At 39.2% G+C, this 144,179-nt stretch overlaps 4 protein-coding genes and 1 long non-coding RNA gene across 7 annotated transcripts in view; 3 read left to right on the top strand and 2 right to left on the bottom strand.

Moving 5' to 3' along the window:
- LOC134794716 (ragulator complex protein LAMTOR1) overlaps nucleotides 1–2,511 on the top strand; it is an 8,501-nt gene extending 5,990 nt beyond the window's left edge. Inside the window, exon 4 of one of the 2 annotated variants that reach the window (XM_063766501.1) lies at nucleotides 1–2,511. This exon is cut by the window's left edge and continues 1,115 nt beyond it. The gene's annotated coding sequence lies outside the window, so the exon portion shown is untranslated. The other variant, XM_063766500.1, reaches the window with a different exon arrangement.
- Nucleotides 1–4,043, top strand: part of LOC134794723 (uncharacterized) — a 71,318-nt gene extending 67,275 nt beyond the window's left edge. The window contains exon 2 of the long non-coding RNA XR_010144711.1: nucleotides 2,760–4,043. This is a non-coding gene — a long non-coding RNA (uncharacterized LOC134794723). The remainder of the gene's footprint in view (nucleotides 1–2,759) is intronic.
- The window catches only part of LOC134794713 (uncharacterized), a 71,049-nt gene extending 54,295 nt beyond the window's left edge, over nucleotides 1–16,754 (bottom strand). Inside the window, exons 1-5 of one of the 2 annotated variants that reach the window (XM_063766497.1) lie at nucleotides 16,607–16,754; nucleotides 14,676–14,823; nucleotides 13,928–14,051; nucleotides 5,994–6,179; nucleotides 4,832–5,023 (exon numbers count right to left, since the gene is read on the bottom strand). In XM_063766497.1, coding sequence (XP_063622567.1) covers nucleotides 4,854–5,023; nucleotides 5,994–6,179; nucleotides 13,928–14,051; nucleotides 14,676–14,823; nucleotides 16,607–16,677 — 699 coding nt within the window. In that variant the 5' untranslated portion in view covers nucleotides 16,678–16,754 and the 3' untranslated portion in view covers nucleotides 4,832–4,853. Of the gene's footprint in view, nucleotides 1–4,569; nucleotides 5,024–5,993; nucleotides 6,180–13,927; nucleotides 14,052–14,675; nucleotides 14,824–16,606 lie in introns of those variants that run through there. The other variant, XM_063766496.1, reaches the window with a different exon arrangement.
- Nucleotides 16,755–34,195: 17,441 nt separating this feature from the next.
- On the top strand, nucleotides 34,196–38,499 carry LOC134794996 (uncharacterized). Its single transcript, XM_063766854.1, has 6 exons — nucleotides 34,196–34,439; nucleotides 34,939–35,086; nucleotides 35,631–35,735; nucleotides 36,482–36,602; nucleotides 37,107–37,289; nucleotides 38,347–38,499. The coding sequence occupies exons 1-6, from the start codon at nucleotides 34,339–34,341 to the stop codon at nucleotides 38,445–38,447; spliced, it is 759 nt and encodes a 252-aa protein (XP_063622924.1). The 5' UTR covers nucleotides 34,196–34,338; the 3' UTR covers nucleotides 38,448–38,499.
- A 456-nt stretch (nucleotides 38,500–38,955) lies between these two features.
- LOC134794718 (uncharacterized) lies at nucleotides 38,956–135,956 on the bottom strand. Its single transcript, XM_063766504.1, has 15 exons — nucleotides 134,192–135,956; nucleotides 116,034–116,190; nucleotides 78,458–78,562; nucleotides 58,791–58,924; nucleotides 46,776–46,946; nucleotides 44,954–45,104; nucleotides 43,999–44,221; nucleotides 43,064–43,231; nucleotides 42,615–42,731; nucleotides 41,476–41,568; nucleotides 41,009–41,120; nucleotides 40,503–40,578; nucleotides 40,323–40,370; nucleotides 39,745–39,901; nucleotides 38,956–39,286 (listed from the first exon to the last, which is right to left on the bottom strand). The coding sequence occupies exons 1-15, from the start codon at nucleotides 135,776–135,778 to the stop codon at nucleotides 39,034–39,036; spliced, it is 3,552 nt and encodes a 1,183-aa protein (XP_063622574.1). The 5' UTR covers nucleotides 135,779–135,956; the 3' UTR covers nucleotides 38,956–39,033.
- Between the last annotated feature and the right edge of the window lie 8,223 nt (nucleotides 135,957–144,179).

Raw genomic sequence — 144,179 nt, 5'->3', positions numbered from 1 at the left:
GCGACGCGTTCAGTACTAGTAGTGCAGCTGCGGTCAGAAATGGAATGTTACCCTTATAGAGCTCTCACATAAGTTATTTTGTTAAATTGGTCAACCGGGGTGAATGTGTCACTTGAGGTAAATGCGACTTTTAAAGATTTCTAAACGGAACATTTTAGAACTATTGGAAACCCTCTCTGTTCTAAGTGCGGTCACTGAGTTTTTAATGCACTCGGCTATAATAGTATATGTTGCACATTTACCACAAGATACGCATTTACCCCGCTTAACTTTAATAACTTTTGCACATAAGTTATCATTTTGTTATTTAACAAGGCGCGTAGCTAAAGCTATTATAACAATGGTATATCGTTAATCGACTTTAACTAATGATTGAAATATTTACTATGCTCTGATCATTATATCTAGTCATTTCAGTGAGTCAAAAGAGTAAATTCTCACTTAAATGAATAGAAATATCTGACGCAATAAGGCAAATTATTCATACTTTTGTGCAGTCACACGTAAGTTCTAACTGATTTTATTTTCACCCAGAATTAAATTATCATTTTCCCAGTCGAAATATAATTATTATAAGTGACTGAATCGGCTTAGGACCAAAAACATTTTTTTGTAGAAAAGTCAGTGCAAGGCTACCCTATTCCATAGAAACATCACTTAAAACGGCTCATACAAAATGCGTCTTATGTCCAAGCCTTGAAGTTCGCTTATTTAAAACAGCTCATGCAAAAATGCGTCTTATGCCTAAGACACAAGGTCCATATTTAAATGAATAAAATTCTTTAAATTGTCTTTATTTAAGCTTAGGGCTGCCACTTAAAATGTTAAAATTGTAATACCTAGGTGTAGACTTTGGAATGAGAGTTTTTTGCACTGATTTCTAGATAACGTAGCAATAGAATTATTTAAAATATTAATATTTTATTCAGTATTTTGCGCCCTCACCCTCATACTTGAAGTTTTGTCTCGATACAGAATGAGTTTAAATGATGGAATACAAACACTTAAATATACCTACCTATAAATACAAGACAAGATCTTAAATATATATGTACCATCAACCGGGGTAGAATAGGGATAGCAGGGGTGAATAGGGACTAAACTTAAAATTGTGATTTATCTGACAATTACTTTAAAACCAACACTAATTGTATCTTTCGATTGAACAGTAGATTTTGTATGATACAATTTGTGTGGGTATTTTTTAAAGAAATTGTCAGGTAAATCAAATTTTAAGTTTTGTATCCTACCCCATTCACCCCAGCCATGATGAGCCGGGGTGATTCGCCCCGGTTGGCGGTACCTATTGTTCTCAGAGAGACAAAAATATCTGAACCTACCAATAAAGTCGTGTTTACATATTTTTGCCTCAATGCTCTATTATATATTATTTTATCTTGTCATATATATAACGCACAGGACAACGTTAACATATAAACATACGTATTTTAAACACGTGCGTGATTTTATTGATATTATTTTAATTGTTCATTTGCAAATTCTATAAATGTTGATATTATCAAATTGAATACCGTTAATTTAGGATCTTTTGATAGTCAAAACTAAGAAAAAAATGACGGCTAAATTTTATTTTGCAAACCTTCTTTTGTTCGTTGTCCGATTAGCATTGATGTTTTCAGTACGGTCAGGGGCCCGGACAAGTGGGAGTCCCTTTCTAACAAAAGCTGTCAAAAAGTGACATCCGCTTGTATTACAAGTTACAAGCTTTTGAGAAACGGGCCCCTGATGGGGTAAATATAACACGGATAAAAATAATACTAAGTTTTTAATACTCAACAACTTACTCTACACAACACTTAAAAGAAGACTTGTGTGTAGACTTCTTTTTAAATCCAAAATAGGAATGAAGTAGGTAGAATAAGTTTTTCAGTGTTAAAAACTTTGTCATATTTTTACCCGTGTCTTATATTGACCAATTTACCCCACCTGACCCTACCTTATCAAAACATAGTTTTTGACTATCAAAACGACCCTTACCAATTTTATAATTAATATGTATATTTTTATTGTAAAATGGATATGCGATGACTGATCGAGACTATGTAGCTTAAATTGTAAATAAATAGCGTATAATATATAGAATTATAGATGCTTACGTATATATAATGTATCGTGACATAACGCCTGAAAGACATAACTGTTATGGCGTCATTGCATCATAAAAAAAATTAACGACGACAACGCGCATGTAACACCCCTGGCTGGAGTTGCAGGCGTCCATAGGCTACGGAAATTAAAAAAAAAAAAACATATTTCGTAAGTTTTACATATGCAGGCACAGTCGCCATCAAGAGCGACTAACGGCTCGATTCGGAAAATGAATTAGATTTCTACTAGACTTCAACAAGTTACGATACGGATAATTTAAAGATATTTGTATGATAGATATGTCAAATTTGACGTTTCCGCGATTCTGGAGGTCCTCTTGAACGATTTCGACAAGTTATGACTTACGGCCCGTTTAAAACTTTAAGATACGTCAATCAATATATCTAGAAACAATATGGATTAGATATGTCAGTGTCAAATGTGACGTTTCTTCAAACAAAAACATCACTTTTGACACTGACACATCTAATCCATATCGTTTCTAGATATATTGATTGACGTATCTTAAAGTTCGAATCGGGCAGTTAGATATCCAAGTCACATCTAGTCGATATCTAATGTAGATCTAGTTGATCTCTAAATCGTCTCAAGATCTTGTGATTATCTCGAAATCCGAATAGGCCTGCAAGGTGCTCACAAATATCTGAACACGACTCTATTGACAAGGCGCGAGAGTGCGTGTTTAGATATTTATACATGACGCGGCCATGGTAGTGTCTTTCAGAAAACAGAGCTTACTTTATTTAATGTTTTAAACTCGATGCCATTTTTCTACACTTGTATTTTGTATGTGTAAAAAAAATCGTAAGTTATCTTTTTTCACTTAATGCTTCGAAAAAACTTCGCAATCGAGTGGGGTAATGATAAAAACTTAATTTCACCCCATTTCTGGGGTAAAATAAAAGATTAGATCTGTTTTACCCCACTTAATTTTGTGTTTTAAATATTATTGGCAGTAATAATGTTTTAAACAATTATTATTTTTTTAATCGATCACCGTAAAGAACAATAATGTGAAATGATGTTTAAGTTTGAGTTGAATTTGTGGCCAAAAATGCTGAAAGGACCATTGGCAACTTTGTATGGAGCCTGGACCCAACGCCAACAGAAATGAGAGTAAGGTCATTAGACAGGTATTTCTATGTACTTCATTTTGTTCTATGGGCACCAAGCGGAATTCCATTGCAGAACTGAGATATTGGTATTTTAGCCAAAATGTCGTCACCCATATTATAGAGTCCAAGTAAGTAAATTAATTGCTGTAGGGTAGATGTTCGCGCATCGCCGGGCGAGCACACCGAATGATTTGCCGCACTCGCCCGGCGGTGGACTCTATTGCCTAGGTAATAAGGGTGACGACATTTTGACTAAAATACCAATATCTCAGTTCTGCAATGGAATTCCGCTTGGTGCCTATAGAACGAAATGACGTACAGAGAAATACCTATCTAATGACCTAACTCTCAACTCTGTTGGTTTTGGGGCCATTTTGACGCATAGTCCTTTATATCGAAGTAAATAAAGGTGAAACATATCAACTCACAGATAGGTAGGTAGATTTTCCCTTATATGTTGACAAGGGACGAAAATACTTAATTTTGCTACTTTGGTCATTTCAGTATTTTTGCGCTGATCGCTTCTCAATTATGTTTTAAAAATAAATGTATGAATTCCCTTTTACGGAAGGCTGTGCTAAGTAAAGTTGCGGTTTTGAACCGCCTTTGACGGTTACAGCGGAAATCGAAATTCGAAAATATATATCTGCGTCTCTATTGCTCTTGCTTAGTTCGAGTGAGATAGACAATAGGCAGATAAACAATTTTCGAAGAAGCGGCCGCCCTTGTCTCAATAGAACGTCAGTTATTTTGTTATGCACACGATTAATGTATAAAATAAATATATTATTTGTATTACTTTTGTTTTTTCTGAAAATTTATTACTATTACTACCTACTATCATATTTATTGATGTGCCGTCAGTGGGGAGACAATCCTGACTTCGGGCAAACTCGGCTCCGTTCGGCTCAGCATTGCTCCGAGCATATTAGGGTTGGCACCACTTGATGTCCTTTTGCGTGCACGACCACAGATAAGATAATGACTTGAATTTCGACAACCCTAAATAGCCGGAAGGAATAGTGCCATACATTAGAAAGGGATAGCATGATTCGTCAATGAATGGCTGTCAAACTTCGGTTTTGTAGGAAGTGTCCTTTCTGTACGGTAGTAGGTACTATTATTTATTCTGTGGTGCCGTCGATAAGTTTCCAAAATTGCGGCTTTGTTCCTACGTTAATCACATGGATATAAACTCAAGAATAGTCGGTAACAAATTTTATTAAAGTAGATGGTACAAGCAGCAGAAGTTGCTAAGCGGGCGAGGTGTTCAAAATTACCTTGACACGGTCTTATTCTTTTAACAATAAAGTCGTGTCAAGATCAGGTCCGTCTTAAACTATGCTGGGGCCCTTGGGCACATAAGAATTTGAGGCCCTTTTGGAAAGTAAAGAAAGCGAATTAAACTGACATTTTTGTACTATGATCTATTTATTATGGATAATCAATTACTCTTACTGTCTGTCCTTCGGGGCCCCCTGAGGATGGGGGCCCTGGGCACGGGCCCCGTGTGCCCTTATGGTAAAGACGGTACTGGTCAAGATCATTATGAACACCTCGCCCGTCTAGCAACTTCTGCTGCTCACTGCAAATGAGGCAAACATTCCCCTAGAGATGATAGTAGGTGTAGTAATGCGGTGTACGCCAAAGTCCATATTTGGGCTCCTTCCTTGGCTTGCCGAATGGATTCTTCTCCAGTATCACTTTGGCGAGAAGGCCGTGGCACGCTTGGTAAGACGACTCTGGTGTGCGTATACGCAAGATTCGGCGCAGTTCCCCTGCGGATATCAAAAGTTTAGTATGCACCATGGTATAATAATATACTCCGCCTGGTACTCCATTCCCGTCTTTTCTAGGTCACCTAACTGACACGGGCTTACGTCATCATGCGACAGCGCTATATGATAATATGCGATAGCGCTATATATAGCGGCCATGTTGTTGTGACGTAGCCCCGTGTCACTCTGGGAATGGAGACCATGTTTTATTAGACTATGGTATGCACAAAGAGAATTTAGACTATAGTCTGTATCTTTAGGTATTTAGGTAAACAAACAATTTGTACATTTTCGGGTAGTTATAATATAACATTTATTGACGGTTAACCAACCGAATACAAAAGGCCTGGATCAGTCACTGAACGACCTGACTTTAACCTGCATTATTTGATCATGTAATGTTTTCATCTACCCTCAACTGTGTTAAAGAGCCATTTGATGGTAGATTTTGTTTACTCTTTTTTAAATACCTACCTAAAGATACAGAGTATAGAGGGATATTGTCAAAGTAAATTATGTAGTCAGTACATTTACTGCCAAATTTCGACAGAAATGATTAACACTTTTAGAACGCCATTTTGAGGATAGCTATGGCGCCATACCTTAGGCCTACTCTCGACTAGATGGCCATAATTTTCGACATTTCACAAATTTAACGCATATCTGTGAAAAAATAAGGATCAAAGTCAAATGGCGTTCTAAAAGTGTTGCGCTGTGTCTCGCTCCAACCTATGGTTGTCGCGTTAGCCGAAGCCAGTCGCACAATGTCGTGGTTAAGCCGTTATTCACCTCACTCTTCCCGTAGTTGTTTCCACGACTGTGTGCTGAGAGGATTCTTGTATTTATCGGGTGCTGGATGTCGAGAGGACACTGGGCGAGTGGTGTCAGGATGTGGACATATCATCGGGTAGTTGTAGGGTCTACAATGACCGTAGGGTCTGCAGTCCTTGGTGGATCAAACTAGACTCACTTTGTAAAGAATCGTCAAACTTCGGTTTCAAAGACTGTGTCTTGGGTGGGTCCTTGTATTTTTCGGGTGCTGGATGCCGATAGGATCCGGTGTGAGTGGTGTCAGGTATGTGGACATCGTCAGGAAGTCGTAAGGTCTGGAGTGCGCGAGCGCGGCGCGTCAGGTTTACGGACATGAATGGGAGCTCTGGAGAGTAAGATCATTGGTTTGTGATGATGATATTAAATAATAACGAGATTGCAAAAATTCCCCTTGGAAAATATTTCGGAAAACTATCATGTTTTTTAACTACCCTTTCGATTTTTTAAATGAAAGTTTCCTGTGTCTCTCTGTGAAATTTCCGAGAACTTTTCCATCTTTTTGAAAACTTTTCGCAACTTGCACATCTTACACAACGCTAATGAATTACCTCTCTAAGGCCCAGTTGCACCAACCACATTTGACAGACTGATCAACGTCAGCCGGCGCGCCCCGGCGCGCCACTATGAAATTTTCCATACATAAAAATTTTGCGAACTCTTTAACGATACGAACAGTTTGGTGCAACCGTCCCTAAGAATAAGATGTAAAAACGATGAGTTTTATGAAACTTATGTACGAAACATCATTTGATGTTTACCAATAGCTTTCGAAAAGGAAAACATCGTGGGGTGATTAGGTATCTCAACGAATTTTTTTTTGCGGCGGAGCTGATAATGACAGTGTGGACTAATTGTTTCACAATGGTATTTTTTTTCTGAAAACCTTACACAAATTATTATCTTAAGCCAAATCGCAAAATGTTATAAAAGTTATTGTTATTTATAAAAAAAAATTTTTTCGCCGCAGTTATAATTTTGGTGTGGTGTCCCGAATCCGTTTTTCTTGAATGATTTCTATAGTAGAACCATAACATCCATTGATTTAACAAAAACTTCACAAACTTTTACTCGTTATTAGTCTACGTATATTATAAGAAAATAAAAGTGAAGATTAGTACATGAATTGATACTCTAAAGGCTTCGTCAGACAGGCGCGTTTTCCGGGCGGGGCGCGCCGCTTTTACATATAAAACGCTCACGCCCCGCCCGGAAAACGTGCCTGTGTGACGGAACCTTAAACTAAGCATTACTAGTTGTCCTGGTAAAATAGTAAATTTTGGTGGTAAATATTGAAAATGAATTTTATGGTCGAACGAAACGCAACAAGGCTAACAAACGTGGAGTAACCTGTTAATTCAGGTCTGCTCTGGCACTGAACGATGATGCACGTGTCGTATGACGCTAGATCTGTCCAGCAAACGCGTAAGTATCTAATTTTGGTGTATTAAAATACTTTTTAATGCAATTTTGGTGGTGTATATAACTAATGACCGAAAAGTAGTTGTTTTTGTGTGAACTGTATTTAAAGCATGTTTATAGTTTCTTTTTTAAAATATAAACTTGAAACTGATGTGAGTGATACGGTTTACTTTTAAATATACTTTTATGCAATGGTTCTAATTTTGGTGCATCAATTTTGGTGGTTTTGGTGGTAATTTGAAAACCATTGCTTAATGCCACCAAAATTGATACTTATGAGCCATAACTAAGTAATTTTGTATTTGCTGTCATAAATTTATATTTTGTATTCACAGCACTAATGACTAAGTGCATTGATTACCAGTAAAAAATAAATACTTTACAATAAAACAAAATTTCACATTTTGTAATTGCACTGACTTTAACCTACATTATTTGATCGTGTAATGTTTTCATCTACCCTCAACTGGCTTAAGGAGCCATTTGAGGGTAGATTTCGTTTACTTTTATTGAAATACCTAAAGATACAGACTATAATAGGGATGGTGGCCAGTAAATCTAATTTTGGTGGCAACCAAATTATTAAAATCATAATATCTCGAAAACTACTATGTACAATGAAAGGCCATTAAACTTCTGTGATTCGCCCTTCGTGATTACATTATACTTCACTTGTAGTAGCACGCGAATGTGCTGCCATCGTACACAATTTAGAGTAACATTTTTTAAGAAAAAATATCTCGCCTAAATTGGGGGTATTTCATACACGTTTTGTGTGGCGGCCATCGTGCACGTACTTTTTCTTTGCTAGTGAAATATTTTGTGTTTTAGCAAGTTTGTAATAGTGTTTAGTGTTTTTGGATAAAATGGGAAAACGCAAACATCGTGAGGAAGACGAGGAAGATTACTTGGAAAGGAAAATCCGAAGCCTTGAGAGGAAAAAATCGAAGATTCGTCGTAGGCGCCGTCACCGTAGTTATAGCCCCAGTACGTCCTCCTATACAGATAATGAATACGAATGTATGGACCAAGATATAGGCGAACCCGATCCCTTGCTAGAGGATTCGCAATATGAAGGTAAGTTTTCAGTTACCGTCGCCTAGTCATTTGACAAAATATGTCTTATGTACATGTAGCTTTGTTTTATTACGTTGTGCAATGAGTATAGTCTGTAAGGCTATTACCGACCCTAATTTATACCTTAGTTCAATCCGTGAGGTTGAACGCTGTATAAACGGGAAGCACATTATATTCCTAGAGTATAGTCCGTGAGGCTATGCCGGAATACATTATACTTAAAATACTTTGTTCCAATTAATTGTTATTGCTATCAGTCTAGACTACAGCCCGTGAGACTGTATCACGGCTGCCGGGTTTTACAAGTAATAATTAGAACTTTCGTATACGTACGAACGTAGTTATTCTATACTTGTACATCATTATGTACATGCTCACAAGCGAGCAAGTAGGCGGTTAAAACCCTACCCACAGATTATAATAACCCTACCCTACCAAATATCGGGCAACTCACAAAGTTTACCGAACTGTTTATACGGTCTGACCAATATAGGTGTTGATCTCTGATTGAAAACATTCAGTACCTAGATGAGGGTCAGACAAAATATATGAACTTATATTTTGATTACTGAATATAAAGCAGTATTGTGAAGAGATCGACCGTAATGTTACAGAATCCCCATTGATCAACGACACCGTATACGACTTAACTGATGATGAGGCCGGAGCCTCAACGTCTGGTGGGCTGCTTGCTGCCGGCGGGTTGCGATCGGTGGTCGTGCAGAATGGCAGCGCCCGACCCCGCGCAGTGGACGCGCTGGCTCCCGCGCCCCCTCCCGCGCTCGCCCCCGCCCCCGCGTCCACGACGCCAGCCGCACCCGCTCCCGCGCCCTCGCCTACACCCGCAGCCGCAATCGCACTTGATATACAAGAATCTGCGCCGATTATCCCCGCACTTGATCCCGGTTTATTATGTTTGTTGGGCGACGAGCCCGTAAAAGAAGAAACATTTGGTCCTTGCATTCACGATGATATCTCGACGAGATGGTCAGATATTTTAGTTAATGGAATGAAGGACGATATCAAGAATGATATTTTAAAACGTTACGAAATTCCAGAGAATTTAAAATTAGCACAAGCCCCTATAATCAATCCCGAGATCAAGGCCGCGTGTAACGATAATGTTCTAAGACGGGATAATATTCTAAGTGACAAACAAAAACTGCTCGCGACTATTATAACAGGAGTTGCCAATACATTATCGAACTTATTGACAACAGATTCCACTTTAGACAAACATGCAAACATGTGACCATAAAGTCGCTCAGCGATACAGGTAGACTCTTATGTCACTTACATTTTTCAGAGACTCAGAGCAGGCGTAATTTCTTGATGCCTAGTCTAAATAAGGAGATCAAGGACAACATTAAGGACTTAAAGCGCGACAATTTACTTTTTGGTAAGGACTTACAAGAAAGTCTGAAGTCAATAAAAGCAGTGACAAAAACCGGAGCAGAACTAAGGCCGACTGTCGCAAAGCCTAAATGGACGCCCAAGCATCAGCAGGCAGGACCGTCGACATCGAAGACTTTAAACTGGAGGGGCCAGCCGTCGTCGGCGGTGAGGCCGCCGCCTCGCCAGACGTCAGCGAGGACGAGCTTCACGCGTGGTGGGCGCAGACCGCCGCCGCCGTCCCACTCCCGCCGCACGAGCGACCGCCGAGCGCCGCGGCCGCTCGTCCCACTCCCGCCGCACGAGCGACCGCCGAGCGCCGCGGCCGCACGGCCGGAGCTCGCGCCGCTAATACCGGATGCCGATGTCCAACCTCATCAGGCTGGTAGACTTAAATTTTTTTATGAAGAATGGTTAGGCATAACCAAGGATCCTACAATATTGTCTTGGGTCCGTGGTGTGCGTATTCCAATATCGGACTGTATATCTCAATCGAACATTCCTGTTAACAAACCCGAGTCCGTATCGCATGAGACGAGTATGAACGAGGAGGTTGATAAACTTATTAGTTGTGGTGCCATACAAGAATGTGAACCATGCCAGGGTCAATTCTTGTCGAGTATTTTTCTTATTAAGAAGAGTAATGGAAAAAATAGATTCATTTTAAATTTAAAATCATTGAATAAGTTTATATATACCCCTCACTTCAAACTCGAAGATTATAGGACAGCAATGAAACTTTTATCAAAAAACGCTTATATGTGTACAATAGATTTAAAAGACGCGTATTTTGCTATAAATATCGATACAGAATATAAAAAATATTTACGTTTCCTTTGGCAAGGCAAAACATACGAATTCCAGGTGTGTCCCTTTGGGCTAAATATTGCTCCCTACATATTCACGAAGTTAATGCGTCTGTACAATTCCTGCGCAATCAAGGTTTTTTATCAGTCATTTACTTAGACGACTTGTTACTCTTCGGTGACACATATTCTAACTGCTTACATAACTTTAATGTAACAAAAGACTTGTTAGAATCATTAGGTTTCACAATAAATGTTGATAAATCGATAGATACACCGAGTCGTACGGCAAATTTTCTTGGGTTTAACTTCAATTCTGCAGATTTTACAATTAACATTCCACGCGAGAAGCGACAAAGGATTAAAAACGAGCTTTTATACTTTAAATCCATAAAAAGATGTAAGCTTCGTAATTTCGCACACTTGATAGGATTATTAGTTTCCATTTGTCCAGCAGTACCGTACGGCTGGCTGTATACGAAGAGACTTGAAAGAACCAAGTTTCTTTATTAAAATAAAAATGATGATTATGATCAGTATATTAATATTCCGGATAGCTTAAATGCTGATTTAGATTGGTGGCTAGGTAACAGACACTTGTAGCAATCCGATACGGTCAGGAAAATATCAGTTAGAGATATTTTCCGATGCATCCCGAACAGGCTGGGGAGCACGTTCCTCTGATATGAGAGCCAGTGGTCAGTGGTCCACGCATGAACTTGATCAACACATTAATAGTCTAGAATTAAATGCCGCGTTTTTTGGTTTAAAAATATTTGCTAAGGATTACAAAAACTGTGAGATTTTATTACGAATAGACAATACCACTGCGATTTCATATATCAATCACATGGGTGGAGTGCGATTCCCACATCTGAGCGATTTAAGTCGACGAATATGGCAGTGGTGCGAGGACCGTGGTTTATATATATTTGCTTCGTATGTTAGTTCAGGAGACAACTATATAGCGGATGCAGAATCGCGCCGAAAGCATGCAGATATAGAGTGGGAGTTAGCTGATAGTGCCTTTCGAAAAATTTGTAATATGTTTAAGAGGATTCCAGAGATTGACCTTTTTGCTAGCCGAGTAAACAAAAAATGTCCTAAATTTGTATCGTGGCATCGTGACCCTGACGCGTACAAGATCGATGCGTTTACCATATCCTGGTCGTCGCATTATTTTTACGCTTTTCCACCATTTTGTCTAATACTCAGGGTGTTGCAAAAGATTATAATAGATAAGGCGGAGGGCATTGTTGTTGTGCCACTGTGGCCTACACAACCCTGGTTTCCCCTTTTTGAGAGATTGTTGATTTCTGAACGAATAGAATTCCTACCTAAACCAAATTTATTGTCCTCCCCTTACAGTGTCGAACACAAGATGCACAGGAGTCTTACCCTGGTTCCCGGAGTGTTGTCCGGGCGGCGTTCATGAGGCAAGGTACTCCTCCAGGTGCGGCAGATATCATGATAGCGTCACTCACAGAAACCACTCTTAAACAGTATAATTGTTATTTAAAAAGATGGTATTTATTTTGTAATGATAAAAGTTACAATTTTTTTGATGCCAGTACAGCAGAAGTATTAGATTTTTTTACGTTACTATTTAATCAAGGCAGTCAATTTGGCTCAATTAATACTGCGAAAGCAGCATTGTCACTAATATTGAATAGTAATGTTATAAATAATCCAACTTTAAAACGATTTATGACGGGAGTATACAAACTCCGGGCTCCAAATCCACGATATGATTGGACTTGGGATCCTTCCATCGTTCTTAATTATTTAAGTTCTTGGTATCCAAACGAAAGTCTTTCTTACGAGCATCTTTCTAGGAAGTTAACAACTCTTTTAGCTTTAGTTACAGCACACCGTGTGCAAACCTTATCGTTGATTAAACTTGGCAATATTCATAAATGTAACCAAAAATATATTATTGACATTACGGATAAAATTAAGACATCAGCGGTTAATCGCTTGCAGCCAAAATTGATCCTGCCTTATTTTGATGAAAATCACTCCATTTGTCCTGCAAGGACTTTAGAATGTTATCTGGATATATCATCTACCAAACGCTCAAGCGATTGTGATTTTCTTTTAACTAGTTTTAAGAAACCATTTAAAAAAGTTTGTTCACAGACCTTGAGTCGATGGATCAAAACCACGTTGCTAGAGAGTGGTATTAATACATCGATCTTTGGTTCTCATAGTACGAGACACGCAAGCACATCAGCAGCCAACCGGCTCGGGGTGAATATAGAACTGATTAAAAAGACCGCCGGTTGGTCAGATAATTCCTTGACATTCGCTAGGTTCTATAATAGAGATGTTCTTGCGGACTCGTCTGAAGTGTTTGCTCGTACAATATTACAACATGCTAACAATAACTGAGGAGTCTGTTGATTATAGTTAAACTAACAGAAGCTCTTGTTTTGTTTTATTTTTCATGTTACCAATATAACATACATGTTTCAATTCCTTTGCTATTTCGTGTCACTCTAAACATCTACAAGTGAAGTATAATGTAATCACGAAGGGCGAATCACAGAAGTTTAATAGATAATCAAACGAACTTACCTGTAAGTGATGTTCGATGACTATTAAACGATGTGATTCGCCCGAGTGATTACAACCCTCCCTAACCCGAACTGGTCAAGCTCCAGATTCTACCCATTAGGACACGAAATAGCACACCTAGTTGATGGCCTTTTTTATAGGAAACGTGTATGAAATACCCCCAATTTAGGCGAGATATTTTTTCTTAAAAAATGTTACTCTAAATTGTGTACGATGGCAGCACATTCGCGTGCTACTACAAGTGAAGTATAATGTAATCACTCGGGCGAATCACATCGTTTAATAGTCATCGAACATCACTTACAGGTAAGTTCGTTTGATTATCTATTACTACACAATATCGATTGTGACTAGTTACGTATTATCGATACATAATTTAGACATAAACTTCAAAAATAAAAAATCCCACCAAAATTAGGTAAATTTTGGACCTGTTGAAAATCACCCCGTGAGGAGATCACGACCGATTATGTGAAGGCGCAGTTTTCCTTCAGGTGCATGAAAAATACCATTATAAATATGACAGTTTAACATTTTTCATTGCCATTGATTTGATATACACACGCCACGACTTGATACCTGTTATACGGGTTGTTTATGTGCATTTTTTTAAATTGATGACACTGTTACTTAATTAACGTTGCAGCGAAAAGGTTAAGTGAAAGTCAGCATAATAGAACCTATTATGCTATACACTGGTGGGTACCTAATTTAATTAGGGCCAGAATACAACCAGAAAAGGCGCACCAGCGGTATATTCGCTAGATCTTGACGCAACTTCAGATTCACAGAGTAAGTTTACCTCGTGAGCAGTACTTTGTGAGGTACTCCGTTCGTTTCAGATCCTGGATCTCGTGGTCGATGGGAACTGGGTCGATGTCTTTGGACATGTACATATCTACCAGCTTCGGCTCATCCTCTTTGAACTGTACAAATATGTATAATGTCAGTCAACACCGGTGCTGGAAACTCAGAATTTAAAAATATGCTAGACGGAAGGTAAAGATGCTAAAAGCCGGAACACACTACCGCACCGCACTGTGACCTTGGTGCGGTGCGGTAGTGTATTGCGGCTTTAAATAATGTAGGTATTGCTTGGAGTACGGAAAAGAGGTTGCTAGTATTTCCATGTTTGAGTGCTAAGTGGCTTTAAAATTTAGTTGCCAACTTGGTCAACATTAACCCAAATAGCTTTACAAACATTGCAACATTAGCAAATATGGCTTGCGTATCAATTGGAGCTCATCAGTTGACGTAGTTTAGCGAATAGGATCCGTCCTAAAATTTGTCACTGAAATGAATTAAGGTCCTTCTCTTTTAGACAGAATTTTTATTTTCTTTTTCCCTAAATTACGTCCAAGACAATCCACTCAGCTAATTGGCAAATATTTTCGACAAGCTAAGCCAGTCAATTTATATAAAGACGTTTACGCCTTTGACTTACCTAATGGCTTCACTTTAGAAATTCTCTCGAAACCTATAGATCAAGCCAGTCGTGCAGTCCCAAACGAAAAACTATTAAAATTTTACGCAAATAATTCATACTACACCCGTTTGACAGCATTCTTGTAGTACTCGAAGTTGATAGGGCACAGCAAATCAGGGCTTTTCCTAGGCTGATCGCGGGCCTTCAGCGAGTCTCTGTCGAGGCCTACAATTAGGCAGTTGTCATCTACCGCGTGTCGGCGAGGACTCAGGCTGTTGCGGAGAATTTTATATTAATGCGAAGGAATTCATTTATCGCATGATATGGGATTCTCTGACACTGGGATCTGGCAGTGAGCAGGCCTATAACAGCGAAAATCGAAGTTCGCAAATTGCGGGGATCTTTCTCTTTTACTCCAATGAAGGCGTAATTAGAGTGACAGAGAAAAATGGTCGCAATTTGCGAACTTAGATTTTCATGGTTACCGGCAGAGCCACTTTGTCAACCGCTCCGCTTACGTGTTTTATTGACAAACTGGGATAGGTACAGTCAACAACAGAGCTATGAATACAGGCAAAGTGCCAAAAATATGTATAAAGTTTGCCTGTATTAATAGCTCTGTTGTTGACTGTACAAACAGCAACACTCTTAACTGTCCATCGGTGGACCTTATTACAAAAGGCATAAGGTCCACCGATGGACAGTTAAGACGAAACAGGAGCTGAGTTTTAAATATTTTAGGTAAATATACCCGTCTCGCTAACGGAAGCGGCACCTAAAAGTAGTGCGATAAGGACAAGGCGAAAAATCCTGCGTAAAAATCTCAATAATCGAGGTTTCGTACTCCTCTGTTTCCTCCTCCAAAACTTAACCAATCGTAACCAAATTTGGAAATCTAAATGATTATGAAATTATCTGTGTCGGACCGTTTTGCTTTTTTGGCTAATTGATATCAGTTTTGAATGCCACGCCTTTCATTGCGGCATAGTCAATTAGGCCATTTTGGCCATTTTTGAAGGGCTCTAGCGCCTTAAAAAACAAAAATATCAAAAAAAGCAAAACGGTCCGACACAGATATTGGCAATATTAATCTGTGTTGAAAAAAATCATTGCTCTAGCTTCAAAAACCACGGAGGAAAACGAGGAGTACGTTTGTATGGAGAAATTACCACTCCCGTTGGCTCTTAAAAGTGTGGGCAATGGTACATCCATGCACTCACTGCGGTAGATTGAGTTATCAATGGGGGAATATTATACTCGTGCATATAGTTTATTGTGCTCTTTCTACAGTATATTTTTTAAGAGCCTAATACCTGGGAGACCGAGCTATGCTCGGAAAACGTATAAAAACTCAAGCGATTTTTCGCCCCCGAAATCCCCCAAGAGAACGAACGCGTGGTTTTACCAATCTGGGGTGAAGGAAAATATCGTGAGGAAACCGGACTAATCCCAATAAGACCTAGTTTCCCCTCTGGGTTGGAAGGTCAGATGGCAGTCGTTATTGTAAAAACTAGTGCTTGCGTCAAATAATGGGATTAGTTGAAGAAGTTACAGAGATATATGCCACCACGCCATATCACTTCGTTACATCTGGTTTTTGGTCCGATCCCCCTACTACGGGTTTTTACGTATTTGCCATTTTAAAAATTATCCCGCTCTCTAAGGTATCCCGACGGGACCAATGTACCCTAGGATTTTAGGAGCTGCGAGGAATAACATCATATACAGATTTAAACTTTCACGATTTTTAAACATTATAAAATTGCACAACGGTTTAAGTTTTAAGATTTACCTTCGACGTATCGAGGACGGCGTTGTCCCCGTGGTCTCGGAGAAGACTGGCTAAAGTTAAAAACTCGCGCGGCTAGAAGATGTTGATGTCAACTTTAGCCAGTCTTCCCCGAGACCACGGGGATAACGCCCTCCTCGAAATGTCGGAGGTAAATCTTAAAACTTAAATACGCGATTAAGTCCCCTTGCGCAATTCAATAATATAAAAACTGACTATCGTGAAGACACGGTACAACATGAATATTTATACAATTGAATTCTTACGGTTTGTCTTTCTTCAGGTAGTCGACCATGTACACAGACTTGTATTCTATCTCACCATCGAAAACAGACATTTTTATATAAGTAATTTAACTAAAAATATTGATATAAAATAATTTAATAAAAGTAACTTGATTGTCACTACGACGCCTTCAATCAAAGAGCATATAATCACTACGTTCTAAGAGGCGGAACTCCATAGTACGTTTTTGTCAAACGGTTGGTTTTGACAGGACTTGACTGATGTATGACTGATGAGCATCTATTCATACCAACATAAAGAAAATTGTTTATAGCACAGATAAAGAAATATATTATCTATGGTTTATAGAAAGCAGTGCTGTGAAAAATCGATAATAGTGAGTTCTCGAAACGATAATAACCGACATGATAGAAAGTAGTGCTGCGAAAAATCGATAATAGTGACTTCCTAAACCGATAAAAACCGTCCTAAATTCATTCAATTTTTTTATCTTAGAAAATAAAACACCTGTGAGTTTATTACAAACTTTATTAATTTCTTAAGTTGATACTTGGTATATACAAAAACTCATTTATTATATAGCTGGTCAAGCAAATCTTGTCAGTAAAAAAAGGCGCGAAATTCAAATTTTCTATGGGACGATATCCCTTCGCGTCTATGTTTTTCTAATTTGCCGCCTTTTTCTACTGACAAGATCTGCTTGACCAGCTATAAATAATAAGTGTTCTAAAATGAATATAAAACTGAAATTAACTACAATTAAGATAACTGAAGCTAAAAATTTTGCGCCCTTGGTAGGGTACCCATCACGCAGGCAGCGTTCCCGCGCTGGATTGCTATGGCCAATCTTTGCGCGAGAAAGCTGCCTGCGCGAGGATCACCTGTGGCCTCCCTTAGGAATTTACTGAGCACCTTGTGGAGTCCCCGAGCCCCCCTTCCCCATGGACCTAGTGTCTCGTCGCCAAAGGCTACATATTCGTAGTATGCGCCGAGACAACTATATTTATTCGCCTTGAAGAGTTCTCGGACGTCAGCCGCCGCCCCGGCCTGTTTGCTGGTGGCTAAAATGTAGGACACCGCCAGCGTATCTGCGCAGGTGGCGTCCTACACCAGCGCCCGGCCCATCCGCCAGGGGATCAACGACATCCCGTCGGGGCGTTTGCCGTCGTCCCTTGCGATCTGGGGCTCCAGAGCCGCAGGGACGTCGGCGCTGACAAGCGCTCTCCTCAGGATGCCGTTGAGCGCGGCATGACGGGATAGGCGGCCGGCGCCCGAGGAGCAGGCGAGTCCGTGGTGGCCAAGGCGATCAACAGGGGCCCCACTAAAGGTACAGCTGTGGTCCACACATACATCGGCCCCGACCCGGAGTCCGATAGCAATTCTGAGTGTTTGGCTCGATGAAAGTGCCGTTGTTGGGTGATGGATAGGCGTGCAGCCATAAAATTAGTAAAATAAAATAATTTATTTACCAATAAACTATGGTATACATATTTACCAGGGGCCCCCGCACTAGGTGAGACCCGGGCTATAACCGCGAAAATCGAAGTTCGCAAATTGCGGGCATTTTTCTCTGTCACTCTAATTACACCTTTATTGGAGTAAAAGAGAAAAATCCCCGCAATTTGCGAATTACGGTTTTCGCGGTAGCCCCTCTGTATCGCGGGGAACCATTTAAGACAGCGGCCTTAAATGGCCTAAGGGGCTCAGAATGACCCACGCTGGCCCATTGTGTACAGGGGTACACAATGGGCCAGCGTGGGCCATTCTGGGGGCCGCATTTATGCGTTAAAGGGAGCAAGTGATATTGCTATCTCATTCTACCGCATAGCTGCGTCCCTTGGACTGGCCGGCGCTGGCCCATTGCGTACAGGGGCCTTTAGATTTGTACAGTATCTGGATTTAGTTACTTAATAGGTATAGCATGCAAGTTACAAAATTACTAAAAATGACACTTAAATATTTGCGTACATTATAAAATATTACTTAGTATAGCTTCTAGCTGTTTCCACGTAGTTAAGTGATTGAAGAAGAGTGTAGGTAAGCTTTTTGGCCTCAATAACTGATCTGTCTTTGATTTGAGATAACAATGCTTTAGCATGGCACTGTAGGTTGAAGCCTTAAGGTGGTCCCCAAATCGTTTACCGAAGGCGGAGAAGACTTCTGGAACAGGTAGGTTAAAGATTCGGTTTTTGAGAAGCGAGACGTAACAAGTCATGAGTGTAGACGATTTGTGTGTAAGCAAAACGATACTGTGCAAAAATAACTGCCGAACAGTCAGGCCCATTAGCTTCAGCGTAGAGTTCAGAAGTTGGAAATCGAAAGGGTCATCGTCCAGACTCTGGTCACAGCTAGGAGCCTTGCGTGGTCCCTTCCCGACGAAGTGTCAATTGGGGATTTTAGAACGGCAGTGGGGGCTAAGTTGTCCCAGGCCCTTATTGCCTCTCGGGTCTAGGTGGCACATCTGGCAGTTTAGCTAGCCAGGCTTTCTTCCAAGCACGCGACCTCGCAGTTTGTTATTTTAAGGATTTTACCTGCGAGATCAGACGTGTTATGGATTGAGGACAAGAATGCCGGCAGAGCAATACTCGATATTTTGCGTGTTCCTAAACCGCCAAACCTAATGGGCAAAGAATCTTGGGTCCAAGCCGGTTCATTAAAACGGACATTCAAAATCGATTCCAGTTGTGACTTAAGGAGACTATCGATAGGTTGGACTAAACTAGCGACTTTCCAGATAGCGCAGCAACGGAGCAAGTACGTAAATTTGGGAACCAACAACAACATTTTAAAATAAATAAGGCCGAATGGCTACTAATTTTGACTAAACGATCTGAATCTGATCTAAACTCGAAAAACTTTGAAGTACCTGGGCTGCTAAAGAGGGTTCTACGTTTTCGGAAATGTACAATTCACATTTATCGAAGTTAAGTTTCAGGTCAATGGCGCTAAATTTCTGTATAACTAGGGATAAGTCACGTCGCTCTCCGGATAGCTTGAAAAGAGTAATAATAACGGGAAAAGTTGAAGGCACGACACCTCAGGGCCCTCCTCCTACTAGATGGTGTGCTCAAATTACGGCACCTATGCTATTAAAACTGCACGAGGCCATGCGCTTGGCGGAGAACAGAACCCTATGGAGGAGCCTGGTCTTCAACAGAAGGATATGATGTCACGATCCTCAGTATTGAGGGACCGACTGAAGAAGAGGGATAAGTCTGCCAGAACCGTATGTGAGTCTCCGCTGATGGTGCCGTCGTCCAGGTACCAAACATGCAGTATGAACGTGAGACTATGAATAGCTGAATTAATAGCCAGACTTAATATATGGTATATATATATATATATACATATTTGTTCTTATTGCACAATTTGAATACTGAATGTACAAATATGCTGTACCTATGTTTTTAAACACTGAACTGTACAAAATATATTCTGGTAGAATTTACAAACGGATACATTGTACTCGTTACAAAATCTAACATGTTTGTCTAAAGATTTTTCAAAAACTAATCTTAGAATTAATATATTTAAATAGGATAAGGTAAACACAAATATAACTGTAAAAAGGAAGTAGGAACTAACTGAATTACCGTCACACACTCAACTCAACAGTCGAAATTATATATACCTAGGTCTATTATATACTTTAAGCCGTATCAGCTGTGGGCTGTGTGTGATAGTGTGTGTGTTAGGTTAGGTTAGGTTTCGTTGTTTTATCACAGAGTTCCTATGGCCACCTCCTGTCTCGCGTCTCGCCTTACTTATGTATACAAATTTCCAGCTTCATTGGAAGTCGGGAAGTGGGTCAAATTTAACTTGCAAGATTTGACCCGTACAAACATAGTTACATAGTCTGTACTAAATATGGTGTGCATTGATACCATCAATGAAAATAGAGTGTATAGAGGCGGATTGTCAAAGTAAATTATGTAGCCACTGTAAATTTACTGCCAATATCTTTCGACAGAAAATTAAAACTGTTAGAACGCCATTTGACTTTGATCCATAAGGCTGATTAAGACGGCGCGCGAAGCGTATATGCAATTTTAGCTACATTGCGGACTGTTGGTTAAGTCCAATTCAACCGACCGATCGAAAACCGCAATGTAATGGAACTCGCATGCGAGTTCTCGCATCGACTAAATGAGCCCTTTTATTCTTTCACTGATATGTGTAAATTTGTTAAATATTGAAATTAACGCCATCTACTCGACTGTAGGCCAAAGGTTATGGCGCCATCGCTCGAAAAGATTACACCATACCTTTGGCCTACTCTCGAGTAGATGGTGTTAATATTAATATTTAACAAGTTTACACATATCAAATATTATTACTTATTCTGTGATATCAGTGAAAGAATAATGATCAAAGTCAAATGGCGTTCTAACAGGTTTAATCTTCTGTCGAAAGATGGCAGTAAATGTAGGTACTGTAGCTACATAATTTACCATGACAGTAACTCTCTATTTAAAATTCTCTTTGATACCATGTTTCAAAGATGGATTTAAAAACAATTTATCTGGTTAAAGTCCTAAGCTACCTATTAGGCAGACTCTTAATAAAGTAAACTCGATTTCACTTTCATGAGCTTCTTCAGCAATTCTTTCTTCGTTGTATTGTAATCTGTAACAAGTAAAATTAATTTAAATGAAACTCCGTAGAAATCTTTGGTCTCTTAAATGCATTCGTACAATGCAAACATAATAAGTACATCTGCGGAAAAATTAAAAGATGTATGAGAACCTTTTACCAAGTGGATGAAATTAGGCTTGTTTTAAGCAATGGTATGTATGCAGGCAGAGATTAAAAAGTATTATTTGGTACTATTCCGCCGTATACATCCTTTAAAACGAAGATGAGATAATAATATACTGTGCGTAAATATTAACCAACTTTGATAACTTTGGAATTAATGTTTCAAACTGCTGAGAGATAAACATATTTTTTTAATACGAGTAACAATACCATATTCACTTACCTAGTCTTTTGATTTGCTCGCTGCGTTTTTCGATTATCAGAAGCAAGAACTAGAGCAGCGGCCGGCAACCTTTTAGCAGCCAAGGGCCACATAGTAGTTAAGGAAGTTGACGCGGGCCGCACTTTTGTTAATATGTGTGACTTTAATCAGACATTGTTGTTTGACAATATTACATACAAAATAGCCAGGGGGGCTCGCGGGCCGCGAGTGAGAGGTTCGCGGGCCGCATGCGGCCCGCGGGCCGCTTGTTGCCGACCGCTGAACTAGAGTATCCCTATAGATCCGCCAGGTTGTTTGTCAGCAAAGCGGGGGCGTTTCGCTGGTATTGCCGCTGAAATCAAATAATCCGCATAATTATAGAGGTACTAGCTGCTCGCCTCTTTATTAGTAGTATTAGTACCTACCTACTTAAAAATGGAGACCTATAAGCTCTAGAAACCACGGACCGGAAGACGCAGCGTGGGAAGGCCCTCTACAAGATGGAGTTGTATGGGGTCGGCGCGTGACCGGCCGCTGTGGAGATCGTTGAGGGAGTTCTTTGGCCATCAGTGGACGTCTTTCGGCTGATATGATGGTTATGATGATGATGAAGCTTTCGGAAACCCGTCGCGCGAGTGACTAAAAATACGTAAATGCTCTACCCATCCATGCAGTATCATACCATGACCGTGCTGTCGTCGTGAACGTATCAAGCATGGAATGTAAGTTAGTAATAAATAAGAGCTCGTCAACATAGGTAGAGTTTTTTTGATACTCCTACAGTCAGCAGCAGATTGTTGCTAAGCGGACGAGGTGTTCAAAATTACCTTGATACCATCTTGATACGCACTTATTCTCTTAACAATAAAAGTCGCGTTAAGATCATTTTGAACACCTGGCCCTTATAGTAAATAACCTTATAATCGGTCAAGTCCTATAAATTAAATACCTTTGTACTTAAATTACATACTTCACTGCAGGCTTCACTTATACGGACTCTACTTGTCTGGTCTAATGTGTGGTTTTGAACCATAACCATTTCTTGTTCGGTGGACAAGTCGCATGCTCAATAGGCAATAGCATTAATTGAGTCAATAACATTTTTTTTCTCAATTCTACGCTTACCTTTATCCGGTCGAATGCTTATTCCAGATTTCAGACAAGCTTGGCCTGTACTCGTAGATGCAGTAGCTGAAGATTGTGCTGGAACATTTCACACGTTAAAATTTTAAAAATAAATTACAAACATAGGTACCAACATAAAACATTAATAGTTAGTACCTTCACTTATTTTTATTTGTCAGTCATAGTTAGCTGTTAACCAAGCAGGTAAGACTTAGACCGTTTAAATACCTTACTTTGAACTTCTTATCTGTTTTATACCGATCTATGTTTTACCTAGTAATAGCTGATACTAATGACCTGCTTGAAGACATGCATATCGGCGTCCGCGTGAGAGCAAATCTCGCATACTACCGAATACCTAGTAGGTAAAGAATCCTCAAGTAAACTATTAAAGAGCATGCGAAGACCATCTCCGTATAAATCCTTAAGCGGACGCACACAATTTAACCGGTTTCGATGAAACTTGCATGGGGTATGAACTTTAAGATGTTTTGCCCCGTTTCTTAATTCCCAATGATACCACACTCGTAGTTCGTACCTATCAATAAGCGAGATTATCATACTAATACCTACACGTACATTAGAACGTTATTGATAAACCGGTTTTGATAAAACTTCCACTGAATAACCTACTAAGTTGAGATAAATGTACCTATGCCAAAAATATTTAATAGAAAAAAACCGACTTCTCAAAACAGTCTGAAATGCCATATATGAATGACGACTGGTCTGGCCTAGTGGGTAGTGACCCTGCATATGAAGCCGATGGTCCCGGGTTCGAATCCTGGTAAGGGCATTTATTTGTATGATGATACAGATATTTGTTCCTGAGTCATGGTTGTTTTCTATGTATTTAAGTATTTATATATTATTTATATCGTTGTCTGAGTACCCACAACACAAGCTTTCTTGAGCTTACCGTGGGGCTTATTCAATTTGTGTAAAAATGTCCTATAATATTTTTTTTTATATATGTAAATTATTGACTGGCATTTAACTGATCACAGTGATCACCATATATAGTAATCCACTTCGTCACCTTTTCCTAGTAGCATTTCGTTTCTGTAAGGGTCGCAGTTCTTACCTAACCTAATATTAACCTTACCCACTTTTATACTCGTAGTAGCATTTCGTTTCTCTAAGAAGCGCTAGTGGCCTAGCGGTAAGAGCGTGCGACTTGCAATCCGAAGGTTCGCGGGTTCAAACTCGGCTCGTACCTACCAATGAGTTTTTCGGAACTTATGTACGAAATATCATTTGATATTTACCAGTCGCTTTTAGGTGAAGGAAAAAATCGTGAGGAATCCGAACTAATCCCAATAAGGCCTCGTTTATCCTCTGAGTTGGAAGATCAAATGGCAGTCGCTTTCGTAAAAACTAGTGCCTACGCCAATTCTTGGGATTAGTTGCCAAGCGGACCCCAGGCTCCCATGAGCCGTGGCAAAATTCCGGGACAACGCGAGGAAGATGATGATGATGATAATGATGATTTCGTTTCTCTAAGGGTCACAGTTTTATCCTACCTAACCAAACCCACAAAATCGAAATCGCCAAATGTGTACTATGATGCGTCGTTCAAGAGTTCTGTTCTGATAATCATCAGCAGTTCCACTTCATCAAATGTGACAGTTTTTAATGTAAATGCTTGATTTTCTGATTAAAATACATAAATCTCTGTACGTATGCCTTTAAAATTTGAGGAGTTCTCTCGATTCCTCATGGATCCCATGTTCAGAACTCGAGCTTGACATAAATGTGGCTTAAAAACGTGAGCTATGCGTCGTTGAAGAGTTCCGTTCTTTTTTTTTATAGGACTTTTTTTAATTGACTAAGCCCCACGGTAAGCTCAACAAGCTTGTGTTGTGGGTACTCAGACAACGATATATATAATATATAAATACTTAAATACATAGAAATATTTAAACAAGCATGACTCAGGAACAAATATCTGTATCATCATACAAATAAATGCCCTTACCAGGATTCGAACCCGGGACCATCGGCTTCATAGCCATCATCAGCTACTTCATCAATTGTCACTTTTTTCAATGTAAATGCTTGATTTGTTGATAAAAACACAAAAATCACTATATGTATGCCTTTAATTAAAGATTTGAGGAGTTCCCTCGATTCCTCATGGATCCCATCATCAGTAGGTACCTACTCGAGCTTAACAAAAATGTGGCTTAAAACCTTAACTTGCTTAATAGTAATTTTGAAGACCTATCGAATGATGTGCTTATGGGGCTATTCATAAATTACGTCATTTCAAATTAGGGGGGGGGGGGTCTGGACATCGGATGACGGTAGCATGAAGTAGGAGGAAATGGGGTCATTTGAAGCATGATTTTTGGATGATTATAGGGGGGGGGGGTCAAAAATCGTCAAAAATCGATGACGTAATTTATGGACAGCCCCTATGTTGATATTTCTCAAGAAAAAAACAATTTTAGTTTCATACGACGACGACCGGTCTGGCCTAGTAAGTAGTGACCCTGCCTGTGAAACCGATCGGATCCCGGTAAGGGCATTGTATGATGAACACAAATATTTGTTCCTGAGTCATGGGTGTTTTCTATGTATATAAGTATGTATTTATCTGTATAAGTATGTAATGTATATCGTCGCCTAGCACCCATAGTACAAGCTTTGCTTAGTTTTGGGCTAGGTTGATCTGTGTAAGATGTCCCCTAATATTTATTATTTATTTATTTACCTACCCATGGAGTGTATTTTAAACTACGTACCGAAGCGTAAAGTACATCAACACCACTTAATTAACGTCCATTAATGGACGGCTGGCAGTCCTCAAGTATGAGTTTCTCCAGAAACTTCCTACCTCGCACAGACAAACTGTCGAATGAACTGCCGCGTGCGGTATTTCCGGACCGTTTCGACCTTCAAGAAAAGAGGCCAGCATCGAAATTAGGAAATTACATCCCCTACGGTGTTGCGACTGTAATGTTGCGGGTATCCATGGGCGACGGTAATCTTATCATCAGGTGATTCGTGTGCTCGTTTGCCTCCTATATCATATAAGTAGGTACATATAAAAAACACAACTTCCAAATTTTATTAAAATACCCTTATACTTATCTTATAGTTTTGGAGTAAAATTACTGTATAAGTGTTTCTTTTTTAGGGTTCCGTACCCAAAGGGTAAAACGGGACCCTATTACTAAGACTTCGCTGTCCGTCCGTCCGTCCGTCCGTCCGTCCGTCCGTCTGTCACCAGGCTGTATCTCACGAACCGTGATAGCTAGACAGTTGAAATTTTCACAGATGATGTATTTCTGTTGCCGCTTTAACAACAAATACTAAAAACAGAATAAAATAAAGATTTAAGTGGGGCTCCCATACAGCAAACGTGATTTTTGACCAAAGTTAAGCAACGTCGGGCGTGGTCAGTACTTGGATGGGTGACAGTTTTCTTTTTGCATTTTTTTTCCGTTTTTTTTTGCATTATGGTACGGAACCCTTCGTGCGCGAGTCCGACTCGCACTTGCCCGGTTTTTTTGCTATTTTGGCTACGGAACCCTAAAAACGTTCACAAATCGGACTATCGGTTTCGAAGAGAAACGTGGATAAACTACTTGAGATCTGTGTGAAAACTAAAATACTTTTACCTAAAAGCAATACTAACATAATTACCATTTTCACTGTTTGATGTTGACAGAGGTACTCTGGCATGTGTAGATCTGATCTGAATCTGGTTTGCAGCTGAAATTTAAATTATTGTAAAAGAAATAAGGTAGAAGTACTAGTGCTTGACGCTGCACTAGTATTCGACATGGGCACTTTATGTCAAAGTAATATAGGTTAAATTTGAACAGCGAAGATTTTTCTGTATTCAAATTTAATCCTTGTCACTTTGACATAAAGTGCCCATGTCGAATACTAGTGCAGCGTCGAGCACTAGTACTTCTACCTTAAGTTAACATTTTTAGATTAAGTACTATTAGGTAACTCCATACGCCGTGCACCGCAATAACGCGGTTGGGAGCGGCAATTTATCTAGAAAAAAAAAAGATCTTCATGGACTTTCCATGTGCGACGGTAATCGCTTATTTACAGGTGATTCGTGTCCTCGTTTGCCTCCTATATAACTTATATAGAAAAGCCTATGTTTATTTTAATATCCTTATATCTTATAGTTCTTGAGTAAAATGGCTGTGATCTACGGACGGACGGACGGGCGGACTGACCGACGGACATGACGAAACTATAACGGTTTCATTTTTGCCATTTTGGCTACGGACGGAACCCTGAAAACGATCACAATTCGGACTAACCAATTCGAAGAGAAACGTGGGTAAACTGAGGGCCTCTCGCGAAACACGTTCGCCGTGTTACTTCTCTGTCGCACATACGTACGAATTTACAAGTGCGACAGAGAGGCAACACGTCGAACGTGGTTCGCGGTAGGCCCTCTGAAGTCTGTGTGAAAATACTTTTAAAGATAACTAGCATAATTACCATTTACCTACTCTGTTCGATGTCGATGGTCTGGCATGTAAAGGTTTGCAGCTGAAATTTAAAATTCTGGTGAAAAATTATTTTAATATTTTTAACATTAGGACATGATGTCACGATCCTCAGCATTGAGGGAACGACTGATGATGATGATGATGATGATGAGATGATCTATTTTTTATGGGTAATCAAATATACCTACTGTTACTGTCTGTCTTTCGGGGCTCCCTGAGGATGGGGGCCCTGGGCACGAGCCCCGTGTGCCCTTATGGGAAAGACGTACTGACTTATATATTAAATCACTTATTCATAAAACTTAGCATCTTCCTTTGTTAAATTTGTCCCTTTCTAACAAACACAAATGACAAAATGACGGATAAAGATAATCGATTATCAAGGGCTTAAAAGCGTTTATGAATAATGTCATAAGAATACTGTTGTTGAAATTGAAATAAGTACCTTCAATTCAATCTCTCATAGCATAGCATACTTAGTACCTATTCATTGAAGTTTCTTGTTAGATGGACATTGTTTCCATCAAACAATAGGTAGGTAATACTAATAAGTAATTACAAATAATGAAATAGCTGTAAGTACCTACTCTGGACTGGAATAACCGTGATGTGCACAAAAACAGGCCAATTCGAACATGCACTGAAATCAGAATAATAATTTATTTTAATCATCATCATGCATTCATTGTTAAATTTAGTCATCGTGCGTCTTGCCCGCACCAATACATGTACGGAAAAGTACGATATTTGAATGACATTAGTTAGATGTCATTATGATCCAACCTCACAAACACCCAATTATATGACAAATTGTTTACAGTACCTATATTAGGTACTCAGTAAAATTCCTCCTCCTTAGAAGGTAGGTAGTGTATGCCGTTTATACATGTTTTAGGGTTCCGTACCCAAGGGGTAAAAGCGGGACCCTAATATTACTAAGACTCCGCTGTCCGTCCGTCTGTCTGTCTGTCTATCACCAGGCTGTAACTCATGAACCGTGATAGCTAGACAGTTGAAATTTTCAAAGATGATGTATTTCTGTTGCCGCTATAACAAGGAATACTAAAAACAAAATAAAATTAATATTTAGTGGGGCTCCCATATAACAAACGTGATTTTTTTGCCGTTTTTTGCATAAGGGCACGGAACCCTTCGTGCGCGAGTCCGACTTGCACTTGGCCGGTTTTTTAAATTATAATATTAGGTCTTGGTTCAAAGTTTGTTTGGGGTTAGCTGGATGAAGGGATAACTTCATCTTTATAATTTAAAATGTATCTGTTGCTGTGCTGGACTGTTTTAAACTTACCTACGATAAAATGTTTATTACTTACCTAATCACTTAGTGCCACTTGCACCACACCACTAACCCGGGATTAACCGGTTAAACCATTAACCTAGTGTCAAATTGTACTGGTAAGCATGGTTACTCTAGGTTGAATCAGTTAACCCCGGGTTAGTGAATGGTGCAAGTGGCCCTTAGTGGGCTACAACTAAGGCTAATTACTAATTATGGCTAATAGAAAGTTACCTTGTCTACTTGCAGCATGTTGAGGAAATTCTCATAATAATTGGTATTCCGACAGTGGAGGTGCGGAAAGATTTAACTTTGGATAGGCTCTTTTTAGGGTTTTGTAGTCACCTAGAAACCCCTATAGTTTCGCCATGTCTGTCTGTCCGAGGCTTTGCTCCGTAATCGTTAGTGTTAGAAAGCTGCAATTTGGCATGGGTACATATATCATGCATTGCGGCAGCGATAAATTAAAAACTATAAAAAAAATTTTTTGTTCCAATAGCGTGGGGTACCGTTGGATAGGTCTTTCAAAACGAATAAGGAGATCCTTTTTTGATATAGTAAATTTTTCGGAAATAATCGCTCCAAAAGAAAAAAAATATGTGCCCACCCCTCTAACTTTTGAACCATGGGTCCAAAAAGTATGACAAAAATCGTGAAACAAAAGCTTAATAAATAATTTCAATGAAAACTATAGCAAACATGATCGGTCCAGTCGTTTGTGAGTTATTGCTAAAAATCTCCTTTTTCTTAGTAAAAAGACGTACACAGCGCTGCAATTAGGCACTCCCTGTAATTTATAATGTACCTACATGATACTTACGAATATCCCCCGTTTGGCCTATTTTGACAGAATCGTAACTACGAAACTATCCACTGAGCAATTGAGCATGGCTCGACATGTAGCTTATTTTCTGTCTTGCCAAAGTCTCTCCGTTCAAAATGATCGCCACAAACGTGACGAATCTTCTGCAACTTTTCTATGGGTAAATGAACGAGATCTTCTTTTCCAGTCTAGCTTATCTAACCCAAGTTATACACCTGTAAGCAAAGTGGTTTTGGTTTCCTTTTCATAGTGTACTGTAAACATAATATTGAGGGACACAAATGATGCAAATTAAAATAAGTATTGCAAACATAAGAGGAAGATAGTAGTAGTAAGTATGTGCTTTAAAGTGATTGCGACATTTGGGTTCATGCAGGACTACTTTCAGATAACTAAAATATGAAATTGAATAACACGTAAGCTTTTATATTAATAAAAGGTCATATTTGAAAAAGAAATGGAGATTATAGAGATTCGATGATGATAAACAACGTGCGTTGTGTCGGTCTAATAAGTACCCTGTGCCCTAACAATTAGAAGAGACTTACAGGTAGCAAACATAGCAAATTCAAATAATACACCGCATAAGTAGCAAATAACATTTTTAGGAATTTATAAATTGAAATAGACGTCATCTTTGAATGCCTGGGAAGTATTTGACCAACAACTTTGATAACTAGAGACTGATGACCCCACAGTCAAACTCATTGTTGAGTTTTGCTGGGCTACGACTATTTTTAAGAATACCTCTGTATTTTATTAAATAAATAAATAAATAACATTTAGGGCGAGCAATACGTGCTTGTTCCTCCTATTACGGAGTGGCGGAGACCGGATTCGAACCGGCGTCTCGGTCGGTCTTTAGCTTGTTACGCGGCTGATAAATCAAAATGTTTAATAAAATAATTTGATTTGTTCCCTGGTAGTTGTATTTCGGAACTTGTAGACTTACCGCTGTTCATCCTTGAGAAATTTGGCAAAGAATCCTCCTCGAGTGATTTCTCAGACACCGCATATTTCACAATATCGGTTTTTGCCGGCCATTGTACTATTTTACAACAGTAGGTACGGGTTTCTGTTTCAAATCACCACAAATCTCAGGAGAAGCAAACTCAACTTTAGAAAACTGTTATTATTTTGCAAAATTTGCACACGAATTATGTCAATTTTGTATTTCAAAATGGTTGCCGCTCGTATACGCATAATGTCAAGTTGGCATTTCAACAGTGCTGCCGCCAATGCCACGCCGCTGAACTAATTATGACAAATATCTTTGCTAGAAACTTATCTATACGTTTGTTCGTAGTAAGAGAGTTTCTCGCCACTGCCTTCAATGTGATATTAAAGTTTTTTTTTTATATTTCAATGTTTACATTCCCTAGATACTTATAGATATTCAGAGAAAAAGGTAACATTCGTAAGTGCCAATTTATGGACTCCAAACTCCAATACTGTACACATTATAAAATAAAAAGCTTAAAATCACTAATTATACTAAAAAAACAACGGGTTGCACTCCGGGAGTGCCGACAGAAGTGAAAACTCAATAACTAGTCCAAAATGTCTGCAGCACTATGTATAATTGACTCATCCTCCTTTCTATTGAAAAACTTTAGTTCCGAAATTGCTGGCCAGTGAACTTAAATTTGTAGCGTTAATTGTTTAAAATTCGAATAGAAATTGTAAAGTTACCTTGCAGACCTCGCATCTAAATATATTTGGTCATGATATTTTGAGTTTTATTCACCAGTACTAGAGTTCACTTTTATTAGCGATTTCATCAAGATGTAGCTTTATTAAATTATATTGGAGTGATATAAAGTTAGAATGTAACTGTGAGATCCTCGTATTTCAGCCCGTACAAGATTAGAACATTGAGCTTTATTGCTTAATTTAAAAGTCCAGTTTTAAATAATTGACCTGATTATACGTTTGACTAAAGTTCTTTGGTGAATAACTTCGAGCAACACCGGCTTCCGACACATCGGAAGGGAGGGGCCCAAGCGATATCTCACCGTACAAATCTTTCTGCCATTTTTCGCGGGGGGAAAGGTGCACACAGTCGCACTTCTCACTTACATACAAAATCCAATCTGTAATGACGACACAAATGCATAGAAAATGACACACGTCAAAGACAAATCTTGCAAACCTCGATCTCTTTTTGTGTCCGTACACAACCGTGTACACAACCGTGACAAGTGTCACAACACGCACACTAACACATTTTCGTTGAAGTATGTTATTGTATTCTGAGAGATGAGAAGTCGGATTTGTCGCTCGACCGATCCGCAATTTGTACTGAGCGAGCAAAATCGATAAATCCAACAATTACATGAGACTAAAATATAATAATTGTGTTTGAATGTAATTAAACGTATGATATGTAAAAAAAATATTACATGTGAAATGTAACACTTTCTTTTTGTAAATTTGATGTCCCCGACCTCTTTTTATAACAAAAAACCGAGCAAACAGGCATTTTTGTGCAGCAGTTTTCACGCGCGCGTCTGGACTCGGTCTAGTGAAAAATCCAAGTGCAACTAGTAGTTTTATTACCCGCGCTAGATTAGATTGACGCGATAATCTTGTACCTCGGCATAGGGGAAATAGTGCGAATGCCGCCTCCCTTCCGTGTTGCTCGAAGGTGAATAACATTGTCCGTCACACATAACATAAAGTCACGCAAGCGCCCTGCGCCGCCTACATGAAACAACAGGCTCAGGCATACATTTTCGCCGTGCGGTAGAAAGAGAGGAGAGACGCCTTACGCGTTACGCGTTACGCTGTCTCGAGTTTATCATTTTTTCCTAACCTCAAAAAGTGTTCAGCGCCGCTAAAGAAGTTTTCACTTCAAAAAAAAAATGTACCACCAATGTACCAAAACCAGCACGAGAAAGTCATAGTCTGTTCGAGAAACAGAAAACGGTGAAAAATAGAGATAATACTCCTAAAAATACGTGTGATACCTCATTAGATTCGTAATGATGTCTAGAAAAATGTACTCGAAGCGTGTATTAGCACACAAAAAATTACAAATGTTATTAACAAAAAAAGGGAGAAAATAGTAGATTTTTTTTATTTCCCAAATATCTCAAAAAGTATTAATATTTAAGAAACCAAAATTAATAGTATAAAAGAGGAGGATATTTCCAATCAAATATTCCCTACTTCCAGAACTGTATCTCCATTATTTATACTTTTTATTCAACGCTGAACACAGCCCTCCGCGCCTCATTTTCGGGAAACGCGCGCGGCGTGAAAAGCGATTACGTAACATTAAATATAATTTTAAAGGTATTAAATATTCATTAAAAAATTTAAAAAAAATATGGTGTATTTAAAACATGTCAAGAAATGTAATACTTTTAGAAATTTATCTTAAAGTTATTTTTTCAACATGTTAGGCAATTGTTAATGAACAAAATTTTCCCGAAATTCCTTCTTTATTGAAAACGAAAAAAAATTTATAAATAACTATTGTAAAATTTCTTCGCTTTCTAGAGCCCTTCTTATATACATGCTTAATAAGATCACATTATAAAAGTTTTAATAAAGTTAATACTTTGCTTAAAATAAGTTTTAGAATAACATAGAAAATTGACGAAAAACGAAAAATCAAGGTAAAATTGTAAAATATAAAACAATATTATAACCAAACTATTATTTTTTTCAAAACTTTTATAACGTGATCTTATTAAGCATGTATATGAGAAGGGCTCTAGAAAGTGAGGATATTTTACAATAGTTATTTATACATTTTTTTTTCGTTTTCAATAAAGAAGGAATTTCGAGAAAATTTTGTTGATTAACAATTACATAACTTATTGAAAAAATAACTTTAAGATAAAGGACCATGGGCAGAAATGTCCCCACCCACCAACAGAAATGAAACATGTCTCATTTAATAGATCTTAGCAACCTGATGATTTTTTACTATGACGAGGATCGCCATATGTATGGGGTTTTCTTGGAAAACCGTGTTTTGTTTTTACATATTTTTTGCTCATTTCATTGAAAGTTTTTGTTTTTTTATTATACTAGTTGATTGATAAACTAGCATGCGGGGCTGCGTGATGGTAAACAGTCACCGCAGCCTATAGACGGATGTAACAACTCATGGTTATCACGTAATACGCGTTACCGACCATGTGACGTAAAGATCTTATGCCACAATACCCAGTAATTGCACTGCCATGTCTCACCCTTCAAACCGGAACACCGCCATGAAAACATAACTGCTTAGGGACAGAAAAAAACCCCATACATAGGGCGATTCTCGTCATAGTAAACAATCATCAGTTTGCCAAGATCTATTAAATGAGACATGTTTCATTTCTGTTGGTGGGTGGGGACAGTGCCCATACAAATTTGCCCATGGTCCTTTCTACAAGAAGTACATTTGTTAACATGATCTAAATACACCATAATTTTTTCAAATTTTTCAATCAATATTTAATATCTTTAAATCTATATTTAATGTTACGTAATTGTTTTTTCACGCCGCGCGCGTTTCTCGAATATGAGGCGCGGAGGGCTGTGTTCAGCGTTGAATAAAAAGTATAAATAATGGAGATACAGTTCTGCATGTATGGAATGTTTGATTGGAAATATCCTCCTCTTTTATAATATTAATTTTAGTTTCTTAAATATTAATACTTTTTGAGATATTAGGGAAATAAAAAATATCTACTTTTTTCCCCCTTTTTTTATTTATAACTTTTGATATTTTTTGTGTGCTAATACACGCTTCGAATACATTTTTCTAGACATCATTACGAATCTAATGAGGTATCACACGTATTTTTAGGAGTCTTATCTCTATTTTTCACCGTTTTCCGTTTCTCGAACAGACTATCAGTAAACTTCATGTTAATTACGTTTTTTGATACCAGTCACATATGAAAAATCAAAAACTAGACAGCAACGATTGTCAGTAGGTGTAACGAAGCAATCAAAAATGACGTGTGAATAGAAAATTTTATATAAAAATGTACAAAAATTTAGCAATAATCTGGAACAAAATACACAACTGGTCGAACGAGAATCAAAAAGCTTGAGCCATGGATCACTATCTGACTACGTATAGGAAGGATTATCTATGGCCCAACTTACCAAGAGCCGGGCCTGGTGGGGGTCCTGGGGGTCATGGCGGTGGAGGGGAGTAAGTATTGGGTGAAGACAGGGAGCTTTTGCTTCAAGCTGGATTTTTTTGCTAAGCCACAAATGACGTCATGTGGATAATGCCCTTGAGAGAAGGTCAACAGCTGCTTTTCAGGGAATAATAAAACATTAGGCACAGCTTCATTGAAGAGAATTAGTTTACAAAAAAGACGGCAATTGAGAACGAATGTGTCGTCATTCAAAGCCTAGAGGGAATGTCCAGTTTGTATAGGCAAGGACCTAAGAGAGAATTTTGAGAGCAAAATTATAAATTGGAATTAATTAGGAGTTTCACTGTAATGGCCTGGTTTCCATAATGCAGAGATTCTCTGAAAATGCATTACAGTCGAGTCTAATGAAATGACAACTCATTTACTCATTCTAAGACATGGAGGCTTGACCATTCTGTCCAGTCATATTTCGGGAGTTCACTTAGACTGTGTGGTGAACGGGTGAAGTAGTAATAAGTCAGGTTAAATTCATATTGATTTCAATCTCAGGGTCGCCAGGATGTCAGATCAAGAGCTGGCCTTCTTCCGGGCATGCATGCAGCATAGCCGACCACCTGACTGCCGATGTCCCCAGTACAGCGGCGGAGAAATGCCGCAGCTACCACCGGGCAAGGAGGGAGGGTGGAGTCGCAATGAGGTAGCACTTTCTTCCTCTACCTAGCGTTAACCCGACCTTTGCCAGGGTCCGCTTTCCTACTTGCTTTGCTCCACTGCGATCCTGGGCGTCGTCTCGTGTGAGCCCGTTTACGCTCATATCGGCTTTCACGACATCGAACCATCGCTTTTTTGGTTTGCCGTGGGGTCGGGGGCCATCAAGGGTTAGGTTAAGGCATATGTTTCCTACGTAGTCCGCTGGTGAATGAGGTAGCACTTTAAGGCTGCTTTATAATAGCTTAGTTAATAAGTATGTGTCCAAAATTTAATTTCCTCATACAAATTTTCTCCTGTAAAATTTCCACTCATTCATACCTCGGCCATCAAATGTACCATGAAGTTAAGCATTTCAGATAAATAGGTAGTGATAGTCTGAGTGAGTGAGTGTTGTGGTAAGTTAAAATCACCACAAGATGAAAATTATCAAACTGCCATGCCTCGAACATTTTTCTACTTTGAACCAAATAATTTCATAGTACCTAGTTTTCAGACATGTGAAGTAAATACTCAATCTGGTTTGTTTCTAGATAATGGGCCCCTTGCTAGACCCGAAGCTGTACCCGGTGAAAGTGGGAGCCGCTCCTGAAACACCTACTTCTCGCTACGACCAGCCAAACGCCTTTTTAGATAAGGTGATGACCATTTGTGGAATATTTTAAATGTTTAAGGGGCTACCCGAGGTTTTCATCGATTATTGACAAGTTTTGAATCGTACCTCCTCCTTTTGCTCTTCAGATAGAATTATAAAGCAAACGGCTATCGGTTCTTCAGTCTTTTATCTCCTTTTTCGTCTACCGGATTTTGAAAGACATGAATACTTATTTTTAGATGATTTTTTTAAACATTGTCTAAAAAATACATTTTTTGTGTCTAGATTGCTGTGAAATATCTAACATTTACGAAATGTACATATTTGGGTCCGTCTTTGACGGCTCTAAAAACGTGTCTAATTTTTAATTTCAAACTAATTAACACAAAAGTTATGGCCAGAAAACGAGTTTTTTGGCCTAAAATTGTTCAGATCGGTCGGTCGGGATTTGGTCTAAGGCATTCAGATCGAAGGTCATTGGGCCATGGTATCCCCTTAACAGTGGCCCTAAATAAGAGTCGTCCAGTGCGTTGGAGAAACATAATCAAGAAGCACCGCGGTGATAAATATTACCTTTATCAGTCATAGTTAATTTGTTGAAGAAGAACACATTGTAAAGCAATAGTATCATCACAGTTCTCAGAACGTGACGAAACGACTAGTAAGAAAGGGATGCCAGTAACGACAAAGAGACCTATATTTCTCAGGAAACAGAAATAGAATTACAAACTTTATTTCGGTCCCACACTGAAACGACCGGAATATGTACATTGCATTTTTTTTGTGCAGCTACAATCCAAGTACCCGATGCTGTACAGCATATTGCAGAACGAGGCATCTCCTGAGCTGAAACAGAGAATAGACCGCGACCGAAACAAGACGACATATCAGGTTGACTACTGCGAATCTGGTACGTGTTTTCTTTGATGTATGACTTCGAATTTTACCAGAATACTTCCAACCAAAGAATTTTTATTTCCAAAATTATAGTTCCGTATCTCTCAAACCTGGAAGTGTCAAGATCTATTAATTTATATATCCTCATCATCATAATATTCATAATAATTGCTCGGGTAGTGGTGCGGGTAGTGGTGAAGGTTGGTCAAGTACTCTAACTTAACCAACCATTCAGCTTAAAATTGCCAATAAGACTAATGATATAATAATTTTGTTCTCCACTCTTTCTTTTCTCTTAAATGCTGTTAACATTTGTACCTGTTTCTTTCTCTGTTTGCGTTTATTGTCAAAATTGGTTCTATTTAAACTTATTTATGCATGGCCAAATTCACAACTAGGTTTGTTTCTCGCGTAAGCGAAAGTTTGTAGGTTACAATCTATATACTATATAATATTTCTTTTCTTATTAAACTAACCTCATGATTTAAGGAATGTATGAATTCTTCCCAACTTGCAGGTCCGGGCGCCCAATTCGAAGGTCTCCAACGAGCGGCAGACGAAAGCGGCACCGGACCTTGCGCGCAACCAATGAGGTTGCCTGGAGACCCGTGCCGTGTCGCACCCAAACAACGCATGACGACAGCCAGAACTATATCTAAACAGGGAAGCGCTGGAGTCAGCGATTCTCGCGCGAAATGCGGTAAGTGTTGGTCTTCATTCTTCGAATAAAACAGCTGCTGAGGCCTTTCACGCACTCTGGAATGGATGCTGGATTTCAAAAGTTTGTAAGTGGAAGTAGGAAACTACACCGGGCTTTGTGTAGAGCCAATGAGGTTGCCAGGACACCCGACGTGTCGTGTCGCACCTAAACAACGGATGTGGCGTTGCTAGGCGTGGGCGAAGCGGGCCGTCGCCGACGGCCTCGCGTCCCAAGGGGGGCCTCGCGCGAGGACCTTTCAGGCACAGTGAAAGAGTAGGGCCTCGCAGATGTGATTTCGCCCATGGCTGGATTAGTTCATGCTACGCCACTGCAACGGATGACCACAGCCAAGACCATTTCCAAACAGGGAGGTGGTGGAAACAGCGATCCTCGTGCGGAATACGGTAAGTCTATTCTGCAGAAAGATGGTTGAGGCCTACCCGACCCCAGGGTCGATCTATCTGTCCAGACAGGGTGCTAGATTTCAGGGGATAGCATACTCGTATAGAAGAAAAGAGGCATGGCGGTTTTTCCGCAGAAAATGAGACTGTACGGAGACCCGTACCGTGATGCACCTAAGAAACGAATGACCGTCTGAACGTCTGACGTGGAGTACAGCGATGACGTGGAGTTTCCATCTAACCAATTTTTATTTATTTTTAACTTAACTTACAGAATGATTTTTTTCTGTGTCTCTAACTTTATTCGGTTAAATAGCTAGCGCAGTTTTTTTAAATCATTTACTTATTTAGGCACTTTTAACCTTAAGATTACGCCAGTCCCATCGTACCTAGCGCAGATTTTATATGAGAATTTTGTCAGTTCATTACAAATATCCCGACTGCTGTTATGACTTATTTTTCGATGTTAATATATACCAGTGGCGGCGCGTCCATAAAAGCCGATTCCCACCGGCTTGCCTGTTTTTGGACGTTTGAGCAGAGTTGTAAAGGAAATATGTAAGCCAAATTAGCACCGGCTTGCCTATGGATATGTTTGACGCGCCGCCACTGATATATACATAATATATCAATATTAATAAAAATAACTTCCGCAGAGACGACATCAGCCGTTCCGCCGCTGGGCAAGACGGAATACCAAGACGGAGTCTCGAAGCTCGGAGCCATCATTATGAGAGACAAGCTACATAGGAAATAGTAACAACACAGACAATGTAAAAAAATCAGGAATAAAGTATCGTCATTGCTAACTCTTGCCTTCTTTATTGTTATGATGGATTGCTACACTCCGCCTAAGATTTTTGCATGGACAAAGTGCAGCGTAGCTGTATATACGCTCGTCGAGAGACCCCGAGACAGGCCGAGAACAAGTGTGTACATGCTACTCCCTTCTCGTCTCGTACTTCTCCGATTGGATCGAAGCGGTGCCGAGACTCTCGGCGACAGGCTCTCTACGAGTGTGTACAGCCGACATTACAGTTCGCTTACAATATATCTATAGCTGTTTACAGCTTAGCTAAGATCCCAATCGTGAACGGCTATCGAGCTAAATGCCAGGTAATATTCATGTAACTTAAATTTATTATTTCCTTTTTGATTGGCGACATAAGCTGGCGCGGCCCAAATGTATAAGATAATACCACGACAATCAACATCAGGATTTAACTGTAACATAATTCTTTAAAATCACTATCTATAGATAGATAGGCCTTATGCAGTTCAAATCAAATGAAACGACGTTATGATAAATAGACGTTTATGTATAAAAACACGTATAGAATATGTCATGTAGTCGGCGACCGGGGCGACCGAGCGCTCGAAATCAGCTCCCCTCTTTTATAGAGCGTGCCTTCCTTCTTTTCCTGCTTAACTTCTACCCTCCTCTCTTCTCTTCTTTCCTCTGGCCTTCTTTTGTCTTCTTTAGTGTCTGGATGAGTGTCGTGTGATGAGTTTCTGGTTCGCGTGACGTGGTGTGGCGTGGGGGTCTCGTCGTGTTGGCGGAGGATGACCGCCCGAGCGTCTGATGTGTTGCGTTCCCTGTAAACAAATATATATTGTATAAGTGCAAATCCATTTTAAGTTGAATTCGCTTTTCGGTTTCGAGGTTTCTCAAGAAATAGGTATGTTGGTTCAAATAAGATAGTAAGCAGCCTTCGAAATATGTTTAAAGTGTGGATAAGGGCACATTTTGTCATTTATGGCAGGGCCTCTAAACTTTTTGATCCGAAATCAAGTGGTGGATAAAACTCTGTTTTTAAGGCTGTTGGTATTGTCGCAGAACGGGTCTTTGTCTCTACTGCTTCCGTTTTGCTGGATCAAAAAGGAGTTTTAAAATCTCTATTGCATGGGATGGGATGTTTTACATAATGGAGTATGACTACAACAAGAAAGAAGGCCCGAACGTCGATAATTTTGAAGTCGGCAATGAGTCGGCAGTGGCTCAAAGGCATGATGACATTGTCGATGCAGTTCTTCCATAAGATATCAGTACTAACCTTCCTAGCGACAGAAGCCGGTCGATATCCGCTGGCCTTCTTAATTCTCCTGTGGACGTCAATGTCACGCGTAGCGCGTACGGTGGCGGCGACGCTGGTGGTGATGATGCGCTTGATGCTGAGGCTGGGGATGAGCCTACCGCTGAATCACGCTTGGCTGCAAACGAGAAAACATCTGTAACTTTCTATTTCTCTTTTTATCTTACGGAGAAAATTGATATCAAAATCATTGGATTGAAAGTAATGTGATTGAACGTATTTGGTAGCTAAGAACGTATAAATGACGCGTAACCAATCTAAGTAAATCTACTATTCACAAACCAAATTTACGTCGGGTCATCTTATCGTATACATTTTTCATTCACATGTAGGTAAGGTAAAAGAAGCAAAAGACTAAAGGCAGGTGAAAAAGCCAAGAGTACAAGAGAAGGGCTGACTGGACATCGCAAGGGATGACCTGCGTGCTAATGGTTTCACAAAAGAGGATACAGAAAACCGTGTGAAGTAGAGGAGGAAAAGGTGGAAAGCGTTCTGGGCTTCACAGCAGGAGCTGAGGATGTGACGGAATAGAGACTTACCTGAAGATTCAGAGCCGGAGGTGGAGCGGCGCCGCGGCGGGGCGGCGGGGCGCGCGGAGTGCGGCGCGCGCCCCCCCGCCCCCGCGCCTCCCCCGCCTCCCCCGCCTCCCCCGCCTCCCCCGCCTCCCCCGCCTCCCCCGCCTCCCCCGCCTCCCCCGCCTCCCCCGCCTCCCCCTCCCGAGGGCGAGGGGAACGCGGCCGGGATGTGCAGCGATGCAGTGATCACGTAGTTGTCGTCATCCGACCCGCCCAACGTCTGGAAACAAAACATGAAGTTTAGTTTTACGTCTCCGGTCTCCACTATACTTACCGCAAAACTAGGTGGCGAGTCAGGTCATAATGCCATCTCTTTCACTCTTGGTTGGTCTTAACGAGGGTAAAGGAGTTGGTTCAAGTTAAGTATATCCCCTTGGATACGAGGCTTGATTATTGTCAAACGACGACATTATTTTATTATTATTTTTATTTGAATTTTACCCCTGCCGAGCGGTATTCCTTTTCAGTAACTGGGGAAGTCATTGAAATCTGACTCTAAGCCAGAGTGTAGTATTAGAGGTGTAGTATCTGTACACCTCTAATACTACACTCTTCTGCGTTGCGACGGCCTTCAACGTCTCACAACTATTCTGCGTGAGACCTGCGTCTGTCAGTGTGTGACGTTGTTCTTAGCGCAACTGTAGCTGTACCTCGGTATAGTCACTGGCGGAGTCATTAGAATCCGGCGCGGATTCGCTCCGCGCGGTGGAAGGAGGACACACGACGCCGCTGCTGCCGCACTCTTCCGCACTGCTTCTGACCCTGGACAAATGGAAAAATTGTTAGCATTAATAATACAGTTAAATAAAAGACCTCCTTTAAGTGGATGTCTGTTGTAGACGTCATCTGAATTCTTCTTTAAATATTTATTTCTCTTCGACTGTCGAAATAGTGACGTGAATCTTTCTAAAGGGGCCCACTGATTAACAGTCCGCCGGACGGTATCGGCCTGTCAGTACAAAATTTTGACAGTTCCGAACAACTGACAGACCGATACCGTCCGGCGGACTGTTAATCAATGGGCCCCTTTCGGCGATAAGACATACATAAGAAATGTAGCAGATACGAGTATGGTACGTAGGTATATCTAAAAATTATTGACTTATTATTTTCCTACCTTGTCATAATAGTCATGGCGGACGAGATGGAGCCCGAAGAAGTGTCCGATGCAGTTTCACGCGTCCGTCGACTGCGCGAATACGTCTTCTCACTGTGGAATAAAATTACTTAAATTTCCTCTTGGAAATAGAATAGGTGCGCTTGAAAGTTATGTTTTGAGGACCACACCTGCTTAGCATCTGCTGGTGGCATTATGTGAACTGATATACTTTGTCAGGCCTCCGTCACACGCTCAAGGCCACGCGCTATATGCCTACCTACGCCGAGGCGTATCGTCGACGATACAACCGACAGAGGGCCGCCGAACGCCCGCCTCAGCGCTCGCACCGCATTGCACCGCGCGTTTCCCGCGCTTATGCTTCGAAATGCCGAAACCACGTAATTATTGTGCAGTAGATGGGTGAAAAAGTCAAAAAAACAAAGGAAAAATAATAAAGATTCATCTTTTTATGGTGTAATAAAGATTCATCTTTTTATGGTGGGCTAAAGGTCCCACCTGAAACGTTTAATAACTATATTGAAGGGTTAGAAAAAGTGTTTTTAAATAATTTTGACGACGTAATAATTAATCGGCCTGGTAGCACCGTATTACAACTTTTAAAAACCGTTGCTTTGCTCCTGAATATTTATTAAAATTATTTACGCGATTTAGGATATTTTCAACTATAAAATTTTAATAACAGAGTATTCCGAGAAGGGAAAAAATTATAAATCATTATATTAAAACTAAAACATATTTGATTCGCAACATTCGTTTTATTACAATAATCATCATAGGTAGGGTAGCTACAACCCTAGCGCATTCTTACGAGGACGCGTTGGCACGTGACTCGCACGGCGGGCAACACAGTCTCGACTCATTGTGCGCGTACTTATGGTACATTTCTTCTTGTCCTGAGCAGCAGGTATTATTATTAAGGTTTTGTAGGCTATTATAGCGTAGGTATTTTTGCTTTTGTTTGGGAATGAAGTATCTGTTACGTAGTAACTATTTATTAATCTGTGACTTTGTGCACAACCAACCATGGTGCCAGGTTTTTATTCATGTTTTTTTTCATAAATTAAAAAAAAAAATTGTTTTTTTTTTCTATTTGCAACCCTACTTAGTGGCAATGAATGTGTGAAAGAAGGCATTACCTGGGCGTTCCAATATTAGGTCCGCCGGTAGCAGCAGCGCCGTGCAAGAACTGTTCCCTCGACCACACGCGCCGCGCCGCGCTGTCCGCTAGCGACTCCTTGGCTTCCGCCGCGCATCTACAACACCAAAGTTCAACCGTCTTGAAAAGTAATTACCGGTATGGTTACGTTGGTGGTTGACGTGATTGGTTGGAATTATCAGCTCAGTCATCTCTCAGGGGTCAGGAGCCACAAAATCCAAAGGGTCATCCAAAGTAGATCTATTTAAAATACCTACTTACAGTACTTTTTAGATACATGGTTCTTTTGCTTTATGACTTAGGTTGGCTTTCAATATTCTTACCAAAAAATATGATTGTTTTACTGAACGTGTCCTGCAAGCACGTCAAATTTTGGGAATCTATTAATACCCCTTCAAGCCTCTCAAGGAACTCCCACTCAGTACTTACTCTGATCTCCGCAGCAGCAAAGAGTCCAAATGCGCTGGAGCCATATGCGCCAGATGGATGTAGGCTTCATGTAGCAACTCGGCTGGCAACGTCCACAACTCTCCTTGTCTCTCGATCAGTTGCCGGACCACGTTGATCACGTCTACCCGCTCTGATAGCTGTTCCGCACTGGAATTGATAGAAAAGTTATGATCACATATAAAGGAAAGGTCTGTACCTACAGGATTTATATCTTAGCTGATGGTGATGACATAACATTGCGTAAATTTTTAATCGGTTCAATGGAAAAATCAGACAAGATAGAGGTTTATTGAAGTTTTCTTGAAATTAAGCTGAAATTTTCAAGTCCATCGAGACCTCTCTGAACTTCTCTTCTTCTTCTTGGTCGCATCCATCATGACTGATGATCGTGGTTGGTGGGTTTTGTTCGGGCACGAACACACTCTCGCCATTGATTCCGGTCCATCGCTTTCCTCACCACGTCATAGAATTTCTGAGATGGTTCCTCGCCTTTGAGTTGGTCAGTCCATCGTGCTGGTGAACGGCCGCGTGACCTTTTGCCATCAGTATTACCAACAACGATTAACCTTTCCAAACTTTCGTCTCCCCTTCTCATTATATGGCCAAAGTAACTTAGGAAGCGTTGTTTACAGATTGTGGACAATCGCACTTTCACGTCGAGTTCCAACAGTATGGAGTGATTCGTGCGCTTAGCTGTCCATGGTATTCTCAGCATACGCAGCATGGTATTCTCTGAACTTATTTAGTTGTAAAAGCTTCGCTTATATAATACAGCCCTACTTGGAATAGATATGTATTTCTTTGTATATCCATCTTGTTTCCCGGCTTCGAGGAAATTTTTATGAGTTGAAATAATATGGGCTTTGGTATTGGAAATGGGAAAGAAAAGTTCCTTGTGCAAGTAGAAGACTTACCTAGCGGCCTCATTAGGCTTATTATTATGCAGTATATTGGGCGCGAAGATAGTGGCGAGATTCGCAGCATCCATCTTGTTGCCAGGCTGCCTGTCGTCCTCAGAGTGCGTAGCCAGTTGCGACAGGAAAGACAGTAATGCGTTGAGAGTGTCCCTATGCGCTGCGGGCAGCAGTTGGACTATTAGCTTGAGGGCTTCCCATTGGAGCCGACGGTTGCGAATTTCTGGAAATTTTAAGATTATGATTTGAATAATCATCGCAAAATAGGTACTATACTTGAATTTACCTTACCGGGCAAATGGCATTTCTGTTGAACGAATAGGGCTGAGTTTAGTACACAAGAAGTACTCTATCAAAAAGTATTTCAAAATGGTAGCAAATATTAAGAACGAAGGAGGTAAGATGTACGAAAATATTATGTCCCAGTCACCCGACGTTTAGGTATAGAATTTATTGTGGCTGTAAATGTTCATGGAGCGGACCAACAAAGTTCATCATAGCAGAAAGAGTAAAGAACTTTATCGCAGCTGTCAAATCACCAATGGACAATTTGTTGCTGAGAATTTACTACTTACCTACTATTGAACATCATACGCTCATTGTGTTAAAATCTTCATAGAATTTAAGAGTTACTGAGCAGGAAAAAGGTTATCTTTAATTTCGGGGCTCTTGCGGATACATTTCGTCCCATTGGGATCTTTTGTGCAGTATTGGTTAGTTGCCCACTCAAGGGCAACATTTTGCCTACTCAAGAACTTTCCATGATCTCCACGTTCCGGATGATTGAGCTCAAGGGCAGCGCTTTGAATACCTTCGCCTCCAGATAGGCTGCTCCAAAGTTCACGTTTAGTTTGCTCCAGCTAGAGTCAACTATTTGCATAAAAAGCTTTGAGTGCTTAAAACCCGTCAAACCATTGTTGGTGTTTGAGCTTAGCATGACCAAAAACATACTTACTTTGAGTACACAAGAAGGCAGAGTACAAATCCCTGCATAGCAGTGGATCTGGTAGATCCCGGAGAAACTCCTTTAGTAAAGTGGCGACGTCGTGCGGACACACCGCCGCGTCTAACGCTGCTTCTTGCCCTCTCTCCCACTCTTCACGGAGCTGGAAGAAGATCAACAAACGCTTGAACACTGGAACTTGTATTGGTAAAATCACTTGGAACACATAACGTCTGTCAATTTACATAATACTTCTGCCGGTGACTTCGCGTACGTGGGATGATGATGATAGACAAAAGATTCTTTCTCGGGCCTCAAAGTTCCTTTTCTCGATTATAATATTATACAAGCATAGAACAGAAAAAAGTGTACAATACTGGTACCTACATTTAGGTACATTCCTGGTATTAAATGGGAACTGCTAGAATTTTGGCGAGGTTAGGAAACCCTATATATCATATGGTCATAATACTCTTGACGATCGGTTTCTTTGATAATTTTAATTGTGTTGAAAAGTCGAAATATTCCACCAACATTGCGTTGTTTATTGTCTAAAACAATTACACGAATCAAATCGTAAAAACTTTACTGCATAGGTATCTTTTGCTGGAATCCAACCAGCATAAAAAAGTTGCTGGCGAAATTTTGTAAACATACTTTCATTGCCATGAAGCATCAGAATGAAATTGAAGATAATATAATCCAATCTTGGCGATCTGAGTGGCTAGGGGACCGATTTGGTTATAAAAAATTTGATATTGTTTTCCTCATATTTTGACACGACCTTGTATCTTATTTATCAGGCAGCTCGAGCGCATAAATAGGCCGCCTTTCCACTGAGGTGGAGATAAGTAGCGATGAGGAAACGTGCAAGAATTAACCAATAGCATTGGCTGCATGTAATCAATATGATATGGAAATATTGGTTGATTCCCTCACATCTCCCCTCATCTCTGCCTCAGTGAAAAGCCAACCTAAACACGGGTGAAATGCGCTTCAAAGTAGCATCAAAACCTTATCAAATTATTAAGACAGTATCGGCCACTGGCTATTCGCAGCGCGTTGCCAGGTCAGAAGCGTCCGAATCTATATCGATCGATACGGGGCCCATTCGATACTTCGGTCGGGAATAAAATCGACGGATTTAGACGTTTCTCATACTCGTACACTCTGGATGACCTAATTTTGGAGTTAGGGTAAGTTTAAAACGGAATCTTAAGAACAGTTTATGGGATTTGCTTTGGAAATATTCAATCGATTGGTAAAAAAGTTTTAGACCTGCTTGTTTTTCATAAATTCCAGAATCAGCCATCGGCACTTACAAAACATTCAAAAGCCTTTGACGACCGGCCTGGCCTAGTAGGTAGTGACTCTGCCTGTGAAGCCGATGGTCCTGGGTTCGAATCCCAGTAAGGGCACTTATTTGTGTGATGACACAGATATTTGTTCCTGAGTCATGGTTGTTTTCTATGTATTTAAGTATTTATATATATTATATATATCGTTGTCTGAGTACCCACAACACAAGCCTTCTTGAGCTTACTGTGGGACTTAGTCAATCTGTGTAAGAATGTCCTATAATATTTATTTATTTATTATTTATTTATTTATTTAAAAGCAAACTCAAAGGCATATCGAATATTTTTCCGATTACAGATTTATCTCGACAGTTCGCGTTCAAAAGCATCTGCAACAGTTCAATTGTTCTATGTGTACATAATGTACATAATATCCCTTATTGTTAAGCTACTAGAGAATGGTAGATACGTTTAACGCCTAATAGCCTGATCTGGTCCCCTAATTTTGATGTAGATACATAAATATTTGGCCTTACCTGTCTAACCCTCTTCTTGGAGGCCGACACTCGGAAGAGGCCAATGGTCCTGAGACCGTGCCGCCGCAGATGCGCCAGGCAGGCCGACACGAGGCCGGGGATCTTCGGCCCCCCGCATCCCGCCTCCTCAAGGCCTGCCCAACCCCATTCGCCGGAGTCGCAGGATTCACTCTGGAATTTAAAAAAATCTGGTAAGTTTTTTGAAAACAAGAGTCGAAAAATTATTGAGTTAGACTGAATGTATTATTTACTTGTAATGTAATGCTTTCTCACTTGTGTTAAGTTTAATAGCTGTTCCTAGTCACATAAAGATTGGAAAAATGATGATGTCTGGAAACTCATTTTGCTTAGTAACTCTAGTTATAAAATTTGAACTTATTTTTGTTAAATCCTTTTTCTAGACAATCATATATTTACTCTAATATAATATACAGATTATATTTAGTGTTTTATTTAAGTAATGCATATGATAAATTTTATTGTTCATCGTCTGATGATATGATGATGACAAGCCCAAAAGTCTTGTTCCACATTTTTAAGTCTGCTCCTTGAAATCCTAGTTTTGACCGTCAGATGCTATATCTTAGACGAATAGGGTATCTATGTTAACTGGTCGAGACGAGATATACTTATTAACTAATAAATTCTCTCATAAAGAAAATGAGCTATAATTGTATGATTCAGACGGACGAACAATTCCCCGTCCCAGACTAGCGAAAAATTCAAAATCCGCGAAGATATTAATAAACCAGCAGATGTCAGAGATGAACACTTCAGTTGATTTGTAGGTAAACAACTGAAAAAATCATTATGGCCTATAAATCTTTTTGGCTGGATATATTTTTGAGATATGATCCATAAAATCGACTCATGATTCAAGGTTAGCTTCTCCGGATCTCACAAAAGAAGTCAAGTGTCTGCTGCTAAGCTGGATAGCCAATTTTGAACATGAAAAATATATTGATGGATATTTTTTGAAAAAACATTTCAGTGAGTTTTGTAATCACTAATTGTGTCGTTTAACTTCAAACTCGGGTAAATCCATTCGACCCTCTCAGCAAATATCTACCCTATTACCTTTTCTTAATACCAAATTCGCATAATCTGACAGATGGATTTACCAGAGTTTACTAGTAGGTAGATAATCGATTAATCGATCGATTTTAATTTAAGGCACTATTGTATTAGGGTTACCTGTAAGGATAGTTGCTATATTAAATAATAAATAAAATAAAGAGTATAAGTAGTTATAAAGAGCCTAACTTATGAAGAAAAATAAATAAAGAAAAAATAATAAAATAAAATAACGAAATCATACAAGTCAACTATGCCCTTTTCTAGTGATGAAATAATTTGCAAGTATCTACTTGTAATCAGAAATAAACAATAAATAAGAAATAAATACTTTATTTTACAAATAAAGTTAATAGCTAAGATACAATAATTAAACTACCGTTAGAAAAAAATCAGTTGCCATTTTTTTCGATTTGGCCCTTGGTGTAGTACCCAAACGCACACAACAAAACTCTTGGACCATCCTCCATAGACACGAAACACAAAGTTCACGGACGAACTCAGGAATGGGCGTTTCAAACATCTTACAGTTATTTTCGTCCGAATAGATATCGGGATAGGCGTAACGTGTGAGACGCGTCATACGATAATTTTATCGTGGCCTTAATGAAAGCGATAGAAGGCCGGGCAGGTAACCGGACACGCGTGACGTCAGTGCGACGTCATGGGATAGGTGTTCGGGACCCTTGGCATTTGAGACGTCACATCTTGTTTGTTTATGATAACTTGATAAGCATAATGACTGAATTTTAGTCGTCTTTTTAACTTTTTTTTTGAGAACGATTCTTCTGCTGTATTTCAGAACTGAGATTTGAACCCACGGTTATTGACCAACAGGCACATATGAAAGGTTAATTGTAAGGTATTATTGTTTATTACTATTTATTTGAAAGTTATGGGGCTATACACAAGATAGATACGATTCTACATGGATGGATTCTGCGTGGTGGGTGGTGGTACTTTGAAGAGTTCTTGCCGAGAGAAGCATACAGAACCCGTTAGGAGCGTGATACTCCAACTCATCCAACTGTCTATATCAGAAACAATGCATGGTACGGTTCTTGCTGAGTGGATTGATTTGTAAGAATTGATTTTGTTGAAGATATTGGCAATAAACAGGCCAATGGAATGATTTCTTTCAGGATTTCTTACATTTTTTTTTGGTACAAAGACATTGTCATGTAGCCCAAACGGATTCAAAACCTGAGGACATTCTGGTTAATTTCTCAAGGACTGTTGAATCTAGTCGAATACCAGTCGAGACAATCAACGTCTAAAGCAGGCCGTTCACAAAACACACCTTGATTCGTATTATACCCATCCCCTTCCAACCCATGTGATATAGCACGCCCAAGAGCATAGCGAAGCATTGACGTCGACTGTTACCTCGAACACTATCGCCTCTATGTCATAATCGCATTGGGTTTATCGTCTGTTTTTTGGGAGCACGTGAATTTGATCACGTATGCTTCTGTAAACATTTTGATTCTGGACCACCTGCGAGACTGGCATGTTTTATGGAATGTTCGCGAATTCTGATTGTAGCAGAGGCGTATTTTTAGGCCCCTGTGTGAAAAGTGCTCCATGGGAGTCCCTAACGAAAACGTGAATTCTATTTCGCGCTGATGCGGAGATGGACACAGCTCCATGTATCGCGCTCCACGTAGGTAGGTTATAAGTTTTATTTGTTAAATTTTATTTATGTTGTTTTGCACTAACACTAAATTTAAGTAGTATAAACTTGTTACTAACATAATATGGGACTAGTCCTGAAATAAATATTATTCATTCATTCATTCATTCATTCATTCATTCATTAGACCTTGAAGGGAGCTTCATGTCAATAGAACTCATAGTCATGCGAATAGATACTGTTCATCTTCTTAGTTTAGTACCATGTATAAAAGACAGATCGTAGCATGATTAAGATTACCTGTGCTGATGATCCAAATGACGACATTGACTCATTTGCCTTAGCAAATCAGTATATATTATGACGACAGTTCTTAAACTATCGTTTGTTATATTCCGGGTAATCCCAGTACGTATTATAAAAACGGCCAAGTGCGAGTCGTAGTGCTATAGCGCTGATTTTGGTTTTTAAATTACATTTTAATATTACAGTAGGTATAAATGCCGAATACCTACACTAGCACAAATGAGCCAGGTCATTGACTCCCTTTAAATCACACAAACCGCATGACATAACCAGGTTCGACCAGACGAGTTGGTAGACGCGACGCAGTATCGATGGACATGACAGCTTCCAGGTCTAGACTGCGTATTGATAGTGTAATGACTCCGCGGCTGATTCTGATTAACAAATTTTATATAGTTGTTTACTGTAAGTACTTCGTAAACGCAAGAATCTTGTTATTAATATATCATGTGTATTGTGTGTGTATTGATAGTTTAATGACTCCGGGGCTGTTCTCACTAACAGTTTTATACAGTTTTTTTGTAAGAATACTATACTTTGTAAACGCAAGAATCTAATTTGATAGGACGAGAGGTTTTAATATATTATGAATACCTTTTGTTCCCATGCTGATGTTGACGTAATAATTTCGGCTTCTCATTTGAGTACAGCAAATTTCATTCGGTGATTTTCTCCGGTAAATATAATTATTTTCACATATTCATCGTCATAGTTTCCTTTACGCCCAAAAACTTTTGATACGTTAGATATTTCGTCAACACCAATCGCTAACGTTGATTGGTACTCACGGTCAAGGTATCAAAACAAGGTAATCGTGTCAAATTGGTAAGCCCGAATCGGCCCCCGGCTGTAGATTCGCACGTTTAATGTTCTGGGATGATTGAAGCTTAGTTGATTGCTTTTGAAATGTATTCAGCGAGTTTCATTGGCAAGGTGGCGTGGAATCCTAAATGCAGATGAATAGTTTCGTTCATCACTCCAATCTTTGGGTATAACAAGGCACGTCTAGAATTTAGAGATTGATCTAAAAATATCAAAGTATCGGAAAGAGTTTATGCTTAGTAAGTAAGTAAGGAAGTACTCATTTATTGTCAGATTGTGCATGTCGGTGTGTTTTTAGGGAACAAATCAAATTATGTTATTAACTAGCTTAGAATCATCAATCATAATCATAATCATAATCATTTATTAATGCATCTAAATAATCTTAATCTGTTACACACAGGGTGGCTCAAAAATTAGGGTGACAAATTGTTTTTAGGAATGGTTTTAGGTACACATCTTTTACAAAAAGACATAAATTAAAACTACAATAATTTTACTGAGACAAAAGGTGTTTATTATCTTTCTAATTATTCTCCTTTGGCTTGATACATAAATACAAACCTTTGTTAAAATCACAGTACGTATGCATTAAAAAAAATTGTTAACATAGTTTTGGGCCACCTTGTAATGAGTAAGCGTACCGAAATGTCTGCGTTAAGTAGAACTAAATCGTAAGTATCCGCTTTGCGCTCTAGGCCAGAAATGCCGCAGTTACCGCTTAGGTCTCAATTACAGCCGCTTAGTGCCGGCCAATAAATTATAATGGTGCAGTAAAATATACGAGCCAACAAAGCAATGGATACACCGATCGATGGAGATGTGTGTTTTTTTATCTTCCCGTTTAGAATAGAATACAATATAATATATTTAGAACGTTTTAACAACAAAAATTTAACTAACACGTGTCAATCAAAAATAATTCATAAACCCTTATTGATAAAGTAGGTACCTAAATAGTTTAGTTTTATGCGTGATATTTGTAATTGTAATCTGAAATATTAATTCTTAACCCTACTGTTTTTTGCAATGTAGTTGTATTATATTATTAACTGAATACCTAGGTATTGAAAGTAAAACATTATTTATTGGTGGATAAATAGACACAAAATGCAAAAGCACTTGTTAAATCTTAATGCATAAAAATAAATCATAATATCTGAAAATCAAGAATTGTTTTCCGTAAACTGTAAGATACAACATTTAGCTGTATAATATACGGTTGCTATGCCCTAAAATGGGTTCAGGCGGAGTATGTCACTTTCTTAGGACGTCACATTCTGCGGACGTCACATTCTGAGTTCGTCACTTTCTGAGTACGTCACTTTATGAGAACGCCATTTTCTGAGGACGTCACTTTCTGAGTTCGTCACTTTCTGAGTATGTCACTTTCTGAGAACGCCACTTTCTGTTTGGTCTAGAAATGTAAGATAACACCTTGTAACTAACAACATGATGCAATAAATACTTATACTGAATAATTATTTAGCCCTCATTGACTAGACTATGGCCTTTCGGCATCCGGACATTTTCCACAAATTGTCACATAGAAATAGCGACCTGCATTTTCACGCGAATACCAGTCATATTCTTGTACTTACTGGAACATTCTTTGCATGCGTAGGTGGGTAATAAATGTACTAGACATTAGGTACTTTAGTAAATCATTAATACTTGAACATCTGTTCGCTGGCAAGACGCATTTGTCCCCTTCATGCTTGGTTGAATGGAATCTCGGATTATGTTAAATTCCTTTTATTTCTTGCTTTTTAATTAATCTTCCAATTATATACGACTTCAACTTTTGAAAACCCTATACATCTAATAATATTTTATTTTATTTTAGTTCTGACATTTAGAGACTTTTACATATCTGATTTATTTGGATTTTTTAGTATATGCCTGTTTGTTCGTTATTTTTTAGGGTTCTCAAAGGGAAAAACGGAACCCTTATAGGATCACTCGTGCGTCTGTCTGTCTGTCCGTCTGTCACAGTCAATTTTCTCGGAAACTACTGGACCAATCAAGTTGAAATTTGGTACGCATATGTAAATTAATAGTGACCCAAAGATGGACATGTTTTTTGTATAATTTTAAAATACATAGGTTCGAAGTTATTTAAGATGAAAATAGCCAAAAAATGACCCCTGTATCTCCGAAACTACTGGGTCAAAAATTTTGAAAAATATACACAAAATAGTTCTTTACCTATAGATGACAGGAAAACCTATTAGAAATGTGCAGTCAGGCGTGAATCGGACTTATGTACGGAACCCTAGAAACGCGAGTCCGACTCGCACTTGGCCGGTTCTTTAATTATAGTATTTTCGTGAAATTCTACATTTAGAGACTGTGTGAAAGCACATCATAACTTCATAGAAGTCATAACTAAAGTCATAATTTCATAGAAGTTTGACGTTTAAAATAACACTTGCACTACGCGTGCTGCAAATCGTTGCAGACTTATCTTGGTCTAACTCTAGCAGAAAACCATTTCAAAAATGGATTAACCCCTCGTATTTATTTATTTAGACTTTGTTACACAAAAGAAAACTTATCGTACCAAAGGCGCCTATCAAATATGATAATTGAAAACAGACCTTGATATTTAAAACAATAGATTTAAATTCCCACGCACGGATCCGTGTCCAAGTATGCGAGGGGTTAAAATGTTAACCATCATATCAGTACAAGGAGGCTACCGCGAAAACCGAAATTCGCAAATTGCGGGGATCTTTCTCTTTTACTCCAATGAAGGCTTAATTAGAGTGACAGAGAAAGATGCACGCAATTTGCGAACTTCGCTTTTCACGGTTATAGCCGGTATCAATAAACTATAATAGCCAGCTGTAGCGATGCTACATAATTTCCTATAGCAAACATATACTTTCTCATACAACATAACCTGTACAACATTAGTGTCGCATTTTCGACAGAATAACATACACCAGAGTATGACACTTATGTAAAACTGTAACGTACCTTCCTAGCTGCAGGTTGATTAGCATATCCAGCCGCATGGCTAGCTTGTTAGGAAGAATCAAGCCCAAACAACCATGCCACTTTGGCGAAACTTGTCATCCAAACTGCATGAAAAGTGCTGCACAGAACTAGACTTTATGCACACGAAAATGATCCTCGTGGTTCACTCTAACTGCTCAAATAGGTCACATCCTGATTTAATTAGTATTTTAGAATCATTTATGAAACTATTTAGAAACATAAAAAAGACTTTCGTTGGGTAGTTGTCAGTGTCAAAGCGCAATGACAGCCATAAAATAACGCGTTTAGTTACGGCATAAGCAGGGGATATTCCAAAGGAAATAAGGTAGAAACGTACAATAAAAATGTAATTATTGGTAATTATGAGTAAACACTTAAAATACTACAACTAGAGTCTGGCTAGCCAAAAATTGTTGACAGATATTTCGTTGTTGTATCACCAATTGTCTAAGATTTGAAAAAAAAGCTAAAAGTCAGTTGACAATTTATGTCATTCATTCAAATTGTTTGCGGTTTATAAGGGGTTTATTTTAAGTAATATTAATAATGTCTATACTGAGTGAGGTTCGCAAACTATTATTTAAGTTCGTAAATAATTACGACAATGTGCGAAGTCGACGTGTAGCGTTATATAACGAAAAACTGCAATGTTTACAACTTCTAAGCAAATGTAAACAAATTAGAAGGTTGGTGCTCTATAAATATTTTGATACTTAGCATTTAACATATTTGGCATAGTACTTGTGTATTTTTTTGGTGATGCATTAATATTACGGTATGATCGAGCTAGGTCTTATTTACACTACATTTCATTTTTCGCCTTGTTACAATGGTATATGGTGAGAAAGTGTTAACATATGTGTTTATCGTTGACTGTACTTCACATAGTGGTAGAAATTATGTGAGCCGGCTTTGAGTGCACGTCAACGTATATTTAACTTATATCCTTAGGTACCTTACGTGTGCACAGAAACCAAAAATATTTTCTAGTATCAAAACTATAATTCCTACTACACAAAGTGTGACCAGCCAAAGATTTTTTGAATTTCCCGCCAAACATTTGGGTAAAATTTCAGTAGCCAGACTCTATTAATGAACATTTATATGTTTTGAGAATTATTTGATTTGGAAAAGGTTTAAGTTGGCTTGACGTTTAATGTGTTGATGTGAATCGAAACGCGACGTGACCGGTAGGTGAAGATTTGGAACTGTCACTGACACTTGGAATGGGAATACGCTAGCATGTGGATGGCTCCTGGTTAAAGATTAAAAGGAATTGCCTCGTCTCCTTCCGCCGCCTGGTCCGGCTGGTGGGTGACCGATCTGTAATGTGCGTATATCGCTGTGCGTGAATTGTGCGCGTAATTTACCCAGTGCGTCCCGTGTCGCCGATGGACATGAGCACGGCTGGTGGTCGTGTCTCCTGGCGCGTCGTTGCGCGCCCCCGATTCTGCTGAGCGTCATGTTGACGCTGCTTCTACGCCGTAGGACGCGGCCCTGATCTGCAGGCCGTGTGTCGGATGGCTATGCTGCCGTCCGACGACTCCAAGGTGTCTTCGCGCGGGTCCTTCCCGTGAAACTCCGAGCACCGCGGGTTGTTCTCGCCTTAGCTTGTCACAGCTGGGGCCCGATGAACGCCTGCCGCCGGCCTACAATGTTCTACCTGCTACGCTAAGTTCCAGGATGAAAGCTACACCCGGTATCCGTGAGTGCACTAGACTTTCGTTTTAGGTTTTGGCCAAAACTCCGCGTTTCGCCCGTCTCGCGATCGTAGGATAGGACTTACCATAGTGTCGGCCCACAGCCGCTGATGGCTTGCACAGCTATATCACATTGTTCCTAGCGCCCGTTTAGGCGGTGTGCCATGTATCAAATTAGTATATATAATTAAATTGCATGTTATTTATTTGGCCTTATCTTTTCTCAACATCCCACTAGGCTCCCAATAACCAGGTTGATTCAACAAGAGGACCCTTGCACTCCAATAGTCCAATGTTTTACGGCGGATCTAATCCGAGGCATATTTCCATTAATTATTAAAAACATTATAAATTATTACTTTTCCACAATACATCGCACTCCACTTTAAATCTTATTTTTTATTCACTACACAGCCTAGCCCAAAACCAAGCTTTGAGGGTTCGAATATGGTTCGCCTTTTGCCTTATCCTGACATTTATAGAGATCATGCCTGAATTATATGGGGAGCACGGGAACCCGCTTTTCGAGGCGCGAAGTGTAAATGTCAAGTTTTCCTTTTAAATTCAGGCCATAAGGTGGTAAACCTAATAGGGACCGTGCGCGTTGGAGGGTCTGCCATCTTGTGGCCGGAATCGGAAACATGTGCACATGTACAAGTGCTACCATCTACCATTCTCATCGATACGTTTCCTTGTACATAATAGGTTCTGCCATCTTGTGGGCTACATCGGAAGCATAAACGACACATTTACGCCTCGCGCCAAAAATCTGACGACTCCTATGCTGCCCCCTATAGTTCATGCACGGGACCTATACTGAATACACAAGGGAGCGTGTGTGAGGTGACAGCACCTGCTGGCGTAAAGTGTCAATAACATGACGGATTTTTCTACACCAAAAGTCATGCCTAGCTTTTACATTAATGTCCAAGCGTCTTTCAGAATATTTTCAACCATCCAACCATCTTGCAGCGAATATCATTTATCACCGTGACACGACAAGCCCTTGCTGACGTCACTCGCGCGTCACCCGATATTTTGTCATTGGTTATTGCCCAATGGGAACGCAAATAACCGGCGCGTGCGACTGCGTGGCGGGATTAACGGTTCATCCACACTGATGCAAGGATATTTATTTATTGATGATGATATCGCCAACGTCGGTGTGTTCAAGTACACTTGAGCCGGTCATGAGGTACTGCCCGATTTGAACTTTAAGATACGTCAATAAATAGATCTAGAAACGATATGGATTAGATGTGTCAGTGACAAAAGTGACGTTTTTGTTTGAAGAAACGTCACATTTGACACTGACATATCTTATCTACTTTTATCGTTTCTAGATCTATTAACCGACGTATCTTAAAGTTCAAATCGGGTCGTTTATCTAATGCGGGAGTGACCGGAAATGACCAAACGTTATCACTCATCATTTCATCCATCTAGCTGATGGATGACCAGTGTGTCTCTATTGTTTCCCATAAAGTTTTAAGTTATAATGTATTGTTAGTCCGCATTTTTGTTAGTCATATATTGGTTTTCCTCAGAAACGCATAGGTAACTTTTCAGGATTGTCATTAAAACAAACCTAACCCATCTACTTATAGGATAACCTTACGAAAATCCTGAATAGTTAACGGTTTCAGAATTATGACTAATGATAATTTCAGGTTACAGAATTATGAAAATGTAATGAATAGAATAGAAAAAAAATATTCAGGACGCTTATACAACAAAAAATTTACAAAAACGGTTAAAACGTCACTGAAAAGATTTCCACTCAGCTTGGTGTCAAGGTAGGTAATGATAATATGACTTTCAATAATTAATGTCAGATAATTTCTTTCAATAATTAAAGTAATGTCAAACAAAGGAATCCGATGACCAGCTCTTATCACTTAGCGGCAATTTATTTCTTGAAAAATTCCACAATTTCGATAGCTAACAAATAACTAGAGATGTCGTTAGGCATAGATACCAACGCTAATTAATGCTGTTAATTATCTACTATGAATATCTGAGAAATAGGGGGTCCAGCCAAGATGACAATAGTTAAAACGCCAATCGAAACTTAAGTTATGTAAGGTAAGGTGGGGTAAGACTAACATAGTTTATTTTGCTCGGGGCAAGACAAACAGTTGTGAGGATTCCATACAAGTGATAGTCTTACCCAGGGGTAAGACACCAAAGAGACTATCACAGTCTTACCCCGCCTTAGCTTATGGAAAATTGGAAATAGTCATGTGACTTTTCGTAGCACCTACCACTGGGGACCCGAACCCTCTGTTTTGAACTGTTTTGGTTCTCTGATTTTTGAATTTCGACCGCTCGGTTTCGTGTATTTCGTTCAATAATATCTCCACTATTAGGCATTTAAATTCTACTAGTAGAATTCAAAACGAGTGGTCAATGCCACTCGATTCCCAAATTCTATCGCTTAGGTATATTTAAAAAATTAGCATTTTACCGTTTCCCACCGATATTCGAGTGACGAAATCGAGCGATTGAAATTCAAAAATCGCCCCCTTGGTATTTTTTTTAAATCAGGGGCCTACCGCGAACCACGTTCGAAGTCGCACCTCTCTGTCGCACGTGTAAATTCGTACGTAAGTGTGACAGGGAGGCAACACGTCGAACGTGGTACGCGGTAGGCCCTCAGAATATCATGGAACCTAAATTAGATACATTTCCTGTTGATTCATTTTATAATAATATATTAAACAATTGTGAAATTAAACACATCCAAAAATAAATCTTGATAAGTCTCATGACGATTATAGATAATAGCTAACACATGGGAACGCAGACAGAACGCCCATAAAAATGTTTGATAACATCACAAGACATCCACAAATAGAAAAAATCCTATCAATAGACGACTTTGACGAATTAAAATGATATCAATCGGTATATGCATCTATTTTCTGATCTTACCTCGTCTAGTCGCGACACCAGTTAACCAAGATCCTTGCTGTACTATAGTAAAACCCGTGCTAGTTTACATTTTGTTAACGGTAAAGAGGTGCAGGAGGTCTTGTTCTACTGGTCGTGTATATGTGAGTGCGGTTTGGCATTAGGTTGTGGCAAAAATAGTCTGTGCGTTTGCAGCCAAGACACGTAACTATGACGCGAGGGCACCTGGACCTGTCTTGCATTGCATTGCACATACCGAGTGATTTTAGTTATTCGGATTTATAAATTAAATTAAAATAATGAGACAATCTTACACAAATCGATCTAATCAGCAGCAGTAAGTTCAACACGCCTGCAACTCCAAGGGTGATACTTGCACGATGAAGATCCTTTAAAAACCTGTACGCTCCATTTTTGAAGAACTCCATACTGTATACACCCGAGATAACCTCGGCAGGGAACTCATTCAACTGTCGGAGCCCCTAGGCAAGGAAATTCCTCTTAAACCGCGCAGTGCGCGACCATTTAGGTTCTAGGGTGTGAGGAATATATTTGTCCACTTACATCGTCCCCCTTTTCAAGGGCTCCTAAGGAAGCTAGCGACGCCCGGGAGCCTCCGTGCTGCTGCCGCCGCAGCGCCCGCTCCGCTTCCACGCACTGCGCTAACGACACGCCGAACACGCTGCCCGTTGACGACTCTGTGGAAGAGGACGAAGATATTAATATCTGTAAGTGCTGCACAGCAAATACCGGCCAAGAGCGAGTCGGACTCGCGCATTAACATTCCGTACCATTACGCAAAAAATCACCTTTGTTGTATGGGAGCCCCACTTAAATATTTATTTTATTTTGATTTTAGTATTTGTTGTTAATATGTTATTGCAATAAAATTATTTGATAGGTTCAGCTTCATTGTCAAATTGCATCAAATCGCCGACCTTGGTCAAAACTACCTATGAGTTATTCCCTGGACAGGTTCCAAGCTTCGCGAATTAGCCGGAGACACTAAATTTCGCGACATGATACTAAACGATTGCTATTTTACGATTAATGTTGGACGCGCCAGACAATAATTCCTGTTTTTTGTGGTTGTACGTTATCATTGTTAATCTATGGTTCTAGAGCTTCATGAACTATAAATTTAAGGATGACTCACGTTAGACCGGGCCGTGTCCGGGCCGGAGCTTCCGGCGCATCGTTTTCTATGGAAAGCATCACGTGATCGCCTGTCATGTCATAGAAAAGTAAGCGCCGGAAGCGAGTAGTCAGTGCCCCAAACGCGTTAGTTCCGCGTAGCATTATTCCCGATCGCATTTTCCCCCACTCGCGTTAGTTCTGCGTAGCATTATTTCCGGTCGCATTTTTCCCCACTAGAGTTTGTTTTTCAAAAAATAAAAACATTTGGTCCACAACTTAGCGAGACGGAGCCCCGCGAAGCGGGGCTCCTATTTCTGGGCGGTTTGCCCTTCGGGCATCTGAAGCTACCTAACCTACCTAACCTATTAATTTAGTGTAACGTCCATGAAAACATTACACTTTGGGGAAAAAAGTGTAGGTAGGTTAGGTTCATTAGGTAGCTTCAGATGCCCGAAGGGCAAACCACCCAGAAATAGGATCCCCGCGAAGCGGGGCTCCGTCTAAAAATTTGACCGGGAATAATGCTACGCGGAACTAACGCTAGTGGGGAAAAATGCGACCGGAAATAATGCTACGCGGAACTAACGCGAGTGGGGAATAATGCGATCGGGAATAATGCTACGCGGAACTAACGCGTTTGGGGCACTGATCTAGCTACTCCCTATGTTAATGATCCTGACCGAATTTTTAATAGAGATCAATTTTTTATGCTCTTGAGGAGTTACTTCATTCATTCTATACTGTCATGGTGTGACCATTCTCAAATATAATACGTATGGCTTTGTGTGTTTACCATCGCTTTTTCATGCGTTTTTTCTCTAAAAACCCACTACACAACAAAGTGGGCCGTTGGCCATCAATCGCGTAATATTAGCAACAGGCAATATTGTACGGGCGGCGGTATTTTGTAAATATCGCCTCGAGAGGCGAGACAGTGGGTAAACAGTACAGTTATTCATAACTCGTAATGAATATATGGCTACAGGTAAACCAGTTTAATTTATATATTGGCCTCGGCATCTGGAAGGTTACTTTTTTCACTCAGAGGGAGACAGGGACCGCAAGGCAGACCAAAAAAGCGATGGCTCGATGTCGTGAAAGCAGATATGAGCGTAAACGGGCTCACACGAGACGACGCCCAGGATCGCGCAAAGTGGAGGAAAGCAAGTAGGAAAGCGGACCCTGGCAAGGGCCGGGTTAACGCTAGGTAGAAGAAGAAGAAGAAGGGAGACAGGGACAGAGGGTCACTTTATTTTGCCGGGGGGCAAGAGAAACGGTATGAGGATTCCTACAAATGTTCCTCTTACCCCATGAAATGTTAAATGACATAATTACCTAAGCGCTACTTGCACCGTCCCTCTAAACCGGGGTTAACCGGTTAAACCTGGAGTTACCATGGTTACCAGTACAATTTGACACTGGGTTAACGTTTTAACCGGTTAACCCAGGGTTAATGGGATGTTAAAAGTGGCCCTAAGTATATGAATCGGTAAGAATTTTTAACTCTCTTATAAGTCTCAAGTTATGGAACTTGAGTGAACTTCAAAATCCGAGCTGACAGCCAATACAATACTTGGTGAATAAGTGCAGAGAGTGGAAGCTTACCGCCAGAAATACATGGGCTCGTGCAACTATGACGTCATAGAACGTGGGGCCTTGGGTGCTGGCTGTTTTAAGCTTTCAATCTTCTGGTTACTTGGGTGATTTTGGGATATATCTATGACTAGCAACCCGTCGGCTTCGCACGGGTTAACAAATTATACACCTAAACGTTCCCCAAGAATCACTTTATTGATAATTAAAAACCGCATGTAAACCCGTTCAGTAGTTTTTGAGTTTATCGCGAACATACAAAAACACAAACAGACAGACGCCTCGGCGTGCGACATGTCATTTTCTATGACGGCTGATCTGTGATCACGTGATGGTCCATAGAAAAAACAAAGCGCCGAAAGCTCCGGCCCGGCCCCGGCCCGGTCTAGCATGATTCATCCTTTATTCCTTTTCTTACTTATTTTATTGCTCCATATCATTAGAGTTTTAAGAAGTCCCCATATCTCTCATTAGATGTCGCTACTACAATCACTAGTCATACGTTCAACTACTCTTTACAGCAGGCACCCGGATAAAGATAGTCCACCGCTAAAGGCCGTCTATTCCCACCCAGCTATTCCCGGCTGGCCACAAATAGATACAATAGATTATATAGGTGTTTCTGAGTCTATTCGATTGTCGCCCGGGGCTATAAAACTCTTTATTATATGACAGCTAGTGATGCCGAAAAACTGTATTCGCGGACGGTGAGTCAACGCGTGATTCGCGAGCGGGAAAATATTTGGGTTTTTGGGAAAAATATGTTGTAATTTAATTAATGACGGGTAACACCCTTTGAATTCTTTTTATTTACTAAAATACCATCCTATGAATAATGAAGTGACAATATAATTCGTGAACGGAACAATGTTTAAGTTTCAAATTGCGGAAAATTGAAGGAATATGTTTTAGTTTCAATAAATGTCAGGAAAAACCATAAAACCCTTGTCTATTTATCTCATAATTTTTTTATTGTGCGTTAGCGTCTGCGAAAAATCATCATTTCACAATCAAATTATCATAGATAACACCCGTAATTAGAAAACTCATTCAATAATAATATTGTCCCGCGCATGACATTCGAAGTTGAAATAGCTATTGGTTTTACAAGGGGGCAAAGTTGTTGTTTAACCTCTCGTGCTAATATTGATACCCGAGCAAGCGAAAGATTCCAAAATTGAACCACGAGCGTAGCGATCGAGTGGTTCGAAAAATGGAATATTGAGCGTTGCAAGGGTTTCAAGACTTTCAAGGCACGAGGGTTAAAAAACAAATCTCGCCACCGAGAGAAACACAAAATTTTCACCACACCAATACAAGGAAAATACTAACTGTAAAATATCAAACAATAACAAAGCAAATCGTTTCAAAATGAATGTTATTAAATATTTATCATTAAAAATCACCATTTAAAAGTAAATTCTACCAGCAAACATAGGAATACAACTCAAAATTTGCAGTAAAGAAATCTTTATTATTTCATTGTAAAAGACAGTAAAAGAAAGAAAGAAAGAAATTGTAAAGAAATTATGTCTCAGATAACATGACCTGTAACATGTGATCTGAGGCCTTATTTAGGTACAAACGGCAACACTCGAAACGTACATCGTAAAACCCGGTGGGCCTTATTCCAAAAAGCATTAGGTCCACCGATGTACAGTTAACAGTGTGCGCGATGGTATTAGACGAGTTGCATATACCTACTATTTAAGCGGCATCTGCGCGATTCGAACTTTAAGATACGTCAATTAATAGATCTAGAAACGATATGGATTAGATGTGTCAGTGCCAAAAGTGACGTTTTTGTTTGAAGAAACGTCACATTTGACACTGACATATCTAATCCATATCGTTTCTAGATCTTTATTAACTGACGTATCCTAAAGTTCGAAATGGGCCGAAATTCGTTTAGTGCAGCGGGTCAAAACTTGACCCGCCGAACTTTCCGACCGAAGGGCAGAAACGAATTATTGGAATTTCATTGAATAGATTATTTTATAGTGTCAATCTATCAATTCTTATGAAACAATCCAAAACAAACAATGTTTAATACGGGACTGCGCTGATTATGAGCGAAAGTAGTTTATTTCAACAGTTCGTTCGTCGTCATAATACTAAATGATGTTAATATATATGACGTCACTTAGGAAGAAATAGCCCATAACACATAAAGAATATCGGTCTCACAAAAATAAACAAATGAATGAGGTTAAAATGATGTCATTAGGTCCCGCCGTGATCTATTGTTTAAATTAATCTTGACGTTTCGGCGCCGTTTCAACTGTTGTTAACTAATTGGAAAGAACAGTTTCGTAATAGTATAGTGGTGAAAGAAGATAGCTATGTTGTTACAGAGTAGGTTAGCTACAGCGGGGTCATTGTAGTGAACGCCTCAACGTCAGCTGGACATGTGGCAAATTTAAAAAAAAAATAGAAGTTTGTGACATGAGCAATAGGTATTTATGTGTTGTCTGCAAATTGGAGCCCATGAGCTCAACTTGCTACCTATATAATAATAATAAAAAAATGGTTAATTCAGATTTTAAAATTAATATTGTGTTAATCTACTTACTACGAAACATAAAAAAACTAGATGTTAGTAAATGTGTAAATACAATATTAAAAAAAAAAGAGTCACAATTTCTACATTGCCCTACCCGTCACATATGAATATGTATATAGTTTATATTCGAAATAATTGAATATACTTATCAATCCATGTATATAGTCGGCCCTATTTAGTTGGCAGTAGTACATATATGGATAGAGTCGGCCCTTGCTAATGTCTAAATTTCTATACATATAATAAAGTGTATGCATTCATTTACGTTTTACGATTAGGAACTAGGAACCCATTTAAGCTGTTTACAAGTTTAAATCATCTGTCATTGACATTGCGTTTGAAAACAAGAATATAAAACGAGAAAGGTCACCGTACAGCGGGCCGATTTTTGAAATTCGACCACTCGATTTCGTGTATTTCGTTAAATGATATCTCCACTACTAGGCGTTTAAATTCTACTAATAGAATTTAAATCGAGTGGTCAATACCACTAGATTCCAAATTTCGATCGCTCGTATTTAAAAAATTAGCATTTCGCCGTTTTTCACCGATTTTCGAGTGACCAAATCGAGCGATCGAAATTCAAAAATCGGCTCCCAGTGCACTTTCTGTGTTCACGTTACGCTGTGCGAAAGCATATTAAATCCAAGACATAAACAAGATATATCAATAGTGAACTGAACATGTTCCGTGGGCGCTTTATGCGTTCATAATCTGTAGTGGCGTTCATTTAATAAAAGTCCCCTTCATCTAATGGTTACAGTAGGTATTGCGAATGTGTGACGAATATTAAAAGAAGAAAACTAAGAAAAGATGTCATCTTATTCATATTTATTGTAAAAAGGAATGTAAAACAACCTATAAAATTATAGGTCATTCACCTAATGGGGTTGGTAACTGTCAAAGGTATGCATAGATGGCGCCATCATAGCTGGCCCCTTTCACTATCAGATTTTGCTTAAAGGGCTGGCATTCAGGGCATAAAATTCCATAAAAACAAAAAAAAATTACACAATTCTAGGGATTGACAGGGCAAGCTATGCTGGCGCCATCTGCTAAATACTTCGACCGGTCAACCCGATTGCCATGACTACACAGACTTTGACAGAACAAAGTTTGGAATGGAAGTGTCATTATTAACGTCATTTTTTCATAAAATAATGTCATATAGTTATCTTGACATTTTTACACTTTGTCATTGCAAAGTCTATGAAGTGACCGTTTTTAACTAGGCATAGAATTGACTCTATTATCGCTACTTTAACGTGTCTCTATTACAAAATCACATCAACATTCCTGAAACATTTAAGGATGACTCACACTTGAACGGTCCCGGTCCGCACCGAGTCATCCGGCATCCTTCGTTTTCTATGACGGGTGATCGGTGATCTCGTGATGCTTCGTATAGAAAACTGAGGTGTCTGCATGACGCTTCGGCTTTGGATTCACCCTTAAGGCCATTTGCACCATTCACTAACCCTGGTTAAACCTGGAGTTACCATGGTTACCAGTCCAATTTGACACTAGGTTAACGGTTTAACCGGTTAACCCCGGGTTAGTGGCGCTTTTACTGTGTTTGTAAATTTCTGTTATGTATTTGTTTTCCTTTTTCAACCATTAAATCTTCAACAAATCGTAACGATCCGATAATTATTGTACTCGTGACACACATATTTGAGGAAAATGCTTTCTCCGTGATTTGGCGCCGTTTCAAACCAAACACTTAAACAAAAATACAAGAACACGGAGCAAGGTCTCGCGAATATGTTGCTATAAGGAAAATTGGTAAAACTAGGAATTGGTTGCCGAGCGGACTCTGGGCTGAAGATGCAAGGATAAAATGAGCTAAAGTAGAAGTACCTAAACAATTTTTATTTGGCGTAATACTTAACTTTAAAAAAAGAATTACTCATTTTTTTATGCCGGGAAAAGGAGTTCCTATGTGATCGTTCCAAGTTTTGTATGAAAAACATAATTTTGTTGAAAAATATACGACCATACTATCAAAACTTGGAGCGATCACTTGTTTAGGTATGAGATAAGCATCGATAGTTGAGTTTATCGATATAGGAACTCCCTACCTGTGTCATTACATTTATCCCCCCTATAATCCAATGTCTGGTCCGTACTTGTCCGTACTAACAGATTCGAGAATCCCATTTTTAGTATTTATCCCATTTTTGGGGTCCCGAGAAAATAAACCAACCCAACCAAATTACGATAGGTATACAATACACGATGTAGTCCTGAATAAAGTAGGGGGTTCTAACAAAATACATAAAGTGTTATCTTTACATCTAACCGTTTAGCGCGGCCGTCATGCTTGCAGATGTTTACTCTAACCCAGGTGTTAAAAATGAACACCTGGACGCACGTCATCTCAAAACCAACCTTACTCATTACAAATAGAGTTCAGTTTCCATTGCTAACCTTAAGAATGAGCTGACGTTTTCACACAACCAAAACGTCTTATGTCACTATGGAAGTGTTGTAGGAATATGACCTTTATTGTTACTAAAACAGGTGGTGAGTGTGTTTTCCTTTATAACTATAAATATTGCTCGCCCGATCGCCTATTTCGAGCAATTAAACAATGTTGCTCAAGGTTCCACTAAAAATAATGTTTTTGGGTTATCCAAACACGGCAATTGGCCACATAAATCGTTGGAAGGACAAGGACGTGTGGTCTCACAGTGACTTTGTAGAGATTTTGCGAGGAAGTGGTTAAACAAGGTCGCTTGAGAGAACCATTAATTTATTTTATGAAACACCAAAGTTTGTAAAACACATACTTACAACTATACTTTTAGAGGGCCGTTTTCTCAGGCTTTAGGTCAACAGTCGGGTTTTTTTGTTTGTTTTAATCATAATTACAGTTTAATGTAACAGAAAATTATACTTTTTTCAACTTGATGTACTTTTCTTATTTATTGATATATCTGGTTAATTATTTTTTATCATGATATAAAGGATATTCACAGTCACTTTGTATGTATTTTGGACTAATTCATTCAGCCATTTTCAATTTAGAGTACATTGTTGTTAGACCAAGTATTGAAAATGTTACAGTATGTTATATATTTGTGATCTACTCACAAAGCCCTTTCATTTGGTACCCCACATGGTATGTTTAAAAGAAAATAAAAAAAGTTTGTACTGCCGACTTTATGACGTCACAGCAACTACCCCCACCACTTTCGTGCTTGTCATCTCATATATTTGGGTTCAGGGCATCACACTGAATGCATCGATACCATATTCACCCATATCCGAGACGACTTGAGCGAAAATCGATTTTTAGAAGACTCTCTCTCTTTCTTTCGTTGGCCGGTCTACTATTTAGTCCTATGCCTACCATCTTGAATATTGATAAACCTTTGAAATAAGAAACAAATTATATACTGAAGGGGTCAATTGCATGCAAAAAGTTTGCATGCAACAAGATTGCCTATTAACTAAATTATTAAAAGTGCGACCAAGATTGCAATGATGCCACCCACTATTCACGAAGCTTGAAAATGCCCACGTTTATTTTTAATTTGTAGTCGGCAGGTTATTATTATACAAAACATTTTTTTTATTTATTTCATACATAGAAAAAAAAACAGTTTTATATTTATGCATATTAATGTTATAAAGTAAACCAGGTACGTGGTGGCTTCCTTTTTGCTTACTTCAATTATCTTCAAGCAAAGCGTATTATTTATAAAGCGTAAGCGTCTCATTCAAGATCTATGGGAAAGCCGTACTACCTTGACCTGCTAAACCCGCAAAAAACTAAAAGAAAACCCAGTTGGTTATCTTTTCCATCTCCAATATGAATAGTAAAGTGTAGGCGCTCGGTTATAAATAGTTCGCGGACCGCCGGCCGGCGATTGTTACCGCATAAACAACATTTTTGATGCGGATCTCATGGTTATTAGGCCTGGTTAAATATTTTACAGCACAAGCAGTGGTTGCCGAGTGGATATGACGTCTGACTTTCAATCCGGAGGTCGCGGGTTCAAATCCTGGCTCGTACCAATGAGTTTTTCGAAACGATCATTTGATATTTACTACTAATAGCTTTTCGGTGAAGGAAAACATCGTGAGGAAACCTGCATACATCTGCGAAGAAATTCAAAGGTGTATGTGAAGTCCCCAATCCGCATTGGGCTAGCGTGGGGACTATAGCCCAAGCCCTGTCGCGCATGAGAGGAGGCCTGTGCCCAGCAGTGGGACGTATATAGGCTGAGATGATGATGATGATGACATATGGTGCTACTTTACCGCCCTATAAATAGGGTGGGATTGAGGACAATACGTGCGTATGTCAAAAATTTTAAGGGCCATACACTAAAACGCTGCACAATACACGTGCGAAAAGGTAATTCGCAACGAGTGGCGATAATCAGAATTTCCTACTTTTCGCACTTGTATCGTAATGTACATTCTATCCCTAGTAAATAAAAAAATAAAAAACCTTTTATTCCTACTCATTACTAACTAAAGTTTACAAACTAAGGTTACATAATATAACTCTTATTTAATATTTATATAGTATAATTTATACCTATTTTTTTTTTTTGGGGTATAGACCGCCAGGCTAAAGTGGGACTAGGCTGGACATGTCTGCCGGATGCATGATGACAGATGGGCCAAAATAGCCACTAGCTGGCATCCCCAGGGTAGTCGAGGCAGAGGCAGACCGAGAAAGAGATGGCGGGACGACCTGGATGCATTCCAGCGGGATTGGCGGGATCTTGCTCAGCACAGGGAGGACTGGAAAGGGAGAGGGGAGGCCTTTGCTCAGCAGTGGGACACACACATGGGCTAGTAAAAAAAAAAATTATACATATACATACTACACTATTTTTATTTTTTTTAATAAGCGGACCTCCTCGTGAGTAAAGCCCTCTCCCAGTTTGCGCCAACTCTCTATGTCTTGAGTCTTGGTGTGCCAGTTGCTACTTGCTATCCCTAGTAAGGTTGACGAAATATAAAGTAAGCCGATTTCTCGAACAAGTTTGAACAAGATCGGCTCACTTTATATTTTGTCTACTTTCATATTTTAAATTTCCATTTAGTTTGAGATTTACACTGCTTGAATGCATTGCTCGGTTCAGCTCCAGAATGTCACGTGTTTGTAAGTAGTGTGTGATGAACTTATGATTGTCTGAGATCCAGGGCACCATAACTCATGAAGGTGATCTGGGGAGCATTTTTAGGGTTCCGTAACCAAAGGGTAAAACGGGACCCTATTACTAAGACTTCGCTGTCCGTCCGTCCGTCCGTCCGTCCGTCTGTATGTCACCAGGCTGTATCTCACGAACCGTGATAGCTAGACAGTTGAAATTTTCACAGATGATGTATTTCTGTTGCCGCTATAACAACAAATACTAAAAACAGAATAAAATAAAGATTTAAATGGGGCTCCCATACAACAAACGTGATTTTTGACCAAAGTTAAGCAACGTCGGGAGTGGTCAGTACTTGGATGGGTGACCGTTTTTTTTTTGCTGTTTTTTTCGTTTTTTTTTGCATTATGGTACGGAACCCTTCGTGCGCGAGTCCGACTCGCACTTGCCCGGTTTTTTACTTATAAGTTTAGTTTAAGATTTGTTATATTTTAGTTTTAATTTTAACGTTTAGTTTTTTTTTTCACTTTGCTTGTTATTAATAAATCCAAATAAGCGAGAAGATGTTACTACATTTGATTACTACATTAGGATTATTAATGGATTCTCTGTTAGTTTCAAAAGTGATGTTTCTGGTGAAGAATCTACGATAATCCCATGGTTGTATGGAATATAGAAAAGCGCCATCTACATCTAAAATGCTCTTTTACTCACCTCAGTCACCTCCCCCATTATAAAGTAAACCAGCCGTAGACAACCAGAGCTGGCACGAATCCGAAAGAACTTAATTATGTACGCGAAAATATGTTAATAGACACAGAGTTATGCCGTCTTTGATCTTAATTTTATGATTCTGGATGACAAAAAACAGCACGCGTCGTAAATTAATTAACAAGACGATATGAAACAAGTTTAATCTTATGTGGGTTGAAAATGGGTAACAGCAACATATTTATTTACTCACTAGCCGTCACACGCGACTTCATTCGTGAGGGACCGATAAACTGCTCCTGTAGGTATTCATTCTCAACGGGTCACTCACGTATTTTAAGTCGAAAATTGCTTGACATATTTTGATATTTCACTGGAGTGGTATGAAGTGAAGTATGGATACCGAGAATTTTAATAACAAAAGACGTCAAATGAAGCAGGGCCGAATGTTAACCGGATATGACTACAGATAATATTTCAGAGGTGTAGGTATTTTGTGACTACCCAACTAGCAAATCTATGTGCTATAAAAGTTGAGAGCACGTTTTTATTTTCGCTTTTTGGTGCTATAAACGGTGTAAAAACAGTCGAGTAGAAGTCCTGTAAGCGTTTACTCAACGCGAAAAGGCGCACTTATACAGACTAAAAGTGTTATAAAAATCGAGTAAGCGCTGTATAAGAAGCAAATCGATGCTGTAAGAGTTGAGTAAAAGTGGATAAAAGCACTTCTAGTGTTTTAATAGCAACGATACTAACGATAGTGCTTTTACTCGACTATTTGTTCTATAAACATTAGCAATTTACTATTACTCAGTAAAAGTGTTCTATAAAAGCAGCCGCACTGCTTTTTCTCAGCAAAAATGTTTCGTAAAGGTAGCCGGATTGCTTTTACTCGGCATTTTAAATGTGTAAGAGTGCAGTAAATGCTTTTATTCAACTAATAAGTGCTAAAAACGATCTCAGGTAAGCGATTATATTTCAATTATTTGATTAAGTTTGAGGCCTAATCGTCTTCACGTGTCTAATAAAACAAAAAGGTACTTAAGTATTTTTACTGCTGTCATCCATGACATTTATTTTTACCGTGATTGTGTACATAAGTTTTTACTGTCTGTAAGTACACGTAATACAGTAAAACCCAGCGCGAAAAATACTTTATTGATAAAACCAAAGGCACTGGTTCATATATATTCATGGGCCGCCTATTTTCTTAAATTTCAATAAAAAAATATTAATAAAAATAAGTAAAAATTTGCTTACACGATCTAGTTTCTGTTATATCTCATTAATTCGACTATAAGTCGAGTAACTGCGTTTACTGCTACACTTATAACACATGATGTCGCCATGTTTATGGATTTATAGTCCGATGGCCGACTGCATGAAACCCTACCTGATAAGAAAATTGAAAAATCCTACTCTGTAGGGGTAGGACTTTTAGCAGCTTCAACTGCTCTTGGTCGGCCGTGGCTTAACTTGGCAAATTTTGCGCAAATGGCAAAAAAGTGGTACAAATATTCATCAAAAAAACAAAAGTGGTCAGCTACATCCTGTGTTGGCAGGTTCCTGTGTCCGACCGAATTTGTGGTACCAAGTGAGCTACAATTTACCTCATCGAAAAATAGAATGTCACTTGTATGGTAGGATAGCTGCCATTGACTTTTTTAGGGTTCCGTACCCAAAGGGTAAAACGGGACCCTATTACTAAGACTTCGCTGTCCGTCCGTCCGTCCGTCCGTCCGTCCGTCTGTCACCAGGCTGTATCTCACGAACCGTGATAGCTAGACAGTTGAAATTTTCACAGATGATGTATTTCTGTTGCCGCTATAACAACAAATACTAAAAACAGAATAAAATAAAGATTTAAATGGGGCTCCCATACAACAAACGTGATTTTTGACCAAAGTTAAGCAACGTCGGGAGTGGTCAGTACTTGGATGGGTGACCGTTTTTTTTTGCTTTTTTTTTTGCATTATGGTACGGAACCCTTCGTGCGCGAGTCCGACTCGCACTTGCCCGGTTTTTTTTTAATGCGGACGGACTGAAAACGCTGTCAGGCTAAGGTGAGGCCGACCAAGACATATGTCAACAAATTTAATGTAGGTATTACCAGGGGTGCGAAACTCCTGACTTCGGTCAAACTCGGCTCCGCTCGGCTCAGCATTGCTCCGAGCAATTATTAGGGTTGGCACCACTTGACTTCCTTTTGCGTGCACGACCACAGATAAGATAATCACTTGATTTTTGACAACCCTAAATAGCCGAAAGGGATAGTGCCATATATTAGAAAGGGACAGCATGATTCGACCCTGAACCGCTGTCAAACTTCGTTTTTGTAGGAAGTTTCCTTTCTGTACGGTAGTACTATTAATTATTCTGTGGTATTACAATCAGTTGTTTTGATTCTATTTTTCGATGAGGTAAATTGTAGCTGTCACGTGGTACCACAAATTCGGTCGGACACAAGAACCTGCCAACACAGGATGTAGCTGACCACTTTTGTTTTTTTGATGAATATTTGTAAGTACCACTTTTTTGCCATTTGCGCAAAATTTGCCAAGTTAAGCCACGGCCGACCAAGAGCAGTTTTGTTTTGCTGTCCTCAAAGGCAGCTATCCTACCATGCAAGTTTCATTCTATTATACGATGGGGTTTTTTTTTTTGATGAATTTTTGTGCCACTATTTTGCCATTTACGCAAAATTTGCGAAATTAAGCCGCGGCCGACCAAGAACAGTTGATGCTACTAAAAGTCAGCTACCCCTACAGAGTAGGATTATTCTATTTTTTTGTCAGGTAGGGTTTCATGCAGTTGGCCACCGGACTATATTGAAACGTCAACATGGCTGACTTGTGCTGTTAATGTAGTTCAAAACTCTTTAAAAGTACTCTTAGCTGAATACATTTTGAATAAAACCTGTAAATACACTTCAGCTCCTATAACAGCGGTTTGAACTCCATTACCCGAATTATGATATAAGCGCGCTGTTACAGCAGCATTGTTGCCAAATGGTTATTTGATTGCTTTTAATAGGCTTTTATAGCAACAGAGAAGAGAGTTGAGTAACAGTTGTATTAAAGTGCCTTATTCAGACAATTAGCTAATCTATAGCTGTTATATGATTTTAATAGAACAATTATGCTGAATAAAAGTGATTTAGTAGCGCTAACTCAGCATTTATTAAAAGGTGGAATAAAAGTGCTAAAAGATAGTGCTATAAACGTTTATACGACAGGATTATAGCACTAATTAGCGAAAATTGCTAAATAGTCGAGTTAACCGCTATTATACGATATATTGGTGCTTCAACAACCGTAACTCGGCTGTTATACGATTACAGGCTGAGTAAATCAATTCTTATACGACTATTTTGCTAGTTGGGTAGAATGTTAAGTTCTTATCTTGAAATCTCACCTACACTTAGGTCAAAAAAACATAATAAGGATTTTTTTGCAAAAACAAGTGACTGTGCCAATATTTGCAAAGGGATGACTCTCAATGCCAGTAATATGGAGTGTTTTCCGGAGACAAAAAATACTGAATGTATTATATTAAAATTGGAACCGACGAAACGGCTTAATGGCATGGAAGGTTAATTAGCGTTAATTACGTTAATATTAACCTTAATTTACCATTTCAGTTGGAATTATCTATACCAATTCCGTTAACACCACTCCGCTGCACCAAAAATGCTATAAAATTTACGATGTCTGGTTACACACACAGATACCGAAGCCCTCTTACGCGTATACGTACAACACGTCTGGCCAGCTCTATTGTAACACCTGCAGAAGAGTCTTTAAGACCAAGTTCGGCCTGGCCAGCCACATTCGGGCCCATAACAGGCGTAATCCGTAATTGCTGAGGTCGCCGTCATCGAAATCGATGAGGAGGACTATATATACCACACATTTAATGTTGTAGTTATAGATAGAAACTAGTGATGTTATTTTAAATAAACAAATATAGTAGCTAAGCACATAAAAGGCCAGAAGTATTTCTGCACAGTGAGCCATGCATTGGCAGAGCCGTTTTGATGGGCGCGATAACGAGGATGGCGCTCCAAGAGAGTGGGCTCCGATGATGCAGCCGTAATTTTAGACTGTAATCTAGTTGGTAATTAGTAATATTACTGTATGGTCAATACGGGTAATTGTGGCTGCGGGATAAGTGTGGCTAGTCTTCACATTAGGGCCTGTTTACATATTGATAAGAGTTTGTAGCGAGTTTATTAGAAATTAAATAAAACGGAACTAAAAGAAATCCATTATTAAATTGTTGCCAAGTTTAAGCATTTTACGTTTAAAATATGACAGTTACGTAGGAAGTGGCGCCCTCATTTATTTTCTACAATTTCTTGTCGGGCTATAGCAAATGTACGAATACGAACTCTCAATAAATACTAATGTGTAAATAGGCCCCAATGTGACTTTACTGTAACCAAAGTCCCTTTAGAAACAAATAAAATTACAGTTCGATTGTTACATAACAACACAAGATGACAAAAAGGTGCTAATCGTGTTAACAATAATTTCAACCGAAATACATCTCAGACACAATACGGTAAAAAACCTTGGTAAGATATAATTAAAAAACCGGACAAGTGCTAGCTGGACTCGCCCACCGAGGGTTCCGCACTATTTAGTATTTGTTGTTATAGCGGCAACAGAAATACATCATCTAAAGATTTCAACTGTCTATCATGGTTCATGAGTCATGAGATATACTTGGTCAAGCAAATCTTGTCAGTAGAAAAAGGCGGCAAATTTAAAATTTGTAGGCTCGAAGGGTTATCGTCCCATAGAAAATTTGAATTTCGCGCCTTTTTCTACTGACAAGATTTGCTTGACCAACTATATGTACAGCCTGGTGACAGACGGACAGTGGAGTCTTAGTAATAGGATCCCGTTTTTACCCTTTGGGTACCCTAAAAAAAGCCTAAATAATACAGCTCTACCCTGCTCGCTGAATTTAAAATACATGTTTTCAATCACTCTTCGCCTCTTTACCTAAATATCATTTTTCATAAAACGCATCAAAGCGAACGAGAGCACTTTAAAAAAATATCAGACACGCCCGATCGATAATCTTGTTTGATAATTATTTAATGTGTTGATAATTTTCTACTAGCACGTAAATATTTTGATCTCGAGTTTGGCTCGCTACAGGAATTTCGCCCCCGCATGCGAAGATGCTATAAACGCCATCTTGAAATTAAGTTTTTTTTCAGCGCCCAGGTGGAGTCTAGCCGTTTGGCCACCGACGAGTCAAGCACTTTTTTACAAGTTTTTATTTAACTTACAATGTTTGTTCATTTGTTTGTTTGTTCGGGTCAAATCTTTCAAGCTAAATTAGACCCACTTTCCATTATTCAATTCAGCTGAAACTTCACATACGTTATGTAAGTTGGGTGACAATGCAATATTATGGTTTCATCGAGCTGATCTTATGATAGGAGGTTGCCATAGGAAGTCTGTGATAAAACAACGCAACCTAATTTTATTTCAGGGTTGTTAGAATTGTAACGATAAGTATTAGTTGCCTGTAGAAAAGTATAGTCAGCGATCACTATTAGTGATAAAATATTACATCACAAATATTTTATTTTTTGTTAATAAACTTATTTAAACTAAATTTAATTTCAGATTGTGACTATTTATGTTTAAGCCTTTTGGGCTATTTAAATAAAACAAATAATTAAAAATATACCATTCTTTTAATGGTGATGTGCAATACAAAAGGTTCTTTTATAATTGTCTAGGACACGTGCGTTTCGTTCGGTGGTTAGATAGCAAGAGAGAGATGAGAGTGGGCCGCTGCCTGGGGATGAGTCTTATAGGCGAAATATTGGCGCTAGCATCGCACTTTCTGATTGGCCGCTGATCTCGCCGTACATGTTGGCATCTTGGGCTGCATCTCCACACATCATTGGTTGGTTCGAAGCTGGCTGGGTTGCCAGAGCGCTAACAATTTCTATGAATTGATTATCCCGTTATATTTCGCGGAACCAGTTAAATTAACTTATCAACGCGTCTTTTACAGTTTTATTTATTGCAAACGAAACACGGCGATACATCCAAACGTCAGGATTTAGAAAACCCAAACAAACATCATAAATATCGGTTGCTTTTTTTAAACTTTTTAAAACTGTAATAAATCGTCGTCGTTGTAAATTTCATCTCCACGTGGGAATCAATTTTGAATGATACGTTTAAACCGTAATAAAAGTAAACCTGAGACGGATAATTTAGTTTTCGTGGTTGTCGGCGAGATGGATGCATCAAAGAGATTTATCGTTTTGGTCTGGCCGGGTTATTTTATTACCAAACTAACGCAGACGATTTCATCAAGGAAAATCAGTATTGCGATCTATAGATTGAGTACCGCTATTCGGCTTAGGAGGGCAGACTACTGCTCTCAATTTACCACACACATGATTCGAACTGATTCACATTCATTCATTCAGTCATTTGGTTCACGGTTCACATGATTGAAACTTACCGTATAAGTATAAAACCTGAAGCAAGCCTGACACCTATAGTTAGGTATGAAACCTTTAGTTTCTGAATAAAGTGTAAGTGGAACCCTCGGTGGGCTAGTCCGACTCGCACTTGTCCGGTTTTTGAGCTCAATTAGTCAGATTTCTATATGTAGGTAGTTATTGTAGTTCGTTGCCTGGGGGCTACTATTGATCTTCACATTCGCATGTCTAGTTTATCGGCGCAGAATACAGACTAGTCAAAATCGATAACATATGTTTTACTATGCCGTCTGTAGTAGGAATGCGTGACTAACAGGCCGCAGTAATGCGAGCGGCTGCCAGCGCGCGCGCTTTACTCATTGCACTTGTACTAATATTACCTGTTTACTGCCCACTTACTTACTTACATCATGTTACTAGGAGACCAAGAGTCTGCAACGATTTTGATAGCGCACGCAGGGCAAGTGTTATTTTAAACATCAAACTTCTATGAAGTTATGAAGTTTAAATAACAATATCTGGGAAAACATATAAATTCAAAATTACGCGTTTTCCCAAAGATAAGACCTAGCTAGATAGATTTTTTCGGCCCCGAAAACCCCCATATACCAAATTTCATCGAAATCGTTAGAGCCGTTTCCGAGATCCCCGAAATATAGGTATAAATAAATATACAAGAATTGCTCGTTTAAAAAAGGTATTAGATTTGCTTGGTCTGGGCTATCAAAATCGTTGCCAACTTAGCTAGGTCTAACACTAAACGTCGAAATACACGAATGTGTTCAACGGGTCTCTGATTGTTTGCCAAAAAGTTTTAATTCATAATGTATTGTTGGTCCGTATTTTCGTTAGTCATAATTTGTTTGGTTCAGAAACCCGTAACTTTTCAGGATTGCCATAAAACAAACCTAACCTAACCTATCTATACAATAACCTTACGAAAATCCTGAAAAGTTAACGGTTTTAGTTTTATGACGAATGATAATATGACAAACAATACATTATGACTTAAAACTTTATGTGAAACAAAGGGACCCCGTGTTCAACACAATGGCTTCTTAACCCAATACCATAGTCGAAAACTAATGTACCACATGGACGACATGTCTCATGGTATAATAATATACTCCGCCTGGTACTCCATTCCCGTCTTTTCTAGGTCACCTAACTGACATGGGCCTACGTCATCATGCGACAGCGCTATATGATAATATGCGATAGCGCTATACATAGCGGCCATGTTGTTGTGACGTAGGCCTGTGTCACTCTGGGAATGGAAGACCATGTTTTATTAGACTATGACATGTCTGTACTTTATTCGTGTGACAATTTTTCTCGCTTTTTCTTTCATATTATAGGCCCGATTCGGATTTTGAAATAGACATATATTAGACATCTTGTAGACATCACCAAGATACGATAACGATGTTTAAGATCTAACCTGTCAAATTTGACATTTGCGCGATTCTGGAGATACGTTGAACGATTTCCACAGGATATGACTTAGAGATCCAATTCACGTCTAATAGATATCTTACTCTATCTAACGTAAAAGTGACATTGGTTGCCCGAATTGCGCTGCAAAAGAGAACTAGTTGATATCTAAACTATAACGTATCTAGAATGGATCTAGTACGTGTCGTCTCTTGTGAATATCTTGAAGTTCGAATACGGCAGGCGGCGTCAGACAGTCCATCCACCTTTTTCTCGGTTTTCCTCTCCCGTTACTTCCCTCCACATTCATTCGTAATACCTTTCTCGTCATATGACTTTCATCCCTTCATAATATGTCATATTCTTTCATAATATGTCATTCAGAATACGCTTCCTGTTAACTCACATTTATAGACGGGTCTATCGCGAATTTACCTAACGATAAACCCGTCTAATAACCTCTAGACGCCCAGAGACCTATAAAAAGGTCTCCTGTTCCATTCTAATTTGAACTTTGTGTTGACAAAATAAAATTTCATTTTGCTTGGTAAGGTTTGACGAATGGGCGGCTAGAGGTTAATGTGAGTTAATATTTATTCAAAACGCGAAAGTTTTAAATATTAAACATACGTTGACATTGACTTTAATGTTAACTTGGTTTATATTGAATTGTTTGACATGTTTTTCTTTGTACATGACGATCGTTATAGGAAGACACAATTTATTTTATTATTTTAAATTTATAATGTAAGTAATTTTGACGATCATGAGAAGAAGAGAAGATAAACATAATTTTGACGAATGTAGCAAATTTATAGTGTTATTTTCATCTTGAAATAAATAAATCTAAACCTAATTATAATCTGTACGCCTCCTGGTTTTCAAATGTGATGCGATAGTTATGACTTTATGAGTGGTGGGACAGCGTAGACTGATGCTCACAGCTACTGATCACCAACATAGGTGCTACGGCGTAGAGGCCTCTGTGACGTAGCAAGCTACGAGCTACGGCATGTCTCTATAACACAGAGTGAAGCCTCTCCACCAGCGACCACCATGATCATGAGCGGCTGTGGAATGGTGGATTGTTTGTGTATAACACAGTCTTCAATATACCAGCCAGATAATTCGTTCATATTCCAACTTAGGTAAACTTGTATTGACCTATGCATCATTCAATAATGAATTAACTAACCTTTGTCCTTGTCGGCATTCTTCTGGTCGAAGAAGCCGGTGGTCAGCGCCTTCCGCTTCAGCAGGTACGCCCTCCGCTTGGGCTTGGTCGTCGCCACCGCATTCTCTGCACACACAACATTATTTATTTAAAAAAATGTAATAAGTCCAAAAGAATAGCAGACGCCACTGGTGATCGTAGAGCTGGCAGCTTCCTCGCACAAAGAATGTATTGCGATACAGCGAGGAAATGCTGCCAGCATCTACGGCACCATACCGCAGGGGAATAGTTTGTAGTTATTTATTTTAAGATTAGTTTTATTCATTTTTAGATTTAGTTTTTAAGTTTTATAGGTTAGTTATTTAATTAGGTATATTAAGTTTGTATGCATCTGTATTATGAAATAAAATGACTATTATAAGTAGTCTTACTAATTATGGAGCTTTTTTGCCGGAACGCTGCATTTTGAGGTGGAAGCAAGCCACTTTGCACGATGATAGTGGAGACCAAATAAAACGATTTTTTTCGAAGCACCCGTAATTTCGTCCCTTAGGAGCCGAGAAAAACAGGAAAAAAAATCTACAAGTTTCATAGATCATCCGATTAAGATAAATTTGATGTCAATCGAAAGAAAATAACTTTGATTGATGTAAAAAAAATATACAAAATTATATCAAAGAAATATAGTGTTAGTGTAAAATTATAAAAAAAACCTTTGACGTTTTATTTTTCAAATAGTGTCTTCCACGTTAAAAAATGTCTGCAAATAAATACTTAATAATAAAGTCTAACTTATTTCTTATCAGAAACTGATAACCGCATCAAAATCGGTTAAGTAGTTTATAAGATTCATGTTCCAGAAATTGGCCTAGTTTTATTGACATGACGATTTATAATTAGTGACTACTTTTAAGTAATGTATTAAGTTCTAACTATGTTGTGCTTTTCTTATTAATATAAAATACAGCTTTATCTATGTATTATATAAACATTTATACATATATCTTCAAATTCATTGAACAAATTATGAGGCATTGTGTTTAAAAGTAGGGCTAGTACTTTAATCCCTACCGAATATTGGGCAAATCAAAGTTGTAAAGTTAGTAGGTACGTTAAAGTACGTATAATAAATTATATAATTTGCTAAAAATAATAACATTTTCAATATAAAGTATATTTATCTGTAAAAAAGATCTACATTTTATTCTCTTTTTTATTTCAGTCAGCAGTTTAATGAAGCTGAAGATGAATAATCTTTTTCTTGTAAATATATAATACCATCATATCAGCCTTTAATCGCCCACTGCTGAGCATAGGCCTCTCTTCGAGTACACCACTTATCCCGGTCCTGAGCCAAACTCATCCAGAAGTGACCCGCAATCTTCGGAATGTCGTCCACCCAACGAGCGAACGGACGCCAGGCACTTCTTTCGTCTGAAAGCGGCCACCATTCCGTTAACATTTTGGCCCACCTGCCATCACTCTGCCTGGCAACATGTCCCGCCCAGCTCCATTTACGAGTAAGTTTGGTGATGACGCATCCGACGTCTTGCATCTTGGTGCGGCGTCGGATCTCGACTTTCCTCACTCGGTCTTGAAGTTTGATGCCGAGCATGGCGCGCTCCATGGCTCTCTGTGCCACTCGGATTTTATACACAGCCTCTTTAGTGGGCGTTCGTCTCAGCACCGTAGGTCATGGTAGGCAGGACACATTGGTTAGAGGCGAGTTTTCAAGCATTGTGGGATGTTAACGGGTTTGAGGATGTCCGCTAGTTTATTGAATGCCGCCCAACCCAGCTGGATTCTCCTGGAGATATTCTTCTCCTGATGTGTTTGTCAAATGATAGAATATATCCAAGATACACGTATTGCTCGACCACAATCCTCCTGAATTTCGTTCCCAACCGTAACGGTTGGAATCGATTTACTAGAGATGTTCGTCATAACTTTAGTCCTGGACGTATTCAGCTTAAGATCAAAAAGCAGGTGCAAAAAGAAGACACTATGAATATTGACACCAGTTCCGTCCCATGCAAGCGTTTTCTAGCACGTCGTCTAGCACTGCCGTAAAAACTTGGGTGAAATGGTATCCCCTTTCGATAAATATTGGGTTACTGAGTTTGTAAAGCCAAACTTGCATTGTTGCCGAGGTATATAGCTCCCAGAGCAGATCCACGTAGCGATTGTCGATTGAGCAGGGATGGAGAGAGTCAAACACCGCCCAATGTTCGACACTGTCGAAGGATTTTTCGTAATCCGTCCGGTTGTACTCGTGACTTTTCTCCATTAACTGCTTTACCGCATGTATATGGTCGATTGTAGAGAATCCGATCAGGAGGTTGGCATTCATCGAGGATACAAGTTAGGCGGTTGCATAAAACTTTTGCAAAGAGTTTGTACGTATGGGAAAGGAGGCTTATGGGGCGAAAATTACTCGGCTTAGATATATCTCCTTTTTTGTGTAAGATGGCGACTATGGCAATTTTCCACATATAAATATTAGTGTCCGACCGAAACATGTTTTGTTGCCGAAACCGAAACCGAAACCGAATGTTCGGCTTTGGCTCTAGTTTCGGCCGAAACCGAAACCGAAACCGAACCTTTTGTAGACTTGTTAAAATCGTTGAAAAAATGTTATAAAACCGCTTTTACACACATATTATGGGGCTGTCAACACCCAATGTCCTTGAAATTGATGTTACTTAAGCAGTTTTTTAAGAAAGTTACTAGAGTTAGACCAAGATAATTCTGCAACGATTTGATAACACACGCAGTGCATGTGTTATTTTAAACGTCAAAACTTCTATGAAATTATGACGTATAAATAACATTTGCACTAGTTGCACTGCGGATGCTATCAAAATAATTGCAGTAATGTCTTGGTCTAACTCTATTCATTCACTAGTCAAGCCAACACGTAGATATAGGGTCAACCAAAAACGCGAGCGCAGCGAGCGCGAATTTTTTGTTGACAATATCGCAAGGCCGGGTACCGATCTTCACGTGGGCCTAAACGTCCGAAGTGCCCCAGTGAGGCGAACTTTCATGGCGAAGTCAAAGCCGTGCTTCAGGCTTCAGGATAAGTAGTTGAGCACAGAGACTCCAACCAATGTCCATTGTATTAAAAAGCGAGATATTTCCTTGAGCGCTGGTGGCCTAGCGGTAAGAGCGTGCGACTTTCAATCCGAAGGTCGCAAGGTACAAACCGCGGCTCGTAGGAATGACTTTTTCGGAACTTATATACGAAATATCATTTGATATTTACTATGTATTTGCTTTTCGGTGAAGGAAAAACATAGTGAGGAAGCCGGACTAGTCCCGATAAGGCCTAGTTTACTCTCTGGCTTCGAAGGTCAGTCTGATGGCAGTCGCTTTCGTAAAAACTAGTACCTAAGCCAATTCGTGGGATTAGTTGTCAATTGGACCCCAGGCTCCCATGAGCCGTGGCAAATATTCCGGGATTACGCAAGGAAGATGATGAGTTTTCTTATTTCTTTGCCCAGGCCCAGTACCATGCGACAGTGCTATCTCATTTACTCCGATACAATTAGACAGTGTGCGCGTTATAGGTATTAACAGCCTCTTAAGACTGCGTCGACCGTCTAGTAGCGCCCTCATTAGTGGAATTGTGTTTTATAATAAACCAATTAATTTCTGTAGGTACCTATACATTAATCAGTATAATTATGTAGGTACATATTAATATTGTTGTCCTACTTATTCCCCAACTTTTGGTCTTTGTCTCATAGTTTAGTTTCATAGTACGAAATACCATTTCGTAAGTTTCGGCCCGGCCGAAAGGTTCGGCCGTTTTTTGGCCGAAACCGAAACTACAGCCGAAACATGATTTTTTGGCCGAAACTGGCCGAAACCGAAACCGAAACCGAACCTTCGGTCGGACACTAATAAATATATAATATACATATCCTTAATGTAGAGATTGAGATTGCATGTAGCGGAGATGCGAATGTTAAGATGGATGTGTGGCGTGACGAGAATGGATAGGATAAGGAATGAGTATAACTATAAGAGGAAGCCTGAAAGTTGCACCCATAACAGAAAAAGTAAGGGCAAATCGCCTAGCGTGGTACGGGCATGTGATGCGGAGGGATGAAAGTCATGTGACGAGAAAGGTATTACGAATGAATGTGGAGGGAAGTACGAGGAAAGGAAAACCGAGGAAAAGGTGGATGGACTGTGTGAGAGATGATATGAAACGAACGCAAGTGAATGATGAAATGACGGGCGACAGAGAGGTGTGGAAGAGAAAGACATGCTGCGCCGACCCCAAGTGAATGGGACAAGGGCAAGAGAATGATGATGATGATCCTTAATGTAGATTAATTAAGCATGTACCTTCTAATTTACATATAATTTACTATGACTTACACGCCTTTTGGACTATATAAGACGAAAAATCCCATATAAATTAAAGTAAGCCAATTTCTGAAACTTGTATCTCAAAAACTGCCGAACCGATTTTGATGTGGTTTTCGTCATTTAGTAAGAAATATATTTGACTTTAACCAAAAATACTTATTTTCAGACATTCTTCAAAGTCGAGGACATTATTTGCAAGAATAAAACGCAAAAGAGAAAAAAATGGTTTTAAATAATTTCACACTAATATTGTTTGAAAAGATTATGTATTTATTTTTTTACGTTAAAAAAAGTGATTTTCTTTCAAATTATATAATTTTTTTCAATATTTGTTGTTCCCTGAAACTTGTGGATTTTTTTTCTTTTTCCTAATAGACCTCGCTAAATCTCGGCTCCTAAGGGGTGAATTTATGGGTGCTTCGGAAAAAATCGCTTACTTTGGTGTCTACTATCACCATGCAAAGCGGCTTGCTTCCACCTTAAAGTGCAGCTTTGTTTTCATAATATGTATGACTAAAGTCTAAAATAAAGAATGGCAACAATGTTACCTTTAGCCAAGTACAGTGTGATCGAATTTAAACTGACGTGAGACATTAAAATATTTTTACGGTTTAGACTCACTTGTTTTTAGTCACTCGCGCGACATGTTTCGGAGAGCCTAGGTCTCCTTTCTCAAGCACTAACAGTGCGAGCAGCGTTCACGTGTCGCGCGAGTGACTAAAATACGTGAGACTAAACCGTAAAACTATTTTAATTTTAACTACAGTGTGGTTCTGAATAACGGTATTGAAATCGAAAGATGATCATTTCAAAATCTTATATTAAAGTAAATTCAGTTAAAAAGTCAACGAATCTTGTCCTTTTTAGGGTACCGTACCTCAAAAGGAAAAACGGAACCCTTATAGGATGACTTTGTTGTCCTCGTCAACCGTGTGAGGTATGTGGCAGGGCTACAACATATTTCCAAGTTCGTTCCACCGGCGCACACTGGAACCCGCCCATACATTGCAGTGCTCAAAACTCAACTTTGCAATTGTGGGTATTTTGTACTCAAATTGAAATATATGCATAAACAGGGAGATATTGCACCTCACTGCAGAAAAATACCTTCATTATCAGTTGTCATTACATAGTTGCATTATGTCAAAGGTCTAGGATTTTATATGTCACATCTCAGTGGTAATTTGTATTGATTAACAAAATAGTTATTTCAAGTAATTGTAGTTGGTATGAATAACTCAAAATCCGCAATGACTTATCTTGAGCAAGGTATGTAGATTATGTTTTACGTATTTTATGTTCTAAAACAATTTTGGGTTTGTGGTATTCCGACAAATAGTAACATATATTGTAATTTAATAAAAATGGTCATATTTCCGATAATGGACAACATCTTTTGATAATTTTTAGGCATGATAGCTAAAAAAGTTGTCGTTATTAAGATTCTTTATTCGAAAGTAAAAGATGTTGTCCAGTTTTCGAAATGGGCCAAATTTTTTGCTCCGACTATTTGATCAGGCGTTTTTACTTTAGCGAAAATATAACTTTTTCTCACTAAAACAATGTTTTAGTGCGTAATATTTTACCTTAAGGTTATTTCTATGCATTTCGACTGTTTCAGATGAAAAAAGTGATACAATTTTACTTAATAATAACTTAATAACTTCCTTAATAATAGATCAACCAAAACCAGGTTTTGGCAATATTAATAACGGTAATGTGGCTCGAAAATTTTTCCAAAACTACGAAATATCAGCCGAAATTACTAAAATAGATGAAGAACTCATACGTCGCTTTTACATAATTTTACAAACAATTTCCAGTGGCTACAAGATCGATACGTGTAAATTCAAAAAATACTGTCTAGAGACAGCAAAGTTATATGTAAAACTGTACCGGTGGTGTCGCATGACACCTACTGTTCATAAAATCCTTATTCAAGGAGTCGCAATAATATCTGAGCACCTGATCCCAATAGGCAATTTAAGTGAAGAGGCCCAGGAAGCGAGGAATAAGGATTTTAAAAACTATCGAGAGAGATTTAGTCGTAAAACTTGTAGATTCGACAACATGACAGATGTTTTTAATAGGCTCTTGGTTTCTTCTGATCCCATCATCACCTGCACACGACCTCTGCCAATTATTAATTCAAAAATATTTCACCCGGAAGCTGTCAACATGTTTATCGGTGAATATGTAACGTCATCATAGGAATATTTTATTTTTTAATATAAATATAATGTAAATAATTATTATTATAAGCACTACTTGACATTACGAATGTAGAATAGTATTTTTTTTGCTTAATTTTACTTATTGTAGTTTTGAGCACAGCAATGTATGGGCGGGTTCCAGTGTGCGGCGGGCCAGCTGACCCAACCGGGTGTCGCGCGTCACAAACAAATCATTTTATTTATACCCGGCGCAAAAACGCGAACGCTTCCACACACAAACATGTAATCCGAAGTGGCAATGCGACACTTGTTTTGATAGAAAATTGCGTTTGTCGCACGCAGACTGGGAGAGGGGTCGGCAAACTGAGGTTCGCCAGTTAATTAAAGGTGTCGTTCAAGGGTGAGTGATTTAAATGAACTATATCTTTTGATTGAACTCGCTCACTCTTAAACTCACTGATGATGTGACTCGCTCATTCGCTCATCTATATCAGGGTCAAACAGATCACTGTGTTATGTCTTTCCTGTAGACATACACAAGAGTTAAGGGCTATAAAGGTTAATTTTCTTATTTAACCCTTATCCACGTGAAAAGGTCCTCCTTTTATTTAAAGAACTATGATAAAATCATTACTTATATGCCCACAAGCTGTTAACTATTGCCCACAGGAGAGAAAACTAGTGTGTTATCGCGAACAGTACATTTTTCTCTCCTGTGGACAATAGTTAACAGCTTGTGGGCATGTAAGCAATGATTTTATCATAGTTCTCTAAATAAAAGGAGGACATTTTCACGTGGATAAGGGTTAAAAAAGAAAATTAACCTTTACAGCCCTTAACTCTTGTGTATGTCTACAGGAAAGACATAACACAGTGATCTGTTTGACCCATCAATGTTCCATGCGCGAAAAGAAAGAAATCGGATGACAGATGCTATGAAAGATCACTTCAGATTAGGGTTATCTCTATTGTCTAGTAGTGTTATACATAAATGTTTGTCAAGTCTAACAGACCCTTGATAATCGTTTGTCCTTATCTGTCATTTTGATATTTGTGTTTGTTAGAAAGGGATATAATTCAACAAAGGTTTGCTAAACTGAAATAAATGTCATACATATATACTAAGAAAAAAGTGACCAAGGCTGAGATGATCCAGTTAGAAGGTCGAGCCATACTGTTCCATCTTAGGAATGGCCAGGGGGCGCCATAAGCATTCAGTAAGAAGTGCATATACTTGAAAACATTCGATCTATGCCGCTGTGGCCCGGTGGCCGAATGGCACAGGCCGCGATAGCAGAGGACGCTGGTTCGATTCCAGCCTGGGTCACTGGAGGCCTTGGTCACTTTTTCTTAGTATATGACATTTATTTCAGTTTATGAGTTATATAATAGTGTTTCTACTTCAAATAAAAACAAATTAAAATTATTTCTGAAAATAATTTAATTTGTTGTAATACTTCTATTAGTAAAGGTTTGCTAAGTTTTGAAACCCCCCTTAGGGTTGAATCTTGAATAGAACAGCGTAAATTTAGTTCTCGGGTTTTTCTGACTCAACTTGTGATGAGGTCGTCATCGTCTAAAGTCTAAAGATGCTATTAATTCACAAAAACAAAAAAATCTTCTTTAATCTCTTAATTTAATTTGATTACAAATGTCAGACGTAAACACGTAGTTATTTTAAAAGCACATTACCTAATGCCCACACAACAAGTGTCATGCTGTGACACATTGGTATCACAATAACGCTACTACGAGTGCCATTCTCACTAATATCCTAAAGGATGACTCACACTAGACCGGGCCGGGCCCGAGCCGAGGCGTCCGACATGTCATTTTCTATGACGGCTGATCGGTTATTACGTGGTGCTTCCCATAGAAAACGAAGCGCCGGAAGCTTCGGCCCGACCCCGGCCCGGTCTAGCGTGAGTCATCCTTTAAATTGAAGTAGATGTCATAAATGAAAAAAGTGACCAAGGCTGGGATTTAAAGAAAAAGTGACCAAGACTGCATTCGCGGCAGATGATACTTATACGATTTTTTTTTGTACGGCTACCACCAGTTTTGACATTGACATAACGCTCACGTCTACGTAATTTACTTTCTGTACATCTCGCTTGCACTAATATGCGAGTACGAGCGAGATGCATAGAAAGTAAGTTACGTAAACGTGAGCGTTATGTCAATGTCAAAACTGGTGGTAGCCGTACTTTATGCAATCTTCGTTCGCGTGGCCAATAGGAATTAAGTTGTGAGACAAACTATTAAAAACCCAATAACTTAATCATCATTTGATATATCGTTTTGATGTTAAGTGTTCTACGTTCGAATTGGCCTTAAGTACTGTCGACTCGGCCAGCGCGTGAGCACCAATAAATAGTAGCGCTCGCAGGTAATAGCCGTAGCGAGCGGCGCCGTGACGCTATCCCACGCTATTATTTATTTATTAATAAATAAATAAATAAATAAATAAATTACCTGCGCCGCCGGTTTGAGGTAGACGTCCACAGGACCGCGTGCCCGATTCGAACTTTAAGATATGTTCAATACGTTGTCACACAAAAACATCACTTTTCACACGGACACATTTAATCCATATCGTTTATAGATCTATTAATTGACGTATCTTAAAGTTCGAATCGGGCCGCGCATCGCATGTAACGGATCAGTGGACGCACTTATGTCACTTTCTATACAAAGAATACTAAAATCCGTTGCGTGCTATGCGTGCGATGCGGCCCTGTGGACACTACCTTTAGCATGCCGAATAAGTACAGATGGAGTTAGCTGGGTGCATAGACAAGATGTCCATCGTTCACGCTTCGTAGCGTAGCGTAGTTATCTCTCTCTATCACTCTTCCATATTAGTGTACAGAGACAGTTGCATTTCGTTCGCTACGGAGCGTTTTCATTTGTTTCTAAGCTGTGTGGTTCCAAGTAGCGAGAGACAGAAGTCTTGGGTGGATTTGGAGCAGCCATATGTGCATAGACGGGCAAACTAAATGCTGCAATGGATAGATAGATAGATACATATAAGTTCATATTACATACATATAGTCACGTCTATTTCCCGGAGGGGTAGATAAGAGTCCACGGATTTCCACTTGCCACAATCCTGACATAGCTCTTTCGCTACCTTCACTTCCATAACATTTCTCATACACGCTCACCGGTTTAGGGTGCTCTTGGCCTTTCTTCAGAATTTCCCCGATTTGATCAGAGAAAGTCCGCCGAGGTCTGGCACTACCCCTCGACTACCCAACTCCCGCTTCGACTTCTTCCTTATACACTCTCTTTATTCTTTCACTCATTCTTTCCACGTGTCCAAACCATCTCAACATACCTTTCTCATTTTTTGTCACTACATCTTCGTTCAGTCCACATAAATATTAGATAGATGTACTTATTTAATAGAGATGCTCACTGTCCCTGTGCCAAGCGTAAGCGTGGGAGAAAGCAGATTAAAGACGGCGATCTGTCATTAGGAATACCGGCGCGGGCGCATGATTCACGTCGATATGCACGAGATATGACGGTTGTTGCGTGACAAGTATTTATATACACAATTTATTAATATTGCAAACTTTTTTATAATGAGTCTTACACATCTAATTTGTAAACAACAGGAGTATTTTATAGATCTCGCTTTTCTGCCCGATTCGAACTTTAAGATACGTTTTCTTCAAACAAACACGCCACTTTTGACACTGACATATCTAATCCATATCGTATCTAGACGTAATATTTGACGTATCTTAAAGTTCAAATCGGGCCATAAGTCATCAACACACCGACATTGGCAAATCCACCCTGTGCAAAATTACAGGGAGTAAGCCAGAAAAAAAAAAAAAAAAAAAAAAAAAAAGTCACCAAAAGGTTGCGTGTACAGATGACGCTGGGGTCACCAATATTGGAATGTCTATCTGGGGGTTGAAATAAGAAAGCAGCGGTGTGTATTGCTACATCCCCTGTGTCTATATCTATGAAGTTTCAGGTTTTGTTCACAAATATAAATATCTGTTCACAGAAAATATATCATTGGTACCTCGTGTAGTAAGACCTAAATACAGACACAGGTTACCTAGGCCATATGTTAGGGTCAAACAGATCACTGTGTTATGTCTTTCCTGTAGACATACACGAGAGTTAAGGGCTATAAAGGCTAATTTTCTTATTTAACCCTTATCCACATGAAAAGGTCCTCCTTTTATTTAGAGAACTATGATAAAATCATTGCTTACATGCCCACAAGCTGTTAACTATTGCCCACATGAGAGAAAAATGTACTGTTCGCGCGAACACGCTAGTTTTCTCTCCTGTGGGCAATAGTTAACAGCTTGTGGGCATGTAAGTAATGATTTTATCATAGTTCTTTAAATAAAAGGAGGACCTTTTCACGTGGATAAGGGTTAGATAAGAAAATTAGCCTTTATAGCCCTTAACTCTCGTGTATGTCTGCAGGAAAGACATAACACAGTGATCTGTTTGACCCGTTAACTTGTCGCTCACGGCTAAAAACGCGTATATTATGTGTATCGCAATTTACAACAAATTACCTGAATACCTGATCATTTTAAAGACATGGATTTTGAGCATTTCAAAACAAATAGAAAAATGTGGCTAATAGAAAAATGTTTTTACTGCATAAATGGTTATTTAAGTTTATCATGAGTGGTCCTAATATGTAACTAAATATGTATACTGTAAATTTATGTACACCTGAAAATGTAAAGTTTCGGTGTAACTAAATATGTAATTGTATATTCCACCTTTCACCTGCAAGGTAACCTGATTCTTACATACAATAAAAAACTTGAAACACTCACGACCGGGAGATAACTAAAGAGCGACAGCCATATTCGAACTTTAAGATACGTCAAATAATAGATATGGAAACGATATGGATCGGATATGACAGTGTCAAACAAGTGTCAAAAGTTTCTACAAACAAACACGTCACTTTTGACACTTGTTTGACACTGACATATCCAATCTATACCGTTTCCATATCTATTATTTGACGTATCTTAATGTTCGAATATGGCTGTAAGTCATGTGTTGGAACTTCCACAGGCGCGTGGAATGCTGACAATGCATCAGCTGTCCCTATAGAGTGCTACGTATCTTTTCTTGCCGGTAATTACAACCGTAATATGCTTTAGTTGAATGAAAATTGCTTATCTATTGTATGAAATTGTTACCAAGTCGTCGCTGGCTAATAATATATTATTATTTAATTTAATAATGAAATATGTATATTTTTTTAAGGAATTAAATGGCTTAAATAAATAAATAAAAAATTGTATGAAATAAAGAATGTTAAAAATGCATCAAAATAGGTCTACTTGGGAACTCACGGGCCGGTTTCGTTTGGCGCCGTAACCCTGCGTACGATGTACCTACCATCATCCGCACTGTTTATTGACACATCCTAGACCTAACTGCAACGACATTAGGCCCACCAATGATCAGCCAAGAGTGATGTCTGTACGTACGCATATATTTAACAACAGCATTGTTTACAGCTTTACAACGGACGTGTCATATTTTTGACAGCTTGGCGGCACTGGCAGAGATATCGGCCGGTAGTACCGTAGATTTCACAACAAGACTCTGATCCTTTATTTTTTTTTTCTGCTTTTTTTTTATTTGCTTTATTTGTTCATAAAAGTGATAAAGTCAGTCCATGAATCTGCAGTCAGCGAACCGATTTTATAGGTAAGGTGCATTAGGATAACTTGGAATGCGGGGTAATTTTGAAAACTGAAGAACTTCAACGGAACAAAATGCAATTTCTATTGTAGCGACATGACGCAAGATGCCTGGGTCAAACGTTGTTTTAGCGTAAGTTTTAGTAAGTAGATTCATAATTAGGTACCCTAGTGCACCTTAAAAGATTACATATAAAAATGCTTCAGAACGCATATGTAGTTTCACTACAAAACAGACTGGTGCCCTCGGTGGCCAGTGGCCACAATTTCGCACTTTTGTAAGGGAGTGCCAATATGTGGTGACCGCGAATCATATATTGTGTTCCATCTAGTAGATCACTGAACGTGAATCTGTGGTTAGTAGGTACAGATAACGCTAAGAATCGCGCATACCAAAGATTCTTGCTAAATATAACCAGCTAAAGACTAAAGGAAGCAAGTACGCGGGTGTTTTGTTCTAATTTAAACTTAATTACAATTGGGTGAAGGATCAAATTCGAGTGCGGACTCGGTGTTGATGTGTTTATGTTTTGTTACTTTGCATACTGGTGACACATTGTAGTGTGGAAGTTTGTAATGTCACGTTCGGATACACGTTTTTTAAATGCATCTTATGTTCATACGCAATAGGTACTCATTATATAGAACAATATTACACAAATTGACAGTCTCACGATAAACTCAAGAAGGCTTATGTTGTGGGTACTTTACACAACGATATGTGATACTCATGTCTCTACATATTAGCAGACCCCGTGATCAATGTCGTTATTCATGTTTTTATTTTTTTATTTCCTCAATATAAAATACACAACTATATTCATTACACATATTTTTTCGCCAAACTGCATGACAGTTTGTTGGCGAACGGTAGCACTCAACATTCTTCCTTAATGTGCTGTGTACCTAAGGTGTAGGTGCTAACAGCAACACACTACCTGACCAGTCGCATCATATGTTTATTCTAAAGAAATACGAGTATAGCCTAAAGGAACTAGTATCAGCAAAGACATATGTAACTTCGTATAAGACGTATAAAGTCTAAGGAAAAAACGTGCCTCCGAATTCAAGTAAAAGTCATTCTCGAATAGATGTCGCACACACCTTTAGCCTATCCTCAGCTAGATGGCGCGACGACACCGTTTCATATTTAACAATTTTAACACATAGATATCAGTGAATGAACATGGATCAAAATGATATAAAAATAATAAAATCATTTATCCATATATATACATTTTTTGATAATTTTATGCGTTTTCATTTTGAGTTTTTGTCGTGTGTCGATAGATGGCAGTAAATTTACAGTGACTACAAAATTTACAATGACAGGACCCCTCTATACTATCTATTCTTTTTGGTATCAGGTATCTAATGCCAAAAATAATAGATAGTATAGAGGGGTCCTGTCATTGTCAATTTTGTAGTCACGGTACATTTACTGCCATCTATCGACACACGATTAAAACTTAAAATAAAATTGAAAATGTATAAAATAATCAAAATATGTTTACGGATAAATGATTCTTAATTTTTATTATTGTTCCATACTGACCCATGTTCTTTCACTGATATGTGTTAAAATTGTTAAATACCAAACGGTGTCGTTAACGCCATCTAGCCGAGAATAGGCCAAAGGTAATGGCGCCATCTATTCGAGAATGACTTTTCCTTGGCCGTCCGAGGCACGTTTTTTTCTTAGACTTTATTTATCTTATACGGAGTTACATATATCTCTGCTAATGCCTAACCAGTAATATATGATCATTGTCAAGAGGGCGCTGTTATTCTCATCTATAGGGTGGCAGTTCAGTATAGTATGAAAAAATTAGTTCCAGTGAAATTCCGCAACATGGCGCGTGATCATATATTCCTGGTCAGGCTTTATGTTGCACTTTAGCTACACGTAAACATTAGAGGTTCATACAGACTTATACAATCAGGGTTGGAAAAAGTAACTAAGAGAACCCTAACTTCGCCGTTGGTGCCCAACTTCGCCCGAGTAATATATTAAAATACAATGTCTAGCGGAATTATGATTGAATGCCAAATAGTTTAGGCGAAATTATGTACCACATGGCAAACTTAAGGTACCTATGTATTTTTGCCAATCCTTATTTTTTAACGGGATTTGGTGAAAACCGTGTATATGTTTGCTGCGCCGCACCAGTTTGGCACTGACATAAACGCTACCGAGAACGTAACTTACTTTCTATGCATCTCGCTCGTACTCGCATATTAGAACGGCGACCAAACGTTAGCGTATATGTCAGTTTTGACACTGTCAGTGACTCATGGTACGGGCACAGATCTAACAAACTCTTTCTCAACCTGCCATCCAGTTTCTTTTATATTCGGCAGTGGCGGAGCGTCCATAGAACTCGATTCCCATCGGTTTGTCTAATGTTCAGACAGATGGGCCATTTTCTTTAGTCATGAAGAAAAAGAAGGGCAAGTTAGCTCCGGCTTGCCTACGAATATTTTAGACACGCCGCCACTGATATTCAGTTATATAAAACCGTTATGTTAATGTGTATGCACCTTCCTGCTCCACCATGACATTTCCCTCGAAATATACAACTTTCAGAATGACGGGACAATGTCTCAGTTCTCTGTTTAGACAGCTGGGAGCCTATTCTGTTGTTACAATATGTGTGTATATTTACGCTTATGAAGAAGCGCTGGTGGCCTAGCGTTATGAGCGTGCGACTTTCAATCCGGAGGTCGCGGGTTCAAACCTCGGCTCGTACCAATGAGTTTTTCGGAACATATGTACGAAATATCACTTGATATTTGCGTCGCTTTTCGGTGAAGGAAAACATCGTGAGGCAACTGGACTAATCCCAATAAGGCCTAGTTTCCCCTCTGGGTTGTAAGGTCAGATGGCATCAAGGGATTAGTTGTTAAGCGGACCCCAGGCTCCCATGAGCCGTGGCAAAATGCCGGGATAACGCGAGGAAGAAGAAGTTATTATACATGGTGGCTGAAAAATAACTGCATTCCCGTTGCCAGGGAGGTTTTGAGATTATACTGAACAACTTTTACTATGGGACCAACCCAGAAATCGCGAAAAAAATTTTACCCTCCCATAGAAAATGGACCACCCAAAATGTATGAAGCAGCCACGACTGCCTTACAAGTGTCAAGTCAATATCCGATACCACATATTCGATAAAGTCTCCGTAAATCAGGTACTTTCTATAGATCTCGCTCGCACTAATATGCGAGTACGACCGAGATGCATAGAAAGTAAGTTACGCACACACTAAGTGTATACAGGTTGGCCCATTTATATCGGTCAATATGGGAAAATCTGAAACTATAAGACATACGACGATCTCTTCTTAGGAACCATGTCATCGATTTTAGTAACAAGAAAAACTGCATTTATACATTTAAAAAAATGTGTACGCAGCTCGGGAATCGAACCCGGACGTTTTAAAAAATAAAACTAACACTCACAAATGGCCCGCGAGGTCGCCCGATTTAACTCCACTAGACTATTTCTTGTGGGGTTACGTTAAGGCGATATGATTCGACTCATCAACGAATCTGAGGGGGTGAGGTGCGCGGCAAACCGTGAAGCCCCGCCCGCGCGTCCCGCGACCCGCTCGCCGAGATCGTGAGCGCGCGCCGTAGTGATAGAGCTTAGCGAAAAGAAACTGCATTTTTTGGCAGAAAGCAAGTCGCTTTGCCCAGTGATACTAGGGACCAATCTGAATGATTTCATCCGAGGAAACACAAATTTCATTCACTAGAATTCAAGATGGCGGACCTTTTCCAAAATGGCGGCTGCAATATTTAAAAAAATTATAGACTCAAAACGGCTGCACCGATTTTAATGATTGATATATCGATCAATCCGTATTGACACTTGTAATCGAATAAAAAATATATCGTTTAAGAAATTAAAGATGGCGGCCAAATATTAAGAAAATTGTGTTTTTTTTCTTTAATTGTTTTCCTTCTAATGAAAATAACAACTAAATATTCTATAATATGATCACATATTCTTTCATTTAAATGAAACCTGATAATATTATCTGCAAAATAAAAAAATAATCATAACAATCCGTTGAGTAGTTTTTGAACTATACGCATTTCAAAAAGCGCGTAACTGCCGTCCGAAACGGCCTGCTCGCGCGGCTCGCGTCAAAACTGAGAATATTGATGATTTAAAGGTAAAAAAAGAACTGAAAACGTATTTACTTTATTTATTGAGCTATAAATAAATAAATAAATTGTACCTATTTCTGCTTATTATTTGTGACCATCACGGGAAAAGTTATGGCGGCTGGCGCTTACGTCGCTTAGCACCGCAATAGTATTGGAGCGGCGTTAATAATAGCGTAAGCGCCATCCGCCCTAAGGTACCTATACCCGTGGGTTCAAATTTATTCCTCTTTATCATCTTCGTCCGATGTGGATGAACTGAAAGAAAAGAAAATTCATATGAAATCAGAACAAAATATACATAATATAATTAAATTAAATATATAGAGATGAACTACGCCAAACTAACTTCCATTACTATTTCAATGTGTGTAGTATTGAAATAGTAATGGAGGGGCGGGACAGTTTGGCGTGGTTTATCTATAAGTACCTTTCGTTTTTGCAGTTGCCTTTGCAAGTGCTGCATTGCACTGTACAGGGTAGACCCACTCTCCGACACTTGCAGCGCATTGTTTCGCAGCCTTTTTTACAGCCGCAATGGTCCAGGTATGATAATTCACGCCATCTCCCTGGCATCAGACCATTGCGGTTCCCAACTGCCATTAGATGACTTCCAACCCCAAGAGGATTGCAATGGCACAGAGGCATCATCAAAAATAAGGGCATATCACCCCATAACTGGCCTGCTTGATATGTGAGACGGAGCGCGTGTTTATGTAATGCTGCCGATGTTGGTGGGATGCTGGTTACCTATTTCTTTTTAGTAGCAAATAGCTCCTTGCGTACCAAGTTGTCCGACGAATGTGCTATTTGTGGGTCATATAGGTAGCAGGTGAACTTTTCCGGCATAGCCATAATTTCTTCAGGAAGGCTTTGTAATGGCTGCGATATTTGTTTCAAAGCTGGTGTAACTTCAGGGTGTGACAACCACGTTTTGAAGTAAGACTTATTTCCTTTTGTATGGAAGTAAGAAGTAGTGTCACATCCTGTAGAGGCGTGAAAGTCACGAAGAGCGGTTGATCTGTCATGACCCAAAGTATTTGCTATTTTATGAACATCGCCATAACGGCGTTATTTGCAGTCCCAGTTAATAGCCATAACTCTTGCAGGCCACTCTCAATTTAAGTTTGATGATATGATAGCAATAACACCAAAACAGCTGTATCGGAAGATCTAATCAAAATACGCCTAATTCCCTGTTCTGCCTGATCTTATGAATAGGAACACATGCGGAAGAAGCTGATGGCCGCATCGTACTTCACGCAAAAGATCAGGCAGAAAAGGGATTTAGGCGTATTTTGATTAGATCTTCCGATACAGATGTTTTGGTGTTATTGATATCATATCATCAATCTTCAATTGATAGTGGCCTGCAAGAGTTATGGCTACTAACTGGGACTGCAAATAAACGCCGTTATATCGATGTTTATAAATAGCAAATACTTTGGGTCCTGACAGATCAACCGCTCTTCGTGGCGTGAACGCCTCTACAGGGTGTGACATTACTTCTTACTTCCATACAAAAGGAAAGAAGTCTTGCTTCAAAACGTGGTTGTTACACCCTGAAGTTACACCAAATTTGAAAGAAATATCGCAGCCATTACAAAGCCTTCCTGAAGAAATCATGGCTGTGCTGGAAAAGTTCACCTGCTACTTATATGACCCACAAATATCACATTCGTCGGACAACTTGGTACGCAAGGAGCTTTTTGCTACTAAAAATAAATTGGTAACTAGCATCCCACCAACATCGGCAGCATTACATAAACACGCGCTCCGTCTCACATATCAAGCAGGCCACTTATGGGGTGATATGCCCTTATTCTTGATGATGCCTCTGTGCCATTGCCATCCTCTTGGGGTTGGAAGTCATCTAATGGCAGTTGGGAATCGCAATGGTCTGATGCTAGGGCGATGTGGCGTGAATTATCATACCTGGACCATTGCGGCTGTAAAAAAGGCTGCGAAACAATGCGCTGCACGTGTCGGAGGGTGGGTCTACCCTGCACAGTGCAATGCAGCACTTGCAAAAACAAAAGGTACTTATAGATAAACCACGCCAAACTGTCCCGCCCTCCATTACTATTTCAATACTACACACATTGAAATAGTATTGGAGGGGCGGGACAGTTTGGCGTAGTTCATCTCTATATATTTAATTTAATTATATTATATCTGGTATATTTTGATCTGATTTCATATGAATTTTCTTTTCTTTCAGTTCAACCACATCGGGCAAAGATGATAGAGAGGAATAAATTTGCACCCACTGGTATAGGTACCTTAGGGCGGATGGCGCTTACGCTATTATTAACGCCACTCCAATACTATTGCGGTGCTAAGCGACGTAAGCGCCAGCCGCTATACCTTTTCCCATGATGGTCACAAATAATAAGCAGAAATACAATTTTTTTATTTATTTATAGCTCAATAAATAAAGTAAATATGTTTTCAGTTCTTTTTTTACCTTTAAGTCATCAAAGTTCTCAGTTTTGACGCGAGCCGCGCGAGCGGGCCGTTTCGAACGGCAGTTACGCGCTTTTTGAAATGCGTATACTTAGTTCAAAAACTACTCAACGGATTGTTAATAAGATTATTTTTTTATTTTGCAGATAATATTATCAGGTTTCATTTAAATGAAAGAATATGTGATCATATTATAGAATATTTAGTTGTTATTTTCATTAGAAGGAAAAAAATTAAAGAAAAAAAACACAATTTTCTTAATACTTGGCCGCCATCTTTAATTTCTTAAATGCCATATTTTTTATTCGATTACAAGTGTCAATACGAATTGATCGATATATCAATCACTAAAATCGGTGCAGCCGTTTTGCGTCTATAATTTTTTTAAACATTGCAGCCGCCATTTAGAAAAAGGTCCGCCATCTTGAATTCTAGTGAATGAAATTTGTGTTTCCTCGGATGAAATCATTCAGATTGGTCCCTAGTATCACTGGGCAAAGCGGCTTGCTTTCTGCCAAAAATGCAGCTTTCGATGTAAATATCGCCGTAAGCCCTACTACTACCGCGCACGGTAAACATAGCAGACGGGTCACAGTATAATGATCTTATGATGGCAGTATTTTAACTAGACCGGGAAATGGTCACGTTTTAGTTTTTATTGTATATGTACGTATGTATTTTTTGCATTACGTATTTCTGATCATTTCATGAAGAATTATTATTTTTATACAGACATGTGTACTTATTATTGATCAGTAAAGAACGTTTTAATTTCATGGCAGCGTGTTCGAGTTAAAGTAACTAAAGGAAAGTAACAATTTTAAAGGAGACGGTCAATTAAGGGTTCTATTTATAAAGGTTATTAACCTTAATCAATAATTTTACTTTACAGATTCCTTTAACTCAATAACGCTGCCGTGAAATTAAAACGTTGTTACTGATCAGTAGTACTTATTTATAAGCTCTAAAAATAAAAAAAAACAGTTTCAAAGTAAATTTCTGATAACTTTTTGTCAGTGCAAGCCTTATGGTTTCGTCTTGGCAACATTTTACATGAAAATGTTTTTGGGTGGGTCTCATTATCGCAATTTCCAATACTTTTGTTGCCTAACTTAATAAATTATTGTTTACAATACCTATCGACTTTACACCTACTTTAATGATCACACAATTTTAACGAAACAATGTTTTCAAGAAAATAATTCAATTAAGAGCGCTCTTACAAGAAAAGTCGAAATAATGCAAAATTGATGATACTAGTCGACGAAATTCAGGACTTTGCGCTCATTATTAGAAACAATGAGTACGTGTTCCAGTAAAAGCGTCTTCTTATCTTTATAAATATCGTTGTAAATATTAGAAAAAGGACTTATTAAATTAGTAATGATTTTTTTTCTGATGGTCGTTTCCGAAAAACCCCGTGAAGCACTGAATGGCGAGCTCTTATTTGGAAATGTTGAGAATTTTACTCTGCTAAACCTGGCTAATTTGTATTACTAATACCCTGTACTTTAGGCATATCAAACTATATTTTTCCTACATACCTTTGAGAAAGAGAAAATCAAAGTAAAACGAACTCGATTTTCTCTCCGAAACAAGTGTCAATTCCTACGAAAATCTACTTAATATCGAAGTCATTTTCATACTCAAGCAATCTGCAACGTTTGCTTATACTGTTGGTATACATTAGTGTTTATGAAATTCTACTATAATTTTTTGGCAATTTTTTGAAAACTACTCTATATTACCGATGACGCGCGCTGCGCCAGCTCAGTGCCGCAGCAGAGCTTGTAGAGGCAGGACGTGTGTCGGTCGGCTCCGCACATTTTCAACGGCGACGACGAGGTTTTTTATCATTGTGTGCGGCGGGCGCCGTGTAAAACGCTATACTGTGTGCGTGTAAACCGCAACGAGAGACTTTGATCCTAGCACCGTTTTTATAGTATTATAATTTATAATGGTACAGTTTAATAAACTACCGGACAGGATTAAAAATATTTGAAACGACCTGACATTCTATATGTATTTATTTGACTCAAGATAGTTTGACTCAGGGTCTGATGATGGAGCCGGAAGGTGGTCACCGGTATCAATCAACCATGCAACTAAACCACTTCGTGTTTAGGCTCGTTTTATTCATCTCAACAAGATCTTTGACACAAGATAGTATTCAGGGTCTGATGATGGAGCCGGAAGGTGGTCACCGGTACCAATCAACCATGCAACTAAACCACTTCGTGTTTGGGCTCGTTTGATTCGGCTCAACAAGATCTTTGACTTAAGATAGTACTCAGGGTCTGATGATGGAGCCGGAAGGTGGTCACCAGTACCAATCAACAATGCAACTAAACCACTTCGTGTTTAGGCTCGTTTTATTCGTCTCAACAAGATCTTTGACTTAAGATAGTACTCAGGGTCTGATGATGGAGCCGGAAGGTGGTCACCGGTACCAATCAACCATGCAACTAAACCACTTCGTGTTTGGGCTCGTTTGATTCGTCTCAACAAGATCTTTGGCACAAGATAATACTCAGGGTCTGATGATGGAGCCGGAAGGTGGTCACCGGTACCAATCAACCATGCAACTAAACCACTTCGTGTTTAGGCTCGTTTGATTCGTCTCAACAAGATCTTTGACACAAGATAGTACTCAGGGTCTGATGATGGAGCCGGCAGGTGGTCACCGGTACCAATCAACCATGCCACTAAACCACTTCGTGTTTAGGCTCGTTTTATTCGTTTCTATAAGATCTTTGACACAAGATAGTACTCAGGGTCTGATGTTGGAGCCGGAAGGTGGTCACGGGCTCACGGGTACCAATCAACCATGCAACTAAACCACTTCGTGTTTAGGCTCGTTTGATTCGTCTCAACAAGATCTTTGACACAAGTTAGTACTCAGGGTCTGATGATGGAGCTGGACTGTGGCCACGGGTACCAGTCTACCATGTAACTGAACCACTTCGTGTTTGGGCTCGTTTGATTTGTCGCAACAAGATCTTTGACACAAGGTAGTACTGAGGGTCTGATGATGGATCCGGAAGGTGGTCACCGGTACCAATCAACCATGCAACTAAACCACTTCGTGTTTGGCTTCGTTCGATTCGTCGCAACAAGATCTTTGACACAAGTTAGTACTCAGGGTCTGATGATGGAGCTGGACTGTGGCCACGGGTACCAGTCTACCATGTAACTGAACCACTTCGTGTTTGGGCTCGTTTGATTCGTCGCAATAAGATGTTTGACACAAGATACTACTCAGGGTCTGATGATGGAGCTGATGATGATAGACAGGTACCCGTCGCCACCTTCGCGCTCCATCATCAGACCCTGAGTACTACCTTGTGTCAAAGATCTTGTTGAGATGAATAAAACGTGCCTAAACACGAAATGGTTTAGTTGCATGGTTGATTGGTACCGGTGACCACCTTCCGGCTCCAACATCAGACCTTGAGTACTATCTTGTGTCAAAGATCTTGTTGAAACGAATAAAACGAGCCTAAACACGAAGTGGTTTAGTTGCATGGTTGATTGGTACCGGTGACCACCTTCCAGCTCCATCATCAGACTCTGAGTATCACCTAGTGTCAAAGATCTTGTTGAGACGAATCAAACGATCCTAAACACGATGTGGTTTAGTTGCATGGTTGATTGGTAATGGTACCTTCCAGCTCCATCATCAGACCCTGAGTACTGTCTTGTGTCAAAGATCTTGTGGAGACGAATCAAACGAGCCCAAACACGAAGTTGTTTAGTTACATGATAGACTGGTACCCGTGGCCACCTTCCAGCTCCATCATCAGACCCTGTGTATCTTCGTCAAAGATCTTGTTGAGACGAATCAAACGAGCCTAATCATGTTACTACATGGTTGATTGGTATCCGTGACCACCTTAATCATCATCAGATCCTCAGTACCAGTTCGTTTTTAAACCCTCGTTGATACAAACTTTACAACCTATAGGTACCAAATGCAATGACGAAACATGTAAATAAGCGAGTAGGTACCTATAATTTCTTTCGAGTAATATACCTTCATAAGTACAAGTATGGGGCTATTCATAAATTACGTCGTTTCAAATGGGAGGAGTGGGGGGGGGGGGGGGGGGTCTGGACATCGGATGATGGTAACATGACGTAGGAGGAAATAGATTCATCCGAAGCTTGATTTTTGGATGATTTGAGGGGTGGGGGGGGGGGGGGGTCAAAAATCGTCAAAAATAGATGACGTAATTTATGAACAGCCCCTATGTACATTTGCACTGCATTTAGTATTTTCGTACTTACCAAATAACAGTTTTAGAACTTTAAAAGTTAAGTACAGTTAGTGTTGTTATGGTTGATTTCAATATGCTTCGCGAAGGATCAAGAATGTTTAATCCATCATTGTAGTGCGAGTGTGGTAGAAGGGATCGGCGTACTGAGCTCGCACGGCCTGCCGCAGCGCGTAAAATACCTAAACTCGCTCAACGCCGAAATGTAATAGCGCTCTTAAGTGCGAGTCAAACTCGCGCACCGATGGTACCTACATTTTATTAAGTACATTATATAATTATTTTTTTTAATTAAGTTGTAACTGACTCATCATCATCATCTCAGCCATAAGACGTCCACTGCTGAACATAGGCCTTCCCCTTGGACCTCCATTCCGGTCGGAAGCGACCCGCATCCAGCGTCTTCCGACGGCCTTAACAAGGTCGTCTGTCCATCTTGTGGGTGGACGTCCTACGCTGCGGTTGCTAGTCCGTGGTCTCCACTCGAGCACTTTTCGACCCCATCGGCCATCTTCTCTGCGCGCAATGTGGCCTGCCCATATATATATAATGTATGGAGAACAGAGTGGCCAACTTTCTTAAATAGTTTATCTAATACTGATTCTAAAATGGTATCACACATGCTATTTACATTTCTACAAATAAAGATATGGCCTAGATGGTGTTTAAAGTGAAGTATGGTGCTAACTAGTAAAAAAGACATAAAAGTGCGATTATCTCGAAAACCACGAAACTTTTACTAGACCTATAAGTACATTTTCTGGACCAGCCTAAGCTGCCCTGTCGATGGTTAGAAGGTTGTCCATTAATTACTGGGCATCCTGTATAGAGATGTAACTAACCCAAATCGATAGTCACAGCAAGCGATTACGATTGGATGGCACGTAGACTGAGGTATCGAATTGTGACGTATAATGAATTTTTATTTGCGATTTAAATAAAGCTAGAATTATATGGTTTTCGCGCAAGGCATTTAATACACCGACCGAGTAGGTCGCACCCATCGTCAAAATCTAAACTAACTGGGGATCTATTTTAAAGTTTATTTATGTTATTTCTGTGTCAAATTTGTTGTCTGTTAGGTGACGATAAATATATCCATATTTACAGTTGATTATCCACCTTTTCCTTATTTTTATTAAAAGAAAAATGAAAAATTCATATCGATTTACTTAGACGACTACCGATTCATAAAGGTGGTGTCCGGCTAGCCCTAAAATTAAAAAAAAGACGTAGAACGTAAACGTTCGTAGTGCAATTGTTTTCCTTTGTGATTTCGATGTGCGAGACATTTTACGTCGTATTGCTGTTGTGAGTGACAGATGTTAAATAACGCAAATAAATATGCACACAGTATATGTCGGTGACTTTAGTTCGTCTACGGATCTCCTCATTTCTGATTTGATCACGCAGAAAAACTCCGAGCATAGCCCTCTCCATAGCTCGTTGAGCGACTTTGAATTCTCAGATGAGGCCGATAGTGAAAGACCACGTAACTGACTGAATAACACAAAATATTAAAAAAAATTGTCTTATACCCGCCTTATTTTGAACTCCCTGTAATCACACCCCGTATTCCGCACCCTTCACAAATAATCTGATTTAGTAAAGTTTACTAAATGTTTTTTTTTTATGATCTTGATCGCGTAATAATGTGTAAAACCCAAAATAGCGTCTTAAAACGTATTAATTTTTTTTATAATGTGATCTTATTAAGCATTTATATGAGAAGAGCGACAAAATTTTACGATAGTTATTTATACATTTTTTTTCGTTTTCAATAAAGAAGGAAGTTTGAGAAAATTTTGTTAATTAACAATTGCCTAAATAACTTTAAGATAAATTTCTACAAGTAGTACATTTGTTGACATGTTTTAAATACACCATAATTTTTTTTAAATTTTCAATGAATATTTAATACCTTTAAAATTATATTTAATGTTACGTAATCACTTTTTCACGCCGGAAATGAGGCGTGGACGACTGTCTTCAGCGTTGAATAAAAAGTATAAATAATGGAGATATAGTCCTGCAAGTATATAATGTTGTATTGGAAATATCCTCCTCTTTAATAATATTAACTAGATTTTGCCCTATGCGGGGCCCGAGGGCCCAGCGGTACGCGTGTTGTTTGCTGTTGGTGCTGTTGTTGACGTGTTGTTGTTGCTGTTGTTTGTGCTGTTGTAATTGCGTAGTAGCTTGTTTTCCAATGGGAAAAAGAAACAAAGTTGTACTTTTGCTAGGACAAACAGATCCGCGTGCGAGCACTTCATTCCTGTAGCTCGGTAGCAGTCCGGTTATGTGAGGGTCGCAGTTCTAACCTAACCTAACCCACTTTTCTGGTAGCAGTCCGTTTCTGTGAGGGTCGCGGTTCTAACCTATTTAACCTAACCCACTTTTCTGGTAGCAGTCCGTTTCTGTGGGGTTCGCAGTTCTAACCTAACCTAACCCACTTTTCTGGTAGCAGTCCATTCCTGTGAGGGTCGCAGTTCTAACCTAACCTAACCCACTTTTCTGGTAGCAGTCCGTTTCTGTGAGGGTCGCGGTTCTAACCTATTTAACCTAACCCACTTTTCTGGTAGCAGTCCGTTTCTGTGGGGTTCGCAGTTCTAACCTAACCTAACCCACTTTTCTGGTAGCAGTCCATTCCTGTGAGGGTCGCAGTTCTAACCTAACCTAACCCACTTTTCTGGTAGCAGTCCGTTTCTGTGAGGGTCGCATTTCTAACCTAACCTAACCCACTTTTCTGGTAGCAGTCTGTTCCTGTGAGGGTCGCAGTTCTAACCTAACCTAACCCACATTGTTGGTAGCAGTCCATTCCTGCTGTTGTTATTGTTGTGTAGTAGTTTGTTTTCCAAAGGGAGAAATAAATAAAGTTGTACTTTTGATAGAAAGAAAAGATCCGCATGCGAGAACTTCATTCCCGCAGCTCGGCCTTCGGCCTCGCGTGCTTGGGAAATCGTAACTTGTCCTATTGGGTCGTGTTTCAGCTCCAACTTCCTCCTCACGTGTGACGCTTCGGGCCTTCGGCCCAACGCGGAGCTCGGCCTTCGGCCTTCGCGAGCCTTGACGCTTCGCCGTCGGGCCTTCGGCCCGCCGGCTCCGCTTATCAAGAAAGTTGACTTTGTAGGACGTTTGGAGGAACTGCATTCACGCAGCTCGGCCTTCGGCCTCGCGTTTTGGGAGTCGGGGTGGAGGCTCCGGGCCTTCGGCCATCCACTGGGGTCGGCCTTTGGCCTCCCTGCCTGAAGCTCGCCCTTCGGGCTCGCTTAACACAATTTTTGTATAGGATTTTGCTTTGTTCGTCATTCCCGCAGCTCGGCCTTCGGCCTCGCCCAAAATTACTGGGGGTGGAGCATGCTTGGACATTCGAGATAAAGCTCCGGGCCTGACGGCCCTCCGCGGGGTCGGCCTTCGGCCTCCCAGCCTGAAGCTCGCCCTTCGGGCTCGCCTAACCTACTTGGAAATTTTAATTTGGCCCGTGTCCGCCGCCATTTTGGATTTCGCTCGCCGCATGTTAAATCTCAGCGCGCTCGGACCAACTTGAAAAAAATTAAAAATAAAAGTCATCCTGTTTGAAAATTTTTAAATTCAGTTTGTTTTGTCTTGGGGCCCTCTATGACATTTGGTCGAGCACCCCCCACCCATCTCGCGCCGTTTAAAAGTTGCCATACAAAATTAAAATGACCATTATTTCCGCCATCTTAGATTTTTTCCAAAAATTTTTTTTTCATAGGAATCTAGAGGCCTCTATCTTTCGCCATGCCAAATCTCAGCGCGCTCGAACCAACTTGAAAAACATAAAAAAAAGTCGGCCATTTTGAAAAATTTTAAATGCAGTTTGTTTTGTCTTGGGGCCCTCTATGACATTTGGTCGAGCACCCCCCACCCATCTCGCACAGTATGAATACTTTTTGAGATATTGGGAAAATTAAAGATCTCTACTTTTTCCCCCTTTTTTTGCTTATAACTTTTGATATTTTGTGTGTGCTTCGAATGCATTTTTCTAGGCATTATGACGAATCTAATGAGGTATCACACGTATTTTTAGGAGTATTATCTCTATTTTTCACCATGTTCAGTTTCTCGAACAAGACTAATACAACCAAGCGCAAGATGAACTGCCTGTAGGCACCTTGAACTCTCAATTATATTTAATTCATGTCGACCGTGGTTAAATATTAAAATTAGTGATATGTATTTAGTTCTTAAATAATTGTATTGCGATATGCCTATTAGGGTAATTTTTTCAATTATTTCAATTTGATATTTTATATTTATTTAAATTTATGATTATGATGATGAATTTGCACGCTTGACGGGCGTGGCGCGTTGCATGTGATCCAAAGCCGGGCGCCTTCGGCACCCTCATACTAAAAGCGTAACACTATACATACATATGTATATTGTAACATCCCCATACTGTATCAATCCAAATAAATAATTTCTGATTTTCAAAGGAGTCAAAGAGCACGAAGGAATATAATCATTTTGCAGATCGGACGAAGGTATATCACTAAAAGTTAAAATACTGTAAATATATCATACTTACATACTCACAATTATATTACCTAGGAATATAATATTATTTACCTACATTGAAATTGGTTGCTGACCTAGTGAAAATACTGAAATATTTTAACTGTTGATGTAGGAAAGCTAGGCGCTTTCAAGCACCTCGTAAAGTATTAGATGCTTCTGTTATCAGAAAGTGTGTTTTTATAGCACTTAGTGACTTTTTCTTACGTTTCATATGCTTTGTTTCCCATTGTTTGTAAATGGTAAAATCACGTGACCGCGCGGAACACACTGACGCAGGTCCGTCCTCTACAAGCGCTGCCGCGCGACTGAAGAGGGCGCATAGTCTAATAAAACATGGTCTTCCATTCCCAGAGTGACACGGGCCTACGTCACAACAACATGGCCGCTATATATAGCGCTATCGCATATTATCATATAGCGCTGTCGCATGATGACGTAGGCCCGTGTCAGTTAGGTGACCTAGAAAAGACGGGAATGGAGTACCAGGCGGAGTATATTATTATACCATGAGAGGGCGTAAGCATGGTCTAATAAAACATGGTCTTCCATTCCCAGAGTGAAACGCGATTACGTCACAATAACATTGCCACTTTATTTCAACATAACATGTTACATGGGTACATTATACCTATGGTTAATAAGTTAAAATATTTCTTTATAATTTTATAATTTTCATTTATATGTATTTTAGCTTAAATTTTACAATAACACGTCATTTTTAATTACTCGTTAGCAATCGACGAGTCGTCTTCCAATTCACGAAAGAAATTTCAGACTTTCGGGTAATTCTGTTTATACTACTGGCAACACAGGATAGCGCTGAGGACATTTGACAATTCGGATCTAGATAACTTCATGCCCTAACCGTCATCCTTGTCGAACGCGTGTTAATTGTTATTTCCTTCTCGCTCAGTGTCAGCAGTCGCAGAGTTTTCCAAACTTTTCACGTCGTAAGCTTGGTAATTAATGTTTTGTTACGAAAATGGTTGGCTGTTCTATTCGGAACTGTAAGAGTAGGAGTAAAAAGGGCAGTATAATCAGATTTTATACGTTTCCGAATAATGAATCCGTAGCCAATGAATGGCTTCGCTATTGTGGACTGAAAACAATATGTAAAAATGGTATGTATACGTAATTATCGACAATAATTACTATTAATGATAAAATTTTATGTTCTATGTTTGCTTGTTAACGCAAGCAGCCCCCCTAAGAAATTAAAACGAAAATTGCTTAAAGTGTCGAACACCGTTTATTGATTAACTGTGAATTAGTTTTTCAAACGTTTGTCTTGTATAGATAAATAAAGTTTAATTTAATACATTAGATTTGTTTTATTTTACTATGTTTCTACATGAATAACTTAAAATTAATGCCGTTAAAATAATTTTCACCGTTGGTTAAAATTCTCCCACATTTCAAAGTTTGAGAACCTGTAAACAGCATGATGACGTAGGCGCGTGTCAGTTAGGTCATACGCGAATCTCGGAATGGAGTACCAGGCGGAGTATATTATTATACCATGGGCGTAAGTGCGTTCGCGAGTGACGGCGCTTGCGGATTTAGTAGGTATTGAAACATAGAAATTATTTTAATGATGTTACCGAGGCAAAGTGATCCAAATCATCTAGATTATCTTATTACCTATACATTTATGTAAAAAACAAGTCAAAAAAGTTTGTATTGTAGCTCTGAGATTGATTTATTGTTAAAAAAAGGCGTAACTTTGGAATTTTTTTCTATCGAGCAAAGTTTATCTAATCATGTTTTTGAGATCCAAAACATATCTGCCAGATCCTTAAGTATAAGATATTTTTTTTTCACAATTTTAAAACATTGTTTCTTATATTTCCGATGGATTCAAAAAACTGTTTCGCTTAGCTCGTACGGGAAAAGCACGCCTTAAGGATGAAGTGTACAAAACAAGCTACGACACCATTGAAGACCTAAAGCAGCCATAGAGTCAATTTTAACGCAAATTCACCACCTGAAGATACAAAACGCAATAGTAAGATCGTTACCTAACCGAGTTGAAAATTGTATTGAAAATTATGGTGGTCATTTCGAAAACTTACTAAAATAAAACAATGCATTTTATTAATTTCAGACATCATGTTTCATACTACCTACTATTTACTGCTTAAGACCTACACAATCGATATCTAAATAAAAATAGAGTTAGTTTTATTTTTCATAACGTCCGGGTTCGATTCCCGAGCTGAGTAAACATTTTTTTTAAATGTATTTATTTATTTATAAATTTAAATCAGGCAACAAGGCCCATATTACAAATACCTTACAGACTAACATACATATGTATTTTATAAACTTAAAACTAAACACTATTTAGTATAAAGTAGTGTGTAGTTTAGTAGTGTAGTTTATGAATGCAGTTTTTCTTGTGATTGAAATCGATGACATGGTTCCTAAGAAGAGATCGTCGTATGTCTTATAGTTTCAGATTTTCCCATACTGACCGATATAAATGGGCCAACCTGTATATCAGTGTCAAACTGGTGTTACTTAGTGGTAGAGGAGTCGTTTCATAAGGCATTTCGCTCGCACTTATTTATGCGACTCAAGGTCAACAAAATATCAAAACCATATCATATTATCAAATCAGAACCAGCTTGATTACATGTTGTTATTAATAGAGAGTTCAGCCCAGTTACTAAAGAATTAGCTTTATTTTAAGACTAGCCTTAGCATCGCCTACGCCTGGATTCTTGATAATGCTTTAAACGAGTTTTTTGTTTAACGTCGAAAATTGTTATGCACATCAGATGTGATGTCTGTTTTTTCTGTATTATAGAGTTTATAACAATGAAGAAGTAGGAAGAAAAACCGTTGAGCAGCAATGTGTCGATCTGCCATTGTAACAAGTCAAATATGACCCTTAATATGTGTGACCATTGAATTATATGTCCGTATCACATTTATTAGACATGCCATTTTAAATGACATGAATCATTGTTAGGGTTCCGTACCCAAAGGGTAAATACGGGACCTTATTACTAAGACTCCGCTGATGTCCGTCTGTCCGTCCGTCTGTCTGTCACCAGGCTGTAACTCATGAACCGTGATAGCTAGACAGTTGAAATTTTCCCAGATGATTTGATGATGAAATTTTATACAGGTGGCCCGTTTTCACTGTCCGTGATTATTCTGGAACTACTAAATGAATGAATGAATGTGGAGGGAATTAACGGGAGAGGAAAACCGAGAAAAAGGTGGATGGACTGCGTGAGAGATGATATGAAACGAACGCAAGTGAATGATGAGATGACGGGCGAGAGAGAGGTATGGAACAAAAAGACATGCTGCGCCGACCCCAAATGAATGGGATAAGGGCAAGCGAATGATGATTCTGGAACTACTAAACTTGTTGATTTTAACCTATCTTATCTTGTTAACGTTGTTTTTATATCTACTAATGACCCTCCAGGTCTATTTGTTTATTATCCATTGTCTGTGTAGGTACATTGTGTACAAAGTATGTAATATGCTGATTACGACTGTTTGTGTTCTAAATAAACAAAAAAAAAACCTCCTCATGTTAAGAAGATTAAGTAATACAAAACTTTCGCTATGCCTAGCAGTTAAGAAATAATCACTTTTGTTTCCTGTGTTAAATAATACGCAAAAAGCTACTTCAATTTCAAACAATTAAATCACTGCATTTCTAATACTATGTGTCATGCGTAAACAACTAATTGATTGCGCATTAAATTATAATCAATCAATCAACGCTTAACGTGCAAAGTCGACTGAAAATACGTCAACATCGTTAGATAACATAAAACTAAAAAAAAAAGTTCGAAAATTTAAACACAAATCCATATCTTCTTTGTCACTCATAAAAACTCATTCGTTAAATAGGGAATATTAGGCAAAGCTCTGCGTAGGTGGCACCTTTGTGGCACATACAGTAAACAAACCACATTGACACACGTCAATCACATGGCCTACCGCGAAACAAGAAAATCGAAATTTCGTTATCTAACCTCTCTATCACTCTTGCATATTCGAGCGATAAAGAGGCAGATAACTAAATTTCGATTTTCGCGTTAACCGCGGTAGGCCCTTTTTAACAAACCGCCTTGATGCATCAATGTCATATTTTATTGTCTGTGAAAACTTGTCAAAAACAGTTTAAGGCACAGTATGTATAAGTTAGTCTAAGAATTTACTGAGTCGGTAGTGCTGCACTCTGGCGGCAGAACATTGCAGTAATATCCCCTATTAAAACATAGTGATCTTCGAAAATCATAAAACAAAATGACAGGATGACAGATGCTATGAAAAGTCACACGTGACTACTTCCATAAATTGTTTAAGTTTCGATAAGCGTTTTCTATAAATGACTGTCACCTTGGCTAGACCCCCTGGCCCTGTAAACAACATGCCAATCGCTAACGCTCCGTAGCAAACGCAACTGTCACTGTCACACTAATATGGAAGTGTGATAGAGAGACACAAAGCGATTCGATGGCGAAGCGCAAGCGATCGTCACCTTGGATAGGCCGACTGAATGGATATTTTGCTGGTATTTGTCGAGTTGATAGCATAATAAACACAGTGTCAATCGAGTGGTGCAAGCGACACTTATTTTATCACGTTGATCAAGTTTATCCATAATTCGCCTACAAGAGTAAGCTTAGAAGTAGTTTTTATTTTATTTTATTTTTATTTATACTATATTGCACAAAAGTAATAACTTAGTGTACAAAAGGCGAACTTAATACCATGAGGCATTCTCTACCAGTCAACCTTAGGGCAAAGCAGAGAAAATTGTACTGCTTGTATAGGTATTGTGTTGTTGTTGTTTTCATACTACTTCATACTTTTTATTTTCTAATGCTTACCAAGTCTTGGCGATTTTAGGGAATTCCCCATACTCCCACACACGTAAATATAGCCCAGTTATGACACACACACTTAGAATTGTTTATAATTATTGCCACAAACGCACAGCACCGTACAAAATACTATAATCAATTAAGACACCTACGTGCAGATTCTATCAAAAATAATAGATTATAATCCGTCTAAATGAAAAAGCTTTTACGGACAATGATGTCTCTTGTGAAGATCGGCTTTTCATTTAGAAACATAAGAATTGTACATGTCATGTGACTTGTACTATAGACTGCCGATGCCAAGTATTTGGGTACAGGGTGCTTGTATAAAAGTAACATAAACAGTCTTATGTAATTGTCTACATACACATGTAGACATCTTAATTCTTAATTTAGAAGTAGAAATGCAAGTTAGAGCGTTAGCCGCGCTGAAGACGCCGGTTCGCTTTCGGCCTCCACCAATGGAGGGCTTGGTCACTTTTCTCTAAGTAGCATCTATATGACATCTATTTTAGTTTATAAATTTATATAGTAGTTATGTCTTTGCGGCACTTGCGATTGAAACTTTCGGTCCTTGGTCGTCAGATACCAAAAAAATTGTAAAAGACATTTCTTTAGACTTATGATCATTTCTATACCTATAAAAATACTACAAAATAATTCAAATAGTAGTGTGACTTACTTAGAAATACAAATAAAAATATTTAATAGATACCTACAATTATTTGATTTATTCCCTAAGTTGAATCAATAACAATTTTAGTAATCACAATGCTAAGTTGATACACAACTGCTGTTGAATATACGGTTAAGTTCAGAAGGTCCATTCTCGATCGTAAAAAGATAAAAGCAGTATCGTACCTATCTTCTATTTAGGGACACCGTGACGTCACAAACACGTCACAATCTGCCTTAAATAATCTCAAAACTTTTTAAAGAACAATGTACGTTTTATTTACGACGTCTGCGGTCAATTGTCTAACGATAAAAGCAAGAAAAAAACGATCAAATATTCTAGAGTGCTCTCGTGACGTCACGGCCGCGTCATCATTGCGTAAGAACATTTATTTGGTCGCCATCTTGGAAAGCTTGTCACCGTGTCAGCGTATTTATAGAGCATTGTGGACTGGGTCACCTGCGGGATCAGTACGACCTTTTGGAATAGCTAATATACGTGCAGATTTATGCGTTAGATCTGTCGCTATATGTCTGGCAGATAAATGTGTCAATGTATGGCTGGACTTAAGCACAGCCCAAGTAACACACAAGCAGGATAATAGAGTAAAATTATCATCTTATTCAAATTAAGATTGCATAAATTTTGTGTATAAGCGGTGGAAATTACTAAATTCGGAATAAGAAAATATGTGGGCCTAGTGGGGCCTAAATGCTGAATAAATTTTGCATAGTATCGGTTTTGCATATTAAAGCTGAATAATACTTATTTCTTACACAGTTAGTCAGACATTATTCAGCTTAAAGCATTTGTGGTTACTAAAAGCTGCATAATAGCAGCATTAGCAGCAATTAGCTGTATATATTTTGTGTCGTGAGATATTAAGCAGACAATATTAAGAAAAATGTGATAGTGGCTACTAAATGCTGAAAAGAAGCGTCGGTGAAGACTTTCAACTGTATAAAAGCGGTTGCAGTTTCTGTTTTAATGCTAGTTTTTGAATAAAGGTGGACGCTATTACTGGAAGCTGTAATGAAATCCACATATTATTTGTTATTAAGTAGCTGCATATATGGGTTAGTTATGGCTTTTATAGACATAACGTCTGAATAATAAATACTAAAACAACACTTATACTTAAGTTATAGCGATTTTAGTACACATATACTATCTTTTCTTGCTAAAAGCTGCAAAATGAACGCAATGAGCAGCGCTATTCAAACTACTGCTTAGTATCAACAAATGCGCGGTGGAGAGGGTTCCGTAGCTTTATAAGTTTATACACGGTCAACAGTGCTACTTGAGCCTGTTTGCTTTGAGCTTGAGGGGGTTTTATTTTATTTTGAACGCATCTTGCGTATTTATTCTTTAATCCAACCATTATTTAAAAAATCGAGGTTTAGTTTTCTTAACAATTCTCTTCGATTGGTTATTTTACACAAGATGCATTGTCGTTTTAATGACGTAAAACAATTGCTAGCTACCATCGTAAACACTGTTAACTGACCATTTGCATACCTTACTGCAACGAGATAAAGTTTACCAATGGCCATTTAAGGTTGTTGCTAGTTTGCAAGCAAGGTGGCAAATGCTAGTTATTGATATTGTTGCATTAAAAACTTGTAGACTGGACTGGGTATGTGAAAAATAACATAATCGCCCCCATTAAAATATAGCGAAATCGGTTCTCCTGTCGATTTTGAACGGACTGTTTTTAGGTTTCAAGTGGGTCTACTCATACCCATCCCACACTATACTCGTACTCATACCTAAACAATACTGCCCATACCAAACTATACTTATACTCATACCCGTGATACCCGCTACTAATATACCCGCACCTTCGCACCTATACCATATTCATATTCATACCATACTCGTAACCACACCATACTCATACTATACACATCTTCGTACTCACTTCGTACATCTTTGCGTATACCTTTACCTACTACATATTTGTCGGAACTGATAACGGAAAAAATAACTGTGTAGTCTGCCGTGCCCCCAGATTTATCATATAATTTAAATATTATATCGCGTTTATAATATTAGTAGGAAGTAGGATTGAATATTGCCCGTGTTACATACCTATAATGTTTCTCATCAAACTAGTGAGGATCTATGTGGTTTTTACCATTTGTGTATAGAACCCTAATATGCTTTAAGATTGCGAAAACAATTACTATTATACTGATGTTATTCAAAACTTGTTGTTCTAAAACCATTATTATCTAACATGTAGCTTAGTAACGCGAATAATGTGAATGCCTATTCAGAAATTTAGCACATAATAGCTGTGGCAGCAGCTTATATTCAGCACAGTCGGACGCCATTACGGTTGCTCATATTCTAACCTCTAAAATTAAATAGGAATTTAAAATGAACTGAAAAACCCATTTATATTCATTTATAAAACTAGTTTTATCGTAGCATAACTTGTTAAAGTACATTTCCTATCACTAAAACATATAAACACCGCAAAAAAATTACAAATTTAAAAGTGGAGTACTACATTTTCTATATTTACTTTCTAAACAGTGCATTATTTACGCGGCGCTTTAAAATTTTAAATAAAATGTATATATATATTAACAGTAAAGCCGCATGCGCAATGAAATTGATGTTATGTAAACATCAAATCAATATATGGGTAATGTCCTCCTTATTTTGTATTCACTTCAGACACTACACTTTGACACGAGTTCACAAATTAAAATGGAAGACAAATCATACACAAATAGCTGAATATATTTTCTGTAACAATGCACTTTTGAACCAAAAGCTGCATAACGTGTGACTAACTGAGTCATTCTATACAAAGCTGGATAACTTTGGTTTAAAAGTGGTATAGAAGCTTTTGACAGCCTCTATACAAGTGTTATTCAGCGATTCAATGTGTGGACACACACTTATACAGCTATTACATTACTGTTATTCAGTAATAAGCGGCGTGGGCTAGCCCACTTTGCGCCCAAACCTTCTGTATAACGTCTGTATAAGCGCTTATACAGACGTTATACAGCTACCTTATTCAGCATACAGTACGGAATGCTCTATTATTCAAACAATATTCAGCTACTTTTGTGTTACTTGGGAGATGTGTCTGCATCTCTCACATGCATGTCACGGATGTGTCAGCACATCATATAACTATGTGATAAAAAGGTGAAGATTAAATAGACAAGTTTAAAAAGTTGCTGTAGTAGGTATTAAAAATACATAAAAGAAGCCTTAAGGAAGTTCTTAAAGCGGTGTTGCATTCTCTAACATTTTAATTTTGGAGTAAGGATAGTATTAAAGTTAAATAACTTACTTAAATAAGTTACCGTCTCAAATACCTATAATAAGTTGAGTGTTGCGTAAAATAAAGTTACAAACCCAGTTTAATTATGAAGAAAAAATTAAAGGCGTGCACATTTTTTGTCAACATGGATAAAACCGGGACACTTTATTAAAATTGCTTTTCTCAATTCTTTTGGCTTTTATTTTAAAAATCAACAAAATGATCGCGAAATAATTACGATGTGTTTATTGTTTTCATTAATAAGGATGTCATTATAAATGTTTGAGACGATGGAAATGTTGCCCTGTGTGTGTAATTTCCCGGTTATTGCAACAACAAATACTTCAGCCGCTCGGACGGACTCGGGTTGCCGCGGAGAGGTCGCGCGAAAATAAACCAAGACTCAGCGGGCCGGCTCGTGGTCGATGTTGCACTTTACACTTTCCCAGTCTGTACTGGGAATTGAACCCGTGATATCTACTGAGATATTTACACTGGTAAAGGATGACTCACGGTAGACCGGGCCGGGGCGGGCCGGTGCTTCCGGCGCTTCGTTTTCTATGGAAAGCGCCACGCGATCAGCCGTCATAGAAAATGACATGTGTCGGACGGCCGCGCGGCCCGGTCTTCATCCTTTAGGTAAGGTATGTACAGTCCGCGTCATATAGAAGGTAGCATCCAAAGTATTCAAATAGTTCGGTACACCATATAATGTGTATGGCGTACCGAACTATTTGGATACTTTGGATGCTATTGGAGCTATTAGTACCAATCATTTATTTGAACTTGCATTATTAAGAATAAAGAGAGAAATAATGAAATTTTAGAAGCCATATTTGATCCAGTTGCTTATGTACAGCTAGCGTCAATAGTCGTATGACACAACGCACCAAACAGCCTCGGATACTTTCCCAAATTGGGATATATCTCGACAGTTCGCGTGGTGCCTATATTTAGTTGATGCAACCTCGCTAGCGCCGCTTGCTGTAGCGTCCGTCGTTCGACCTCGCTCAGCGTCAGAAGCAGCGATGAATATTACCTTTAGCAACAAACAAGTCTTACCTTCAGGTATCTTGATAGTGGTGCCAATGTTCAGCTGCTGTAGCCTCGCTAAGGCAGCCTGCTGTAGCGCCCGTCGCTCGACCTCGCTGAGCGTGAGCAGCGAGGTGTCGGTGAGCCGCACCGAGCGCCCTGCGCCGTCGGCCCACGAACAGCTGCCCTGCACATAACGCGCTACGTCATCACACCATCATAAAGATAAAGATATAGAAAATCAGCCCATTATGTTTTTAGTATTACTAACTCTCTTCGAAAATCGTAAAACATAATAAACAATCATTATACGCTATAGCCATCATATAATGATTTTTTTATAAAACTATGCAACATTTATCCAACCAATTGACAAATCTCTCCTCACTACATTAACGACGCCCTCAAACAAGCTAACCCACATAACTGTAGCACAAACTGTGCCATCTCTCACCTCGTACCGTTTATATTAATATTAAATCTAGTGCCCTATCCCATCTGTCTGTCACTCGAAGATATCACGCCCGTTAGAAACATTTCAACTTGTAATGATTTTAGCCTAAGTGGCAATACTAATTATGCTAGCGCGTAATAAAAATACGTGTAGGTAACAAAAAACCTTAATAAGTTGGTGGTACTAGTGCTCGACATGCTAATGCCCAATAGATGACACCCTGCTGTCACCTCTATTGACAATGACTTAAGACGAAACAGGAGCTGAGTTTTAAATATTTTAGGTAAATATACCCGTTTCGCTAACGTAAGCGGCACCTAAAAGTAGTGCGATAAGGACAAGGCGAAAAATCCTGCGTAAAAATCTCAAAAATCGAGGTTTCGTACTCCTCTGTTTCCTCCTCCAAAACTTAACCAATCGTAACCAAATTTGGAAATCTAAATGATTACGAAATTATCTGTGTCGAACCGTTTTGCTTTTTTGGCTAATTGATATCAGTTTTGAATGCCACGCCTCACATTGCGGCATAGTCAATTAGGCCATTTTGGCCATTTTTGAAGGGCTCTAGCGCCTTAAAAAACAAAAATATCAAAAAAAGCAAAACGGTCCGACACAGATATTGACAATATTAATCTGTGTTGAAAAAATCATTGCTCTAGCTTCAAAAACCACGGAGGAAAACGAGGAGTACGTTTGTATGGAGAAATGACCACTCCCGTTGGCTCTTAAGTTTCACGATAACATGTACTGGAACCGCGTCGAGCACCGGTATCACCACCTTAACTGCTTTCTTTAACTCAAAACTAATATGGGTGTAGGTATTGGGTGTCATTTAATCGATCTGCAGAATATTTCTATTTTGATGAACAAAAATATATATTTAGTCAGCCGAAATTGAAATTTGGTCAGCAACTTATGGTAAGCAAGTATTTCTAAACTATTTCCCAACAAAAACATAAATGTGAAATGAGAGAAAAGTTCAATATTAAGAATATGTGTCGTTGTTGACTCGCCGACAAAAGAATTGAGATCTATATGGGTGCCAAGTTCTGTGTTGTGTAGAAAATCCTGAAATTATAAAGATTTGACTTGGCTAGCTTTTACCAACAAACCAAATTTTAGAAAAGTAGCCTATACGTAAAAACTAGCCAAGATAAATCCTTTATAATTTCAGGATTTTCTACACAACACAGAACTTGGCACCCATATAGATCTCAATTCTTTTGTCAGCGAGTCAACAACGACACATATTCTTAATATTGAACTTGGCTCTCATTTCACATTTATGTTTTTGTTGGGATATCATTACTTTTCGTACAGACATTACTATAGTAGGTATTCATCATGAAAGCAGTTTGCCTAAGCTGAAAAAGAGACCCTCGCTAACGCGCGGTCAGTTGTCAAAAAGTTTCAGTTTTCAGATTTTTTCTTTTGTATACGCCTAATAGTCTACCTTCATGCCAAATATCAAGTTTCTAAGTGATCTAAGTAGAAGTGAGTTAGGTTTTTGGTCTATAAGTATTAATCAATTTTTTTCCATCGAAATATCCATAATTTCCAGTTTTCAGATTTTTCCCTCTATATACACCTAATAGTCTACCTGGATGCCAAATATCAAGTTTCTAAGTGATCTAGAAGTGGGTTAGGTTTTTGGTGTATAAGTATTAATACATTTTTTTTTCATCAAAATATCAATAATTTCCAGTTTTCAAATTTTTTCCTCTATATACACCTAATAGTCTACCATCATGCCAAATATCAAGTTTCTAAGTGATCTATAAGTATTAATTATTTTTTTTCCATCGAAATATCAATAATTTCCAGTTTTCAGATTTTTTCCTCTATACACACCTAATAGTCTACCTTGAGAAGTGGTGACCGTGAGCAGTGGTGGCCGAGTGGATATGACGTCTGACTTTCAATCCGGAGGTCGCGGGTTCAAATCCTGGCTCGTACCAATGAGTTTTTCGAAACTTACGTACGAAATATCATTTGATATTTACCACTAGCTTTTCGGTGAAGGAAAACATCGTGAGGAAACCTGCATACATCTGCCAAGAAATTCAAAGGTGTATGTGAAGTCCCCAATCCGCATTGGGCTAGCGTGGGGACTATAGCCCAAGCCCTCTCGCGCATGAGAGGAGGCCTGTGCCCAGCAGTGGGACGTATATAGGCTGAAATGATGATGATGATGAGTCTACCTTGATCATAGAGTTATATATTTGACAGAGGGAATGTCACTTAAGACAAACTGTGACACTGCAATGGCGGACGCTTTGAAAGTGTGCGCGTAGACGAGTGATACCATGTAACACAAATTCTCCCCTAATGGTGAAACAATTATTTTCAATATCGTCCTTGTTTTCAAATATTAAAGTAGGACAGTTTTACGTTAGACAATAAAAAAGTGTGTATCTAACTGATTTTATAGGTCTTGAAAATGCGCATTGTTGCACAATTACTTTGTGCAAATATTATTTTCAATACCTAATGATATTTAACTTGTAACATATCTGGTTAAAACAAAAAATAAATATAAGGTAAATGTACTAGTGCTCGACATGTTAATGCCCAATAGATGACACCTTGCTGTCACCTCTATTGACAATGACTTCAGTTTCAAGATGACATGTACTGGACTGGGACCGCGTCGAGCACCATGAGTATGTTTACTTTACATAACAAATAAACGTTAATTATCAAACATTATTCATGTAAATGTCTTTAATCTCCTTATTATTAGGAAATTACCATACCGACCTAGTTTGAAATGCAAAATCAATAATTTAGCTATTTACCTAAATATCCTAAATGATCTCTTATATACATAATAAGAAGGGCATCAATTACCCTACTTTCGGGAAATTACCCTATTCAACTTACTGGTCACACACCTGTTTCGCATTTATAAACAATGAAATATGGAGATTTTATGTACTATACCGTGAGAATTGATAAAATTAGCTATGAAAAGTTATTCCGTCAATTTTTTTCTTTCGATCGGTACAATTCTTGCAGGATTTAACTACGCATGCCGGCATATTTTACATTTTTCTTGGACAAATTTACTTCACTGACGTTTCGATCCGTCTGACGGCACATTGGTGGATGAGGGCATTGAGATAACTGTCAATGTGTGTGTGTCACGCGTAAATACTAGGAAATTGGTGGATGATGGAATCACAGTTTTTGTCTTAGCAAAACTACGTCCGTAGTATTCTAGGTCCATGACCTTGATACCAAATTTCAAGTTTCTAGGTCATCTGGAAGTGGGTTAGGTTTATGATCTATATGTTAGTCAGTCACAAGAATGCCGGTTTTAAACGTTCATTTATCAAGAACTGTTTGAGCTATGTTTATGAAATTTTGTATTTTGGACAAGCTAAGGGGCTTCAATACATGTGCCAAATTTCATTTGTGTAGGTTAAGTAGACCTGAACCTTTTCTTTTATTTGGTTGAAATAATTTATTCTCGGTCTTCCTCTTCCTCTCTTTCCCTCTATTTTTCCTTCTATGATGTTCTTTAGGAACATGTCGTGTCGTAGCAGATGTTCAATTAGTACTCAATTAGGTCGTGTCATACCAGAAGGTTAAGGAGTTGGCAGAGGACCGGACGAGTTGGAGATTGCTCCACCGCCAAGAGCACAGCTCTTAAATATAAAGAAGAAGAAGAAGAAGAGGTTAAGTAGGTTTCAAGCTGTGAAGGGGTCAAAAGTAACACACGGTTGCTGCGTCGCCAGTTCCTTTTTCTTTGAACTTGGCTGGACTCGCTACAGCGCATTTGCACCAAGTGTCTTGGTGAAATATAGAAAAACATGACACTGTTTTATTTCAAATCATGTGAAAAACTTAAATGCGACTATGTTTGGCATGTTTTGTTTTGAAGCTCTAATAACGGCGAATGAACAACTACTTAGCAAGACTTTCATAATTGTTGTATCTTTTTATAGTATCGTATTTTATCACGTGCAGCCATTCGCGTTAATACGAATCATGGGACCACTAAGAATCAAGACTAATTAAAATTACTTGATTAAAGGGTCCATTTAACTAAATATTAAATTGTGAACTTGATCTTGTACTGCTGCGTACTGCCTCATATTTCAATATTAAGGATGACTCACGTTAGACCGGGCCGTGTCCGACCCGGAGCTTCCGGCGCATCGTTTTCTATGGAAAGCATCACGTGATTGCCTGTCATGTCATCGAAAAGTAAGCGCCGGAAGCGCCGGCCCAGACACGGTCAGGTCTAACGTGAGTCATCCTTTATATTACTTTTATTATTCAGTCTTAAAAAAATACAAGATCAACCGTCGCAGAAGGGTAATAAATATTTATCATGAATTTATAACGATTTATATATTCGTGATAAATATTAAATATGTATTAGCCTTGTGCAACGGTCAAGCTAGCATTTGCATTACTATTTTCAGCAAACACATGGACAAGGACAAGAAACAACAACAAATACGAAGTTCTGTAGGGCTAAGATGGTCGGTTTTTTATCATCTGTCATCATGCCTGTCACGTTCTAACAAGTATGCAAGTGCGAAAGTGACGCATGACATGACAAGTGATAAAAATGCGACCATGTTACCGCCGCTGGTTTCCTAGGATAGCGTATGACCAATTGGCACCCAAAATTCCCACGGCCTGCAGGCCGCCCGCTGGGGCGCACGTGGTCGAATGCTGATAGCGACCCTGCGGCACCCCATCTAAAGCGGAGTTGGCACTCGTTGGTGGTTTTAGACGGTAGTCCTCCACTGGTTAGTCCGTCATCCCCCCTGGTTCCCCCTGACCAGGTGGCATGCGTAAATGCATTTCCCCAACGTAAAAAAAAAAAAAAAAAAAAAAAAGGATAGCGTATGCACGCACCTATTACAAATGTAACAAATATAAGAGCCTCGGTAGAGAGTACCATTTTGTACCATTTGGAGTTGAAACTCTAGGTCCATGGGGTCCCAGCGCGCATAAGTTGTTCGCAGAAATCGCGAAGCGTCTGGTTGACGTAACTGGTGACCGAAGAGCTGGCGGCTACCTCGCACAACGTATCAGCATTGCGATACAGCGAGGAAATGCCGCCAGCATCCTTGGTACAATGCCTCAAGGGCCTATTTTAGATTTAAGCTAGTTATTAATTTCGTTTAGTAGTACCACTGTATATATATTGTATGTAAATAAATGATTTACAAATGTTTTTTTATGTAGGATTTTATAAAAATATCCTTCGTAGATCGGTTAATAACTAATAAGCATCTAAACAAAGTAGTAATTTGTTTCTAGCAAATTAAGACACGCCGTACAACCGTAGATAAAAAATAAAAAATAGGCTATTATAATTTAATACAAAAGTGCAAGCGTATCTTTCTTGGGCTAGTAAGTAACTTTCACATGCGTCACCAAATGGATAGTTTAAATCGAATTTATTAAAGCCACCAGAAGAAGGTAAACCTAAAACCGTGTCCTTATATTTTACAATCGCTCTTTGTCGCATTCACTTTATTCATTTAAAAACAAATTAAAACATCATCTTATCACACATCAAGCTTCTCACTCCTAGTCGCCTGTGTCTCTTTATTTATCGTTTAAAGTTTAAGTTGCATACAAATATATTCCCTATTCATCTCTGTTCCCATACTAAGTAAGTTCCCGTACTGTTTTTGAAAGAATTCTAATTCTGTTTCTATGCCGGCCATTATTATTTTTTAAGACTTGGTGGTACTGATGCTCGACGCGGTCCCAGTACATGTCATTACTGAAACTTAAGTCATTGTCAATAGAGATGACAACAGGGTGTTATCTATTGGGCATTAGCATGTCGAGCACTAGTACTACCACCTTACTTGTTCGCATTGTTTTTATTATGTTTACGTTAGTAATGTTTTTGTTATTTTATAAGCTAATTTAAGGGTCCACTGAAAATCAGCGTCGTTGCACTAAGTGCTCCGACACATGGTGAGATGGTATCTTCTTTAGGACAACCAATTGCATAACAACTATGTAACATGTTTATCATCTATTAATTTTAAGATTGTGTTGTTTCGAATAAATTATTTTCAATGTAACACTTTAAACTATCGCGTTTTGTACACATATTTAATTACACAAACGGGTCTACCGCGATATAATTTCATTGTTTTTAGCTTTAATTCTATTCTATTCTATTATCCGCGGATCGTGAGAGAGGCGATTGAAATTAAAAAACACCCTAAAAATTTCAACCGAGAGGACGGGTACAAATTATCGTCTACTTGGGGACCAGTGATTCAAATGTTGAAACCAGCGGATATATCTTCGGACCAGTGTACGGATACTGTGAGTGTTGCGTGTCGTGCCGTGGACAATAAACATTAAACATTAACGGGTAGCTGCAAGTTCTTTAAACATTTTTATAAACTAATTTCGGGTAGTTTAGTGGTGTTTTATTAATATCTCTGTTGACATTTGTTGGGACGTCAGTCTTTCCGTGACCACAGCTGGTGCAACTCAGCTGAAACGTCGGAATTAAAGGTAAAAACAATGAAATTATATCGCGGTAGACCCGTTTGTATAATTAAATAAATTATTTTCATTTCATTTCAATAAAATCCTAAATATAGGTATTTAATTTATTTCAAAAAATTAGCATTTCAACAGAGGCAGTACAGTGATCCCCACACTAGGCTCGTAACGTGCTTTCATTTCATTCATTTCATAATTGTCGCACTTTGTCAAAGAGAATTCAATGAAATGTATTAATACGAGTAGGTACCAAAGTCCCTGGTAATAAGCCTTGGCTGCACAGTTTAACTTTGCACCGCATATTTGCGATTGCTATTTATAAATGGCTATTCCTGTCTTCATTAGGGCACGCGTAGGCGCCAGGTAATTCTGTAAGATACTGTGGCCGATTCTGTATACAATTTCATATGATTTTCCACTTATTTTGATACGACCTCCTCTGTGGAGTTCTGGTACTCTGAAATAAAGATATATTGTATTGTATTGATACGACACTCAGTTGTGTCATTTCACAGAAAAAAAGTTGTTGGATCAAGGAATATTTTTGTTTCAAGATCTTTCAGAATTGTAAAAATAAAAAGGAAACTTGAAAATTTCTTTGTCCAAGACATAGGCATGTATATATTATGGATTTTAGGCCAAGAATATTTACTTCCTTGCATCAAGTAACAAATTATCAGTTAAAAATGGACAATTTTGATTCAATTTGTATATATCTTGACCCAAGTAATAATTCTTGTTACAAGACTTTCAATCTTGAATTTTGAGAATTTACCATTCTTGAACCGTAAGTGAGATTATCTTAGTTCAAAATATATCCGTTGAGACATACCTATCTGGTTTTTGTTTTTTTTTAAGCAGGCATCTCACGCGCACCTATAAGTACCTACTGACCGTACGCTCGTCGGATCACAATTCAAAATCGTACCAAAATCAAATGATGAAAACTGAATCAGCCCCTGTTTGCGTCTGGGTTGAGACATATGCGAGTGTTCACCGACAGTTTATCACACCTGTCCCACGTACCTACGTCAGATGATTAACTACACGTAAAACTTTAAAACGTTTCAATTATCTGCCGTCTACCGCTTAACTGAGGTGGTTCGTAAGTTATTATAGTTTGGTAGAAAATGTTAGGGGAAAATGTATTGTATAAACGAAGTCCATCTTTAAAATTTTAATTTTAACAAAACAGATTTTAAAACCCGATCAACTTAGCATTTTCTCGATTGCATGCTAATAGGCGAGGGTGAAACCCGATAAGTCGAGCAAACAGGTTTTTTGAAATTGGAACTACATATATGTGTCGTCGGCAAATTGTAAGAATCCGCCGTTTACAAACGGCGCCGGCATTTTACGAATAAGATCGTGTCAGATATTTTTGCGGCCTTCAATCCTTCATTGTGTACCATTTTATTGCAGGTGGCTGTACCATAATATTGTAAGTATTACATATGTGAAGTTTCAGCTCAATCGAATAATGGGACGTGGGTCTAATTTAGCTTGCAAGACCAGGGCTATAACCGCGAAAGTTCGCAAATTGCGGGCATTGTTCTTTGTCACCCTCATTACGCTTTCATTAGAAAAAAAGAGAAAAATCCCCGCAATATGCAAACTTCGGTGTTCGCGGTAGACCCTCTGACCCGAACAAACGTGCTACAAACAAACATTGCAAGTCAAATAAAAGCTTGTACAATCAGCAACACTCTTAACTGTCCATCTGTGGACCTTATTACACAAGGCATAAGGTCCATGGACAGTTAACAGTGTGGGCGATCGTAACATACCAATTCTGACACTTAAGCCATAAAAATTACAACCAGCAAATAGATATACGTTAAACATATTGAAGTAACAAGCTAAATCGCCGGCGGATGATCATCGCGCGCATATTTCATGTTTCTGGCCCGACGTTTGCGTTATAAATTTAAACTATAAGTTTGCGTAAATATTTTGCTGGCGGCCGCTGAGTGTTATGATTTTGTTTGTGAGTGTGTGGAGTTTAGTGTTCAATGACTCTTGATTGGCAGAAGATCATTATAATTTGGTTTAAATAAAACATTTGCTTATAGTACAATCGCCTGCGCTCGCGGCGTTCTACCCCTAGGGCGATACTCGTTTGAACGCCTTGCAAGTAGCAGATAGTAAGGATTAAGGCAATTTTTTCTTAACTGGAACACCGCGAGCGCAGGCGATTGTACTTGATTATGTCATCATCATCATATCAGCCCTTTATCGCCCACTGCTGAGCATAGGCCTCTCTTCTAGTACGCTACTTGTCCCGGTCCTGAGCTAATCTCATCCAGAAGTGACCAGCGCCAGGCCAGCGCCAGGGGTTTCTTTCATCCGAAAGCGGCCACCATTCCGTTAACATTTTAATCCACCTGCCATCACTCTGCCTAGCAACATGTCCAGCCCAACTATACATTTCAGTTTGGTAATGACGAAACAGCTACAGGAGAGTGCCATTGGCATAAAGTCCGCCTTTTTTGCGTTATTTATCGTTTTTTAGTAATAATGATTTATTTAAAGCATTAATAAATACAGAGAAACACATATATCTTACATTTTACTTCCTTCAGACATCCGATATCGGATCGGACAATGTGAAAACGCTCTTAGTCTTACACTTGACACGTGGTATGACTCACAACAGCTAGAACTATATCATTGGTCTAAGAAGTCGATTCAAACTTGACAATTTGTTCTTCTTTTGAACTGGTTTTGATAGGGCATACTGAAAATTCCTGGACTGGCCACTTAGAAAAAATAAGTCTTCTCATATATCATAATCCAGAAACTTTCAGTATGGCCCACGTAATACCTTGTCGATCTTCTTGGTGATTGGCGCGCTTCTCACGCATGTCATTTCGCAGGCACTAAGGCTAGGTTCACACGGCGTAATTTTTTCCCGTATACCGTATACGGGATTTTATCGAATGCCGTAGTGACAGCCAAATTTGTAAGGAAACGTTCAAAGTCGTTCACACGGCGTCTATGCGGGAAAGCCGTCTAAAGTCGCACCATGAAAAGTCTGCAGCGGATTTGATAGCCCACGCAGTGTAAGTGTCAATTATACGTCATAATTTCATAGATATTTGACGTTTAAAATAACACGTGCACTGCGTGGGCTGTCAAGTCCGCTGCAGACTTTTCTTGGTCTGACTCTAGCCGTCTGAACGGTTTTGAATGTCTCTATACAAATTTTGCTGTCACTACGGTATTCGATAAAATCGCGTATACGGTATACGGGAAAAATTAACGCCGTGTGAACCTAGCCTTAGGGGTCATCCATTAATTACATCACACGTTTAGGGAGGGGGGAGGGGTCAAGAAAATGTGTCATGTTGTGACAGGGGGCGGGGGGAGTCAAAAACTACATATGTGACGCCACTTTAACTTATTTAAATTATTTAATTCCCTGTACAGTTAAATAACAAATTTTTGGAACGAAAATCAGTTTTATTCGTTTTATTTCCTTTCCTAGTCGGTTTTGGGTTATAAACTTACTAATATTTCATTCAAAAATATTTTGATAAAATATTAATAATAGTACACCCTACGTAATTAGATTTGCCGATTTCGTTGAAAAAATGTGACGTCACACCTGGGGGGGGAGGGGGGAGAGGTTTGCCAAATGTGACTAAGTGTGACAATGAGGGGGGGAGGGGTCAAAAACCCTAGAAATTCGTGTGATGTAAGTGAGATATCTTCAAGGTCATATCAAAATGAGATCAAAACTGTAACGGACTGTTGAATCTGAACCGGGCCTCTAGTAAGTTCTCCGCTGAAATGCCGCGTATTATTGTTTTTTTATGTACAAAAGTAACGTTTAATACCTAAGTCAAATAATTTTGTACGAAAATATGTCTGGAATATACATATTTTCTGTAAAATGTGACAGTTCCGAACAACTGACAGGCCGATACCGTCCGGGGGACTGTTAATCAGTGGGCCCCTTTAGACCGGGCCGTGTCCGGGCCGGAGATTCCGGAGCTTACATTTCTATGACATGACAGGCGATCACGTGACGCTTTCCATAGAAAACGATGCGCCGGAAGCTCCGGCCCGGTCTAACGTGAGTCAACCCGGGTAAACCTGTAGTTACCATGGTTACCAGTACAATTTGACACTGGGTTAACGGTTTAACCGGTAAACCCCGGGTTAGTGGGATGGTGCTTGTGGGGCTTAGCCGACAGATTTTCCATAATTATAGGGTCATTGCGCTAGTTTCTATCCATGCTGTCGTTTTCGTCCACTTGACGTATTAGCAAATAATATATTTCATTTCTGATTTACTACTTGTGAAATATCATGTACTTGATATTTATCAACAGCAGTAAAATTAACTAGCAGACAGCAGCTATAAAAACTTGGTATGCTGCACAATAACATATTACTATATAAAAACCTGTCAATGACAAATAGACCACTTACACTTTGAAGAGCAACGAAGAAACACAAGTTGGCATCATGCATCCTGTAAGTGTTATCGCCGTGATCATCCTAATCTTGAATTACGCTAGTTGTCAGGATAATAATGTTACTAGAAAATATATAACCCAACCTCTTGACCATTTTGACCCAAATGAAAAGAGAACATTTAATTTTACGTATTTCGCTTCGCCCGATAACGACCATCCGCAACCAAATGCACCAATTTATATACAGTTAGATGGTGATGTCTCTGACGGTACGGAAAGTCGTCTCGAAGACGATTCCTTATTGATATCGCAATTGCGAAAAGAGACAGATGGGTCCACTTTCGTAATCCCTCAAAGATACCAACCATGTAACAACCTTTATGACATTTTGCCAAGAGACAAAGATTTTTTTAAGTTTTTAACCACTGAGCAAATATTGGATGATGTTGCAAATATAGTAAAGAGTATGAAGTCTCAATCAGATTACGAATCGTCGAAGGTTGTGGTTGTTGGGGTCGACGATGCCGGAAGACTGGCGGCTTGGATGCGCATGCTGTACCCGGAGCTCGTGGACGCCGCCGTGGCCAGTGACGCTCCGCTTTTGGCTAAAAAAGAATTCGCAGAATATTTTGACGAAATCCACCACACATTTGAAAAATATGGCACCCATGATTGTCTCACTAAACTTGAAAATTATTACCATTCAATTGATAAGTTATTTAAAACTCCCGAGGGCGTTGACGAATTGATACATCGATTCCACCTTTGCGACAACAATGATAAATTTAAAAAGGACATAGATAGAAAATGGTTTTGGGAAACAGTTTTAGATTATGACTCTTGTGATGGACTCACATTTTTTGGGACTCCAGGTAATATAAAATCCTTTTGTGAAAGGATACCAAAAGAAATAATTGGACAGGATTGGTGTTGGGATTGTAATGTAGATAATTTGAAAAAAAGAAGCTGGGGTTATCCCAGACGGTATCTACAATGTTCTGAATTTGGTCAGTTCCGTTCCATGGGGAAAGAACCATTCGTTCATCAACCTTTAGAGTACAGTCTTGAAATATGTAAGAAGTTTTACGATATCGATGAAAAGAGAATCGACGAAGGAATAGCGAAGACTAATGAGAAGTTTGGTGGAATTACTCCTAATGTAACCAACGTGGTATTCACTTATGGAGAGTTCGATCCTTATCGGCTCTTAGGGGTTCAAAAGAATTTATCAGACACCGTCGTGTCATTCTTTGTAGAGGGCGCGGGTTCTTATAATATACTCCACCTCAGGGGTAATGAATGGGGCGAGCAAACAAAGCAAGTCAAGGAAACAAGGAAAGCAGTCAGTTCACTTGTTAAGAAATGGATCGAGGTAAAGTGAATCATTTCGTGAGGTTTCAACTTCTGTACAGCTCTTACTACAAGAGCAATTGTGTGTGAAATAATAAAACTATAGTATTTTTGTTTCTTAATTACTTACTTATTAAGGCCTAACTTACTGCGTCTCATCCCAACTTCACAAAACAGAGCAGCACACTTAGCTCGATATCGAGTTCCGAGCGCACAATGAATAGCGTTTTTAGGGTTCCGTACCCAAAGGGTAAAACGGGACCCTATTACTAAGACTCCGCTGTCCGTCCGTCTGTCACCAGGCTGTATCTCACGAACCGTGATAGCTAGACAGTTGAAATTTTCACAGATGATGTATTTCTGTTGCCGCTATAACAACAAATACTAAAAAGTACGGAACCCTCGGTGCGCGAGTCCGACTCGCACTTGTCCGGTTTTTTTATTCATTTACTGGCGACTGAGCGCTATCTGTTTTTGACTACTGGTATTAAATATGCTCTCTGGTTTATCGATCGAGTCAGCAGTTGTTAGAATAGCCGCAAATGTTTACGGACGGATTTATCCCGTTTACGGATTTGGCCACACTGACCTTATATGACGTTTTTTAATTAAAAATTTTAATAGCACGGAGGAATCGAGATTTATTTTGACGACAAAAAATATATTTTAGCTGGTAAATTATTAATTTTAAATTCATATTATTAATTTTCTGTGATGTACCTATTTGTTTACTTAAATTATTGATTGAGAAACTCAATGTTAATATTAGGTATTCTTTTCTTTTGGGATCCAACAGACATTAGGAGAAGGCAAAGAGTTCAGTAAGTATAATTATTGAAGAAGGTCACTTCCGTGGAAATACAAACTCCAGTGCAATAATTATACTGCCGTCTTAAGAAAAAAAACCATAAGTGACACTTTTTGCGAAATTGAGTTATTGACACCCTCGAAATCAGGAAGAAAAATGTGATTTTTCTATCTAGCAGTTATTTCTTTATCTCTAATAGGTCACGATTTAGACAAGCATAAGGGGTCATCCATTAATTACGTCACACGAATTTCTAGGTTTTTTTACCCCTCCCCCCCTCCTTGTCACACTTGGTCACATTTGGCAAACCCCTCCCTCCTGGTGTGACGTCACATTTCTTCAACGAAGTCGGCAAATATTTATTTAATATTTTATCAAAATATTTTTGACAAAAGAAATATTAGTAATTTTATAACCCAAAACTAATTAAGAAATAAAATTAAAAGAAAAAAACGATTATCGTTTCAAAACCTTGTTATTTAAATTATAATTAGCGTATAAAATAATCGAACGAGCGAGCAAAGCGAAGCGAAGTTCTTACATTCGACTTTGAACACGCGGCTGGCTAGCGGCACGTCCCGGCATTTCGATGTTTTTAAGCTGAACTGTCAGAAGATAGTTTGATACTCAATAACTTAAGTAAATTTGCTCTAATTTAAATTAAATTGGGAAACGTGTAGTCGAAGGCATTATATTTTAGTCATTAAATTATGAGCAGGCCCGATCAAGGGGTTATTGAGCTAGAAGAGCTTAGAAGGCCAAAAAGCTGTTCGTGAGAGGTCTTGCTATTCTGGTCATTTTTTTGCAAGAAACATGGTCGAGTTTAGTATCAAATGAAAGTGCTCGACTTACACTTTTATAATATCGTTTTTAAATTTACCATTTTGAAATAATTATCAAGATAAAAATAAAATAGAATAAACATAATATATGTATTTGACATTTGACAGGAAATATTTCGGCTTAGCACAGATACAGTTTATTTTAATCTCTATGGTGGTGACTTAAATCCAGGGGAGGGACAGCCGTATACGAAGCCCTTTATTCGAAAAAATTGCGCCATCTATATTACTTAACGCTAAACTTGTAAATGGCGCTTCTGTTTGTGCTTGCTTCTTGGCTGTGGGTGCGTTTTTGTTTTGGTTATCAGATTACTAACGATGCGGCAGTCGTCCAGGAGCAGACGGTTGCTTCTTATAGCCAGATGTGACATTCAAGAAAATAATGTCTAGCCACAAACAACAGCAGCATCTCAATAAATTAAGGACTAGTACTTAGTACAATCTACTTGTACCTCATTTCAGTTTTGTATTACATTTGACATTTTAAAGGTCTCTAATAGCATTTGTACTTAGGTAGTGCAATCTAATTGTGCAATTTTTTAGTTTTATATTACATTAATTATTAATCAAATATCTCTAAACATATCTCATTTGTTTTCTTTTAATAAATAATTCTGAATCTTCATCGTATTTTTATGAACTCCTTTAACGAGATAAATCATAATTAGATAACGTTAACTAAGCAAAAAAAACATAAAGTACGCAATTGTGCTTTTTCAGCTTCGAGGTCGGTCAGTAACATAAGCACAACTGTGTACTTGTGTTTTTATTTCTTAGACATCGTAGTGCAAAACTAACACAAGTGTACACACTTATGTCATTTAATGTTAGTAAAGATATTTTTATTTTATTTATATCACGAGGCAGTAACTATTTTTTCTAAATAACTTATTTAAATAAAAAAATAATCGAATAATTTACAACGCATAAAAATTCTACACAATTACATTGTTCATTAACAAAAGTTTAACTTTGTACTTTGAATTTAACCTATTTCAACAGGAGTGCAAAGTTTTTTGGCTTTTTCTCGAAACTTACTTTTTGTCAGTTATGGTTTTTTTTCTTAAGGCGGCAGTATAGGTATTATTAATTTCTTTATAATATATTATTTTCTTATTTGAATCTCATGTTCTGAAAAAACCGGCCAAGGGCGAGTCGGACTCACGCACGAAGTGTTCCGTACCATTACGCAAAAAACGGCAAAAAAATCACGTTTGTTGTATGGGAGCCCCACTTAAATATTTATTTTATTTTGTTTTTAGTATTTGTTGTTATAGCGGCAACAGAAATACACCATCTGTGAAAATTTCAACCGTCTAGCTATCGGTTCATGAGATACAGCCTGGTGACAGACAGACTGTGCGGGTTGCGGGTTGGCGGTGATGGTAAAACGTCCGGAGAGTAGTAGCAAAAGGGGTGTATTGTACGAGTATTACAATGTTCAATGTTAGAGTTTAAAATGTTAAATAATGTTAAGTGTAAAATGTTATAGTTAATGTTAGTAAAAGAAAAGAAGAAATGTTAGTAGTGAATGTTAATGTTTCGAATGCACCCGGTCGCGATGGTCCCGAAAAGTACACTAAAAGTAATTTTACTGTAAATGATTGAGGTAATGCATCTTTTGCTGACTAGACGCACGCGCCGCACGAGGCTTAAAACGTGGGTGCATTGCACCGAACACAGACGGACGGACAAACGGACAGACGGACCGACGGACAGCGGAGTCTTAGTAATCGGGTATTTATCGTCATAATTTCATAGAAGTTTGACTTTAAAATAACACTTGCACTACGTGTGCTATCAAAATCGTTGCAGACTTATCTTAGTCTAACTCTAGTGGCTCTGTGTGAGCTGTAGACCTCGCGAGCAGACGAGCATAGCCTAAAACTCAATAAATATAATAATATGGCACATTTTGAAAAAATACCAATTACCTATTGAATCTAAGCGACCAAAAATCTATTTAATCATGAACCTGCTCACAAAATTTCAAGAGAATCGGTTGACAGTACGACCTATAAGGTAAATGTACCAGTGCTCGACATGCTAATGTCCAATAGATACCTTGTAGTCACCTCTATTGACAATGAGTTAAGTTTCAAGATGACATGTACTGGGACCGCGTCGAGCACCAGTACATTTATCTTAGAAGAGAATATCCGGACATACAAAAGCATATTTGCATGAGCTGAAACGGAGATTTTCGCTCAGTCAAGAATGTGTATGAGACATAAATCTAGTTTATAACTGGGGTATGAAAGGTGGAGGGAAGTGACCGATCAGGATAGTCTTATGTATCTTTCAGTAGGAGTAGCAGCGAAAGAGCTATTATTGTTTGTCCTTGTCACAGTCTCACATTTTATTTGTTCCCCACCGTAAATTTAGTATGTATTATGGTGGGAAACAAATAAATTCGACCAACCATAGTGTAGCATTGCCTATGTTTTGTCCCTCACGGAGGCACGCGTATACCACTTCTTTAGGATCCTACCTTCTATGGTATGAGATGACCCATTGTTCGTTAACCATACAAATATCATTTTTATAAGTATTAAAATGAGAGCGTAGTAACAACGCCCTGCCTGAAGCGTCTGGATATATTTTTAAGTGTTCGCCCATAACATGTAGAAAGATTTAAAATATTATACGCTAGATTCTGGCGAGCATTGTTCAAATGTAAACAGAGATTTTAGAGACGGGCCGCTGGAGATTGATGAAAATGAATAGTTTGTGTACGGAGAAAAATTCTGGGAAAACTGTCGAATATTTTAAGATTTATTTTAGGTTTATTATGTACATGAGATAGCTTTATGTAACGGTTTTATAATGACGCTATTTATAAACGACTATAAAAGTGATGCTGGTTTAAATGCTATTACTTTTTGAGTTTTTGTCCAACATGCATAACAGCCGTATGTGTCAAGGTCATAGTTTATAGCACTAATCAGGTAAGGGCCACTTGCACCAATTACTAACCCGGGGTTAATCGGCTAAACTTGGAGTTACCATGGTTACCAGTACAATTTGACACTGGGTTAACTGTTTAACTGGTTAATCCCGGGTTAGTGGGATGGTGCAAGTGGCCCTTAAAAAGGTAAGAACAACATACTACTTTAAGCGCCACTCCCTCACGGGTTAACCGGATAAACCGTTATCCCAGTGTCAAATTGTACTGGTAACCATGGTAACTCCAGGTTTAACCGGTTAACCCGGAGTTAGTGAATGGTGCAAGTGACCCTAATGCGTTAGCATACAAATATGTATGCAGGGATGCGGACCTATAGGTAATAGTTTTGCTACTATTACTACCTACCTACTTATAACCATGCACAAATACACAATATTACAATGAATACACTATTTAGAGGTTACCACGATCTTTAATATGTCCACATCAATTCATCTGAATTGCATTTGACATGTTGAATTCATTAAACATAGTCTTAATTTAATGGGGTAGGCAATTGTCAAAGGTGACAAGTGTCAAGAGAAAGTGGACGTTAAATGGAACCATCATAGGTTTACCTGTCTCTAGTTTTGTTCCATAGGATTTGGCGTAAATGGCATTCAGCCCTAAAATAAAATAATACTATTAAAAAATAAAATAAAATAAAAAATATTAACAGGTGAAACTTATTCTGGCGCCATCTGTAAAATTCTTCGACTGGCCAACTCTATTCTCAAATATCAAGTGCGATTTAAATGCTCTTTTGAAGACCACTAGACTGCGAACCTCAACTGAAGATCGTGATAACACAATACTCACACAACATAAAAGCGAGCTTCACACAGAATATGATGCGACTGACCTGAGGCGTCCACGTTGCTAGGGCGACACGGCTCGACGACCGGCTCCGCGTCCGCCACAGCCGCTTGCTCACGCTCTGCACCACGCTGCTGCTCGAGCGCGACTTCTGCATGCCACCTGCGGGACCGGCCACTGTAGGCGCGCTGCGGCCTAACAGCGTCGACAAGAACCCGTGAGTCGGCGGCGGCGGGGACGTCGGCGTCGACGCGACAGATGCGAATTGCAAATCACGGTACGTTAATATCCAAGCCTCCTCCGTTTGACAACCTTTGTTAGGACCGTCATCGTCTACCTCCCCCGGGGACTTAGGTTTAATATTACGCAGGTTTTTATCGTAGTTTATACGCTTGAAACGATCGGCTTTGTCAGAATCTACGCTCTTTTTCCGAGCCATTTTCAAGTAACGTTTAAGCTTGTCGCTAACCGATTGAGAAACGTCGTCGTGATCAACGCTCGAGCGCCGGCGTGTCTGCTTCCTCTCAGGTGGAGGACTTGTCGGACTTGTCGGCGGCGTCGCCGCTTCTTGCCGATCTCTAAACTCACGCTCCAATGCTATCAAAACCTCCTCAGGGATCGGGTACGTCTGCGTACCGCAATCCACCATCTTATCCTCCAAAGATTCGCTAAACACTTCGATGAGCGGCGGCGGCGACATGGGCGGAGAACGCACATCGTAATCGCTATCATCACCCACTTTTCCCAAACGCGACGGAATCTCAGTCCTACCAGTTCCAGTCCCACGCAAAGCACCACGCGCACCAAACCCACTCCCGCCGGGCCCGTAGCCGCCGCCACCGTTCCTACCGCCTCTATAAGGCTTAGTTTTACGAAGATCATGATACAGTCTTTTTAACAGATTCCTGTCGGTCAACAGGTCTTGCACTATATGGTCCCTATTCGGCGACCGGCAGTAGTATCTGCTGAGGTTCTCTAACAGCGAGCGCTGAGAGGGATCCCCGTCGGAGTCAGTGGGGATGTTCTCCGACTGCCGCTTTAGATATCTCCTCAAAGTCTTAACTAACTCCTCTGAATCCGAGAGCCGCGATGGGCCCTTGTCTTCTTCTAGTTTCAGGTACTTGCGCAGCAAATCAACTAAAGAGCTCTCGTCCTCCTCGTCTAACTTCTTGGGGTCGATCGTCGGAACGACCGGCGCAGCTGAAGTCGATGGAGAAGGAGAGGCGAAGAAGTCCCGCCGTAACTTCGCGATATCGAATCGTCCGCCGGAGGTGTGAGGGATGAATAGATCGGTGGGGCGCGCCGGTGTGGGTAAATCGTCGGATGGAGACCGGCAGCGGACCGAGCCGCCTCGCGGGCGCTTCTTTCGTCGCGGCTTGGGCACGGCCCCAGGATAAGAGCTTTTCCTCCATAGGAGAAACCTGGGTTCCTTCGCGCACACCTCCTGGAAGTACGCTTCGATTCTCGGCACGTCTTCCGGGCGGTTCTGAGCTCCGTCCGGGACGAGTCTCCGGCCAGCATCGCTCATGTACTTCCATGTTTTCCGGGTTAGCAGCCACCGCTCGCGCGGCTTCTCGCGGCGGCGCACCTTCATGGGGTCGGGCGCGTCGGCGCGCCGGCAGCGGCGCTCCATGCTCAGCGCGCGCGCATGGCGGGACACCTGCGCGAAACTGAACACTAGTGTACTGCGCCGAAATAGCCGGACGGTAATAGAGCGGCCGTGAACTGGATACGCGCGCGCGCGCAGCGTGCGGCTCGGCGCGGACTGCGCCCGCCGTAAACAAACCGCCCGCCCACGCCCCCCGCCCTGGCTTCCTTGACCTATGCGACAGTCCGCCCTAGCGCATGATGGTCAGGGCGACGCCGGCACAGCCTTATCAGACCTATAGATCTATGCGCATACGTGGGAAATCCTTGGGTAAGGTTTGCTACAAGTACGAGGCTATTGACTTTGTCCGTTCGTCTCTTTCTACTGGACTGTTTGTAGGGATTTTCTAATTGGTTCTGATAAATAATAAGTGTATCAGTTATAAATGTTAGTATCAGAGGTTCTGTGTCATTAATCGATTATAAAAAGAGTCTATACAATAGTTACTGGTGGCGAGAAAGGTAACATAACCTATTCGGTAAGTGTAGAAAATGTCTTTGTTTTACATAGATTTCAAGTTCGATGTTCTGTCTTTAGGAAATTCATACTAAGGATATTTGATTTTAGACATTATGCTACATAACCTTTGCAACGTATGTGTGCAAATGGTCGGTGCACTACATCATTTGAATATAAGTCAATTTTACACAAATTAACTAAGCTCATAGTCTAAGCTCGAGAAAGCATGAGCTGAGCATACTCATACAACGATTTATGTTGCCAAGAACAAATATCTGTGCTCATGAAACAAATATTAAATGCCCTTACCGGGGTTTGAACCCAGAACAATCGGCTTCATAGGGCGGGTCACTACCGACTAGACCAGACCGGTCGACAAAATTTACTACCTAATAGGTAGATAAAGCACAAATACAAATAAGTACCCAAGTACCAACAGTGGTTTATGTCGTCCCGTGACTCCGTGGCGTGGCACACTCGCATGACGTACAGCCTCGCCCATAACTCGTCCGTCAGTTGGCCTCTCACCAAGCGTGAACTGGTTTATGGGCCCGAGGAATCCGACGTGCTATATTGATATTGGGTTATTGCCCGATATAGCGGAGATAGCTGGAAGTATGTAATGTATTTTGTTGGCAGATATTTTGTATTTAGGTTATTACTGTAGCCAACGAACTCGAATAACTAAAGCAAAACTAAAGAAGTCTGATACTCTATTTTTGGGTATTTAAATAAAAGTAAACAAAATCTACCCTCAAATGGCTTCTGAAGCCAGTTGAGGGTAGTTGAAAACATTACATGATCAAATAATGTAGGTTAAAGTCATGTCGTTCAGTGAATGATCCAGGTGGTTTTGTATTTGGTTGGTTAACCAATAAATGTTATACCTGCCCGAAAATGTACAAATTGTTTGTTTACTTTTTTTTTAATACCTAAAGATAAGGTACAGACAGACTTATAGAGCTTAAAATTTATAATGCTGGGCAATAAGAACAATATAATTTTATTTTAGCTAATCAAAAATGTGGTTAAGTATTCGATTAGCGTTTGTCGTTAAAATCTTGTCATGTTGGCTACGGCCTCGGTTCTACGAACAGAAGACGGTGCCGGTGTTACAATATTTCGGCCCGATTCGAACTTTAAGTTACGTCAAATATTATGATACGATATGGATTAGATATGACAGTATCAAAAGCGACGTTTTAGTTTAAAGAAAAAAAAATTTCAACGAAATAAAATTTATTTTATACATTTTCTCTTATTACATTCTAATTATTACAACTTTTAATGTTTCGACTTCAAAACAATACCTATTTTAAAATCAAGTTTGAAGAAACTCCTTCCAAGTTTCGCGTATTGAATCTTAATCAAGCTAAAAAGATACGTTTACTCAGTGCCGGATTTACCACTAGGCTGAGTAGGCTGAAGCCTAGGGCGGCAGATTTTGGGGGGCGGCAAATTTGGGTCAAAAAAAATATTTTTATTTGCTGGTCAGATAGGGTTGACCAGAATTTTGCCGCTCCCCTATTTATTTGTAAAATTTAAAAAACCAGTATTATTTGTCGATTTTGCCGCTCTCTGTCATGTCAAGACCCTTTATATTGAGACAGATAGAGGGCCGGACGGACAACAAAGTGATCCTATAGGGGTTCCGGTTTGAAGTACGGAATCCCAAAAATGTACCATTTTCTATCAAATTATGTTATTTCTATCGAAAAAATTTCGCGCTCGCTACGCTCGCGTTTTCATTTTTTTACATTTATGAACCATCCCCCTTCCCTACTTTTTTTTAATATACGTGCTTATGGGTTGTGAATTTGGGATGGTCGGCGATTCTTGTATCTTCGTGGTATTGAATCTAACTAATTGTTCCGATCCCATGCCGAAACTCAGGATAGAGTGCTCTCGATATCAGATATTACAAGCCTTTCATTACTTTCCAGCACCACAGAACGAGGGATATTAGCACGGCCTGTGTAATACGCATCCCTAGTATTGTTGTCTGCATAGCAATGATTATCATTGATATGCACCAATAACAGTGTTGGGGATAGCTCAGAACCTAGCGGAACGCCAGCGGTAATGTCCACACTATCGGAGCAGCTTCCGTCTACTACGGCTCATATGCGTCTACCGGACAAAAAGCTAGCGATCCATTTGTATAGCATAGTCCCTCGAGCAGACTCGATGCCAGACCCGACCGAACTCCTTAGCTATATCCAGCCTGACTGCCAATGCCTCACCTTGATTCTCAATGGCCAAAACCCAGCTGTACCCACCAGTCGCCGATCAGATCAGGAAAATATAAAGAGGTCGCATCGTCATTGAGTGACAAAAACGGTCCATATAAATCTGTATCCAGAATAGTGACGTCACCTTATATGCATTTTAATATGACTACGGTACGTTGTAGTATTAAATTAAACGCCTCTGATTGGAAAGTACTTTAAAAAGCTATAAGCGAGGTGGATAGGGGCGGCAAAATCGGCATAGCCTACGGGCGGCAAATGTCTAAATCCGCCACTGCGTTTACTAGTTATTAAAATAAATACCTGGGAGACCGAGCTTTGCTCGGAAAACATATAAACACTCAAAAATGCGCATTTCCCGGATATAAGACCTAGCTAGATCGATTTATCGCCCCCGAAAAGCCCCATATAGCAAATTTCATCGAAATCGTTAGAGCCGTTTCCGAGCACCCCGAAATATATAGGTAAATAAATATATGTACAAAAATTGCTCGTTTAAAGGTATTAGATAGATATATACAAGAACTGCTCCTTTATATTAAAATAATAATCATCATCATCATCATATCAGCCAGAGGACGTCCACTGCTGGACATAGGCCTCCCCCAAAGAGTGCCACAATGACCAGTCTTGCGCCACCCGCATCCAGCGGACTCCCGCTACCTTTACCAGGTCGTCAGTCCACCTTGTGGGCTATTAAAATAATATAACATCGTAATTAACGCACACAAGCATGCGGCAACTATTTAATTACCAGCAGGCCTTGCCAGTCACTTAATCATACATTTGGCAAAAACACGGCGCCATCAGAAAGGATTAGGAAAATGCTGGGAGACATTTATGATGGAGACATGACAGCATATCACTGCACCTTATAAAACAAAGTCCCCGCCGCGACTGTCTGTTTGTGTGTTTATTCGCGATAAACTCAAAAACAACCTACTGAACGGATTTTCATGCGGTTTTCACCTATCAATAGAGTGATTCTTGAGGAAGGTCTAGGTGTATAATTTGTTAACCAGTGCGAAGCCGGGGCGGGTCGCTTGTTTTTAATATTTCAAGGCAATATTGGTACCTTCAACACTACAAGGCACAGCAAAATTTTCAGAGTTGGTGAATTTATGCATCACCAGTATAGGGCCATGACGGATGCTTGTAGCATGCATGCAGGATGTTTTTCGGCTCCCAGAAAGGAATGGTGCCAGATCAACCGACTTCGAACTGAGCATGGACGCTGTGCCGATTATATGTTCAAGTGCGGGTGGCGAGACTCGCCAGAGTGTGACTGCGGAGCTCCAAAGCATCAGACTAATATCCACCACATAACAGTCGACTGCCCTAAGTGAAAGTTTATTGGCAACCATGAAGACTTGCTCGCTGCTAGTGAAGACGCAGCCCTGGGGCCAAGACATTCGATATAGTTCTTTAATTCTTCATTACTTTCTAATACTTTAAGCGACTCGAGTCTTGCCATACGATTAAATAAATAAATAGCACGCCTGGCACGGTTGAGGACGTTACGGCTATAGTCGCTATATGAGCCATACGAGCCTTTAATGTACGAAAATGTATATAAAACGAGTTGTCAATATGTGGCACAAGTGGCCCAACTTTTACACAAAATTGGCAACTTTTACAAAATGCGATGTGGCAGACCTTCCATGCATACACGGAATTTTTTTTTTGTGTCGGATTTACAAGTAGGGTTGCCAGACGTACTATAATAGGTATATTAGTTTTGTACTATTTATACTATATTTGGCTTCCGTGTGAAATACCAACCTACTTTATGAAATACGAAACACATAAAGTACCTACACTAAAATACTTTATTTTAAACTGAACCTAAAAAAAGCTAAAAATATGCAAGTAATAAAGAAATATTTTATTTTTTCTGCGTGTACTTTATTTTTTGATCCTTTAAACCGCCAAATACAATATTACTCAAAATAAAAACCTGGTAACCGTATTTACAAGTGTCATATCAAGCAGTTTCGAAAAACGCACGGTGTCCGTGAAATTGTTAAAGAAGCGAGATACCTACTCAAGTACTCATACTTAGTACAAGATACTCTTAGCTTTGCTCTTAGACTTCTACTACAAATACATAGAGTACTTATGCGATTATGATAGAATCTAGCTCAAAAAGTCAGACTAAACATGAATATCGATTAACGAATATAAAATCCCACTCGTCATAACGCAGCCGTGCAGTGTCATAACCTCATAACTGCCTGCTACATTAGCTGGCAAAATCTATGTTCATGCGCAGAGTCGCGAGATCGGAAAACGTGTGACACGAGATCTCGACTATCTCGAGTCTTTTGATTTAAGAGAAGGTTAACGCAAAATTGTTGTGTTGTTGTTGTTTGTCGCCATGAAAAAAAATCATATGGGAATTAGAGTCAGACACCGAGATAAAAGTCTGCAACGATTTTGATAGTACACGCAGTGCAAGTAATTGAGTCAAAAGGCAAAAACCCGTTCCTATTTGGCTATTTGTACATGATTTGTATGTAACGTAGCTGTACAAAATAGCCATGTCAGATAAACCTCAGTCCATACAAAAGTTTGCACAACTTTGCAAGGTTTTCGGCAGAGGGGTAAGCTCTTAAAGGCGATTCCGGTTTATTAAATGCTCAAAAATATTAAAAGATGGCAGTAAGTGTACTGACTACATAATTTACTTTGACAATATTTCCTCTAGTCTAAATTCTATTTGATAACAAGTCCACTATAGTATGACAAAATGTGATCTTCAAGAGCACTTATACTGGTTTCACGACGTTCGGAAGCTATCGGAATGTAAACTAAAAACGCTCCGATTCAAAAATAAACGTCTGCCATAACATAAACAACTCCACTTTTACTTCCCAAGCTCGTAACTCTCTATTACCTTGCATTACATTATAAACTTTATTTCTAACAAAGTAGAGTTGTTTTTAGATACACAGTTTACTATTAAATAAGAGTTTCAATGTCATAGTCATAAATTAGATTCGTTGAAGCTAACCCCATCTAGCGTTCGCACGGTGAATGATGAAAAGTACTTTTGAACTTTTGAATATTAAACTTAATTTTAAATACCATAAGGTAGCTTTTACAATAACTGTTTAGGTACGTTTTGTGTAATGGAATTCATTTTTAGAAGCTACTGCCATCTAGCGCTCGGTTGCTGAATGTGGGAAACTCGCTGAAAGCTTGCCAAAGGTTTGTTTGTTTTGATGCGCTCGGAAGTCGGGATGCTTTCCGAGTGTTTTCCAAGTTCAAGAGTTTTCCAGTAGGTGGCGGTAGAAGTGCGATTTGAAAATCGTGATTTTAGAAAGTAAGAATTTATAGTCTGGGACGCCACGTGCGTCGACACTCTGGTGCAGTCCCACCTCCCAGGGACCTCGACCAAGGCCAGGACGGCCGCCGCAACGGCCGAGCACCTCAAATGGCGCAAATATGCAGCCATTGATTCTGGTTGCATGTTTGAGCCGCTTGGGGTGGAGACCCTCGGGCCTTGGGGACCCGGAGCACATTGCATATTTAGGGAGCTGGCGAAGCGTCTTACTGATGCTATAGGTGACCAGAGGGCTGGGTACTTCCTTGCCCAGCAAATTGGCGTTGCCATTCAACGCGGCAATACCACCAGCCTTCTGGGCACCCTACCATCCGGCGCCGAGCTAGCTCCCATTTTTTATTTGTAAATATGTGTAAGTATATAGTTGTTAGAGTTTAGTTTTAGTTTTAATTTTAATGTTTAGTTTAATTATTTTGTTAATACTTTTATTTTTGTTAATAAACTATTATTTTCTGTATAACTACTAAAAAAAGAAATCTTTAAAACCGTAAGTATTTGCTTGCGTTTTGGGATCTAAAACTTACCTGACCTAGAGTGACACTTTTCCCTGATTTGTAGGGCGAGCCAAAATGGAATAACCATTAGGTATTTTTTATTCGTCATTAGTCCATAGTTTCTAAGGACAATTCACGTTGTGCCAGAATATATGGCTAGTAGATAGAATTTTTCATTATTAGCTGTGACCATAAACGCTGTTGGCAGCGCCGCGCGGATTGTTCCCCAAAACAGGCGCACGAGCAGCCGCATTGTTGATCGATGATTTATGCAGTTATTATATGCAATTAATGTTACTTATGTAGTTGACCTAGTTTTGGACAGCGACGGAATATATATAGACGAAGTACTGAGTACATTTTTCATTTAATTAGGGTAGATCGAGGCGAATCGGATCACTAGTGAAATAGGCTCCAAAAGAACCTTTCGTTCAAATAGCTAGGTCTGACTAGGCAGCATCCTGCGTTGATCTCCTACTTCATGCCGTTACAGTGACTGACATTGGCTAAAAGTATATCAGTTTCGGCAACATTCAATTTGTGTTACTTTTTAATACACTTCACTGTTTTATTTTGGTTAGGTATGTTGTGTTGAGATGGTTATAGAATGTGCAAGTATTTCATCAATCTTTTTTTTATATAGTTAACATAGAGGGCAAACAAGCTTGTGTCCTCATTGTAAGCGCTTACCATTACATATGGACGCTTGCAACTCACTGCTTAATATAACAAGCGCGTTATCAGCTTCTTAAAACACTACATAACGTTTGTCCATAATGACCTTTAAGGATGATCACGTTAGACCGGGCCGGGGCCGGGCCGGAGCTTCCGAGCTTCGTTTTCTATGGAAAGCACCACGTGATCACGGCCCGGTCTAGCGTGAATCAACCTTTATTCGAGAACACATCCAATTGTAATCAAATTACGGTATTCTATTCAGCATCCACTTATCCATATGTACCTACGCAGTGAAGTCAATCAACTTGAATAGCAGGTCGCATAATATGTCGTAATCACAGGAAATTGACGTCAAAATAACGTTGACTTGTCGTAACAAGGTGACGTACTTACATGTCAATGTTACAAACAATCGTACCCAATTTCCTGTTGCTCGGTAGAATTAATTGATTTTGTAGGTAACCTACAGGGGTATGGGGCATATCTTGTAAGCACCGATCAAATGATCACAGGAATGCATCAAACAAAATACTAATCGGAATTAGCGACGAACCCCACTACCCTACCCTTTAATTTTCTACCCTAACCTACTTAAATTTACAATGTTTCTCGCGGAAAAATAAAATAACATGATGTGCCCGAGACTCCTCTCCCTCACTATGACATCCCGTGACATTTGGTTACCCTTATCCTCCTAAATGCCTCACTTGCGTGAAGAACAGAACACCGCCTGATATAAATCATAAATAATTTATTTATTAATAAATAAAAACACTTACAAAACATTACAAAAAATATATAACACATTATAAAAAACCTAACCTAGGGTGCCGCCGGCAGCGGGGCAGGACCCAAGCTGCCGGTGGTCAGGGCCGCAGAGAGAGGAACCGGCGGACTATCCGCGCCGTGCCCATCACCGCCTTCTGCATCTGACCCTTGATCCAACCACCTAGCGAGAGTCTCTCTAGGTGTTGGTCGAGACTCTTCGCTATGAGACCGTTCCGTCGGGTGAGAATACGTTTGTGCCATACGCCACTCACATTGGTTTACAGGAGAGCGAAAAGAAAAAAAAATATTTTTCGAAAAGAAGAAAGGAAATATTGAACTTATCTATCATGTAGGCACATATGTTTACTATTTATAGTACCATACAAATATTG

The sequence above is a fragment of the Cydia splendana genome, chromosome 11 (genome assembly GCF_910591565.1).
Source record: "Cydia splendana chromosome 11, ilCydSple1.2, whole genome shotgun sequence".
NCBI classification, from domain to species: Eukaryota; Metazoa; Arthropoda; class Insecta; order Lepidoptera; family Tortricidae; genus Cydia; species Cydia splendana.
This window is presented reverse-complemented; position numbering and strand designations above follow the sequence as displayed.

Excerpts from the sequence above, each read along its gene's own strand:
- LOC134794718 (XM_063766504.1), bottom strand. The coding sequence starts at position 135,778 with ATGGAGCGCCGCTGCCGGCGCGCCGACGCGCCCGACCCCATGAAGGTG. Across the intron at positions 44,222-44,953 it reads TGCCTTCTTGTGTACTCAAA|AAATTCGCAACCGTCGGCTC; the intron begins GTAAGTATGTTT and ends TAAAATTTCCAG. Across the intron at positions 40,371-40,502 it reads GGCCGCGTTCCCCTCGCCCT|CCGCCGCCCCGCCGCGGCGC; the intron begins CGGGAGGGGGAG and ends ACTCCGCGCGCC.
- LOC134794996 (XM_063766854.1), top strand. The coding sequence starts at position 34,339 with ATGGATCACTATCTGACTACGTATAGGAAGGATTATCTATGGCCCAAC. Across the intron at positions 35,736-36,481 it reads CAAACGCCTTTTTAGATAAG|CTACAATCCAAGTACCCGAT; the intron begins GTGATGACCATT and ends TTTTTTGTGCAG. Across the intron at positions 37,290-38,346 it reads CGATTCTCGCGCGAAATGCG|AGACGACATCAGCCGTTCCG; the intron begins GTAAGTGTTGGT and ends TAACTTCCGCAG.